We start from the raw sequence: 132,720 nt of genomic DNA, 5'->3' as shown, positions 1-132,720 counted from the left end.
GTTGTACTGGCAGTATGCTGAGGAGCTGATTGAGAAGATGAATAGATGGGACAGATTGAAGAGATGACTGGTTCCACCTGGAGTCTCTTATTGTACTGCCAGGGGTTTCAAGCCTGAGGCAAACCTTCATAAACTCAACCCTGATAACCCATTTATTTAGTTTATTTTTGATAATTGAATTTAATTAGGGTGTGTTTCTTCCTCTTTAATCTTCATCTCACACACTGTGAAGTTAATATAGCCTTTTACAGTGAAGATAAAAAATTTACAGTAAAAAATACAATTGAAGAAAGCTGTAGATAGTGCTCGCACTAAACATGCTCCTATTACAACATCAAACCTGTGTTCAACAGTTTAGTCCTAAAATGTCAAAACAGGTTTAACGTCATCTTTAACTACTCCATGTGAAACAAAAATGGAATACTGTATGTATCCATTCTCAACTCTAACACTTTTGTCTGGCTTGTCTTGAAGCTGCCATTTTTGCAGTAAATGGCACAGCTGGCAATGGCAGATTTCAGATGCTGACCATGCAACAGCAGAGTAATAGGGATATATTTCTTTCAGCGTTTTATAGCTAACAAACACACAGCATGTACACACACAGCATACACACACACACACACACAAGGAATATATTTGTACTTCAGAAGCCATGTGAACAGAGCTACTGTTAAGGCTGTGTTTGCCTGAAAGAGAGGTCGCTCTTCTGATTATTTTCCCAACTGTTCTATGTGAAGCTCTAGAAGACCGTTCAAAGCACACAACATTTAATTGAGTTGAGTACTTTATTGATCTACTGTACCTCAACCTCAAAGTAACACCAAATTGTAATTGCTTATGCTGCAAAGATCGCTGCTTGTCTGATGGTCTGTGACTCACCCTCTTAAACATGTTGTGAATGGATCAATACACAAACACATCATGGAAAACATAAAGAATTGAAATGGAATCAAAAGCACACAAACTCTTAGTAAGCCTATCAGAAGCTGGGATTTAAGGTACTGAAAACAGTACAGTAACAATGCCTGCAACATTGTGAAAATAAATGTACATTGCTGGTAGAAAATATCAATAAGGGTTAATTTAGCATGATGAGAATAAGTTGGAAAAAGACATAACGTACAAGGTCTCAACTGAAAACGAAACATGCATTAGGATTTTGTACTCCTTAAAATGGAAAAAATAAAACAACCACCTTGCCAGCCTTTGAACAATCTCACATCATTATAGCCTGCAAGATAGACCAGACCTCATTAATATCTGTGTGGCTTTAGGTTACAGTAATATAGTCACCATCAGCATACATGCCCTCTTGCAGCAATATCAAACTAAATTCAGGGGAAATGTTTAATCTCTCATTCGAAGATGCTGACACTCCGACCGAGGGGCTGCCATTAACTCCAGTCCTTGGTTTCTTTGACCCATCACTTTCCTAGTAATATTACAAATCTAAACAGCAGTATACAGTCGTGGCCATAAGTTTTGGCAATTACAAATGTTGTCTTTTGAAAAGTTTGCTGGTTCAGTATTTGAGGAAAATGTTATCACGTGTTTCTATAGAATACTGAAATACAATAAGGCACATTTCATATTTTGTAAAGCTTTTTATGGAGCGAATATTTTCAATAGATGCAAATAGTCACCTCTTTTACAGCAGTCAATCTGCTCTTAAAATCCAATCAGAATGATAGTGATTTCACCTGGCTAGAACTAGTTCACACTTTCCCCTGTACTGATGATAGGACTTACTGAAATTATGTACCATTGTGTCATTTTATACCAAGGCCCAGCAAGCTTTGCAAACTTAAAATGTATGTCTCTCCCAATACTTTTGGCCACGGCTGTAGACTTGATAACCATGCACTGCCCCCTTTGATGCAAGTTAAAATAGTTTGTCAAATGAGCAATCAAGAAGTATTATTCATCACCTGCTAAATAAAATATATATAAAATGGGATATCTGATCTTAACTTTAAGGTATGATTAACATGAATGCAGCTGATACCTAGCAGGATCTGATACAGATATGATTTTTGGTTCACAAGACTTGATGCAACATGACAGTGGCATCCTTTATGGAGATTTCCAGTGTGCTTCACTCAGTATTAACATTATGTAATATATTTTGCTCTGCAATGCAATCTGTTGTCTCCTAGCTATCATGCAGATGACTTATTTCTCTAGCAGATGTGCCTGGGCAGTTCCCTTCATTGTTGTTAGGATTATGACTCATCATATATAGGCAGGAAAAACAGGAAAACATTGACGAACCGAGAGGTCATTTTCATAGAAACCTGGAATCTAGAAGGGAATGTCCCAATGTTCCTGTTGCAAAAGCTCGTCTTAGTAGTGTTGGTCTTTTTAAGGTCCAGGGAGTTTGGTTGCAATGCATCATTCACCACCTTGAATGATGAAAGCAGCAAGTAAACATTGTTTTAAGAGTTTAACCCTGGAAAGGTGAGCAGTCATTACTCCAGATATTAAAACAACCCATCTACCTATGCTGATAAACAACAGTTTGACAGTCTGTTCATTGATTTGACTGTATGTCTTTCACATGAGAAAAAAAGAAATAAGTGAATAGGAACCCTTTGCCCACCATGTCACTGTGGCTTAACACTTCTAGGAACCTGATACTAGAATATCACAATCCTTAATACTGACAGCTAGGAAATTAGATTTTTTTCCACAGTTTGAAAAAATTTCTCCCATGCTGTACCAACTGAAACGTGATTACATTTTGGGAGCATGTTTATGGGTGAGTTTCATTTTACCTCCACATTTTTCCCACTTAAGTCCTAACTTGATTCATAACATGTTTGCTCAACTCTGCTTTAATCCCATATAGTTTGTTACAATGTGCCAATCTCAATGAGTGGTAAGATTAATTGTAGACCAAGTCCTATTTGTAATCCCATTATGGGTTTGATTTTTGATGTTCAAATTTGCATGAACCAATTAAATAATAATAAGAGATTGAGAAATCTCTGCTGTTCTCAATAAACATTTGAATGTAGTCGTGTACTTCCTGTGAATAACACGTTATGGAATAAAAAAATTGGCACTTTGTCGTGTTTTGAATTGAACACGTAACATACTGATGGTGACATTTAACTATTATATAGTGTATGTTGTATTTTACAGTTCAGACATTCAGACATTATAATTTATAGAATACAGATTCATTTTTCCATCTGCAAAAAATAACATGAAAATTACATAGATATTTAAAAAAAAAAAAGTTAAATCTGCTGAACCGTGTTTGGCAGGATGAGTACAATGTATGGGAAGCTTATTTACATTTCATCATAAATCTAACACTACAACTGAGACAGAGCCCTGCCTTATTTCCCTCCCGTCCCCTTGGTCAACATGAGAAATAACCCTCATTTAACTCCTATCACATGACAAATGCATTTGATGGATCAGCAATAGTCTGAGTGGAAATACTGCAAACACAATGTAGTTTACATATATACAAGTAAACAATGGATAGAAATCATGAAGGCAGTTTACCTCCCCATACATCCAGGGTGACATTTAGGGTATCCTCCCATAACTCCAAGTAAAAGAAATCTGTTTAACATTTCAGTGTGTCCTCTACACGGCTCCAGCGTCAAACACTGGCATTATTCCAGATAAGACCAGGTCAATTATACATCAGTCATACACAGCAAAAGTGAAGCACAGTGAATTACCTCCAGTTGCTGCACTAAATTGCTCTCCTCTCCAAAGAAAAGTGGCTAGTTTGAAGTCATGTTTAAAGACACACAATTGCATAGGGCCTCGTCATATTGTTAAACACTTCCTCTTCGTCCTTCTGTGGAGGATGTTCAAGCTACAAGAGGATACATAATCACAGGAACATCTAAACAAACAGAACAATTTCTGTGTAATCTTTCAGTCTACTTCGTTTTTTACTTGCCGTTGTTTACTGACAGTAAGATTGAGATTACATTTTTCATATAGAACCACATTGGGATCCATGTTTTTAATCATTGAACACATAATTCCTTTGCATTAAGATTAATATCTGATTAATATCTTGATATCTTACTCAATATTTGACTTATAATCATAAACAGTACTTGAATCAACCAAGATGGATGGATGGATGACGATTCAAAATCACTGAGATTGAGCACCTGAAAATATTTTTTCTCTCTGACCAAAAGTCAATCTACTGTAAATACTTGATGCCATTTTTGACACTGCTGCAAGGTTGCAAAACACCATTTCAAAAGGAGCATTCCATTTGCATTCAATGTCATCTTAAACATAGAGCCGGCTAAGTAAGGAGACCTGGTGAAGAGACCTGATGAGCATAGGAAAAGATAACTGAATTTGATTCGAGATCAAACACTAATACAGAAAGACATACAAGACGCTTGATAACTTCAAAAGATAGGGTATCATTAATACTTCCCTGCTCCCCTTGTTTATGGTGGATGTTTGAGTTGGATTAATCTGTTTAAGGACTACCTTGAAAATGAAAACACATTTTCATTTTCCTGTTTAAATGTCCCCCTCTGCTCTGTTCTGGCCTTCAAATAGCACATGAACAGTTGTATTCAGCTAAACAATTGACAGTTGGCAGTGTTAATTGCCATGGAAACATCCATGTCATTGTCGAATATTTGTTTGTGTTGGATCACATAATTAGTCCTCCTTCAAAGACATGGTCATCACACAACTTTGGTATCACTCACTGGTCCAGCTGTTAACCAGATTGGTGATTGTCTGCAGGTTATACATGGCACAAACAGATAAGTCACCTGAGATGGTTTAGTTGGTGTGTCAGACATTTTCAGCCATGTAACAGGGACGTCACATAAGAAGCTTGATGGATTACTTAATTCCCTCCAAATTCTGGATGGATTTTTGAAAGAGTAGAATGTCTGTTTTGTATGGTAGTAGCAGAAATCTAAATTTCGAAATGTATTTAGAAACTTGACTCAATTTGCTACAGCCCCAATATTATTAGTGAGCCAAAACATGATTACAAAAAAAGTTAATAAGTAAATAAAAGAAATCACTGGCCAAATCAATTATAATCCAATTTCACCGTAAGTGTCCATTTTGCACTTTCATAAAATAACTGGGACATCAATCATCGGGGTCTCAGATTTGTGTCTAAAACCAGTGAGATGTCAAATGTGTTCAAAAAAATATTGAATAATTTAAGAGAGACTATATAGGGGTGAGCATATCACACTGCTCCAAATAAATAGTTTATGAAAAAATTATTTTCATGAGAGAGATTCTACCATCCTATACATATATATGATTATTGCGTGTGTGTGTGTGTGTGAAAGAGATATAGAGACTGACACTATCGTTGTAATGCATGCCACCACATACAAACATTGGTTTACTACACAGCTGAATAGACAAATGCCTACACAAAGGTTCTGTGTGTGGCCCTGTGAGGCTTAGTTGAAGGTAGGCTGGTTTGTCCCTAGACCCTTGTTCTCTTGACCTAAGTCAGGATGACATGTTCACCTCCTATCTCCAGTACCTATTTCGAGATGACTGTAAGTCACTCTGACATTGCTGGCGGCAGTGCTTCCTTCCTATCTTTCACAAGCTCCTCCGTGTGTTGCCGTTTGTTCATCATGGTACAATAAGGAAAGGTAAACGATTTTCACCTCATATATAATGATTCACGAGGTGAAAAAGTCACACTGTACTTGACAACATATAAAAACACACAGTGAACATTAAACATGTAACATTTGAAGATTTTTAATTAAATACTAGTATTGGTTGAAATTGATTTAAAAAAAAGCAAGACCATTGAATTGTGATAAAGTGCTGACACATAACAACTAAAGTATGGATTCTCAGTGACGTATGTGGCATTAAAAGTCACAATGTAATGGTGGCAATACTGAAGAGAAAAGCAACATAGCAAGATAATGCTGCTCTTAGTAAGCAGAGATGCTTGTGCTCCATATAACTCACGCCAGGCTGCATATTCCTGCCATCTTGCATAAACCTCCTCATTGGATAGAACAAAAGCCTCGGTCTGGGATTGTGCTTGACTGAGTAATATGCAGTGGTTAATATCCATGCTTCCGTTATCCGGGGACATCCTGGAAAAAAAAAAATCATCTCTAACAGCATTTCTTACAGCAATCACATCCACAAAATACCAAGTGTAGCTATGGTATGTTAATGGAATAATTTAGAGTAAATCTTTTGAAAATACCGGTACATACCGGTAATACTGACAGGAAATACGTTTTTAAATGATTTTTTACATAATGGTTACCATGATCATTACAAATGTGAAGTTGTCATTTATTATTAATAATGCATTGCAGTGGGAGTCTCCAACCTCAGATTTTGTGATGTAAGACAGCACAGTACTGCAGCAAAATGTTAAAAACCTTTACAAAAAAAATCCCCATCCAATCATTTCTAATTGAACAGAATACATCATTTTGGGAACACATTTCAACATATATTTATGAATGGGCATGCAACCTGCTCTGTGAATTTGGCTGATTTTAGAGCCATGTTCTGTTGCAGTAGGTACAGTAATTGCCACTAAAAAACAGTGTCTAGGGAGCAGTAACAGCTGTAGCCAGACCCCTCATGGCAGCTTAGTTGAGGCAACACCCACTTTGCATTATTTATAGTTCATTCTAATTGTTCATGAATACAAACAACTCTGAAAAGTTGGGGTTCAAGAGGGATTCATTTGCCCTCAGTCTTCTTTTTACTACATCAACATTACTATTTGTGCATGTTCTGCTCTGCAGCGAGAACTCACTTGAACGTAAGTGCATAGGATTTATGTCTGCAATTATAAACTTGTTTTTATTTAATGAATGAATGAATCCCTGTTCATGTTTTGCAGTGATTTTCTCAAATGAAAACCATGATGAAAAAGCTACTTTTGCACTGTTATTGCTTTGAAAGCCCTCACCAATATAATATACACAATACAAAATGAGGAAGACCATGTTACAAATTTGCCTGAACATTTTGCTTGTTTTTCCTCACTGCCACCACAGCAGCCACAATTTACCTTTTAATTTGAATCTCCAGCATTGACCAACAGACAGGACTGCAGCATTGGTAAACAACTGTCTATGTTTTTTCCAACCCAGTGCTTTGATGTGACCCGTAGGTGCTGCCGAAGGGATTGACAACACTCTTCTGGAGGGCTTTTGCATTTGGAATAAATCACTAAGACAGTCTCCTGCTCACAGTGTTCTGCTCCTGGACACTAATACATCTCCCTGTATAGCTCACTGCCCCAGACAGTGGGCTCAGATGAGAAAAACGACAAGATGCCTTGAGGGGAAATGAATTGGATGCACCTTGTTTACTAATGTTGCCGCTCAAAAATGTATAGGCAAGAGGCAATGGTATATTTGACAAAGACACATTTATTCCTGCCCCTGGGTGATACAAAGTGAACTCTTTTTAATGACAGGTGTGGATAAAACCTTTGAAACATTTTGGAAAGGAATCTGTGGGGCTCTGATTGTGGCTCACTAGAAGAATAAATAAAAAAAACTGTTGGTTCTGAAAATAGAACCAACAGCGGTTACATGTCAGCCATTATTTTGTCAAAGGATGGTCACTCACAGAATTTATCTCACACACATCTCAGATCCTCCCTCTTTCTCTTTCTCTCTCTTTGTAACATCCACACACACACACACACACACACACACACACACACACACACACACACACATATATAGAGCAAATTACTGATAAAAGGAGAAATTGGATTGTTGCCTTGTTGCTAATGGCTTACAGAACATAGGTGGCCATCAGTTCATCCCAGAGCTAAATGTCCTTTTTTCATCATTGTTCAGCTAGCCACTAATGGATATAAAGGGACTGAAAACTGTTTAGTAGCTGTTAAAAGCACCACAATGAGGAAGGGACAAGCAAACTGAAAGGTGGAGACATTCATACAGTAGAAGTTTATTTGATTACTAATACATGTGTTTTTCTCCTGTATTCTGTTTAGTCTCTTCCTACGCTTTGAGCTACGTGATGCAGTAGAGACAGAGTTCTGTGCTATATGCATGAACATTTGAGATAAACCATAACTGGCACTGTCATAGTTATTCCCCCTCTTTTCCCTCGCCTCTTACACTAATATGGGTGGCTGTTGTGGTGTGAGTGTTTATGCTGTAGTTCTCCGTTTTTTTCCAGAGAAAGAAGGGGAAAGCCTTGATAGTGATAGAAAATGTTTTCTTCTTTCAATTTATTCTACAAATTGAGCATCAGCCATTTATGTATGCTTTATTTTCCCTTAATGATCCCATGTAGTATATGAAGCATACGATGAATGAGCAAGTTGACTTGGGGAGTAACCCTGACTAATCGATGAAGAAACTATGTTTCACATTTTAACTAGTTTGCTATTGTTGCATATTTTTTCATCACACATTAGAAGAAGTAAAAAATATATATATGCTGATCATTTCCTAATTCAAGTTGACAATTGGATTAACATATATGTTTACTCAAAGTACATATCATATTTGGATTACCATGAAAAACAGACAGGGTACAAGCTTTGTTTCAGTAAAAAAGTATTAGGTGCATATTGAATTTAAACAATTTTCTATGTAAAATCAAGATATCGTGTTTGTACATATGACAATAAAACAATGTCTCATATAAAGTGGTTGTTAAGAATTCATGCCATAAATCACATGACTGGTCTCAAAATATCTTTTCCTTTTTCATATTTTATGCCTTCTGCCTAATTTAAAGGGAAGAATTAGAGCATAAAATTACTCAGCTCAGCTGTGTGGGGGAGGACTAGGGGCAACAGAAAAATCATCAAACGCGATCCCCTTCCTTACTTTATGCAGATGCCAAACAAAAATGTCCACATTTATTGATGTTAGAGACGGTGTACATTTATAAGAATGACAACAATCGTATTTCAAAGATATGTATGAAATATATAGATGTCTAAGAAATTGTAATATAAGGCTCAAAATGTTTTAAATTAAAAAAACATACCGGAGAAAGTGCACGGCAGACAGGTCCTGAGTGCAGAGTTCTACAGTATATGAATATATTATATTTTTGCCTGCACACATCTGAGAAACTATACACTATCAGTGATTAAATGATTATGCTTTCTCCCTTTCTCCCTTTTTACCTCACCATTCAGAGCTTCCATGAAGAGCTCATGATGGTATTTACTACACATAGGTTGGAGAGCCCTGCCACACATTGTATATCGAGAAAGTTATTCCTCAAAAGCATGGCAGGCCGTCAGATCCATACAGAAATCTGTTGCTTGGAGGAAATACTTTCATTAAAAGGATAGAAGTTTGTCTGGATAAAGTCTGTAGGGGATTTCTGTTATCTATAATTGCTTATCCCTTCAAAAAGCTCTCGCTGTATGGGTAATCACAAAGATATCATCACGATTACAATCCTTTGGAGCATGAGCATTGGGCAACCATGTCTAAATTATATTGAACAATTTCAGTTGGTTTGATTAATTTACCAAGTTGAGGATCCATAAACATTTGCACAAAGAACATTTGAATTCCTCTAAAACGTATAATGTAGCCTAATTAGTTATCCAATTTGCTAAGACCCTACTTAAATTGACTGAATGATTATTGCTGTTTAGTTGTCAAATTAGAATGCATTTCTAAAGTTCTGCATCAACATTCTCAAAAGTTTTTTGGCAACATCAGATATAGTCAGGGCTAGACCGGGACAAAAAAATGCTTTTGCTTACACCGGCCCACCACAATTGGTCGGACTCTGAGTCACTGCATCTGACACAAGAAACAGAGGGGTGGAGCCTGTTAAGAGATGTGATTTGGCAAGCCCAGTGTCAGTGCTGTAAAGTCCCATGCGTCACGCTAAGAGCAATAGCAATGTACAATTCAAGGCACAACAATGATATGCTTGCAACAATAAATTGATACTCCAGGAGTTTAATTTAAACTGAAGAGAAATTTATGTTGTGCAGTTCATTACAAACAATTAGTCTGATTCTTGTGTACAGCAGCATGATAATTTGTATTGGAGTATGCTTATAACAAGAGGCTTTGTATGCATCCCTTTCCCCACACAACAACAAGGCTGTGAATCCTGGAGCTAAACACTTAGTTTACTCACTGTAGTTCTTTATCTTGATGTCTCAGTTTTTGCAAGGATCTTCTAAAGGATCTTTGCTTTGTTTACATGTGGGTGTTGACTGTTCTGCTATACCGGCTGTAGTTTCTGTTCCTTGTTCCCTGAGTGGGAATTGTGATTAATCAGACCAGGCTACCTTCTTCCATTGCTCCGTGGTCCAGTTCTGATCCTCATGTGCCCATTGTAGGTGCTTTCGGCAGTGGACAGTAGTCAGTATGGGCACCCTGACTGGTCTGCAGCTATGCAGCCCCTTGCACAGCAAGCTATGATGCACTGTATGTTTTGACACCTTTCTGTTAGAACCAGAATACACTTTTTCAGCTATTTGTGCTACAGAAGTTCATCTGCTGGATCAGACCACACAAATCAGCTTTCACTCCCCTTGTGCATCAATGAGCCCTGGCCACCCATGGCGCTGTCACCGGTTCACTGCTTTTTCTTCCTGAGAGGTATTGACCACTGCAGACCGGGAACAGCCCACAAGAGCTGTTGTTTTGGAGTTGCTCTGACAACAGTTGTCAAAGTCAAATCCTTACACTTGTCCATTTTTACAGGTTCTAACACGTCAACTTTGAGGAAATTAAATTAACTTTCATGCCTAATTCATCCCACCCATTGGCGGGTGTCATAATAATGAGATAATCAGTGTTATTCACTTCACAGTGGTCATCATGTTATGGCTGATGCAAACTGTTCACGTATATCAACATTTTTCAAATCCAAAGTTCACACAGGAATTATTATTATTATTTTTATCTGAGGTCACAACATACACCCTTGTGATACAACCCCACTTGGATGTATATCTGATTACCACCAAAACATCAGCACAACCCCATGTGACCTCAGGAGCAGACCTGCAAGGTGTTGCTTAGTTTTGCAAAAAAAAACAACTAAAAGCTGCCACAGACTTCTAAAAGAAAGAGTCTCACAGCGCCACAGATTATATGGTGTACTAAGAGAATGTAAAACAAGGATGAGTAGCTACTTGGTGAGACCCAGGCTACACTAGCTCAGCCAATGTTGACATATCTAAGATAACATAGAAATAAGACACATCCATAGAGGGTTGTTTTTACTACTGCATGGGCTGGGAGAGAGATCACATTGGGCTATCAAACCGAATGCTTATCTGAAAAGATATTCTTATAGGGTAAACATGTGTCATTGTTTCATTTCAGAGGTCACATGATACACCAATGGAAAATGGTACTTTAATGCTGGAGACTTGCTTCCTCAAAGTACCCGATAACAATACCTTATGGATGAAAATAGTCATGATATTTTAATTTATCATCAACTCCAGTCATTTCATTTTCCTTATTTAAGTACTGGACTCTCCCCTGAAAGACTGCCAAGTGACCTAAACTCCATCCTTTGTCATCTGCTGGCTCAACCTCATGCCTCTTAATCCTCAGTTCAATTGATAGCAGAATCTACACAGGGCACTGTTGAACTGTACTTCCTAATTTACGGGGACTATTGTACGGTGAAGTTAAAGGTTAAGACTACTTTATTTCTTAGCTCTGGTATGGTGGTGTATTATCATGGGTCATCATCAGTGAAGATAGTCAGTAGAAAAATGAGTGTGGCCTTAACCTCCAAACACCCCTTAAGGCAGCTGGTAATTTGTGATGTCAGGAGTGGGCAGAATGCCTTCACAAGATCGTCTTCAGTGACTCACAAAGAGCATTTGGAATTTTAGAGATAAAAAATCCTTTTTTTTAAAACATTCTGAATCATCCATTTAACATTAACAGCAATCAATAAATAAATGATGTATTTTCCCAATTGGTTTTGTTCATATTTTACTCATTTGTCCAAAAGTGAATGAATGATTTCAGATGACCCAATTTAATGCATATGCAGTAAGTGTATTCCTGAATTTAGTGTAAGAATAACTTCGAAATGTTCTGAGCACCACACTTTAAACAGTAGCCAAACTTACTTTCTCTAATGTATCCATTTAAATGTGGTTTTGAATTGCCATTCAAATCCATAGAGGCAAAAGTGCTGTTGGGGAGAAATGCGTTCTTCGATTTATTCAGATGGACGAAAAGGGAGAACATGTTCTGATATAAAATGCTGCTTACCGTCTCCGCAAGCTCCTGATTTTGTATTCAATATTGTTATCCTATTTTATGGCCAATTACAGTAAAGTACATAATTCAAAATCCGACAGATGAGCACTTCACACTGTGTGCTCTGAATTTGTTTTTTGCTGGACTGGACTTCCATTCTATTCCATATCTGTAGTTGATAATTGTTTATTGAATATATGTAAAAGATTGTGAAACACCGTGAACTGCCAGAAGGTTATTGTAAAGTACCTAAAGTGACCTTCACACATTAAAGGTGATGTCATCAGTGGGACCATCACTTGATTTGTTTGCAACAACATGGAAGAATTAGTTCCCTAAACTATCTACCAAGCTACTCTAATGTATTATTGTCATTAAATAATATCACCAGAAAATCAACAAATACAGTGTCAAATTCTGACTAGATGAGCCTAGTTTCATATATTTGCTCACGCTGGCCCCAACTCATCTTTACTTTTCCTTTTGGCAGATATGGAGGGAGGCAGAATGTTCCCTGTTGGGAGGGCAGAGAAGACAGTCTCCTGGGGCAGCAAGCAACTGGGACAAACTGAACCACACAGTTATGTAGACCCACAACACTGTCATCCATCTGTTCAATTAACTGGCAGCTTTATCAAATCATTTGATATACTCAGTAGACAAACTGAAAAGAGGGTTGCAAGCTCAAGAATACATGACATGCAAGTAGGCCAACAAATAGGGACAAATATGTCGCGATAGAAGAATTTGACACTTTCCAATGAGAGTCTCAAAATACAGTTTGCATACTATCAATATCCTGCCTCTATGAAGAGCGATAAGACAAATGTACTTTTTCTTATCCCTCAACCAGGAATCCCTCATGAAAATCAAATTTTCTCTCTTCAGTGCAGATGTAAGTCTTATTATCTGACCTGTGTTTCCTCCCCTCAATTCCCTCAGTCTTTGCTCAGTAAGCGCATCAGACTGATTAGAGAATTTTTTGAGGAGTCTTACCCTGCTTCATTCCCGGCTCCTGTCTGCGTTATCATCCCACAGCAAGCACAGCCAAGGGATCCGGTCAGCACACAGATAATGTTGCACACGTCTCTGACACCGGCTTCAAAATTGGCTACAATACATCAGCTTCCTCTTGCTCTTTTTCTGTGTCTTTCTTTCTACATCTCTTTTTCGTACACACAGTTCTTAACTCCAGTTCTTCTTCTGTCTTTAACCGTTTGATTGAAAGGGGATTTGTATTTGTTACTATAGTTTCATGAGACAAACTCTTTAGTTGTATAATCAAGGTATCCATAACAGGACATCATAAGTTTTAGTTATCAGACATGAATTGCCAAAGTTTGTGTAACTCACAGGCAGTCACACAAAGTTGTGTCAGGATCACACAATCAGTCAATGTAAGCAATGAGCCAGCTAGCTACTTTCTCATGAACACTACAAATGACTAATCTATGGTAACTGATCTTAAACTGAAGATGTGTTAGTGTTTTCGACATGAACTGTTCAATTGTTTGAATAGAAAATGTTTTGTCACTGGTCAGCAGAGAGTCTTGTCTATACTGTTCACTTTCTTTACACTCTGAATACAGCCACTTTGTGAAATGCATGCAATTGACAAAGTTTTATCCAACAGTGCAAACAAAATAGGTTGCAGTGGTCTATGTGGAAGTGGATTATCAGGAGGCTACAGCCTGCATGCTGTTACTGTAATCTCAGTGCTTTTTGGTTGGATCAAGGACACATGCTGACGGACTACAGGCGGTAATCAATTTCTTCACCCTGAAATCTTAGTGACACAAGCAGATATTTCTTATTTAATTATTTAGCTATCTTCTTATGCTTAAATGTTGCTTTACCTGCGAAAACATCAGTTTCTTTCACAACATTTCAAAGCAGGCTTTACCAGGAGTTAAGAGCTGATAACCTCCTGCCACCATCAGAAGCCATTATTCAGACTCATGCGGGGAGAAAGGCATTAGAGATAGGGTGTCGGATTTTATGCTTTCCAACAGGAACATGAGACTGACATGAGAGAATCATGCTGCTCCCCTTGTAAGGAATGTCAATATATTAAACCAAGGATTGTTGACTGGATTTTATTTTCTCTTAGACAACAGATATATTTCTGCAGCAGGCTTGATCTCCTTCTGGATCAGATTGCACCTTATCAGAAGAAACAGACTGTATAGAGCTATCTTAAGATACTGCGGCAGACTGAGTTCTCAATCCGCATGTGGTTCGATAGGCACATTAGCCGCATCATTATTGCAGGCCCAGCGACACTGCACTGCTGCTGTGAGGTAACCTCCTGCTGAGGGGCAGGGTGGATATCTAATTGAAAACCAAATGTTTCTCTCACATAAGCATTAAAGGGGATTGATTTGGCATTGATTCTGCAATTCAAAGGACATAACCTTTGCTCTGACGGTGATGATATAAAAAGAGACTGGGTCACCTGAAGTCCCCCAAATGTAACCGATTCTGTGCCTGTTAAATGGACTTAATTCTCTTTCTGTGCATGTCATGGGAGCAAAATGTTTAAGGACTCTTATTTCAGTCTCTTTAACTATGCAGTCTCTTAAGTATTACAATGCAAATGGCTCTGTGTTAGACGATGCTCTGGCAGTTGTAGCTTGTGGAGACCAGTAACTGTATTGTCCACAATAATGTCACAGTTGTGTTATAAACTATTCTTAATGTTTGAGGCCAGTCAGTATATTCCTATGCTGTGTGAAGGTAACAATCAAAGCTAATCAGATCCAAGGAGCTGCTGATTCCTTCCTCTGTCCACAGAATGACCCATGTGATGAGCTCAGTGTCACAGCCCACCCATCTGATGGTAGCTCAATGGTCAGCCACCATTTTTCTCATTTCTCTTTAAAGGCCTTTGAAGCTCAGGCTTTAAATTAAAGATCCACTGATTTCGACTCGACTCACTTCATACTGCCTCAGCAGTTTAACTTCAGAGACTTTGCTAAGTGAAAGGGTTTTGGAAATGTTTGGACAAGTGAGGAATGGAATGACACAAAGAGGTCTGAGGTCTTGGTGCTGAGTAACCATGTATGTGTCTAAATAATCCTAGATAGATAATAATTGATTTTTATCTTGATGATTGGTACCTAATGCAAAAGATCCATCCCAGTAAGACCCCTTGTTGTAAAAATCCAACATTACTTTTAGCTCATTAATGGCTAATTTCTTTTTTTGAAAGACCACACTTATCCAATAGCATTACAAGGCAAGCCAATAGGACCCATTGGCTATGAAAATGTGGTCTTTCAAAATAAATCTTGCAAATAGGTTTGCAATTGCAAATGGGTTTTTTGGAGAGCTAAAAGTGACGTTGTAATTTTAAACCTGGTCTTACAGGGGTAAACTGTGTGCCAACCTTACAGTGTTCTTGTTTTTACATGACTTTGTGTCTGTGTATCTGTGTGTGTATTTATGTGTGTGTATACTTGGTGGGCAGTGCCTTGAAACCCAGGTTGTGACCACATATTCCAGATGATCTACCATCTGGAGTGGACTGACCCACACAGAGCTCTGGATCACATCACACTCAGGAGTGTGAGAGGGGATGACAGAAGTTACATTGCCACGCTTCCTATTAGCAACATATTGGTTGTGTTAATGTGTACATGGTGGTTTGGGGGGGATACTTCTCACTGTTGCCCATCATGCAGAACAGAAAACATTTTCCAACCAGTCAAGCTACACATGTCTTGCCTCCCCAAACATCGCATGCTTCAGCTTTCTACTAATATACAGTATACAGACTGAAATTCAGACCTAATGCTTATAAAAATCTACAAGATTACATCAGAAAATTTATGAAAATGTTGTCTCACTACACCGTGATTTGTCAGTGTTTAACCTGACCAACATGCACATTTTGTGAGAGGAGAAATGTATATATTTTTTTCACGTCACTAACTCAGTCCCAATGTGGAAATAACCTGTCAAATTCTATTTCTTTATCAATAATTTAGACAGTAGAGAGAGACCAAGCTTTGCATTATGAACCATATGAAGCATCAAAGTGATAAAAGCTTTATAGGGCTAGATTCTGAAAAAGCCTATTAACCCATGTAGGGTGTTCAGGTCTGCAGGACCTATTTTTATGTTTACTAAAAGATAATTATGTTTACTACAATCAATTATTTTTTCAACCTGAAACTCATTGGCCTTTACTGTGAAGAAAAGTAAAGTGTACACCCACTATATATTTATATTACATGTGTGTTGTACATGTGTGATGTGCCAACCAGGTTCAAATTTGGGATTGGTTTACAGAAACTGTTGGCTGTGTTGTTATAAAAACTCAACAGTATGGGTCCAATGTCTACCATTCATCGTGGTGTAACATCACATCCATCGCTATCCTGTAGTATGTGAGCACCTGTTTTCTCATTTTCTTTTCCTTTGACATAAATCCAACCTTAAAACCGTGTTTATTCCGTGCAACTGTTCTGAGCTTCACATCTTGTTAGGTCTCTGGAGACTGAGTGGCACCCTTGTCTCATCTGCTCTAAATGTTCAGCCTTGCTGGGACAGAAGGCCTTGTCAGGTTGACTTTGAAACCCTAGTCCGGAACCCAGCCAGCCTTTCTCTCACAAGAATTTGATTTATTGTTGGGTTAGAAAAACAACACATTTCAGAAATGTGTATGCTAATACAATACACTGAGCTACTGACTGAGAAGTACATTGGAAATATAAACAGAAGCTAATGGAGGCCTATACAAAAGGCATGTGGTAGTCTACAAAGACTAATGATGTATTCCTTTGAAATAAAGAAATGCAATTATTTCCTCAGGCTGAAGCCTGGAATGGTGTGGACAAGAAGCACTTAACATAAAAAAGGCCAGTCTTTGCAGGGTCTTTTCATAGTCCAAGACAAAAAACATAGATGACTGGTAAATGGTGAGTTATTTTGTTAATATATACATACACAAAAAAACAACTACTATGATCTTCAACACCAATGAGACAAAACATTATTATAACCTACCTAATATGCTACCGTGGATCAGACCCCTACCTAAACACCCCTGTGGGGTGCTAACATGTAGGAAATGATGTCCACATGAATACCGCGTACCCAGGATTTCCCAGCAGAATGCTGCCCAGATCATTATACTTCCCCACAGCGTTGATGTCTTCCCACAGTGGCTGTTGGTGACATGGGTTCCCCTGGTAAATAATGCATGCACACATGCAAGGCAGTCCAAATGAAGAAAAAAAACAAAAGATCCAGGCGATAGTCCTCTTCTCTAAGGTCCAGTTCCAACTCTCGCATGCCCATTCTAGACACTTTCAACACATGACAGGGTTCGGCGTTTGAATGGTTGGCAGCTGTGAAGCCCCATACACAGCACAGTGTGATGCATTGGGTGACACATTCTTCCCGTACACTATCATTCATATTTTCCGTGACTTGTGCTACAGTACATCCTGTCAGTTTGGGCCAGATAGGATAGCCTTAATTTCCCTTGCGCATCAATGAGCACTCAACACCCTGTTGCTGGTTTGTGGTTTGTCCCTCCTTGGACCACTGTCGGTAAGACACTCCACTGCTGACCATAACCACCAAGCCATGTTGTTTCAGAGATGCACTGACCTAATCGTCTTATAACAATTTGGCCCTTGTCAAAATCACACAGGTCTTTGCTCCTGCCCATCTCTCCCAATAAAAATAGAACGTGAGTTCTCGAGTCAATGACTGAGTATAAGTACTTTTTCTTGAGTGTTCAAGTTACTCAACACATTTGCTATATTTATTTAAGTGAAACCCAACAGGCACCAACCGCACTTGGCAGCAACTGAAGATGAAATTTAAAAAAAGACTTCAAACCAGTTGCAATCCAAGCCATTGAGTTGTTGTTGAGCTCCATTACTGTAAACAGCATTCAGTGGCTCCATTTTCTGAGTGACAACCTTTTTAAATTGTCAGCCATCTCCATATTGCCCGTTTTTAATTTTGTCCTTTCGAAAGTAAATGCTTTTTTACAGACAAGTCTTAAAATGTGTGCTTACTAGGCATATTCAAATTCAAATCTTAGATTCATTTTAGCCATATGGACCACAACATCTTGCAAGAGGCAAATTGTGCTTTAGAGGTGAATGGACCGTCTTTCTTCATTGTAATTTCAAGCATTGCTGTGTTCGGGAAAAAGGTGCAATTGTGATTTAAGGAGTGATTTGCTTTGCATTGGCCCATGATTTACGATGAAACTAATTAGATCTTGCACTGATATGCCATGCCCCTTTTTGTGTTACTACAGCTCCATGTGAAACAGCTGTACAAGGTGTACTTACTGTATTACTGTAAAACAAATGGAAAAATTTGATTTGGAAATGGACCACGTAACTTCCTACACATCTGTTGGAACATCAGCAAAAGATGTGTGAGGTGCCCACAAGTAGATGATTCTACTTTACTTTTACTATAACAAAAAAGATGAATTACTGTACAGGTGCAGGTTAGCATGTTAGCTTCACGGAGTTGTTGCCAAAGTAGCTGACTCAGAATGCTGAACAAAGAAAAATAAGTATGTGTTGGTAAAGGGCATCAAGGTTGGGCATCTCATCACAGGACTAAACATCAAGTAATAAAAGCTGATGATGGTGGTGCATCGCTTAAAAACATCACGTGTCTACGAAGGACAGCTACGTAATAGTGTGGACCCCGTGATGCATGGGCCGACAACAGCAGAATGACAGTGAAGCATGCTGTTGTCTCTGCTCTTATCGCATGTGTTTGACAGACAGATGACCTGACCGTCGAGAACTGTTCTCTGTAGAGAAAGTAGAGTGACAGAGCAGAAAGGATGAGGTGGGAGACAGCTAGAAACAGAGAGAGAGAGAGAGAGAGAGAGAGAGAGAGAGAGAGAGAGAGAGAGAGAGAGCGAGAGAGAAAGAAAGAAAGAAAGAAAAAAGTCAGATTCAACACATTTTGCACACTGCGAAAACACCCAAAAATGTATTTGTACTTGAAATCTCAATTGAAATATGTATTTGAAAATACAAATAATACACCTCAACGGGGTAAAAGGATGGTAATCATTGTGTGCAGATGCTGAATACAAGTCACTTATGTGACTGCTTGAATGGTCCATTTCTTCTTGAATGAAATAAAAAGGTTTAGTGAAACAGTAAAAAGTTTGAAACAGACCATACCTCTGATTGTACTTATAAAAATGTAGCTCCTTTGCCTGACCTGCACTTCATTCGATTTTAATGTTTAGCTTTATTCAGAGCCCTGACAGTGACACTATTATTGCAGTTTATTGCATTTTTTTGAATGAGTGTATTAAATTACATTAAATAGCTATTAAATCAATCACTGCCTCCCAGTAAAGGGTCATTGGGGTTAATCCACCGAAAGCATGGTGGTGCAAGCACCAGTGTCTAAAGGTTGATTAAGCAGAAATGTTGAAAGGTGCACTGTATGTTCAGTTTTCATAACATTTGCTTAATGTAACCTTAATTTTACTGTTACACCATTTTGATAGTATCCACATGCTTACTGCAATCCAGAGAGAGTAGTAAGGATGACAAACAGTATTATAGATCATTACGCTATGAGTAACCTACAGTACATAGATGATTTCCACTCCATTTAGACTGGTCCTTTTAACATATGTATAGTGGACATGTTTTCAGTTATGAAATGTACATTCAATCTAGTCCATATTTTTTCTCAATTTTACTTGTTTTATTTGTTTATCATTCTATATATATAAATGTGTGATTAATGTTACCATCCAAAAAAGACACTGACCCCAATTTTGAAGAGGTCCAAGGTTACTTTATGTGGTCAGGTGATTCTTCATGGCTTATCAGTGTCTGTACAGTCCTGTTGGTATTCCACTTTTGTTCCAGAGCTGGTTAAGGCTGCAGAAATGCAATATAGCTTTACCACAACTGTTAGCAGAGAAAACGTGTCCTTTATAAGGACAATGTTTGATAATGAAAACATTGTGGATTGAAGATAATACAATACTACTTGAGAATTCATATGGATATAGAATGACCCTCTTACCAAGCAAATAGGAAAAATATACCAAAATAGGAATCAAGGAGATGCGATTGATTAATGATCTATAACAATCATCAAGGGCCTATTGTCCACAAGAGGGAAGTATTTTCACACTCATCTGGCAATTCATTTGTAATTTGTCACTTAACAGATTGTCAATAATTTCTGAGGAGTAGGCCTAATCTAATGACTCACAGCACTAATATCTCAGAGTAGATCTGACCGATTGAGAATTAATTGTTGATAGTGTCACACTTTACAAAGACTGTAAAGATAGCAACATTGTGTCACACAGCTTTATTTGGTATTATTATGAACATTGCAAGATAAGGAAACAAAAAAATATCGGACTAGATTGCACTGCAAAATCATTTGGTGTTACAGCCTACACAACACAATGAACAGCATAAATGTAGGCTACCAGACAGTAAAATAAAGATTAAGCGGATGTGTTTACAATAAGAGGCGACAGCCAGTGAGATATTAGTAAAAAACTTATGGAAATCGAGGTTTTCTGAATACAAACTTTCCGTGGCTTTAGCCCATAGTAGGCTAGCTTTGCCGCCTAGGCTCCTCCTTGTCTAACGTCATACGATTCTCATCTCTCAGCGTAGGCGATTGTCAGCTCCTCTGGCAGTTCAGGTTGTGGAGTCTTTAAGGACAGTCTTCATCGCAGGATCATAGGCTACATTGTAGCCTATTTGGTGAAAAGGGCTCAGACAATTTCTTGAGACTTAAAAAAGTCCTATAGAAGCGAACTGTTCACCATAGTCACGGAGCCGAATTCTGAATTTGTCAGGAGAAAGACGTTCGAACCTTGTTTTAATTTTAAAGTATCAGGACAGATCAAAACAATAGGCAACTGGATTCCTGTTCTTTTATCCTGCGGTTTATGCGCCATTTAGAAGAACGAACTGTTTCTGGAACTTGTCGTTGGAGCATCTCCCGCCCCCTAGCCTGTACTCTAAAATACCAGAAGGGGGTCCTCCACTTCCGAACTGCAGCACTGGATGAATACGGGATTCAAGGTAGACTGAGGAATCTGCAATTTACAACCTGAACAGAACTTAAACGGCTTCTGATCTTCTGTTTGCCTTTATTCATCTGTTGTACCCTTTGCAGAACTGAGCTCATCTCGTTCGCTTGTGCTTAACCCGCGTTGGATTCATTTTGTAAGGGAGATCTAATCTTTCTTCGATCTACTCGATCACCGATTTGAATCACGAAGCACAATTCAAAGCTACCAGAGCTGTTGTTGGAATAGCCGTGGACTCTTATAGATGCTTTAAGTAGGCCTATATACTTTGAAAAGTACAGCATCTTCTCAAGGTAACGGAGCAGTCCAGACGGACAGGGATTTGCGCTGAAGTTTGCATGCCTAGTCCATATCGTCTCGAGTGAACGTAGCCATCCACTCAGGGTATCAGAAAAGGTTCGTGTGGTTGAAGTGCCATGGCGATGTCTACAACTCTTTGGATACTCCTACTGGCTGTTAACATCCAAGGTAAGCACACTTTTAATTTCAGAAACAGTTTGAAATCCATTTGTGGTCTTTGTTTATTGTTGGAACACAACTCAACATCTAAATACCTTAATCACCCCTTACAGGTCAGTAACATTTATTTTCAATTTATCTCTTGAGTCTACAGGATAGATGCATACTTGACAAACGTTGTAAACCTAAATAGAAAAATCCCCAGTGAGTGAGAAATAGACTGCTACTTTGGCTGCTTGTTCCCAGCGCAACAACAGTGCTGAAAGATAGATGGCGATAGTGATGTGCGAGGCATCTGGCCGTTAAAACTTCATAAACATTCTTCTAGACCAGGTTGCTCTAACATGCAAGGCCAAGCACAAACTAGTGCTGAGATTTACGATGATTTTAAACAATAATTTGAGTCAGTACTGCAATTGCATAGAGGCTACAGTATACAGAATTTAGTTATTTGCATGCACATTTCATCACAAAGCAATGTATGCAAACCATTTAATGAGCAACCAACTCAAATATAAACTGTGCAAATTAATAGGATTACATTAAACGCTCAGCCTTGGGATGTCATCAATGCAAAATGTACCTTGATTGTGGGTGAAGAAGAGATTATTCCCTTTATATTCAATGAAGATTAAGAAAAGCAATTTTATGAATTGTATGGATCTTCTATTGCAAGGTCTCCGCCTATCTGTTTTCATTAAACAGATTGTATTTGAAGATTTGAATGTTGTTGCTCTGTGGAAAACTATACAGGCCTACTAAAGGTACTTCATCCACATCATAGAACAGAAAATATGGTTTAAAGTGTCAAAATGTATGGTTAAAACTAAAATAATTATTGACTGTGGTCACAATTAAGATATAAGTACATTAATCAAGCATGCATTTATCCTGGCAATGCAGAGCACAAACAATCACAACTTTTACATCAGGTGCTTCTATGTCAGGTTGAAGGGACATACATGATTATGTATGTGATATGTCAATCCAAATTGAAGGCATCACGAGTGTGTCAAGGAGAATAGCATTGCAGTTACACAATAATGATATGTGTGTGGCAGAAGGGTAGCTAATCCTGTCTGTTCATGTAGCTTGGAGCCCTAAGACATGAATCCATTATGCAAAGGGCTTTCAGCTAACAGGCTTTCCTTGCAACTTTAATGTTCTGTTTACATTATGGATTGGAAAATTCCATTCTACAATAGTAGGGTTTCTTGTGAAGAGAACTTCCTAAATGGGCTTGACCTTGGTGATGCCTTGTCATGTAATTCTTGTCATCTGAATGATGCAATCAGCTTGATTCATGGTAAATAATTTGACTAATTTCATGATATATCCTGATATCTCTTTCAACGACATACCCATAAATTGCTAAGTTACATTTACTGCAGATAGAATGTAGAGGCAGTTTCCTTGTATGCAATTTGTCCCTCATGTATGGGACACGCCAAGTATCCTCTAGATCTTGTCCATTCACCTCCTTTAGACTGGCCAGAACACAGAAATAGTGCTTTAAGATGTTGACCTTGCTCGGTACTGAGTCTTATGCGGTATGACTTGTTTAAGACTGATGCTCGCCTTTGATCAAAAGCCCTGTCTGATTTACATTGAGATGATCCCTTTGCTTGTGGAGAAGATCAGGATTAACTGGTTCTCTTGGGATTCATGTTGGATATCTTTGAAGCTGTTCAACCAAAGGATTGAAACAGTTGAGAATATTGCACATCAAAATGTCAGAAAATGGGTCTTTATAAGTAATAGTGGGAGAGGTGTTGTTTATAACTGAAATCACTGTGTCCATGTTTTACAGGGTTTCATTGTATTTCAACATGATATGTTATCTTGCTTAAAGGCCAGACAAGTTATTACTCATTGGTGTATACAGTAGGTAATTCATGTCAACTGATCTTTGCAAGATGTAAAGGGTCTGCAAACCTTTTGTTTGTGCCCATACTTTGTTGGTTCTTTTGACATGCTTTGGCAGGAATTCCGTCTTTCACCCCAAGGTTAAAGGGGATCACCATAAATGCCTTGTGCCTTTGATGGTCTAAGTGATATACAACATGTTCTGCAGACTACTTGGATTTCTCAAATGCACAAACAAGTGGGAATGACTCAAACAGATGCATGTCACCACAATCCCCATCCATCTTGCCTAATTAAATACAGGCGTGCTTGACAAAGGAAGCTTTGGTTATTTAAAAAGGAGATTAGTGAACATGTATGAACTTTGTCATGAAAACGACATGTAAAGATAGGATGATGGTATGACACCACTTACTATAAACTCATGTGTAAGGCATATGCAATTACACCGAACTAATATGCAGGCTGTTGATTGATTCATCTGATAATGTTCATAAAGCACATGATCTTAGAAGTCATGCAGCAATTTCATGAATGTGTATCTTGGATTAAGAGGATTTAGGCACTGATGATACATTGATCAAATTTTCTCTATCAAAATGCCTTCAGAATACCTAATATCTCCCCTCCTCCAACACATTGTTGTCTGCAAGAGTGTTGAGATCTCAATCTATCGTATGAAGATATGACCTCATTTTCTCACAGGCTTTGTGAAGAGTTCTTTTTGCTCTCATTTCAGTTATAGTTAACTTTCTAGTAGGCCTATTCCGCTGTGATGAGAGAGAAGCTTTCCTCGAATCATAAAATACAATTTTAGTAGTATGAGCTCCACTGTAAAATAGACATATGCTCATTTTGTAACCGAGCAGAAGGGTTGCAATTTTGTCAGAGAGAGAGTTATGACTTTCAACGTAACATTCAGTTCACTGTTGAAAAATGTTGAGCTTTTATAGTGAGTAATATGCAACTTTCTTGGTTTCACATTCACTTATTTTACTTTCCTTTGAATTCAAATTCAGTAATCAATTGTCTGAGACCTGCTTTGGTGTCCAGTCCCTGTTTTGGACATGTCAGGGCCTTGTAGTCTCCAAGTTGTTGTGCCCATGTAGGTGTCAGCTCCAGTGACAAGTTAAGGAGATTTCTTACTTCATTTAGATGGATTAAACATTTGGGAAATGAGCACAGAAGATTGGACTGCACAGCATACACAAAATGCTATGAATTTCAATAAAACATTTTCTTGTTTAGAAATGTAATCCCACTAATAACTTGGCAGCAGACAAGCAAATTATCCTGCTTCAGATGCGCTCTGGGTCAACTCATAAAAAGGTTTGTATTGATTGCTCACAAAAACTAATGAGAGTGCATCCTCATGTGTTTATTCTATGTGTGTTTCTGTCTGTGGTATCTCAGTAATAACAAACTGATAGGTATGACAGAGGTCAAGGAACTGTCATCAATATTTGATGTGCTAGGAAGCAGAAAGTGTCTGAAAGTGCCAGGGTGTGTGATGTGGGCAGCACTTCAGGGCCACAGAAAGGAACATTCTTAGTGGATGCAGTCAGAAAGAAAAGCTGTGTTCTTTAACACAGTTTCTTTCCCTCACTGTTAAGACACCCATAATTACTAAACCATTACGCATTGCATGCAATTTGGTGGACCACAGTCAGGGCTGTTAAAGCGAAAGAGTCTTTCTGTATCAGTGGGACTGCTGGTTTGAGTGTGAATGCCAATGGGAGGGGGCCCTCTCCCCTGGGGAGTCTATCTGTAGTCCCTGCTGAGGTGATGGATGGGAGAGAGCTCCCAGCCCTGGGTGAGCAGCTAGGAGGCCACACACTGCACATTTAATCCATCTTTTTCCCTTAAAGCATATGGAGGCAATTGTGGACTAACTTCATCAACCCTGTTTGTGTATTTGAACTTATTATGGCTTGGATATCAGATATAATGTAAATCCTTGTCAAAACAGTGTTGGGTTATCTTTGCATGAGGGCACTTTCAGTTCAGCATCACAGTTGATGCTTTTTGCAAATGGATGGTCCTTTAATTTGTTGTTGTTGCAATTTGTCATTTCATCAGATTATTAAGATTATTTCATCAGTATGTCTGTAGGAGAATAAGGAATGAGTTGAATAAAATCTGCCAAATGCACCACATAAGATGTATTATTTTAAAAAGCTTTTTCTTTTTGTGTCATTATTTCCTTGTAGCATTTGTGGTACCCTTGTGGTCCCCTGCACAGAAGCAATGTATCGGCCAACAGATGAATAAAACATCATGATAAGCCCTGAACCTAAATAATGGAAAGGTTATGGCAGAATGGAGTGTTCTCTTCTCACGGATGAAAGCACAACTAGTATTAACGACTGAATGTTAAATTAGGCCCCCTTCCTTATTGTTTAGAGTCTGCAGTGTACGTAGTCCATATTGTTAATGGGGAAGAAGTCTGTTATTTGAATCTTTATGTGAATACTCCCTGAATTCGCCTCATATTTCTCGTGTATCGACTGCTTTAGTAGGCATCCTATAGTCTAGGCCTTTGTATCACAATCTCTATCTTTGTCTCACATACAATCCAGTAGGGAGCACAGTTCAAAATGTGTTTTAGTCTCACTCAGCTCAGTTATTTGACCAGGAAATATTTCAATAAAGGGCATTGTCAGTGGCCTCTGTTCGAATGCATGGGCTTGGAGTTTACCATCGAGTTGGCTGGTTGGTTGTGGTTGTTTTACTGCTCAAGTGTCTCCACGATCTCCCGCCATCCTAACATCACAGCACACATGTTGGATCAGAATGGAACCCATATTTATCTGCAAACTTCAGTTGCAATTTTCTGCTTCAAATCCTTGAAATCCTGTTCTGTTTCAGCTCAAGTCACAGAATCATTGAAGTAAGGAAAGAGGGAATCAATAAAGGGAATCCAATCTCGCCAGTGCTCGTTCTGATTTGGTATTAATCTGATTCGCTGATTCCAGTCCTGCTTTACAGATTATATGCTTAGATTCTTCATAGAACAGGAGCTCGACTGACTGTTCTTGTACCTTAACGCTGTTTGTGAAAGTGCTTTTCCAGCGGCAGTATGCAGACTTATTAAGAAATCTAATGTAAAGGGTTGGGGTCCTCTCTAAATCCTCTCTGAAGAAAACAAAATAAACCCACATGTCTGAGGGCTGACTGCACTCTGTCCACACTATCAAGATGGCTTTCCTCCTCACCAATGGCTCCCAGAAGACTAATCATAGTAACTACACACTTCTCAATGTGTCGAATTAGTGACCAACTGTAAACAGTCTCTCACTGAAACTGGTCGCTTGGTCCATTCTGTGTTGTTGAGACCATATTCCACGTGTTATGTTCATCCTTTAGATTAATTTAGACTTGGGTTTCTTTGCTGTAGTTTTAGAGATACAGACACTATACAAGGCTTCCTTGGCACATGGTGTCAGGATTTGCTTGTGGTGGTGGTTAGTCATAGGCCGATCCGGGATTGAAGGAACGGATAATTCTTGGTGTCCTCGCTAAAGCTGTTATGCCTTTGAAATAAAGCAGATCTGATCACAGGAGTGCCCTACCCCCTCTCTCTTCTTGTCTGAGTAGTCAATTTATGACAGACATCTGGACTGATGTGTCTACATAAAAGAGTTCAGGCCAAAAGGATCAATGTCTATGGATAAGAGAACAATATGGTATAGGGAACAACCCTGTGGAATATATGTAAATCAGGACTCTAGGAGAAGGCAGTGACAAGTTGAATTAACTGTCCATGCTTTTCTTATCCATTTTTATTCAATGAAATCACCGTCCTCATACATTCAGTTTTCTGCAGTTTTCCTTGTTATATCTGTCATCTCTTTCTCCACGAGGATCTCTATTTGGATGTATGCATGCTGCAAGGGCAACTGGTTAGAGCGGGACACAAAAGGGGGTCTGTTACATGAAATGTTTCCCTTTTTAATGAGTGATGGTGTTCTCTCATTTAATATTCTGAGCCGATAACTCTCCGGGAGACGACTGTGCTTCAAAGCAACAGCTTGGTTGTAAATAGGGGTAGGGGATGGGAGGGGGGACTGCTTAGAAAACACAAACACAGGTTTATTTATTCTCCCTGACAGATAGCTAAGCTCCCATAGCACTGAAGCTTCGTGCAAAGCTCCTCGATGCTCTAGTCCCAAAGAGGGACAGACAAACAGACAGGTAGAGGTCATCTCCATCCTGCAGATGTGGTTTCACCTTCCAATACAGCCTTCTCATTCAAATCTTTGTTGTCAGTCTATTCACATGTATTTATTTAACTGCAGATTATTAAAACATGAAGGTTGAAATCTTTAACAAAGACACATCTTTTTTCCGGTTCCCCTTTGAGACTGCACATGAAAAGCCAAAATATGTGTGTATCGGGTGAAATCTCTCAGATAAGATGCCCACTGCCTATCTCCCTGCTTTGATACTGCCCTCTGGACTGAATTGCAGATATAGACAAATAGACAGCTTTACAGAGATGAAGATAAACGCAGAGATGGCCTGCCGTTTGGCATTGATCCTTCCGTGTGCCCAGCAGGGTCCAAATCCAGAGTAACTAATGTAGTCTGCTATCGATTCCCCAGTTTCAAGCTTGACTGAGTTTCATTTTAAAGCTGCAGCGTTTTCAGGAAGTTAGATCTGCCAAACGCCCACATCTGTATGTTCACCTCCCTCTCACTGTCATTGAAGTGTATCTGTGTGGATGTTTCTACACTGAAAGGTTTCTGCATGGAGATTTTTTGTGTTTTTGTGTGTGTGTATGTGGAAAGATGTGTGCTGGTGTGTGTGGTGTTTTTGTTCTTTGTGTGTGTGTGTATGTGCCTGTTTGAATAAGATATGGAAGAAATGACCGAAAAATTCACAAGAAAATACAAAAAAGAGAGAGTGTGGAAGGAGAGAGAGAGAAAGAGATAGAGAGCGAGAGAGAGTGAGAGAGGAGGGATAACATGAGAGAAATAGATAATGTACAGTTTTCAGGGGGTCGAAGCTTAAATCGATAACCTCACCCATACCATGCAGTCGTTTCTAGAACTTTGGCTACCTGAGGGGGTGGCTCTATAGAGTTGCAAATGACACAACTGTCAGTGAGTCACACCCATTTAGGCTAAGCTTCAGATTCTCATGCGCATTGCCTCTTTCTACCAATGTTTTTTTTTTTTCTTTTTTTTTCTCTTCTGTGTACTTTTTTTTCTGTGTCTGGAACAATCAAACCCCCCCTTGGATAAATTGTTTGTCACAAACGTCTCTGAACCGGGAAAATAATAATTCATCCTTTGTTATACCTCTTCAGATGAGAGAACAGGGAGTGCTCAATCCACTGTCATCAAAAGTTTAGAGAGGCTGTTTGTCTGAGTGTGATGAAGTAAGATGCTCCTAGTGTTCCTCCTCATAAATACTGTATGTGATTTGCTCAGCCTCTCGGGGTCTGCACCACACATTCAGACAGACAGACAGAGCTCAGCACCTCCCCATGAAGCCTCAGGATTGACTTTCACAGAGAGGCGCTGGGAGGGGGGAGCAGTGCTCCCCAGACAGAAGCTGAAGCTCTCCCTCTCTCTCCTCCTTCATCTCTCCAGGCCGCTGTGTCCCGGAGCACTGTCTCTTCTTCCTGTTCTCCATCTCTTCATCCCTCCACCCCCATCCTGCATCCACACTCTCTTGGAATATCTTTACCAGGAGATCCCTCATGGGAGCTTTCCCTCCTCCAGCGTAATCTACGCATGACTGTAGGCTCGGTGGTGGAATTAACCAGTCAGAGAGCTGGAGAGGGCTAAGAAGTCTGTGAAGGAATGGATGGGTTTGTCTGGATGTCTGTGCTGGGCCCGGCCAAGTCTTTGTTGGCATGCACGGTGCCAGGAGTTACGTCAGGCAGGACTGGTGAGAGTGAAGGTTTGGGGCGGGGGGGGGCAGCTCAAGTTGGCCATAGGTTTCGACGACGGCATGTGTTTCTGCACATGTGTAAATACTGTGCTGGCATGCACTGGAATGCCTACGCAATGACCCCCACCCACATGACTGGTTGCAGAAGCACAGGCTGAATCAAGGCTGATAATGAAGAACAGCTATGATACTGTAACAGTACAGTGATTTAGCTTAGACGTTTTCTATAATATGTTAATCTTATACTCTATTTCCTGCCGAGATATGTGGACTCGTTCTGTGCTGAATGTTCCTTGCCAGTTGCATTAGAGGTCATGTACTGAATATGCTTCTGGCAGGGGAGTCATACCGGCACTTTCAGCTTCATAAAGGCTGAAACTGGATGAGTACAAAAGAGCAAGTAATAAAAAATGGAAATGTGAAACTGCAGCCATTTTATCCTTTATTTAGCAGCAGGCCCCTTAAAACAAAATACTGTGCTTCTGCTTGTCGACGTTTAGGTTGCCAAGTTCAGAGTTGTACTGTAGAATGACTTAGAGCACTGTGCTTCCTTCTCTTATTCATGGAAAAATGATTTGTAAGGGGAAGAAAACTGCAAAACGTAAAAGAGAAAGGCAGATTTACATGAAGGCACTAAGGGGAGTCGAGGAGGGGGCTGGGGAGGCCACGCTTTTTGAATGAGGCCGTGTTTCAAGGGTGACTCCAGTTCACCATGAAATTGTGTTCCTGGCTGGATCTCTGTTACTGAGCACCTTGGGATTGCTGGCTGGATGAACAGAACTGCAAATAAAAGTTTGTACAACTTTTTTCCAGCTCGTTACATTTTTTTTAAACTTCAGTTTAGGAGATTTGCAGACCTCCAAAAATGCCACCACCCTAATAATGCTGCCTTCAGAAACAAACATTTTACCGGTTCCAGTTCATATGAAAACATAGAACTGGAAATTAATTATCAATGCAGTAACGCTCTAGTAATAATGTGGTCGGCTGAATTGGTTTAATTAAAGCAATTTCAAGTTAAAATGATTGGAAAGCTAAGCTAGATTTTGCAGAACAAGGGGGAAAGCAACGGTATCCTATGCACTGGAATGGATGAACGTCTGTCCAGACCAGGTTCAATGGATCTTGAAAATGCTAGCTGAAAATAGTGGGAGGATGAAACCAATTGGATTCGCCCCACATGGTTGAGAGGGTGTTTTATCCCTGCTGTTTATAAATTAATGGGAACTCTGAAAGAGAAAATGCAATCCCTGCCAGAGCGGTGCTCTTGTGGAAGTAATCCAGGCAACACGGGTCTGATTCTGTGTGACGTTCTCCGGGGTTTAAAGGGTTAAGCCTATTGATGGGGTGCTCGGATTTGCCAATGTGTAATTCTGGGGGAAGTTTCCTTGACTTCTGTCTACTCTGTGAATGGATATGTTATGTTTAGGGATAGGGGGGCTGATGCCCCTGCCCCTCTGCTCTGCCTCAGCACGGTAGCCCTCCCCTCCCCGGCTCATTCTGCTGATGTTTCATGGTGGGGGGGACGGGAGGCTATTTGTTTTTGCTAGGGGATGGGGGAGAGAGGAAGCAGTGCAGTGGACCATGAATGTATGTGTGTGTTTGTGAGTGTGTGTGTGTGCGCTGTACTGCGCAAGTGCACATCCACAGGCAGTCCTGAGGCACAGGCAGCTTCACGTTCCCGGCCCCACTCCCCCTGATCCTGACCCACTTTCTTCCCCCAGCTCCACGCTCCCTCTTTAATTGCCGCTCGGCACACTGAGGCCATCTGTTCAACTGGGGCCCGTCGCCATGGAGATGCTGGGAGGCTTTTCGGATTTGCGGCGGACTGACCAACAGGGAAATAGGGGTCAGGGAATGGGGGCGGGGAGTTGGATAGAGTCAGAGGGGCACTGGAACTGTGTCATGGGATTCTCCTATCACTGATTGTCATTGGCCGAGCAATACCACACCTGCAAGCTAGACCTGAAACAGTGTCCCATACCCTGAATGCTTTGTTACACTTTGTTTTCCCCCTGATAGTAGAGCAGTACTCATCACTCATCTGTACCACAGTATCTGATGAAGTGTCAACTAATGTGGATACAACTAAGCTTGGTTAATGGGAGGGATTTTATAGTGATCCCCTTAAATCAGTACTGTTGTGACTGAAGGAAAAGGGATGGGCTCAGTCTTTGCAGCTTGTTTACAAACTCCTATCAGGGTGTACCATTCTGCACACAGTGAACACACCTATGCTGCAATGGCATGAAGGAATAGAGTTGCCCCTCAACAGATTACAATTTTCATCAGCATTGATTAGTAACACGTGTAGGTGCAAGTAATGTAGGATATGTATTTCTAAACGGCCCTCAGCACTCAAGTATCTTTTTTGAACTTGGAAAAGGTTTGAGTGACAGGTAATCATTACATTTCCACAGGTTTTTGTAGAAGCTTTCTGCTCAGATTCCCCATTTGGCTCAATTAGATTTGATGTGTAGTTAACATTGGCTTTATTTGTTTGCTTATGGCACAGTGAGAGGTGCTCTTAAATCATCAGTGCTGTCTCTCTGTATTATTGGAGCTCCTCTTTATTTATTTCCCAATGACGCGCTTCAGTGAGGAGGGAGTTGTGCAATGTTTCCAATTAACACTCACGCATAGTTCAGAGCCACAGTTTGCATGTCGCAGTTGCCTCTTGCTACAAGACTGTCAGCAGCACTTGCATCAACTGTGCCCTGTGCAATGTGTAAATATTCAAATATTCCTTGCCTGTTCCACAGGCTCCTACTGGCAAATAGCGAGTTGCCATTTTATTTTTAGCGGAATGTTTCAACTGAAATGGCTTCTTTGGATCTTTGCTTTTGACCTCTGGCACTTGAACTGTTGCTAGTTTTGAGAAGCTTTGTTTATTTTCCCTTCTTAAAAGGTCAATATTTGGAACTGTCCTTTTCGAAAGTGTCATGTATAGGTCAATAGCTCATCAGTGCCCCAATAGTTGGCCTCAGTGCAGCCGTTGTTCCCCAGAGTGATAAGGAACTTCCACGTTCCCCTTTTCAATAACAAATACATTTGGTTTATATGTTTTTTTAGAATATGTTAAATACAATGCCATATGCTATATGTATATATATATATATATATATATATATATATATATATATATATATATAGCATATGGCATTTCCCAGAACATATCTATCATATGGCTCTGCAATTATAAATGATAGCAATTCAACTTGTAAAGTATAATACATTGTTCTGTACAGAAACATAAGCAGTTACTTTGTAGCAGAGAACACATGTCTAAAACATTCATAAGATTAGCTGCTGTAGGAAGAGATTAAAACATGTAAAAACCTGTAGCATAGCATCAGGTGTAGTCAAAATTGTAGATGTGCCACGACGACGGCATAGCTCTGTATAAAGAAACCTCTGTGATTGCACTAGATTCAGACCACCTACTAGGCCTGCCATTTCTTGCCATGTTTGATGCCAGTGAGATCAGCATAAATGCTCTGGTTCCAGACAGCCTGCTCCTCTTCTCCATCACTCCATCCGTGACAGCTTAGACAGAGAAATACAGTGAAACTGTCACAGGAAACAAGCCAGGGCTGTCAATTTAGCCCAGTCTGAACGCTTGATCCTTCCAGTTGCTCAAATCTACAGTGAGCGAGCTCAGAGTTAACAAAACAGGTCACCTGGTTCCTGTAATTGGACATGTAGAGGATGGAACCTGTCTGTCTGTCTGTCTGTCTGTCTGTCTGTCTGTCTTCAGATGGGGTCATAGAGCACCGGTTTAGGGAGATCTTCCACCATCTCCCCTCATCGTGAGACGCCTTATCCTGCTGTTGACGACCAAAGGTTGATACAGGCCAAGGCCTGTTGTGGCTTGGGGGGTAGTGCTCTGGATTACCTACAGTGAGGGATTAATCATAGTGTTCTGTAGTGGTAGGGTGGAAGATAAAGAAGCTAAGTACAGCCTAAGCAAATGTGCTATGTTTCTATCTGCTTTTTGGCCTTGAGCACCTCTGATTATTTGATGCTCCTGACCTCCTCAGCTCATTGTTTGTCCTTCATGTCATTGCCAAGGGATTATATGGATATTCGACTGGACTGGAGCCATAATGAGAAGTAAACATTGTTTTAATGATTCAAGAAACCTTCAGAATTAACCAAGGATGTGTCTGTGTAGATAAAACTAGTTAGGCCTAATCAAACTGATTGTGACAGCCTGTGTTTTGTGTAAGTTCTGATTGCAGTTTGAATGGCAAAGTCAGACTAATTAGTCTTCCACAAGAGCACGCGCTGACTTTGCAGTCATACTATTTGATAGGTTTAATGAGGGTTGACCCCCATTCCTATTTAAATTGGACTTTATCAGTCTGTGCTTATAGCCTAAGCTTTTCAGGCAATGTATGCATTACTGTATAACATTGTCACACTCAACAGAATTACATTGTCAATTGTTGGCGGGGGGAAAACAAACAGTGGGATGCATTAGCATTCAGAAGAGGACAATTCACCTCTCGACCACTCTGCCAGGATATTTATTTATTAATTTACCTTTGAGATGCCATTTTGGTCGACGGAATCCCTTGAGAAGAAAATGCATTAAGCCACTCACTGTATTTACTTGTGTTGGATTGATGTTGATGTGTGAGGGCAGGGTTAGAGGATGGAGGATGGAGGATGGGAAATTGATCATCAGTGAATGAGTGTCAGGGGAGTCTTGACATTACAAACCACTTTTCATGCGCACAGCTCGCAAACTCCGTCATGCAGAAAGCCCGTGCCATCTGAGACTCTCCACAACGATGCAGTCCTTGTTATCCATGCAGACGTGCACCTTTCTGTCATCTCTTGTATCACTTGGTCCTACGTGATCATTTATTCTTTTTATTTGCTCATTTTCTATGATGTGTTTTACATTTAATTGGCAGCATGAGCGATACAAGTGCATAGCTACTTAGGATAGTGTGTGTTTGTGTGTGTAGTAGTAGAAGCAGTGTATAGGCAGGTAGGAATTCTTTTTTTTCCTTAAATAATGCATGCATAAATAAGACAGGAAGGAGTTACCAGCAAATTATATTGTATGTTCCCATGGGATTCCATACTATCCCTTACTGCCTGAAAAAACTGTCATTATGTTTTCATTAGCAAGAGCAAAGCAACATATTAATTGAGATTAAATAGAAGAGGAGAGAGAGACATTTGGGCGAGAGAGAGAGAGAGAGAGAGAGAGAGAGAGAGAGAGAGAGAGAGAGAGAGAGAGAGAGAGAGAGAGAGACAGAGAGAGAGAGTGAGAGAGAGATAGATAGATAGCTGGGTAATATGTATAATGGGAAGAAGTGATTCATCTAAATGGAGTAATAATACATGTTACGCGACAAAAACCTTGTTATAAAACTCTATAAACCAGGATAAAAATAATGTAGACCATACTGAGGCTATGGCAGGTGTTGCATTTTTATTTATTTAGTATTTACCCTGAATGTATCGCTTTTCACAAGAAACACTAAGAACCTTTCTCTATATTTCTCAAATGCAGCATAATGAAGAACCTTAAACCCCCTGAGAGCTAAATCCTTTATAACTGTCTTTCGTCTCTTGTCTTTGAGGTTCAGTCATCCCACACGCCTTGAAAAGAGTTTTAATCTGACAGAGATGAAGTCTTCCTCCCGTTTGAATGCCCTAGAGAATCGTGAGGGGGAGAGAGATAAACCACCATTAAGTGTTCTGTAGCATTTGAATTCAAGAAATTTCAAGGATGGGTATCTGACGCTCTGATGCATGAATGCTTCTTTGTGTGTTCAGACTCATTTGTTGTGCTCTTGTAGATATAGATAATGTTAACACAACTGATTTAGCATGGTGTGGATTTGAGATACACTGGATTGTTCTGAAACAAAAGGTGTCTTTCTCAATCCACTTAATTCCCTTTGATTCATACACTAGAAAACTGTTCCCCTAGGTTACATTTTATGTCTATGCTGCATCCTTTCCTAAATTACTTATTAAATTATTTATAATCAGTTGATTCCTTCTCATCAGACATGCTTCTTCTTTAAACTTTAAACTTCGTAACTGCTTTACCGTTCTTGAAAATGTTGTTTTCTCCCCACATATTTAGTTTTTAAATCAGTCAATATAAAAGAAAATGTCGTAGGACATTCGACTAAAATGTTTGTTTACTCAGCTAATGCAGTTCACAGCTAGAGTATGTATCTGTCATTGCTATCTTGGTTTCCCAGTGTCTTTGAATGTAAATGTATTATTCATGTTTGCATTATAATGTCAGAAGGTGTCAGCAACCTATAAATCAATAAATGACTTCAACCCAGACACCTCAGGGCTCAAGACCAAGTTGTGTGATGTATGTAGAGCCCAAGACAAATCTCAGCGCAATTAAGAAAAGCAAGGCCATTTAAAAAAATTCTGTCCATCATAAGTATCACTTTGTTGGTTATTTAAAAGTATCACTTCCATTGAGACCTGTTGTGTTTTTTGTTTTACTACAATGTGGCCACTATGTTTAAAGGGATGCTTCCAAAAGCAAAACTTTGATGAAATAACAGTCAACAGGACTGAATCCCCACAAACATGTCAAACTGCGTTTTACCAATGAAGAAAAGTCTTTTCCATGCAAAATAAATTCACCCAAACGGATGATACTCTACCATGTAATTCTCTGGAGCACAGTTGCAGATGTATATTTTTAGTAGCGTGCATTTCGCAACATGCACAGTGAGCAATCTGTGTGTTCTGCTGAGATGTGTCAGGATGGCATAATGTTAAGGGTTTACTCAGATGGTCCTCAACGCTTTGCCCAGAGCTCTGCAGAAGGGATGTGTGTGTGTACCCTGTGCTGCAGGGGGTCACGTGCTGACCTCATTGTGCGCACGAGTAAGTGCACTCTGCAGTGTGAGGCTCTGTGTGCTGCACCCCCCCCCCTCCTCCTCCCTGCATAATGAGAAAGGGAATTTTCTGAGCCCTTACAGCTAATTGATTGATTTGCCTGGCACAAATATCCTAGACAGAGACATTTATTCCCTCTATTATGTCTATCTGCGGAGCACAGGAAGCAGTGAAAAATGAAAATGGACCCCCATCACGGAAAAAGGAAAGATTTAATATTTTTTCATCCCTGGCAAGGAACTGTCACAGTTTATTACTCTGCCTCACCGCCCCCATCCGCCCTCTGCAGATAAACTATGTGCATAGCCTGCACAGCTCCAACATGCACTGGGTAAAGCACCTGGACCCTAGTAATCTTAAAACCACATTTTCCCAGCGTAAACACGGAGGTTAATGAGCGTGGCCCATTTTTGGGAGCTCCTTGTTCCCTAGTTACACATCCAGGCGTAAATAGAAGAGGCTTCTCTTGACCCCCCCTTCCCTCCTTCCTCGCCCAGTCAGAGGTGGTGCAGCAACTGGCGGATGCATCTCCCTCAGTCTCTCCCGTCTCTCAGCCAGAAGGAACTTCCATTTCCTCCTTCTGGACCCTTAGAGAGCGCAGCTGGTCCGTATCCTTAGCTGCTACATTAGCTCTTGCTGCCTGAGCTGCTTCCCTGAAGCAGGCCACTTGCCGCCGGAACAAAATACAGCCGGGGGTCAATCGCACATGTCTAAAGGTCTGTTGCGCTGTTGCCAGGTGTGTCAAACTCAAATCACACTTGGCATTTGGGCGGGTGCTGTTAGAGGTCAAATGTCTTTTATGCACCAACCAACATGTACTTGCCACACAGCCAGTGTGACAGGAAAACAAACTGCAGCATGGACAGATGGTTTGTAGTTCCTATGACTAAACCATGTTGACCAAACTGAGGAAGCAAGTGTCAGTGAGGATAACGAGAGTTCTCAGACAGTGAGATGTGTTTCTGTGAAAATATTGACATTCTCTGAGCTCAAGGTGATTTCCCACGTGGAACACATTGCTATTTGACCTTGCGTTCCAAAGTGTTGAGCTGTCCTCACTGCCACAATGTCTTCTTTTTTTGTCAAGATCATGGCACACATTCATACTTGATTTACCACTATTGCTATGTACAGAAACATCCAACAAAATGGAGTTTTTCCATGGATTGTGTTTCATTTTGCCATAAAATAGCCTTCGTTTCTGCACCAGGGAGCTGAGTGTTCTGCGTACCGCAGCCTAGCTTTGATGTGATAAGATATGACATGATGCATTTTAGCAAGGTCAGGATTCTATTTTGGTTTCACCCCAGTCTTGTGTCTCTTGCTCATGGACTCCATTTTGAGTTGATATTCCAGAAGTGAAAGACTGTCTGTAGTGTTTGCCTGTAAGCATGCAGGATTTGAATACAATTAGGCAACATGTGACTTTAGAGCTCTGAATATAGCGCAGCCGTCAAACAGAGAAACAGCATCAGACATCATCTCAGCCATCAAACTGTGAAAGTGCATTTTGTTGTCGTTATCATTCAATTTGCAAAAAATTCAGTTACATGTTGTTTTTGAACAAAATAGACACACAAATCCACTGCAATTCAAGGATACTCTGCGTGCATCGAACTCACTTGGCCATCAGAGTGCAGTTGACTATTTTAGCTTTTTCACACGTATTTGCGTGCTTTACATGCAGATGCTTTGTGCCTTAGCCAATGGCCGTGCTGTGTAGCGCTTGGTTGTGCGGTGCGGCTCCATGAACCAAGTGTGGCATGATGGCATTTGAGCCGTCAGCCCGTGGCCTGGCCTGTCATTCTCTATCAAGCCAGCATATGACTCACACACAGACCCTCTGGGTGCCGGCCAGAACTCACAATAAAGACAAGGGTGCCCAGAGTCTAAGCCGGAGCCAACGCCCCAAAATATGCCTATGTGAAGCGTGGTTAGACGGTATCAGTGCTGAGGTGTTTTTTATTTTATTTGTATTTTTTTACCCTCCTTGTCATAGTTGCTGGGGTTGGTCTCACCTGACTGGTGCTGAGGCAGTTGGTCTCACCTGACTGAGGCAGTAGGGTGGTTGTAATGTGTGATCGCGCTCTGTCTCTCACTGTCTGTCCATCCTAGGTCTTTGATGTCTCCCTCGCTCCCCTGTGCTCTAACAGGACACACTCTCAGAATGCTATCCATCAGAAGTTGTCAGGCAGCGCTCCCCTCTACTCACTAATACAATGGCGGTGGTATAACATCATCTATCATCCGGGGGCCTTTGTTCAGCATCCTGTCCCAGATGGGGGCTGGTAGCCAGCTCTAGGGTGGCATTCTATCTGACAGAGCTGCGCAGATGCTAAATGACAGTGACACAAAGAGGTGGCCTGAAACACAGGTCCTGACAGTGCTGTTTTCCACAGAAAAGAGGCTTCGCTCGACTTTAGGGAGGAAAGTGATATTGGCACTGTGTGTTTGCCTAAACCTCAACAATGTTTGATAAAGCCATAATTCAGTGAAAGCGAGTGCATGCAATGTTTTACTCAGCTAGATTTTGACCCCCCACAAGCTGTGAGCTAAACACATAGTAAACATAAACACTCAACAATGAATGGCTTTATGTCGTTCTTGTTTATTTTTCACATGGAGCGAAATTACTGCTTCGGGTCTGTGAGCTAACATGATAAATGGATAATACAGATAACTCCAGTCAGATATTTGTGGTTTGGATCTGGAGAATAAAATGTACTCTTACAATGCTGCACAGTGTGGTCATATTGTACAGTCTAGTGCTGTTTTGCAAAGCAAAAACAAAAATGTGACCAGATCAGGTTTGTCTGGTGATGGGTGTGACCAAAATACACCAGAGGTATTCACCAAATGAACATAATCATAAAAGATGCATTTGCGGTGTTACAGTTGTTCCAAGAACAAAACCACCATTCTCTGGATTTCAACTTTGACACGAGGCAGAGATACTGTGTCCTGTATTTCATTATTACAAAAGTAACATTTATATACAATATTCTTATGGTTTTATTGATTGATATTTTATTATTTTGGTTTATTCAAAAATATGATTGTAATTCAAGGTTGCATACAAACGTATTATTGTAATCCATAAAAGGTATTGTTATTTCATGTTCAGACTAACCACAAATGCAAAAATCCTAGGTAGACAGTTCTGTACTTTATTTTCTTAAACGTGTTCTAAGACTGAGTCTGGCAAAAAGGAGAATCCTAGACAGATGTTAATGGACTCTGAAAGCCCTCTGTATGCAACTTTGATGTCCAGTCACTTTCATTGTGTGAGATCCATTAGGAAAGTAAAAAAGCTGGCCTTATTTGCCTTTAGTAAAGGGAATGTAAAATTAAAGCATGATATTTATAGATCTATAGTGTGGCTCTCCAGGGTGTATTCCTTCAGATTACAACCTAACACTAGTCTCATACACACGGAACATAGAGACAACCTTGACAGCTCAACGTCACATTTAAAGATGCTCTTTCATAACACAAAGTATACCTAAAATCAAATGAACAAGAATCAGTGTCTAAATGCATATTAAATTAGCTTATGAAGCACACTCTTGACTCATGGATTTGAGACTTTCTTCTCCTCCAATGAGCAGAGTTGTTGCAACACAAAGTGCATCCCTGGCATGTCACACGGTCTTTGCACCCTTACACAAAATGGCATCCATTTTGATCAAAAATTTAGCTTAGGAAATACTGTAACTGCAGTAAGTATAGAAGAAGTAGGTACATTCTGTGGGAAACATCGGCTAATTTCCATAAGAATCAACCTATATTGTCTTTGCTTTACTGCACAGAGTATTTTATGAGCCATTAGGCCAACCGATTCAACTGTTGTCAGCTTTTGCTTTTGCCCTCGTTGTAAAGGAGTACTGCTGAGCCTTTGAAGCCAGCCTTACTATTAGAGACCATGTAGACACTAAGGGTTTGTAAAGCTGTCACCTTGCATGGGCTGAAGAGAAACCATGGGTACTGAATGCCCGTATCTCACTGGGTTTGTTGTTAAATACACCAAAGGCTAGCCACACCCGTTTATTAGCAACTGCCATTAAAGGATTTGAACTGTTGTCTAATGGAGAATGAAACAAACCCCTTGGGGGGGCAACAGAGAGGTAACGAGTTAGATCTGGAAAAGATAGAATCACTTCTGTGCTTGTTGTTTTTTTGGGGGGTTCACGGCTCTAGGAAGAAAGAAGAAAAAATAAATAGAAGTTAGGCCTTTCCTCTTTAGACGTCTCTTCACACATACAGAGCCCTTCCTGCTACCCATTACCACCTTTCCTCACTGTCCCTAAATTCCAAATAAAGTACTCCAGTACAATGCCCTAAAAAAAAGTTATACTTTTTGAATGAGATCTAGGATTTCCAGTGAGTGACCTACCGTGCTGAACAAATTGCATTTGTGATGTGCTTTACCGTCTTTTCATATACCTCTATGCTGCTAAAGGATAGCACACTGGATAGCACACCTCCCTTGCCTCAGCCACAACAGCGCCTTAGCAGCCCTAAACCAGTTCATCTCCTATTTCCTGCTCGCCATAGGGAAGGCTGACTCATCACAAGAGGTCTCAAGTTGACTTTAAGCGTTAAAGTGAACCACGTGCATTTCACATTCAATAGTTCCTTGATCTTATATGTGTCACTCATAACCAGGACACGTTTTGTACTGTGCCCCTGCTTTTCTGTGTGGCTTCTGTTGGTCACCTGATCCACCGATTGTAACAGCATCCTCCTCTCCGTCGCCTCGCTCTCAGCCTCAGTCCGCCGAGCTGAAATTCCACCTTGCTTTCTCTGAGAGCTGCCAATGCTGCTATTATCTTTTCATACGGCCCCCTGCAGCTGTCCTTGTTCCTTGGACAAAGCAGAACACACTTAAAGGCTTTTTAACTGGCAGTTCATGTCATGAAAAAACAAAAACAAAAAAACTACCATTAGCATTCATTTTAGGAAATCCAAACGCGTAATATAACATGTATGTGATTTGATATGGCCACTGATAAATGGCGAATAGCTTGTTATCGATGATTTGAAAAGGAGTCCTCAGAATTTAGAATGTCCCTTATGCGTCAGGTAGGAGAAGGGGTTGAAAAGCTTGCTGAACACAAGCTGTTGCCTGTGACAGCTTCATCTGTGAAACCATATTCTCAGTGGGCTCAAAGTCTGCCCAAGGATCACCGGGACCATTTAAGATTACATGTCTGCTGGCAGGGAGCGGCAGATAGGTGAAAATAATTGGCTTGGTCACCCCTTCCCCCACCAGCTCCCGGCACTGTTGTGAATGACAACAAACAGTGACACCAGGAGGTAAAAGGAGATCAGGCCAAAACCTCCTTTTCCTCCTTCCTCCCTCCCATGCATGTCTGCTAGGCTACTACAAGCCTCCTGGTCCTATGGCATATAATCGACAGAGGGATGCCCGCCCTCTGCCCCTGCTGATTGGTGTAAAAGAGGTTGGGGACCCAGTTCTATGCAATTAGTGGATGACTGCCAGACGCTAATGGAACACAGAAGTGTTGGCAAAGCTCTATGGTGGTTCTGTAGTGGGGGCTAGGGGCAGAGTGAGGCCAGGGGCACCGTCCCGGGGCTGGGGGCCAGTGTGTTTTAAACAATGAACTGGAATTGGAGGTGTGGGGGTGGGGGGGATGTCTCTACCCAGAATGCACTACAACATTAGGGTTTATGGGAGGGGCATTGTGGGAAAGTAAGCCTGCTCAGTGTAACATGAAAATATTATTGAGGTGTTGCAGATGGTGGGGATCTGGGGACCACACTGGGGGAAAACAATAGTGAATGGACATTTCTGTAGCCATTAAACTCTAATTTGTGTTGACAGCAGCGATATGGTATTGATTCTTTCGCTGAAGACTGCTGGGGAAACACTTTCTGATAGTAGAGAGAAGGGAGGAAACTCAGAGTATAGCTTTTGGTTCTCTCCATATTGTCACCAAATGTGTCCGATAAATAGACAAGTGGTTATTGTTACAAAGCATGAAAAAAATGGTGAGAAAAAGGCAATACATTGATATCTACAGTATGTTTATAGATACATATACAGTATTACTGTTGGCGAGTCATTATACCTGGAGAAACCTTGTTCTGTCATGTTAAGGTAGGTATTCAGCACCTTAGATCTCTTATCTGGGGAAGCTGGGCACACTGTTTTTAAAAGGCGAATTGTAGAACAGTGTTAAAGGAACAAAGGATGACTCAATAGCCTATTCTAATAGGGTTAGGGAACCGACATAGATTGGTCCTAAAACGGTTACACATTGGCTTTATGTAACAGTTAAAATGTGTTTTTATTAATTGTACTTGAAATAAAGGAGGAAGAGAGTGACAACAATTACTCTACCCAACCTATTTAGAGACCATGAAATAAAAGTCTACACACTATAAAATGGGATCTAGTTAGCGGATACGAAAAGCATTAGCTCAAGTTGGATCGAACCTGAAATGCACTCGCTATGACAGACAGTTTGGAGCTGCAGTAGCATCAGAGGATATATGATAAGTTTGTAATGGGTTATTCATGAGAGAACTATCAACAAGGAATCACAAAATAAGTAGCCATGGCAGAAATAAGGATGCACTGTGGGACATGCCTTTCGCTCGCTAGCTCCCTCTCTGCTACTTCAGCAAATTGGAATGCACCATGGGACAGCAGGGCTGCTTCAGTTGTTTTGAGGCATCCGTCTAGGTAGGTGAACCAATTAGAAATGCAGTCAAATCAAATGAAAGTAGCACAGATAAACCAGGGAAAACACCAAACAAGCCTAGCGGATATTACAGGCTAACCTTGGGGGGAAAGGGAGTGTCAGCTCCTCTGATGTATGGAGGCTGGAGAGAGCTGAGCTTGCTTCAGCTGTGCCTCTCTGAGGAGCCTCCGTGTGTTGAACCCCCCCCCCCCCCCACCTACAGATTGACATCCGCCCCCTCCCCACACACACACGCACACAACCCCCCCCCCCCCCCCCCCCCCCACTGCCCACTCATTTGCACACTTCCCCCACACTGACACACACTCGGCCACGTACGCGCACACACCAGAATGCTGCACTGCCACAACCATGAGTGGAAGTATTAAATGAATAATCACTACGTGCACTTATCCTATGACAGTTCTGCTTCCCGATTCCCCAACACCTCAGGAAGTTCGGACTTGATCTATGACAGGAAAGACAAGTCCCTGCTTGCATTCAAGTCCTCACACAACTGACTCTCGCTTGGCCCCCATTCAAAAACGGTTACGGAAACAACGACATCACCGGCCGTTTGGCTCAATGAATGGAGCCTATTGTGTGCTTGCTGACATGTAATTGGCCTGTTCTTGTTCTGTGTATGATTCATTTTCGTGATCCCACATTGTTTCACAATCAGCGCAGACCTGATGAAAGATGAAGGTAGAGCATGTCAGCGGAAGACGTAAGCCAGTATAATGCCCTGGCCAAAACCTACAAACAGCCGTCTGTGATAAAATAGGGACAGATGGAACAGTAAGCTCCTTCCTCCTCTGTGAGGTTCCATTATTTTACTGCACTACCTCCTCCTGAGGCAGAGTGTCCTTTGTACAGATGTTACAGTTTGGTGGTTAGAGTCCATTTCTGTCGCCTTTCGCATGGTGACCGTGTCCTTGACGTGTAATGGCAGAAGATGGGCCGCTAAGAGTTTGTCTGAGTCGGATGCACCAGCACACACACACAACACACACAGCACACACACACAGCACACGCAGCACACACAGCACAGTCACTCTACGCACACACATACAGCACAGTCACTCTATGCACAGACACACTGCACAGTCACTCTACACACAGACACGCAGCACAGTCACTCTAAGCACAGACACGCAGCAGTCACTCTACGCACAGACACACAGCACAGTCACTCTAAGCACAGACACGCTGCCCCAACCGACCTGCTGCTCCTAATGCACACGGCACAGACAGGCCTGGCGTCCTTAAGGGACACAGACACAACATCACAGCTGGGGTGTTCTTAGCTGGCGGCAGTGCTTATGGGGTTGTAGCCATCCCATATTGGCCATGTTGCGGTTAGGGAAATGTGTAGAAATTATACAGAGGGCTGCCCTGAGAGTAGGCCTGTGGCATAGGACACCACACCCTCCCAACCCAGATCCTCCAACTGGAATAGAAACAAGGGTGGGTGACATCAGCTCGCTGGGTCTGTTTAGCCTGTTCCTTTGCTGGGAACTTTGTCACGTAGAGAAGCTGTTAAACCCGTCCTTAGGCACATGGAGGTTTATGCGCACATCATATTTGTTCAGGGAGTGTTTGTTTACCTTGTGTTTGTATGAGGATCTGTGGTGATGTAGCAGACGGACAGAAGCTGGGAAGGAAGACTTTCACACTACAGCAGCAGCCGAAAAATGATCCTTTGCAGAATCCTGTATTAAATGGGGTCGCACATTTGCCCTTTTCATTGAGAGGCAGGTAGCCTTCTGTGAGGAGTTTTGACCTGTCTGCTTCGTCAGAGTAAAGCATGGTGTGTCTGGTCTGGCTCCTGCAGTGGAAGTGTTCTCATCCACCCCCCCCCCCCATCCCCCCTGCAGCCTCCCTCCACCCTGGCCAAACTCCAGTTTGTTTGTCTGTCTGTGTGTTTTCTATGCCAGTCCCCTTCAGTATTGTATAATGAATTGTATTCACTAGTGGAGATATGGAAACCAGGCCATGGTAAATTACAGGTGTCTGCAGTACTACCCCACTGATAGGGCTGCATCCTGTGTCGACAAGCCCACTGTGTATTGCTTTATTGACCTTTTACGAAGCCAAATCCGCCCCTTCATCCTGTCTCTGAGACACAGAACAAGGAGAGGTGAAAGGGGAGGGACTGAGACATCAACGTTTCCTATGGTGTGTTTTATATGCCCCTCAAGAAACATTTGTAACTGCGCCCTGTCTTTCCTCTTCATACTCTTGTTTTATTTACCTGGATATTGGAGCGAATCCTGTGGTCTGTTGTTTCACTTTTTCACACTGGAGCCACTGCCACATCACAGCGTGACAGCCCCTCTCATCAGCACATCTGCTTTCCGCATCTGGGAAGAAGGTGCCAAAGCTGGGGAACCAGGTGTTCTATGGAACGCAGCCCAAACATGGAGGCAATGCTTCGCTCCACTCCTCTCCTCTTCTCCAGAATGTTGGCATAGTGAATAGCCTGTATAGCCTGTAATTATTTGATCAATACTAAAAGCACCTTGGAGAGGTTTTTCAGGAGGGTAATTGAGGTTTTCAGATTGACAGGTTCCGTTGTTGTTGTTACGTGGTAGACAAAGTTGACAGTAAACTACCTTCCCTGTCCAAACTTATTTGAGAGTATTTTGCCAGTGACTTCCTGGTTGGACATTCCAACGACATTTGCCCAAAACATTGTGTGCTAACTAAGAGTGTAGTATGAACTGAAGACAAAGATCTCTATTGGATCATAAAATGACATATAGAAATTAATAACATTTCTAAAAATTCAAAGTACACACTTTGTGATTGTTCGTAGCTGCCCTTTAATTAACTTAATGAAATCATTGTGCTGTGTTCCCATCTATAAATATACCACATTTTCATGCTGCCATTCCTCAAGGATATTTTCTGCTGCTTTGCTCCCATAATGCAGTTCTAAGCTACGCACTGATGCTTAAATGAAATTGTGATGCACTATGCGCTTCGCTCTCCCTCATCACTGCACTGGGGCAAAACAAGCCTCTCGTCTCCCCCTGATTTGGCACCCCAGCTGTTCTGCTGCACTCTGTCATCCACTTCTCGCCTCTTCTTCTCACACTATACCTTCCTTTGCTTCTCTCTCTCTCTCTCTCTCTCTCTCTCTCTCTCTCTGTCTCGAAGTCACACTCCTTTTCTCTCCCCCTAATTTTTCTTTCACCTCCTCACTTTGTCTGTCTGTCATTCTGTCTCTCTCTCTCTCTCCCAGTTTATTTCGTTCTTTCTCTGTCTTACACATACTGTACATACTCAGTATTTTTTCTCTCTCTCTCCTCTATCAAATATCACACTCTCTTTTTTCCACCCTTTTGCCCACCTTCCCTCCCACTGGGTGTTGGAGCGTGAGGGGTGGGGATGTGTGTCACACTGAGCACACATAGGTCAACAGGCCCAAAGCAAGCCATTGGAACAGCCACACATGGCGAGACGCTGTCACACTTCAATGACAAAAAGACATACCCTTTCCTCACAATGGCTCTTTTTTTATCACCTTGTCTTTCTGTATGAACCTGCTACATCTCAGCTTTCAGTGTGCCATCTTTGCACATTTTGATACCCGCAGGTTACTGGAGCCTGGCTGACTATTTGTCTATTTGTGAGATGGATAATGGATGAAGAGTATGTGTAGTGCCTCTAGACTTAAGAATCTGTGATATATTGCTTAAATTACACACATCTTTCAAGCTCTGTGACATATAACAGAGTTGCGAGTGATAGACAAAGCCCCCTTTTACTGTCACAAAAACAAACCAATTGGAGCCAAATTGACTGTGGTGTTTATGTGTGGTACTAGGTGGGAGACCCGGGATGGCCTGTATTTGGCCGTGTATCGTCCTCTGTTGCTGCTGTCATCAGTTTTCTTGTCATCCCTCATGAGGGGTGAGCCATATGACCTCGGCAGCCGCAGAGAGCAGACTGAATGCTTGGTTCGTACCGCCCTCCATAACAGAGATCTGAGGGTGACCGCAGGCTCAAGGTCAACAAGCAACGGTGTTGTCGGAGGGAGACAGGTTCACACACCTTGGCATGCAAACACTCAGGCCTGCTGGTTTATTCATGTGGGGCATCTATTGACTCATCTGACAACTGGGCCAAAGAGGACATTTAGACACGATGGAGAATTGATGTACCTTCTATTTCAGAAGCATTTTCAACTGACCAAGAGTGCACAGGTGGTCAGTTTCACGTTAACATATTCAAAATAGATGGGAAACTGCTCGGGTCATGTTGAGTGATTTTATGATGTAACGTTTACTCCTTAACAATGAAAATTGGCTTTAGACAAACATGAATGTATTGTTTCTATCTCTCTAAGATAATGCCGTGAAAGACACAGGGGGACAGCTGTATAATCAGCCTATAACATTTTGGCAGGCACTCTTGCTCTCTATTTGTGGAAAAGCGTAATCTAATGCATTTTTTAAAGGTGTCGAGTGGCCTCTAAAATGCACAATTGGCCCATTGATTCGTGGCAGCCCCCAAATGACCCTGTGACGGCTTGTGAGCTTACAGTCGTGTTGGGTCCTGTTTCAATATGTCCGTGGTAGGCAGGCACCGCAGTGGTGTGACATGAGTCTTCTCTCTGACTCACAGCTAACTGATTGAAAACAAAGCTCCGAATAACAACAGCTGGGGCTCAACAGACCATTAGAACACCTACAGGTTGTTGAGAGAACATCCTGGCAACTAGCCTGGCTGCCAGCCTAACATCCCCGCCCACAAAAAAATTTGATCCGGAAGTTGGGTCTGGGATCGCTAGTTTTGGGAAAAAGTATGTCAGAAAAGGAGCTGTTCGGACCAATCAAATTGTCAGGGCGGGCTTTATACAATGATGGACAGATGATCAACAGTAACGTAATCAACCACATCACCACAGAGTGCTTGGGTTGAATTTGTTTTCAACAAACAACATATTACGTTCCTCTGATTGGTTGTTGGTCTATCCAATTTAGCGAAGAGGCGTTTTTTTCCGGGTTCGGTTGAAACACGCCACATACTCTCAGCCCAACGGAATGGTTTCAGACTCATATTCTGACTAGAATTATCATATGATAATTGTCAACGTCAGGCTACCTGACAACAACCTGTGCTTTCTAAATTATGTCTAGAATTGGCTTTACTGTACTTTGGGGAGGAATTAGCTCCTGAGTCCAAGTCCAAAGTACCTCTGGGGTGGCAAAGAAAAGAAGTGCACCTCCCACTCATTCATGTCAAGACTGAGTCATTTGTGAAGCAATTACTCTCAAGCCTGGGATCAGAGCAAACTGTATCAACTCTGAGGGTGTGTCTACCTGATCATGTCTCTGCATGTAGGTGACGTGGTTTATGATCTCTTCTGCGTGTACTGAAGAGTAAACTTCTGGCTCCCAGAGCCCCTTTCACTGACTCTACTTTCAGTCCAAAAAAGAAAAAAGATATCTTTTAGGTGTTCAGTGAAGTGTCACTGGTGCGGCTGATAGAAAGCCTGAGAGCCGTCGGCAGCGAGCAACTATATTTTACGCTCCTCCTTGTTGGCCTGCGTGGCTAAACGCAGCTCAAACAACCTTGAAGTTGTGTCTCGTCACAGTTCATCAGCCAAGCAAAGTCAGGCTGGCTGAGCGGTGGGAAACAGGGGAGCGTCACCTCAGCCTGCCCGGGCCTGCACACCCGGCAGGGGAGTGGCAGCACATTAACAAAGCCCAGACGCCCTGCCTGCCACTGAGAACTGGAGAACCAAGGAGCTGCCCTTCACCCGCCTAATCAGCCAAAGACTAGGGCACAGAACTGGCTGTCCCAGACGCATCCTTCCACAACAGTAACGATAAGGATGCTTGTGCAAAATATCATGCTCCGCGTAGCTGTTTCTGCTTGGCTGGTCTTGGGCATGGAAAGAAGGCATGGCCTTGTCATCTGGCATTCTACTAACTAGGTCACTACAAGGCTCGCTTTAGTGCAGCTGACTGAATTCTGCTTGTAGCTTGGAAATGGGCGCATAAATATTTAACTGTTGTATTTGTTCTATAGTTTTTGCTATACAACAGCAGGATTACAGAAGAAAGAATACATTTGTACTCATTTAAATACATTATATTTTAGATGATACCAGTTACAGTAATATCATTGCCAAAATAACTTTGGGAATATAAAGACAAAGTTAGCTGCAGAACAACATCAATACCACTTCCAGGGAATTATTTCCTTTGATAATTAAATTGCTGGAATTATTACTTTAAATTGGTTGGTAATACTACAATACACTAGTGCATACATTTTTTTTCTGAAATGCTTTACATGGGATATTACGCGTGCTTAGAGATATGCCTTCTAGCGGGCATTTTTCAACACTAAGTGACCAAGAGACAATCAGTAGGAATTGTTACAGCCAGAGCTTAACGATTCCAATGAAATGAACCATTTGCCTCATGAATATTGTAAGTACTATACACCCATTTGGAGAGTAAAGGCAGTGCCATCTAAAGGTAGTTATATGTCAGCATGTTGAGGTGTTGCTGTGTATCCAAAGCCACATAGCAAAGAATATAGACCCCCCAAAAATGCTTTGTTTGTATGTTTGGGGGTTCTGCATACCAATCTCTGTTCCAGCTGCCACATTAGCATCATAAACACATGCACTGGTACTAGAGATGCTGCTCATTAGAATGAGACACCCATCCTTCATGCAAATAACGCTCTCTCCATCACAAACCAACCCATGTTAATGTAGAAGTGGCAGCTCCATGGCAACGCACCAGTGGACTACTTCACTTAAGCAGTGACTTGATTGTATAGACCCAAATAGGTTGCAATCTGTGTGTGACACTGATGAAGAAAAACACAAGGCATGACTTAACAATGCATTTAAGGTGACCATCATTTGGCCCGCAACAGTAACTTATGACATTGGCTTGACTACATGATTTCAATGCAACTTGGATATTGTTAGAGTGCATAGACAGATTAAACATGGGGATGGTTATAGATAGCACTTTGCTTTGGCCCCTACCTCTCTCCTGGCTCAAGGGAGCCTGTTTTTACATCTGTGTAAAAACACTCTGCTAGGAAGCTCTTCTCACTTCTGTTGTGTAGTCAGTCCTTTACACACATCTAAAAGTAGACACGGATGTCATTGCTGTGGTTTAGTTTAGAATAGTCAAAACTCATTGTTGCATTTTTGCATGTGCTTCATTATCAACTGAGTATCTTTTGTTATGTGTAGACTGAACCAAGGTCTTCTTATATGGAGGAAGCTGAAGTACAATACGCCTCTGTGCTCCAGCTCTGAATCATATCACAACACACCGGTTAGACCGCAGCATTGTGTGGGAGAGAGTGTTAGAACCTGTGAAATAAGAGATTTTTGTGGGATGCTTGCACTGTGTGGGGCAGAACATGCTTAGAGGGATTTTCAGTGAATCTCATCCTTCACTAGTCTTATCCAACCCGTACAAACCACAGGATTTTGTATTCTTTTTTTTCAAACAGATGAATGTTAGATAAGATGTCAAAGGAGAGATGAGCTTCTGTAAGATACGTGGGACTCTGAGTGTTGGGGTCACAGAAATGAAGTCAGTATAGATATCTGCAGAATTGGGTGGTATCTCCACTATCAACCAACTCTAGCAGAGCTAAATTGAAATGTCCATTCTTGGATTAGGACACCAACGAGTTTGATAGAATAGCACCAGCTGTGGCAAAGGGACCCCCCCCCCCCCCCCCGCCGCCTAACCCCCTTAAAAACAAGTAAGAAAAACAGACCAACTTTTGCATTGCGGGTGGATGTTTTACAAGGGATGGCAAACTCAGATTTTTCGTATTGTTTTTACTTTTGGAAAGATTGTCTGAACTTCACATGAATCATATATTGATTCTTTGAATCAGATCTTGAATTCCAGTTTTTTGTCCACAAGCAAATGTTTAGGAAGCTGCCAGCCGTAAATAAATGCATTGTAGCAAGCTCAATAACAGATCTCAGAGTAACACCATAACAAGTTTCAGAACAATATGCTATGATGTGCTATAATGCATGCTGTGCTAGGTTAGCTAATTTTCCAAGTAAACCCTAAGCTCTCCTATTTTGATCCACTCTATCCAATTCCTGTTGGAAGCCTGCCTGTATGGAATTAGACTGTCTACCAACATGTATACTTAGCAGCAGAGGGAAAGGAGAAGTAAAAAGAGGAAACGTTCCCAGGTGAAAGGCTGTTTTGCAAGCCAAAGCAGGGCTGTCAGCTGGGAGAGTGTATGGAGCCTTAATGGAGCCATTGATCCAGCACGCATGGAGGACACACCCAGCAGGGGCCGGCTCACAGTCAGGAGACAGGTGTTCGCTCGATAGCTGTCCCACTTCTCTGACCTTAAAGCTTTTAATCAGCTCTGCCCGGGAGCTTGTCAATCCTGTCAAACGATGAACAGCCCAGACTAGGCGCAGGCAGGAAGGACAACGCTTAAAGCTGGAGCTCCAAAACAACCCTCTGAAATGTTGGGGGAAGTGCAGTTAGCAAGCTATTTGGTCTGGGCTCCCATGGGTGAGGCCTTGTGTGTCTCTGAGCTGGTCATGCAGTCAGTTCACAGCCTGTGTCAGCAGACTTTGAATATGGTTCATATCAGAGAGAAGGTGTGCGTGTGAAATATTTCGTTCGGGGTAGGAGTTTGTTTGTTGAGTGGAAAGCTGGAGGTTGAGTCCCGTATCATGAACAACTCTTTGAGAGATCCTGTCATCCTTGGAGACAGTTCTCTACCCTGATGGCAAGCCTAGCATTCTAATCGCCCTCTCCCCTGGTAAACCAAGCCTCTCCATTCGCTGCACAGTGAAGTGAATGACAGTAATTTCAATATGGCATAATTGAGTTGTTGAATCTCCCTGTGACTCCTTTCTCACTTACACTAGTCTCTGATCAATAGTAACACACTATCATGATTTGTCAGCTGTATTTATTTTTATATTTTTCTTCTTTTTTCTCATCAAAGCCTACCAGCCAAAACACATTCTAATCTCATCGGCTCATTTCACCCTGTTTGAGATATACCACCTGATGGAGGACTCAAGTCGTTGTTATTATGCATCCCGTGAGTCCAGATAGATGCAGTTTGAAGTTTAGCTACAGAAAATCTTAAATATGGGAGGTAATTACAATATAGCGTTGATGGCGGTTAATGGCCAAGCTGTTGGCAGACCCATGGCTTCACTGGAATTACCATAAAATCCTCAATTATCTACAGCAATAGACATCTGTAAGTCTTTTCTCTCCTGTGCATTGCATAAGCACAATTCATTGCAGATTCTAGACTGCATGGAAACTTTGTGATCATTTTCATGGTTAAAGTGGTAAATTGAATGGTTTATACATCAGCATGTACCATGTACCCAAGAGTGCTTTTTTGCTTTTAGTTGAAGGCTGTCTAGGCTGAACATGGTGAGGCCCTCGACTTGATTTTCAACATTGGCTCTGTAAAGCTATGGGGTTCATTTCCTGGCGTTTCCATACACCCATGAACCCACAGCCCACCCAGCCAGCTGTGTTCAGACTACATGAAGAGAAAAAACAAGTCAATTACCTCATGATTTGGTGTGAAAGAGTACCAAAATGCGAAAGACCTTCTCTCTCTGTTGTACAATCATTTTGAAGTGCTAGGCTACTGGGTTCAGTGGTTTTTATCTTTTGTATTCGAAGTCAACATTAGAATTCCCTTCTACTGATGGTGTTTTATGTCAGTACACATTGTACGACATCTAAAGACCAGCAGAGACTGGTGTAACCCCACACCACCCTTCTCGTTTTTCAGTTTCCCCCTTTCCCCTTTCCCCTGGCACTGGCTTTGTTGTTCCCTGCCTATGTCTCCCTTGTCACTTAATTGAAAGGCCTGTTGCTGAATACCATACGTCAGGTCAAATGCTGACATTTCTGACTGGTTAACAGTTTATCCATTTTATTACAACAACAATGTTCCACTTAGTAGAACAACTGTGCCCAGAAACATTTGCAAAGCCAAATTGGGATATCATCCCTGTCTTAATTGCCTGGTCTAACTCGATCAGAGTTGCTGTAGTATTTACACTTGTGAGTCTTTGATCATACAATGCATTCAGCACTGTACCAGGTACTATATAAAAAAAATACCCTTGCTATACAGAATGATTTGATCTGATCTGAAGGATTTCTATATCACAAGATACGTGTGAGATGATGCCTCACATCTCGTAGCAGGATGTAGAAGAGAGCGGGCGAGTGAGTGTGTGGACAGTGTGTTGAAGTTCAGTGAGTGGTGGGAAAGTCAATACTTGATCACAGCTGGGGAGCACATGCCTCAGAGTGAGTTCAGTCCTGAGATGTGGAGAGCATTCCTATGGTTGTGTGTGGAACATGGAGCATTACCCGAATCCCCTTGGAAAGATCTCCTGTGGTCATGGTTAAGGAAATGGTTCAGCTCTGGTCTGGGAGTCCTGCCTAGAACCACTGGATTTTGTAGAGCTTTATGATCAAAAAGTATGCAAAGGGAAAGGGGGGTGCCTGGGTCCATGTGCTTCTTTAAAACACTCTAAAATCCCTTGTGAAGTCATGCCCCTAGGGGGTGTTCATTTCCATAGGGTCTCGCTAGCATACATTTTCTCTGGTAGATAAAGTCATCTGTTATGTGTAACGTCTTAGTTCAGTCATTGAACATCCCACAGTCTCTGGCTCTACCCTTTGAAAGTACAGCTGTTGTCGTGGGTTCTTTGCAGCACCACTGAGTAATGTCATTGATGAATTTGTTGTTAAAATGTGTTTATTGGTGTGATTACTACTACTTACTGACTACACTAGCATTAATTTTGACTTAGTAGTATTAGTCTGACATATTAAGCTTGAACCAAGATAAGTTATAACTGGGCATTGGCAAAATTGGCAGAATACCCAGTTGGATTGATCTTCATTCAATCAGAAAATCAACATATGTTAGACATACGTTTTTCAGACCAACTATCAGGATATTAGTCTGTAGTAATAGGTCAGTTGAAGAAAAAGATGCTCATCTATAAGAGAGGATTGAAACCGAATTCAAGCTCAACAATCGGTCTGGTTTAACAGGCTACTTGAATGGCCCTGTTGGTTTACAGATGGCTTGGCTCGCTCTCGCTGAGATCTACGGCAGCAGGATGACATTTGTCAAGGTCCCCTGTGGATGACTAGTCCGACACATACTAAGTGCGCCTGTTAATTGATAGCAGCAGACGGGGTCTTCAGCCCACTGCCCACTCCAACTGGAGTGTGAATTCCCACTCCTACATGTTAATGGCTCTGATGGAATAAATGGTCTGCCCCAGCTCGTCACTCTGTAGAGGAAGAACAACATTACATGCTAAGCCAACAAGCAAAGTTGTGTGCTCAGTGCCCCCGACTGTCCTGTTTACGTCCCAAGAACCATTAAAGATGCACTTTGATGACAGCGAGCTCTTCTAATTTTTCCTCACACATCTTTAATAATGCATGAGTTCGCACGGCATGACTTTCTTTCAAGAAATCTATGGAGGCCGCCCCCATTATAACACACCGTGGAGAGTCTTGAAATATCACAAGTGACTCTGATCAAATATTGATTGAATTTGTAACTTTTTCCACTGCTGTTATACACTTGTGGCCTTGCAAGAGTATTTCTTACTATTGTGAAGGGGGTGACCTCTCTCTCTCTTGGGTACTCATAGGGTGTAGACCTAAGGTGGTCTTTGTAAAGAGAGAAAGGGGAATTGATAGATCATTTGCTCAGCCAGGAAAGGTCATGCTGCCATGGGTCAGGTGTCTGAAAAAAGGCATTTTGAGCTTGTGCTGTGCATTCCCAAAGGTTAGGTTGCATGTGTTATATGGATTTACATCACATGCAATATCAATAAGTTATGAATTTGTATTGACTTTCGAAGGTCAGCAATTGGTGTTATTTGTGCTAAATGTATATTATTAGTTATATTTTTTGCTCAATGTATTGCTGACTTGCTCACAATTTTACATGGAAATGTGACATTTGTACTTTTTGCTAGACTTATCTTTACTTTTGGACAATAGAACAGATGGTGTGGGGAAAGGATTTATCATGCATGGTTGTCCATGGCCGGCCTCTTTCTCAGCACTTTTTGGCATGACTTTTTGTACATTTCATGCTGGATTTGCTGAATGTGCGTCAAAGTGCAAGGTGTAGGGAGGCTGCTTGCTCAGGAGTAGGTCTAGGTGTCACTGAACATTCGTTTGCAAGCCATGCTTCATGTTAATCCTGAATAACGTAAATATGCAGGTCTATGGAGATTCTGAATAGAGTTTTGTAGGGCACTATGTCAATAAATATCCAAGTCCAATTCCCATTCCAATTGGGTTATCATGGAGTCATCATCAACATGCTGTGTCATCTGTTGGTGTAAGTTTCAGACAGGCTAGAAGTTCATTCAGTTTTGCTTTCAAACTTTTTTTAAGCACTTTAAGCTTGCCTAATCATGCCTGTGCAAGTAATACAGGCCATCTTGTGTATGAGGAGATATTTATGGTTTTGCTGCCTAGACGTGCTTTCATCTTGCTCTAATACTGATCTGTCCACATGAGGTGTGCTCCCTGCATCAGACCCAACCCACAGGGCCTCCTATACTTTAATATCCTAAGTGCTGTAAGCTGGTCACTACGCCTGACCCTTTGCTTGTCGCTCTTACTGCTCCTACCCCCTCCATGCCAAATCACTTCTGAAAATCCTCTACAACACATTTATATAACCACTTTAGCTGCTACCTGATGGATAAATAGGCTATATGCTCCCTCCAGGGTCCGTCCAGTCCCGGCTCCGAATGCATCAGTCTGTATCATACCTATGACCTTTTTTTATTGGTCAGAACATTTTCTTATTAAGATGTTCAACAGCTGCCCCAAATTAAAAGCCTGAGGACACATTAGCATTATTGAAAATAACCAGCCCTCATCACTATGTAATAGCACTCAACATTAGAGGATGATGTGCTTTGCCCGCCGAAAATTTATTTTAAAAAAATCTGGACTTTTCCACTTGGCTTTAGCGGAAACAAATGTTTTTACAGCAGTGATATTTTCATACCTTTTCTCAGTGCAGTCAATTTCCAGATACTGCAAGGTTTGAAAGTATTGAAAAAAGCTCTCAGTTTACCTCTCAGTTTCTGTTCATGTAATCATTGACCATTTGGAGGTTGTTGACTCTCGCTTCCTCCCCCCTGTTTTGCCTGCACTTTTGGTGACAGTTGTCCCCTTATTCTGTTATCTCGTATCGGGGGTGATGTCATTCAGCCATTTGGTCAGGTAACGTCAACATTGTTTATTTTTGTTTCAGTACCGAAACTGCAGTGGCCTTGTTTAGAGAAAGCTAAAGGGCAAGAGAAAGAGAAAGAGCAAGAGAGTACAAGTGAGGCACAAAAGGGAAGGCAGGTTTGTGATACTGTCTTTACACTTGATACTAGAGACTCCCAGGCAAAACGTTATTTTTGGCACAGCAGCATTTGGCTTTTCCAAGGTCATAGAAGAGCCAAATTCCAGATTACTGTTACATATTTAAATACTTTCAACATTAAGAATCCTGGCTGAAAATGTGCTGAATTGTCTAGAATGTTGAAAACACAGGGAGAAACACGTCTAAAGCTGTGATGATGCTAATTGAAACGTATCACTTCTAAATGCTTCAAGATGGAGGTCTGTTGCGTCCAGTGGCAAAAGCAATGATTCGTTTGTAGGCAGATTGTAGGCAGTGTGATGCATCCCCTTGACATTTAAAACGCCTTCCAGCTGCTTGGGCTGTTGTAGGCTCGTGCTCTTTGCTCGGGTTGCATCAGATAGTCGTGTGGGCGGGGATCTGTACGCATGAGGTGAGAGATGCGAGCATATGGTTGACTGGCTAAGGTTCTGCTCTATGAGCCTGAAGGTTGTAATTCCATATCCCTTGTGGGTAGCCTACTACATCTCTGTCTTAGAGCTGGGTCATTCACATTCTCCTATCACATATTTAAAACAACTCACTAGCTGAACATTTTGAGGTTTTCCCACAATCCCTACACTTTTGCTACCCTGAAAAGGGAAGTACGTTCATGGAATAAATATTCGGGATAATGTTTTACATTTACAGTACAGAAGCTGTTACATGGTGCTTCATCAACGGGTATATTGTGTAATACAAAAGAGCATTTTAAATTCAAACTAGAGGGTTTTTTTGGGTGCGGAGGAGGAAATTACAAGCGGAGCTGCTAACCATCTGTTGCAGTAAGGGGTATTGCTGCTGCGTTGAGTGTTTACTCAGGGAGACACGGAGGGCAATGGAAGCTGGTGAAGATGGTTGACAATTGTTTACCCAAGAGACCAGGCACTATCAATACTCTTAGCTCTAGATTTACACAAAACCTCCCTCAAACACCCACCACACCCCATACAAACATGGAACCATAAAGAAACAAAACAATAGACTAGCTTTCTCTTAGGTAATAAACCTTTTTAGGCAGGACCAAACACTCTTTTTTTCCGACAGTCAGTCATACCATTTGATTATCTGGGCACAATGGCTTTCAGTTCCTAATTGGTTTCCTAACGATTCATTCTTTGATTAATTAATGGGGTGGGCAGTGTGCCACTGTTTTCCCAGAACAGGGAAATGTGTCTTAGCATTCTGGACTAACACAGGAGAAAAGCTGCTTCGATTGAGAGACAGAGCCTATTGGGAGAGAATGGTCACTGTGTGTGTGTGTGTATGCTTGCATGTATGTGTGTTTGTTGGATCCAATGTTTTCGATGCAAACTCCCCTGAAATGCCCATGCGTCCCTGTGAATAGGACAAGGCCCTGTGTCATTGCCGTGGGAACTGGGGCTGGTTTAAACAGCTATTATCTACTGTGGCGCAGGCAATGCCGCCCCCGGTGCCGTCCCACTAATGCACCGATGCCAGTACAGTACCGTCACGGAAGCTTGGATCAAGACAATAAGACGTCTGCTCTGGAGGGTCTGGGTGGGGGAAAAGGCCTTCCAAATGGCCCTCCAATAATGCTCAATGAACATTACAAATATAGTTTGGGTGTGATGAGTTAAATGACATAGAGCTCTAAAACTGAATCAGGCCCCATGTTCATAGATAAAGAAAGGAACAGATCCTTGTGTGTAGCCTAAGCTGTTTTTTCAGAGACAGTTGGTCGCTGGTCAACTGAGCTGCACAAAGAAAACAGTCCTACATATCCAGCACAGACAATTATGCAAGAGCACACAGTTTTTTTCCTCTGAATTTCCCTTACACTGTACAACTGTTAAATGTCTCAATGTGTAGTATTATGTTAGGAAATCGGCTCAAATGGACTCGTACATTGTAGATTGCATCAATGTTGCCTTGTACAAATATTTTGTGCATGCAGTGTGAATCTCTTTGTTAGACTCTGGTATTTCAAATCCCAAAAGGATGAGGATGAGTTTTAATCAATGTTATTAAATTCCATTCAATCACCTTCTGGAAAGAAGATCTTGTAGCAGGATTAAAACTTTGCATAATTCCTGTCCACCACACAAGGTCATTTAACTATTCTAAAGCTACTGCCGCATTGAGTTTTCAGTGTGCACGGCCAAAGAAACAATATGCAGACATCATAGGGTACATGTTTTCCCCTTGTTGCCTTAGAGCCTCAGTCTGGCTACAGTCAAATTGTTCATAGAACAGTGCTGTTAAGGGGGCCCTCCCTGTCCCGGTGTTACTGTCTAAGAGCAGGTCCTTGTTGCCAGACGGTTGAGCAGCTGTTTTATTGGTGACCCCACAACCTCTGCTCACCCCCCTATCCCTCCCCGATCTCAGTCAGCTCACCTGGCATGAATCAGATCACTCTGCCATTCCTCTCCCTGCTCGGGGATGTTGTTGCTTTTTTTGTTCATCCGTCATTTTTGTTTCTCTAAGAAATAGAACTCCCTTTTCATCCCACAGGCATCCCTCTGTTGGTGCCCGTCCTGCCACCCCCAACCCAGCCCCTCCCCCACCTGACTGTCCCCCTGCTACTCAACCTTGTCTGTTAAAGAACAAAGCTGCAGGCGACCAGCCCCTAGAGCCCCACCTACCTGCAGACATGCCTCACTGCTTCCCACTATCCGGAATTTCTCTCTCTCTCTCTCTCTCTCTCTCTCTCTCTCTCTCTCTCTCTCTCTCTCTCTCTCTCTCTAAGTAGCTGTTATTTTCAATGCTTGCTCTCTACCTCTATGCCTCTCTCTCGATAGCCTTCTCAGCTCTTTCTCTTTCTCTGCCTCTTCTCTGCACAGCCCTGGCTCTCTTTCTCTCTTTCGCTCTCTCTCTTTTCCTTTTTGTCTTTCTTTCTGCCGCACAGCAGCACCATGGTGTAGGCTCTAATTACAGCTCCTCTTCCGCACTCTGCCAAAGACCCCTCTGGTCCTCCAGTGGAGGAGGGGGCCCCCGGAGGCCCCTAGTCCTTCGCAGAGTGGCTCAGGGGCTGTGGCTGTGTAATTACGCCGTTCCTCCTGGCCTTCATCTGCGTGGGCTTCTGTTTATTTGCTGCATTTTGAGAGGGGACCACCAGGCCCAGTGCAGTAATAGAAGGGAGGGGGAGGAGGAGGAGGAGGAGGAGGAGGAGGAAGAGGACAGTCGCTCCCGTTTTCAACCCCTGACAAAATAGTTTTCAAGAGTACTGGAGTTATATATTTATGAGTTTCCCTCCCTTTCCCCCGCACCCCTTCACTTCATCTGTAGAGACAATACTAACCACTGTTGGCACGCACTAAATTGTATTGGTATTTCAAAAAAGGCATCGCCTATATTTCCCAACGCCATAACTGGTAATCTACACGGTAATACACTGAACTAAACTACAGCCCTGGGGTGCACAAGGACACAGGTGTTTCTCAAGGTACGGATGACGAGGTTGCGAGTGCTTCCTGTCAAACTACATTAGTCCATCAATCTCTCATCTCCAATTCCCTGAAGTGATTTTGAATCTCTATAGTGAATGTCTTGTTGATGTGGTCTGAGAGGAATGGAAGAAGATGTGCTCAGTCCCTTAAAAAAGAATGGCCCTTTTGTATCCCTCTCCGCTCACTGTAAAATACTGCACTTGAATGATGTGGTATTCAATGTAAGAAGCAGATGACCTATGTGGCTGCCCTTGTTCAAGAAAAAAAAAACATGTTAAGCAGTTCATCCAAGGCCCAAGCCAAACACTTATTCATTCTATTTAGTTTAAGCAGACACAGACACCCCCTCGCTCAGCCATGGGTACAGTATGCTGTATGCTGAGTGCGCTGGATGAACTACAATGAGTTTCTGGCTGCTAGCTGTAGGATCAGATTCTGTATTCATTCAGTGACTCCATAGACGCAGGCCTCTCAGATCCTCTTACACATTTTAAAGACTGCCTGGGAGATTTATCTACAGCTATTATCCATGGGCGAGCCGCTGTTGCTCATTGTGAAGAAGTTGCTGCGAGGAGGATACATGTGCTAACACCACAACCCTGTACCCATCAGGGGCAGGAGTAGATTTCCACTCTGTTTTCAGCATCATTCAGTTGTTAGTTTTTTACGAGTCCAACATGATTAACCCAGGCTTTCTTCCTGTGGGTTGGAGCTTCTCAGTGGGAGATAATTATAGTGTTGGCTGCCCGTGAATGTAAGCACAGAGAGAAATCAGACATCACCTGGAGAGGGGCATGAATCTACTTGAAATAACACCAATGTGTCAAAGACAACAGGACACAGGCGCCCCTAGATCCACCCAGAGCCACATCTGTCCTCTGCCTTTCAGGCTGAACTGGGGGGAGGTCGGAGGGAATCGGGGTTGTTCTGGGACAGGAAGGGGGGGGGGGGGGGGGACCTGGGCGTCGGCACCCAGGTGGGCCGGACGTGAAGAGGGGGGATAGGGAAGGAGGGATCTGGCAGTAGAAGTGACAGCGGTTTTAAGGCTTTTATCAGGAAACTGGTGCATGTGCCATTCCCCAGGTGACACAAGTACTGGCTAGGAGAGAGGGAGCGGGAGAAGCGGGGTGAGTTTGACTCCGAGCCAGAAACGCCGTAAGCGACTTGAAACGCGGTGAAGTTTGCACGAGGCGCCACCTCTCTAATTGACCTTTTTTTGTGACTCACAGCGACGATGAAGAGGCAGAGAACCCTTCCATTTGCTAATTGCTCGCTTTTTATGTAGCTAATGTGTGCGTTCTCATTGTTGGTGCACTCGCACAGGGATACACATTGTGTCTTTTAACAGATGCTTCAGGCGGTCATTGAACTATTTGTGACTGGAAAGTAATTAAAGTTACAATGGGCTGGCCAGGTTGGCGCAGGGTAGGTGGAGGGAGGGTATGGGGCGGGGGACAAAGGGACGACTTGGCTCCAGATCACTGCCCTTGGACTCCTTCATTAGCGATGCATTGGTTCCCCCTCTCCTCTCCTTTCTCTTCCCATCTCATCAGAAGCAGTTCCCTGGTAAAGAAATGGGAGGAGGGGAGAGATGTGCCTGTTATGTTAATTCCATCTCTCAGGCCTGCGACAAACCTAACTCACCGTACTGACTACAGAGTCTCAGTGAAGGGATGGTTGCGGGTGGTTGGGTGTTATCATGTGATTAAGTATGAGTGAGTGTGTATGGGTGCGTGTGTGCACTGCCTAGCAGGGTGAATGGACTTGCTGACTTGCAGTGCATGTCGCGGGTATTGAATGCAGTGTTTTGTTTGGCCCTGCTTTCCTGTTAATAGTAATGAAATTGTTTTTTTTCCTCTCGCTCTTTGTTTGTTTCAGAGGGCCATGGGCAGATGGTACAGATGGACTCTATTAAGTCAGGCTTCGTCGGCTCTCAGGTGGAGCTGCGCTGCATCTTCGTCAACAGTAACCCGCCGGTGAAGATCTCCCAGGTCACCTGGCAGAAGTTCCTCAACGGCACCAAGCAGAACGTGGCCATCGCCAACCCCGCCCTGGGAGTGTCTGTCCTGCCACCTTTCAAGGAGCGGGTCGCCTTCAAGCAGGCCGCCGTCCGACACCGCACGCCCTCTCTGGAGGACACCACCATCGTGTTCAGCAGCCTGCGGCTGTCCGACGAGGCTGCATACATCTGCGAGTATACGACCTTCCCTGCTGGCAACCGCGAGAACATGGTCAACCTCACGGTGTACGGTAAGCCTCACCAACAAGTAGCTATGCCACAGTGCCACACTTACGGATTGTTTTCTTGAGTTGCATTGCAGTATCTACTTAAGATGGAGTGACTTGAAATCCTACACTGTAGTACTACTATATCAAGGTCCTAAGGTCGTTAGCGCAGTGACACAATATCTTTACTGCTCAGTAGGATGGCATTTTAAAAAGGTCATTTATTAGGGGGGGTGTACAGTACAGTGAACAATAACATGGCAAAAATAAATGACTTTGACCTTAATCATTCAATTGTGGGGGGTCAACGAAAGCTTCCTGTAATTGGCTCTGAACACGTATTACTGTACTCTCTACATCATTGTTTCTTAGTTTGCTTTATGTGTTGGCAATTTCATGAAAACATTTACACAGTAAGACCTCGGGGACCCCAGACATCACTGAACTTAGGGAACGTCCTTTCCTTTGCTCCTAGAGCGAATCATTAAAAGGATAGAGGTGCTACAAAAACATAAATCAATAAAGCACCATCTCTTGATGGTGTGTGTTTGCTGGCAATGGAGTGTAATAATCTCATGGGCGGGGGGAGCAGAAGTGTTCTTTATCTCACAGAGAGGCAGCTTTGAAAAGGTTATATGCTGACTCTGATTAGAGATCTAATTAGAAATAGAGTGTTGGTTTGTTTTCCATTAAGCCCCAGCAAAGGAAAAGCACTTGGCTTAAGTAGTCCCTGTTGCCAGCGTGTCTTGTCAACTCCAAGCCCCCCATTTTGTGTCAGTGAGCCTCCTAGTCCCTTTGAGGCCTTTTTGCGGCTCACTGGTTGCCAAAACCTGTATAGATAACTGACTGACAGAGCTCAAAGAGGCTCTTCATGTCCTATCTGCAGCTCCCACAAACCTGCTATTCATATCTACTTACAGTTGTGCATTTGCTCTTGTTCGAGCCTGCCTTTTGATGTTGCTTGGGTAAATTGCTAATTGGCAGCTCACAAAGGATTTGAATTGGATGACTTTGAAAATGGCGCCTGCATCTGTTAGATTTTTCTGTTGTTGCTTTGAGCCATAGAAAGCACAAAAAAAATGAAATATTGATTTCAATCACTGCAAACTGTTTTCATCTTACCTCTCTTTAAACCTTTAATTTCAAATGACTCTTACACTAAATCTAAATTCTGACGATAGGGGAAGAGCAGATAATTATAAAGTAAAATGTCCTTCATATTGTTCAAATCTTCATAGACATGATTAGTATTTCTTGATAAAGGACAGAGGTTGGAGCATTAAAATAAAACAATTAAAACATGTAAATATAAATGAATCTCTCACTATGTCCTTCAATCTCTCTTTTTCTCTCTTCCTCTCGCCACAGCTCGACCTGTGACACGTATGACGCTGACCACGCCTACCATTGTGGCCCGAGCCCAGAAGCGAAAGATGACAGTGGCCACCTGTCTGTCAGCCAATGGCAAACCTCCGAGTGTGATCAAGTGGGAGACGAGGTTGAAGGGAGAAGCCACCTTCCAGGAGACCCGGAACCCTAACGGCACTGTGACGGTGCGAAGCAACTATGTGGTGGTGCCCAGCCGTGAGACCCACAAGCAGAAACTCACCTGCGTCGTCACTTACCGCAACGAGAGGATCACAGACAGCGTTGTTCTGAACGTGCAGTGTAAGGCTCTCTCGCATTCTCGCACACTGAGAGGATCTCCCACTGCAGTTTGACCGACGCCAAGTTGATGAACACATTATTTTGCTTTTTGCTCAAGATACAGTACCACTTTAATTAACTATTGAACTATCATTCCTTGAATACAACGGATATGGTTTGTAGTCTGGGAGGCCGAGTGGCTGTCTTGCTAAGAGATGTGTTTCTCCTGTCTTGATAAGAGATGTGTTTCTCCTGTCTTGCTAAGAGATGTGTTTCTCCTCTCTTGCTAAGAGATGTGTTTCTCCTGTCTTGCTAAGAGATGTGTTTCTCCTGTCTTGATAAGAGATGTGTTTCTCCTGTCTTGATAAGAGATGTGTTTCTCCTGTCTTGCTAAGAGATGTGTTTCTCCTGTCTTGCTAAGAGATGTGTTTTTCCTGCAGATGAACCAGAGGTGAAGATTGAGGGCTTTGACGGGAACTGGTACCTGAACCGTCAGGATGTACAGCTGACCTGTAACGCTGATGCCAACCCACCCGTTACCGTGTACCAGTGGAAACTGTGAGTCTCACACACACACTGGCATGCACACACACACATATTGTACACCAACACTCACACACACAAGCACACACACATATGTACATGCACACACACCCACACACTAAAGCTGCATGTTCTCAAACAGCTTGCAGCCCAGAAATTTCAGCTGGTAGTAAACATCACTTCTACTTTGGTTTTCAAGCTACCTCAAATAGAGTGCCCTTTTAGGGGAAATGCTCTCCACATTTTCTCCATTCTTGAAATCCTCAGCTTTCCCATCTCCTGGTTTATTTACAAAATAGGTAATGAAGATAAGCCATGTAGCTGAGGCTGAGTACAATAGACCTATTAAGGCAACTGCAAACAGCTCTATCTGCAAGATGGTCACTGATACCGTGAGACAAATGCAAACAAAACGTAGCCAGACAGCTTTGCTTTTGTGTCTCCTTTTGAAGGGCCACGTACCCCCATGCAGGTGAGGCAGGTTGAGAGGAGATTACTGTTATTGTTCTGTGTGCTTTAGGGGAGTCTGCTGAGGAGGGCTGTAGTTCCCAGCTCAGAGGAGACATTCAGGACTGGGCTGAAGTAGGAGCTATGGACTAAGTCTGCATACCGGAGAGATGACATCAGTGCTTTGCTCCACACAGATGATCAGGGCAAGGAGGGTGGCTGTGTGTGAGGCAGTACAGACTGAACATGTTTTCCGAGCTCCTCGTGGAGATGCACCAAATAACTCTGGGCTTGATTCACTCTGACTAATTGTGTAAAGATTGGCCTTGTGCAAACTGCACGTTCAATGTATCCAGTACGCTGACCTCGTGAAGAACAATTAAATGTGGAAATGTTGGCAGTTACTAATTTGCTTTAACTGTTGTGCCTGTATGCAGTTTTTTCCTGGTTTGTCAGCTATATAAACCTGTTTCCAAAGCCACTTTGATATAGTGGCACTTTCCCAGTATATCACTGTTAAAAATGAAGGAATTATCCACTGAAAATTGAGAGATAAATGTAGCAATTTGTCCTGTAATTGCTTAGTGAAAGTTGGGAAGAGAAACATGTCACTGGACTCCAGCGTGTGTGGATTAATAGTCTATTGTGAACTCCTTGTATTTGCTCTGCAGGCCACTGCTGGGTTTTAATGAGGGAGAGGGGACTTGTCATGGTACAGACTCTTAGGGCAGAAACACTGAAACTCACAAAGCAACAGACACAAGAGAAGGAGGATACGTTGCTATGTTTTCTCATTTTAGGATGGGCAGAGATGGAGAGGATAGTCTAGAGCAGGAGGGAGAGAGAGAGGACGAGGGGAGGATGAGATGGTGATGCAAAACGACGAGGGCAGTGGGTTGACAGATAGGAGGGGACGGCCATTGCCGTCGTGGGAACGAGATGCCAAATCTGTTGTGAAGGCTCCCCTGGGCTTCACTGTGGAGGTCAGAACAAGACTGCCGGAACCACCCGGAACAAGCAGGCCTATGCACAGCATAACTACCTCAACACATAGATACTCACACACATTGGGCCCTATCTTGCACCCAGCGCAATTGACTTAGTCAACGACGCTAGTGTCATTCCTAGTTTGCACTCGACGCAAAGCCGAATTTTCCCTCCACAGAAGCAGGTTGAAATGACTTTGCGCTCCAGTGGGCGGTTCAGCGAAAAAGGAGGCGTGTTCCTGCGCAAAGTTCCCTGGTGCTATTTTGCAGTTTCCGAAAAACAATTCCGCCACTGAACGGGAAAAACGTGGTTAACCCCCCTATTTTGACGATCTGAAACGCAAGTATCAAAACGCAAAGCGCAAGTAACTTTGTGGGCGTGACTTCAGCTTGGTTGTTATTTTGCCGGCGGGATAAATGACTTTGCGCCTGGCGCAAATCTAAAAAGGGTTGGTCTGAAGTAGCTACATTACTAATGGGTGTGGTTTGGGCGTAACGTGCAATAAACCAATCAGAGCATCATCTCACATTCCCTTTAAGAGCAGCGCTTGTTCCATAGCGAATTGCTATTATAACGGCGGATTTGCCAGGCGCACGCCAGCGGTTCACAGCCGAGGAGATCGACGTTGTCGTCAGGGCCGTAAACTATAGAGAAGTGACATTGTATGAGAAAGGCAGAGCAGTTTTCTCATTGCACTGAATTGCCCACTCATGCTACTCATTCAAATTATTATTCTTATTTTTACATGTATATATATATATATTTTTATTGTTATATTTTAAAATTGTTTAGTTCTTAGAATTAGTTTAAGTAATGTACTTAATTTATACCAGCATATGTTTATTGTTTGCACCTTCCTACCACAGCAAATCGCGTATTTGTGTAACATAAGCTTCATGGCGAATAAACCGAATTCTGATTCTGATGGGCATGGGAGAAGAAACCTAACCAAATTAGCTTCGGTTAAACAGTCATGGGAGGAAATTGCCACCGTTGTTACAAATGAAGTTCACATACATAGACATTTCTCATGAAAATCTTTTTATAATCATTGAAGAAATGTAACACGCCATAAATCAAAACAAAGTAACTTAGCTTCGCAGAAAGAAGACCCTGGCCCCGCCAGCAGTGTGCACGGACCAAGCTTGCGCCCTTAAAATAGCATCTGAATATTACGCCATTGACTTTAAACCACGTTTTTCCTGGTCAGTGGCGGAATTGTTTTTCGGAAACTGCAAAATAGCACCAGGGAACGTTTGCGCCGGAACACGCCTCCTTTTTCGCTGAACCGCCCACGGGAGCGCAAAGTCATTTCGACGTGCGTCTGTGGAGGGAAAAGTCGGCTTTGCGTCGAGTGCAAACTAGGAATGACACTCGCGTCGTTGACTAAGTCAATTGCGCTGGGTGCAAGATAGGGCCCTTAAAGTCAATGGCGTAATATTCAGATGCTATTTTAAGGGCGTAAGCTTGGTCCGTGCGCACTGCTGGCGAGGCCAGGGTCTTCTTTCTGCGAAGCTAAGTTACATTGTTTTGATTTATGGCGTGTTACATTTCTTCAATGATTATAAAAAGATTTTCATAAGAAATTTCTATGTATGTGAACTTCATTTGTAACAACGGTGGCAACTTCCTCCCATGACTGTTAAACCGAAGCTAATTTGGTTAGGTTTCTTCTCCCATGCCCATCAGAATTCGGTTTATTTGCCATGAAGCTTATGTTACACAAATACGCGATTTGCTGTGGTAAGAAGGTGCAAACAATAAACATATGCTGTGAACTGCTGGCGTGCGCCTGCCAAATCCGCCGTTATAATAGCAATTCGCCATGGAACAAGCGCTGCTCTTAAAGGGAATGTGAGACGATGCTCTGATTCGTTTTCGTTACGACCAAACCACACCCATTAGTAATGTAGCTACTTCAGACCAACCCTTTTTAGATTTGCGCCAGGCGCAAAGTCATTTATCCCGCCAGCAAAATAACAACCAAGCTGAAGTCACGCCCACAAAGTTACTTGCGCTTTGCGTTTTGATACTTGCGTTTCAGATCGTCAAAATAGGGGGGATTAGTGTTAAGTCAACACACCACCCTTTTCACTCTTTAATTCTGTTAACCACAGTTTCAAATCTGCAGTAGATCCAATGGCTGCATGCAGCAGTCAGGATTTATTTGATATAGTAAGATTGACGATATAAGGCCCGCAAGGCCACCATAATTGGATTGTGACTCCCAGTGTGAGGGGTTCAATAAGGATCCTTTGAACATATATTAAGCTAAAACATATCGTAAACTCAAACGATCCATTGCTATCAAAGATGCTCTGCAACTGTAAATTACAGACTGCTGCTCTCTGCTTTGCCCTAACCCCACTGTAATACAGTCCACTTTCTTACCCGCGGCACTTACTATCCACTATTTGTATGTTGCTATGGATAAAAGCCTCTGCTAGATTAATAAATATAATGCAACATGGATGTATCCATGCAAAGAATACAAGCTGTAACTTATCAGCAATGCTGAAGCCCCAGGTTCACTGTCAACACTGTCAACACTTGCAACCAGTAATACTGTTTTCTGTAGCTAATTTCTCAAGAAAGGTCTATTTTTGCCAGGATACAATCTGTTTTTAATTGACCTTTAATGGTCATTAATTATGCAAATGTTACACTAGTGTGTGATTCCCACACATAAGATGGATGTGTTTTTTTCTTCCATGAAGCCATTTAGTGGAGCTCAAGTACTTGATGTGGCATCATTGTTCCAACCCTGACCTGATTTTGTCAGCTCTCTCTAATGTCATTTTGCTCCTCTCTCGGTGTAATAAACGAAGCATTTCATTGTCTTTAATGCTTCGACGAATTGGAGCGTTCTTCCCCCAATTGAAAACAGGCAGAGGACTTCAGGAGGGAAATGTTAGCTTCATCCAATTTGTTTACAGGGATGGAGAGCAGATCATTACGGGGCTTAAACTCCAACAGCTGCAGAATAAAAACGTGGCTGCACAATTATTCATGTTGTGCAATAAGATCACCCCCCCGCCCCCTTTTAAACCAACCAAAATCAAACTTGTGAGTGGAGCTTTTGACGCTTAAAATAGCTGAATGATCTGAAGTTATTAGAGAATATGCAACTGAACTGAAATGTGATCAGTCATCCTTAATCTCGCATCTTATTTATCTCCAGAGGCAACGTGAAAGGTTGTTCTGATAAGACAAGTGAATAGTTCATCCAGGGTTGATTTGTTAAGGAGCTGTGACCTCTGTGGCCTTTGATAAAGGCCAGGGCAGGTCTGGTTGCGCTGGAGAAGTGAACCATGAAAGACAGAGGAAGAAAAACATCTCCAGCCAGGCCGAACGGGGCCGCGGTGTTTGATAGATTCTGCATGTATTGCCTGATCAGCTGCTTCAACCAACAGTTCTCCTGTGTTTTAAGCCCAGCCAGATGAACTCACCTGGGAGGAAATGGAGGGGGATAAAAAAAAAGGACAGAATTACAAGATATATATTTTTTCAGCTACCGAAAACATTTGGTGTTGTCAGGGATGATTTGTAGCTGTATGTGTCATGCCTGTCTGGACCTGTTGGCATTCTTTTCTCTCGTAACTTTATTTTGACTTCTTGGATGATGGGTGGATAAATCCCTGTCAAAAATTCCTGGTATGTGATTCCATTCAGGCTTGTTTTTCTCTGGAGATTGTATTTTCCACAATGTCTGAATTGCTTTTCTACACTTGGGAGAGGGACATGTTATTGTGTTACAGGGGTGTTTTGATGGTGACTTTAATATTGCCTCTGTCTTCTTTCCAGTTTGAATGGCTCCTTGCCCAACACTGTTGAGATCAAGAACAACTCCCTATTTTTCAAAGGGCCTGTGACCTACGACCTGGCTGGCACGTATGTCTGTGACGCCACCAATGGTATTGGGACCCGTACTGGCAGCGTGGAAGTCAACATCACAGGTAGGTCACCTGGCGCTCGCCTCTCTCTCTCTCTTTGCTCCCGGCTTTTGGGAATGTGTTTTTCATGACTCTGGCATTGCATGCATCTGTGCGACAGGGGTTTGGGAAATGTGAAAATGACATCCGGGGGGGCATTGGCTGACAAATTCCTCCCACCGCTGTCGATAGTGAACATGCACGCGCATGCACGCACGCACGCACCCACAGTCACACACTGATACGGAGGCAGAGTGGTCCAGGTGATTGTGGTGGTCTCGCCCGTGTGTTTAGGATGTGGTGCCCACCTGCCAGGGCTGTGAGGCTCCCTGCAGCTCCGCGTGACAGACTCGAGGAAGCCGACACTGCGTCTGTCTCTCAGCGCATTCCTCATTGTCACATCACAGAGCCAATCCCACATCCCCCTCACCAACACAGACACATGTGCAGAAGCAGGATAAAGCAGTCCTGTCATCTCCACCCAAAATAACATCAGGGAAATGAGGGGGGGTGGGGGTGGGGGTGGGGGGTTGCCGTATTGATCATAGTTTTTCGCTACATGCTCACATTTCTCCGAACAGCCTTTGCCTCCTTCGCAGTCAAGCACTTCTCATTTTTGTATTTTTTCTCTGTCTTCCTGGGGGGGGGAAGCAAAATGCAGAACAAAACTGATTCAGTTCCCTTGCCTTCCAGTTTAATTGTAGGCACACGCACGCTTTGCAGTGGTTCCTTTGGGTTCTCATCCATAAGGGAAAGGCATTTTGCAATAAAAGGACCAACTGCAATATGTCCCAGATCTCTTCATACTACACATAGAAGGAGAGATCCTATCTATTGCTGCCAGCTGTGCGTGGAGCTGGGAGACTGTGACAGTTTTGCTCTGGTTGGGCAGGAGAGACTTCCCTGTCTGCTTGGTTTCCCGGGGGGTTGGATGGCTTGAACTCGCATTGCTTTGCATGTTGATTCATGTCTTGTCTCTGACGGCGCTGTGCTTGATGTGGTATCAACGGCTGAGCATCCTTTTTCTTTCTTTCTTTCTTTCTTTCTTTCTTTCTTTCTTTCTTTCTTTCTTTCTTTCTTTCTTTCTTTGTGTTATGGTTAGTGGTGTTATTCCACTGTCAGGGCCTCTAATCTATCAAGTTCACTGCTCTAGTATTGGAGGCACTGAGATGTCTTCATAGACACATTGTTAGGCGATGACCCCATGAGACTGTACCTTCTGCAGTGATCATTAAAATGTGAACATAGACTTTATCAATCAAGCATGAAAGCAATGAAGGATTCTAGAGGTATTCCATGTGTACCACAGTGGTGGTGAGCAGAGTGTCTGCCACTGACTGAGAGGAGAGGTCATTCTTCTGTACTCTCTTAAAAATATATGTGAAGTAATCAATCCATTTTCCTGTCATTTCCTGCCTAGGTTGCTTGAATTCACTCTATTCTAACTCCATTTCCACATATGTTATTTCAAACTTTGTTCCCATCTTTGTTCAGTGTATTCTCAGTAGCGTATTAATCACCGTGAACTGTGATCAGACAATGACTGTTTTGGGGTGTTTTGTTGTGTGTACACATACACATGTATACAGGGACGTGATTATGGGAAGGATAATACTAAGACACAAGGATTACAGAAGGAACATCTAATGTGTGCTTAGTGTGTCAGCCTAGTGTGGGTCAAGATTCCTCCCTTCATTGTGTGTGTTGCATCCTGAATTTGACTGTGGCATTGTTTTCATTGAATGTGAAGAACTATCCACAATGGTTGTGCTGAGAGCAGCTTGTTTGCGTGTTGGAATATTTGTACATGTTTACGTCGAGAGATCATGGATTTATACTGTACATGCCTAGACCTATAAACCAAACACCATAACAGGCATCATTATGTACCAAATGTTTGTGTCCTCCACCTTGACAGAACTTGGAAAATAAGTGTATACAGTAGGTTACAGACACCCAATGGAGGCTACTAAGTCGGCTGCACAACATGAGTATTGATACAGAGGTTTGACAAGGTATGCAAGGTATAACAACCTCCTGTTAGAGTGAAGCTGTAGTTGTAGCCATGCAGGCGATTCAGGTTTTTGGACAAAAAACATATGCCATTCAGGGATGCACTGTGTTGTAGCTATTCCTTTTACTTCTCAGTTCATTTGTGTTTCATGAAGCTGTGCTTGCTGTATGTGCAAGTCAATTTTCCATACTCCAAAGGCTGCACATACCATTACAGTCACTCACCAAGACAGCGATGGTGTCTTGTGTCTCGGTGTGGTCTCTGTGCTTGCTCTCATTAGATCCTCCCCCCACCCCCAAAAAAACTAGAATCACAGTTTTAGGTGTGATTTCCAAGGGGTCCCATGCCGTTCTGTAAGCACATCTGTTTCCATAGTAACAGTTAAGGGGATCAGGATGTCTTGTCTTTCTCCTCCTCTGTCTTCGCTGATCCTGTGAAATGCAACACACTCAGTCTCATTGGAGACTGCCAGCCAAGGTCTCACATCATCCTTTGAACCGTCCAGAAATTCTTACCTCAGAGACAAAGAATAGAATTGAATATAGATGTTTTACAGCCTTGTGCTGCACCGTATATCAAGACATTTTTTTGTTAGCGATCGGTTTTAGTGCCGGCCATTCACCGATGATAGGAATAAAAGCCCCCGTTAAGAGGAAACCCTGGAGACGGCCGCACTGCCTCTCAGCTCTTTCATGTGCTTTGTGCACTCTTGACTTTGGCTCTACATAATGACCCAGCAGTGTAGGTAAAAGAGTGTGCTGATGCTTCATTAACTTCAAAAGGCATCTCTGTGCCTCCCAACAGCCTTGGATGGGCCCGGCAGAGGGGGAAAGGGAGCAAAGGAGGGAGTTGGGGAAGGGGGGGGAGTCAGGTTAGAGAGCCTTCCGCTGGCTCATGTTCAAGGCTGCAGTACACGTTCTGGCAGGTGGTTCCAAAAGAATGCTCGCTAAGTGCTCTATACATTAAAGGAAGGTGACCATGGCAAATAACACATACATTCTAAACCAGTAGGTCTACCTGTCCCATGCTTGCAATTAGCGGCTTTGTAATCGCTACATGCATTATTGAAAGGCGCCTTTTGGAGGTGTCGAGTCACAAAAGCTTTTAGGGCAATTATGTTGTTTGCCTGAATTGAAATGTTGTACCTCTTTGATTTATTTTGGGGGGCCTAAACCCTTCAGTAAAGTGTGAATGCGGAAAGGCATATCATATAATCATAACTAGATGCCTCAGTCTGTTTTGAACTCACTGGCTTAGATGACCTCTGTTACTTCACCACACCTGGGAACTGGAAAACAATAATGACTCATGGAGCATTTAAATGAAGCTACTGAAGCCGCTTTCCTCAGATGAATTTCAAAGAGCTGCAGAACTGTCACCTATTCTTGAAAGGGCCACTGAGCACCTTGTTTCAATTAGTTGAGAGGTAGTGTTAGCCGGATGGCATCGACTGCGGCGGGCTGCTTGGGCTGGTGCGGTACTCTCCAAGGACACGTGTTCTGGAGATATGGTGTCACTTGTCGGAATCTAATGAACCACTCTCCTGTTTTAATCAATCTACACGCAGAGAACAAGGAGGAGACAGGGAGAAATGTAAGAAAGGGGAACGGGGGAAGTGGGAAGGTGCGGGTGAAAGAGAGCTGTGGTTGTGGTGGGTCTTGTAATTGGAGGACTTTTACCTTGTCGTCCTTTACCATTCTTATTTACATTCCGGTCTAAGATCTACCGAGGGTAAATTTACATGTAGTTCCACCAGAATACCAAAAGGATAGATGGATGTGCCAGTTTTTAAGGTCCCACAGAGTTCGTTTTAAAAACCGAGAATATTGAAAAGCACACTGTACATAAGCCACTGTAGTTCAAAGATCATTTCCATCAAACTGAGTAACTGTCCATTAAATTACCCTAGCCCCTACCTTTAGTATTAATCCCTGCTGTGCTTCCATCTAATGGGAATAGGGAGGAAACAAAAATCACAGAATATTGAATAACTCAGTCAGTCACAACTCACAGCAAAGGGAAGAATCATGCGGTTAACCCTCAAGATGATTCCCACTTAAGAGGGTAAAATGAGCCTTTAATTACGAATATCAACTTTTCCATCCTCACATTCCCTTGGCTGTGCATGGGAAACGAACAGCTCTGCAGTGTGATTTGGAGATCCACCCGGCCACGACCGTCACGATGAATGACTGTTCTGTCAGACTGCCCTAACAATTATGTCATTATCACCCCTGAGAAAAGAGCAGTGAGTGGTTCTCTGCTGAGGGCGGCTCTGTAAACAACAGTGACACTGGCGTGATGGGAAAATGACTGCCAATGGGTGAGCAGCCATTCAATGGGAAGTTAATTTGTTTACCCTCTTCCGAACATGTTTTGGATAATGATCTCCGTTTGATTGCTTGGTATCTGAGCATTGGAGACACACACGGTAGGGTCAACCTTGGTTAGTGTGGGCTGCAAAGATCCCAAAGAAGATGAATCCTTCTTGGCATATTAAGGTCATCATATGTGTAAGGAAGAATGGGAGTAGTATGCAGTAAGGTCGGGCGGAGTGGGAGCCTTTTAGTCGGGCAGTATCCATGCAAACCTTAATCTCCATCTTCAGCCACTGAGAAATCTGCTGGGTTTGACTGCAGAGGTTGAGGCTTGATAGCTTTTGGACTCGTCACTAAGGTTAAATATGCAATAGAGTGACTAAGTTCCCCTCAATTTAGCCAGAAAGTATGGGGACGTAAGCCTCTGTAGGCACAGGCAACCGGCACAGACAGCTGTTCACGCCTGCCTGAACAAGCAATCGCTCGTTCTTCTAGAGAGAGACAGATGAAGGGAAGAAAGTGAACCACAAGGTGAAAATGAGATGAATAAAACATAGATATACACCATTGAAAGATATAAATAAATGATGGAATCCATGTGACGAAAATAAATGCTTCAATGGATATGGTATTGGAATTAAGTTCAGAGATAAAATGGATGCCAGGAATAGGCTCCTTGTCGTACAGCAAAACCAGGGATGTTGAGAAAGATGGGGATGGAGGGAGGGGAAAAAGGGAGCGAGGGAGGGATGGGTCAATGAAGAGGGGGTAGGAGAAGGACAAGGGAGAAGCGAGGAAGAGAAGGGATGGCACCAGTGGTGTTTACATACTTTTACATAGGCGGCTGAGTCGAAGTCTTTCTCACTGCATGTCACATATCCTATCCTCCAAGACATGGCCTGATTGGCAAAGACAGGGGGAGAGATGGGAGAGAATGGCACTGTCCTATAGATGATTTAATTTCCATTGATGCTCCAAATTCATTGGCAGCTTCTATTAAGTTCTATCTTCATTATATACCATCTCTGTGTCACTCACACACATCCCAGGGACCGATTGGTAAAAGCAGTACTTATGCTGCGGACCATTTTCATAAACTATGAAAGGACTTTGTATCTTCTTTGAATGTCTGTCTGTGTTTGTATTATTTGTATTATTACGAGAGCAATGTCCCTGAATAATTCCAGGATTGCGCTGTATAAACTGAACTTCACATGCCAGGTCACACACTGCAGTTTTCCTTTTACCCAACGATGCAAGGCATTATGATGTCAGCGTTGCGGAAGCTCCCCAAGCAATGCTAAATTTGTTTGTCTTGTCCTGTCATGACAGGGCACATCTCAATCTGCCCGGCATGGCGCTTTGCACCGTGGTTCCACACAGCCACCTCTGCATTATTCATCGACTTCAGCAGTCCCACACGGAGATCTTGTATATCATTAAGCCCTCACTGTAAGTCGACATGTGCCGTCGAGTCAATTGAACACTTTCAAAGCACTGTGGGTGGGGGTCGCGGTTGTGCCGACGGCCCGCGGGCAAGCTCCCTGCCTCCTGTGAGCTCTCCCAGGCACATACCTGGGTGGCTTCAGGCATGTGGGCTGATGGAGCGTGATTCCAGCCCTCCTCTTGTCTCCACAGGCAGGGCCTCTCACGGCTACAATCCCGCCAAGCTTACGCCTCATTATCCAAATGAGACATTAGCATGAGGCTCTATGCCTCGCTCGCACACCATGGGCTACTGATAAAGCGTCCGTTGTGCCTGCGCTGGCAAAAGTAGGGAGTCTCTAGTCGCCGGTTGCTTTGCTTGAAATGGAGGCAGCGTTGCTCTGAGCGGAAGGGGGTCTTTTTTGACGTGGTGTAGGGGGTGAACTGGAGGGATAGGCTAGCTACTGGGCTCCCATTCAGGAGGGGATGGTTTGTGAGCAAGGGGGAAATGTTAGTGATTTATTTTAACATTCGTTTTTTGCATTGCTAGCTGATTCGGCTCTCCAGGGGATTTAGAGAGGAGATGCATGGCTATAGAGATGGAGACAGATGGTGCATGGGTATTGGCCCAACCCGTTTAGCTCTGCTCGTCTCCTCTGTCTCCCTCCTTCCAGTCCTCCTCGTTCTCCTCCGCCTTCTCCTTTCCCTCAGTGTCCGCTGTCAGGGCTGAGGCGTTGGCGCTGGCATCTGTCTGGAAGGCTACTGATTAAGTAGGTCAGACAGTGTCCTAGGGTCAGACCACAGGCTCCAGAGCTGTGGCTGTGGTGATTCACTCAATACCAACACACATGCACACACACATAACTACGCACAGTCCAAAAATAATAAAGACAGCGAGGAGAGGGATGGTCTACTGGTAAACAAACTCCCGTCCTCTCCTTTCTTTCCGCCCCTTGCTGACACACTGATAAAGAAGACGTGTTTGTGTATGACAAGTTTCACATCTGCTAGCCTAATTATTTATCCTCTCATTACATGGAACACACCCTCATGCAGATCATCTCTAAACCAGAGAGATCCATCCTATCTCCAAAGGACTATTGGATGACTGTTAAGTCATGGAAAAATGGCAAGAAAATGCAGCGGTAAAAGTGAAACTACGTGAAAACCGGGTAACACAATTCTCCATGTATGCCTTGACAGACAGGGAAGTTGGAGCATGTTAAGGACATGTCAGTGATGCTGTCATGTGCGTTTGATGCCAGTATTATTTGGTAGCGTTATCTCACTCGCCACAGACTCTGCCCCTGTCCTTTGGCTTTTTATGGGGATTGGATTTGAATTCCAGGTCCAAAGGTTTTAATGGCGTAAGTGACATTTAGCAACATATAACTGAAGCTTGCTGCTGGACAGTCGCTGACAGCAAACAGTGTTGACAAACACAGGATCAAGCTAAAGAAAAGAGGATTGGTGGTCTGAGGAAATAGGCTGTTCCTTTCTGTCTGCTCTCAGGGAAGGCACAAAAGGCTCACTGATGAGCTTTTATTTATAGTGGCATTATTACATTATCATGACCCAGTGACTATGGGAAAATTCAAATTGGAGAATGGCAAGGATCTTTCAAGTCATTGAATCTTTCATGTCATCATTTTTTTTTTTTTCCCAACTTCCCTCCTCCTCCTTCTGTCCCACTATGTTGTCTTTTAGTTTTATTCAACTTCACACAGTAAACTATCACAACATACTTCTTTTCACCTCTCATTTCTTCCACAACGTTCCTGTCTTGATTGTTTGTATTACGGTCACCATTCTAACCATGCTTTTCTTTAAAAACCCTGGTTCACTCGCTTTGTTTAAAGAGAGCTTGTCTGAGTGATGTTGTTGATTCTCAGGAATGTACCTGCCCTCCTGCATGTGCAGACAGGATTGCAGAACACCCGGGAGCTAGCCCCGCAGGCTAGCGTTGTGAAACACGTTCTGTCTGTGAAAGCCCTGCACTCACTTCTTTGTATCTCATGAAACATCTTTGACATGTCACACTGGTGGCTGTAGGGAGCGTACTTGGAACAACAAATCTCGTCTTATGTATTCCTGTGGAGAACATTCATTAACCAGACGTATGACAGGACACACTATTGATCTGAGATTAGATAAACATTGCCGTGTTTATGGCCTTGTACTGTGAAATTAGAATTTTGGATCTCCTTAAATATTTTGTTAGTAATAAACTAACATCTGTTTTTTGGTCATAATAGAATATGAAAATGTGTTTATGTCAATGGCTTCCAGATAGTAAATAGTTAAAAAAACATACTTACATTTTATCATTTGAGTAAATACCCAAAATAGAATAATTGATTGAAATAGAAAGTGTAGGGATTTTTCTCGTTTAAAGATTTAGAGACACTTTTTCATGGCATGCATTTCTCTTGAAATCCATCATGACTCTATCATGCCTACATTGAGTTATATCCTTTCATGGTCCATCTTGGCACCTATTAATCTCAATAGAAGGTTTCGGCTGTTGGTACTCAAGGTTACCTTGCAATCTGCATAGTCCCAGCGGCCCATTAATAGACGCATCCTTTTGTTGGCAGGAACAGTATCAGGGCTGCTGTTGTGACACTTTGAGGCCTTTTTTATCTATCTTCTGGCAGGTGTTGCCGTTAGCTACAGAAGGCTGCAGAAACACCTCCTCCCTTCCTCCTTGGTACTCTTCACAGTACTGCCATATCCCTGCCTCTCAAACAGTGTGTTATTATTAGTGTTCCTGTAATAAGATTAGTGTGTGCCATCAGCATTTTAATTTCACATACTCAAATGGGTATGGTATGTGAATCTCCCACCGGGGAGAGGATGCCTGGAGGCAGATGTAGAAAGTGTGAAATTATTTGACATTTGTTATCTCCATGTGTTTGCAGGCCAGGGAAATAGAATGTGTGTCTCATAGATCATGGCTGTAAGTGACCTTGGTAGGCAGGCAGAGAGGCAGAAAGTAAGGGAGAGAGACGGAGTGAGAGAGAGCGAAGCCAATAAACATTTAATATTTTGAGAACGACCAGGAAGAGACAGAACCCCCATGCTGACGCACCTAATAAAAGTCATGTGAAAGGAGGTATCTTCCTCCCTCCGCAGTAAACTGAAGTGGAGAACGAGCTGATTGAGGTTCCATCTGGAGGCTTGGTCCTTATCCTTTTTCTCCTCAGAAAGTCAGATTTCCATTCCTTTAAAGAATTCCGTCTTCACACTCCTCTTCCCTTCTCCCAGGCCGGAAGACAAGCGAGACAATATAATAACTCCATTGGAGAATTTTGCCTCTTGCAGCTGTTGATCATTTTTGGCATTGCCACCTTCAAGGCCCCTCTTTTATGACCTTAATGTTGTGTAAACAGAACACTGGAAGAGTCTGACAAAAGCCCATGAAAAGCTGGAGGGTTGTTTTAACATAATTTCTCAGAATGAGCACGGATTCGGGAATGGTTAGCGCTGGAACACATACTCTTAAAACACAAAGTGTCAGTGAGAATCTTTACTTAATTTTATTACTATCGTTCCCAAAATAGAAACGACTTACTGAGGTTTATATCCGACTTTTGTTGCTATTATCTTTTCATTGTCAACTTTCAAGTGGTTTAATGGCCTTCTGTGGCCCGTTTTTAATAGAATCTGACCAATTAGAGTATGTGAAGGGACTGATGAGAGTGCTTGATGCCAAAAGAGGGGAGCAGTGAAGGGTGGAGGAGAGGATTACACAAGCCTGTTTTCCTTCTCTCTCTCCTTCCACTCCTCCAATCCTATGGATTTTTGCTCCTTCATGGATGTGGTGGGAGGATGTGTTCCCGGGCAGAGGTGACCTGGCTCTGCTCTCTCATTCATGTGTGTAATGAAGGCCCTGTGTCTGAATAATCCCATTAGGGTGGTCAGATTAAAACCTGAGCTGCTATCTGAGACTGTGGCCAGCCCAGCCAGGGAAACCTGAGAGCTTTCTCATCAGTCTGGGTAGAAGAAATGCAGACTAGAAGGGAGAGGAACCGGGTGGGAGATAGAAAGACATTGGCCTTTTGGAAGGTCTTTCTTCTGGACTGATAGATTGTTTTGGTAATTGTGTCTGAGAGGAAGACTCCAGGAGTAGTCATGCCACCCTACAGGCACTAGAACAATCCCCAGACTACTGGAGCCCCTGCACTTGATGCATTTATCAATCCTACTAATGAGGCTGCAGTTCTAATTGAATGTAATGGGTTTGAGTTAACACCAAAACGACATAATTTGAAACTCAATTATTACTCAAGATATAAGGGTAATTTGTCTTTCTTTTGTCTTGTGTGAAATAATGATAATGAGGACATGCTGTTTCTTGTTGCCATGTTTACTAACACACATTGTATCATACAGTCTTCCTCACTCTTTTTCTTCTTTGAAATTTGTATGTAAGGTGTGTGGAATCGTCCAAGGTTTCTCCATGTATTATGGCAAATACGATCAAGCTGTCTATAGAAATGAGCCTTCTTTGGCCTTGTTGATTTCCACTTGCAAGTCATGCATGTTAATGTTTTCTAAAATGAAACCTCATTCAAAAGGCCAAGGTTCTGGTCACCTCGACGTGCTTTGTCCTCACACACTTGCATACCTTTCTATAACATACATTAACATTACTAATGTGTTCCTTATGTTTACATTCTTTTACAATTATGCCTTTTCCAAAGCAATTCTAGAACTGAGATGTTGCCTTGATAGATGTATTGGGTTATTTTGCTTTGAGATTGAGTTGGCTCCCTGTATCATGATCCTACATTGCATGTGCTTGTGAATCTGTTCTTTACTGTCTTCTCAGCAATGTCATTAAGGGCTGTCATTAGGGTGTGTCTTTTCAAGGTTTAAGGTTTTTCTTTCCCAATCCTCTCTTCCACAATCCTTGTAGTACACACCTTTATTCTTTTTTTCCTGTAAAACAATTCTCGCAACTGAAGCTAAATTCACTGCGGTTTTTTGCAGGTTGAGACAAGAACTCTTGTACCTCTAAGCAAGGCTTTGATCATGTTGTTGAATAGTAGTCACTCTGTCTCATCACAATCCACCTCCGCCTTCAAAAGTTATGTTTGCACAGTCAAGCTTTAACAAGACAAGGGAATTACCTATAAGGTTTTTAGGTTTTAGGTTTTGGTTGCTAGTCATGTGTTGTAATCTTTGAGGTCAACAAAAAGTGGTAAATTGGGGCCAAGTTTATAGTTTTCCATTAGCAGGTGGTATGATGCGCATCATTTGATTAGTTATTTCCCGTCATAGTCATTGTGTGTAGACTGCAACATACATTAAATCTCTTTCTAAAACTGTTATTCATTATTGTAAGTGTGGGTTTAATGTATTTTTGACATGATCATGGTGATGACTGTGTTAAATTGTTTGGAGGATATTTGTATTTACCACATTGGTTGTAAACCAAAAAGAAAAATCCCATTTGAAGAAGTTTTCAAGGCACAGTGTTTACGGTCGTTTACAGACCACAGGGATTAAAAAGACTGTCAGAATAGTTGTTTATTTGAGAAAAAAGCATCAGCATGAGGTCTACATATCAGAAACGGTTGTTATTTCTCCCCTTTGGTTGTAGCGTGTGCTACACTGGCTGTTTATTTCATCTTTCCTGCTCTTCTGGAAACGCATGTGGCTGTTGATGACTAATCTTTGTTTTTACAGAGGTCTTTCTGGGTTTCTCGGGGTGGGGGGTCCGTCGTGGGGCGGGGGGGTCCTTCCTTTTCCCTTTGCTTTTCCTTCCCTGTCTCCCTTCCCTCATCTTTCCCCCCAAAAAAGAGCACCTGCACAAAGCACCTCCTCCCACCAGAGCACTGACACACTGTCCCCTTCCATCTGTCTTTTCCTACCCAGAATTCCCTAACAACCCACCACCTGGGGGCCGTGAGATCCCGCAGGAGCAGCACAGTGCTGGGGCCGCCATCGGGGGCGCTGTGGGGGGAGTCGTCCTGTTGGGGGTGGCTGCCACCCTCCTCTTCGTATTCCTGCGGCGTCGGCAGCGCACCTTCAAGGGTGACTACAGCACCAAGAAACATGTGTTTGGAAATGGCTATAGCAAGGCCGGGGGCCTACCTGCCCATCCTCCTATACCCAAGAACCTCCAATACCCAGACGACTCAGATGACGAGAAGAAGCCTGCCCAGATTAGTGGCCCAGGAGGCTTTGAGGCCAGCGAGCGCGATTTTGATGGAGATGCAGAGGACCTGAAGAGGCCCTATTTCACTGTGGATGAAGGAGAGAGCCGAGAATATGACGAACGGACTCTCACTTTCCAGTATGACCCTGAACCTGAAATCGCTGATGACATGGTATCCCAAACCGATGGGTCAGTCATTTCCAAGAAAGAGTGGTATGTGTAGGGGCATGCAACAAACCAAAACAACCCCTTCCCCCTACCCTACTGCATCCCACCACCACCCCCTCCCCCCTTCACCACCTTCATGATCAACCCTACCCTTCCATTTGTCTGCCCCCAACCCCACCCCTCCCTCAACCCCATCCCTCAGTTGCACAACCTAGCATCTCCCATTAGGGCCCATTCAACTAATCCGTGTTAGCAAACAGTGTCGATTAACAGAGCTTGCAACGTCAACTCATCAACAATACTTCATGGTATATTGGAACCATTAGATTAATCTTCAAACACCACAAAAAAATATGTATACAAAATGTTGGACTCATGCCAATCACCATTGACTAAAGGCCAGGGAGCTGGCTACCTTATCAATACTGGTGTACTTTGCTTTTGGTGAATTTTTATGTTACTGTAAATGTATTAAATGTACAAAAAGAGACAATAAGGAATGGGGTATTGCTGAGCACATTTGTGAAAGTCCTACACTGGATGTATGATACAGTTTTTGTAATTCTCATCATTGCCTTGTGTGCTTATGTTTTTTATTATCTACTTTTGTATTGGTTCAAGGTAATCAGAAACAAAAAATTAAATTCCTTGCGATTCATTATTTTAGAAAAAGCGATATTTTTGCTGTGACAGCCCTTTTCTCTCTGCTTTTCTTTTACCATCTACATATTGGCAAGACATTCATATTGAACATCAACACAAGGCATGTGTAGACTGATACAGAAAAAGTAGCTGCCTTCCAAGACATTGAAATGCTCAAAACTCAGTGTGTAATGCTCTTACACCAAGAGACCAGATATCATACTCCATATTCATGGCAGTACCAATGGATGACATGCCAGAACATGCTTCAAATTTTCAATCGCCACATTTGTTTGGTGCCCAACATTGAATGACTGATATACTTTAGCATGAGAGAGGAGGACTGTTGTCTTTAAGCATTCGACGTTAGTATGTTCCACATTCCCTTTTGGATTAAATTGGGGTGTGACACGTCCACTGTTTTCAACGTAACATGTTATGCTCTAACATGCCATTTGTGTCACTTAAACTTGAAAGAGTGTTCCTGTGTAATTGAGCTCTACATCTGACCACTGTAATGAATTGTCTAATTTTGTGTTGAGTGGACATAATTGTGTTTTCCGTAATAATGGTTATTTCTAGTAAGATTACATCAGAGAAAAATTGCCTTTGGAATTACTCTGATGGCTCAGTGGTGTGACTTTTGCCTTTTTATGACTCTGGCTTCTCTTGGCTGTAAACAACTGGCCAAGTGTGCTTGGCAACACTGCACCATCTATTTAAAGTGTCTGATGGACATGGACATTGGGGAAATATCAGTCTGTATGTTTCTGCATGCAGGGTTGTGATTTCTAAAGAAAAGGGAAACAATATTGAAAGTGATATTTTGCGGAACATTGAATTATGGAATTAATCTGTAGTGGGGGTTTTTTTGCCCTCAGAATACATTTCAATACATTTGACTGCAACAACTATTTTCAGGTTCAAAAACATAAGAAATGAAAATAAAACACATGTTCTCCTTCCCCAAAATGTTGGCAGCAGAATCTGCAGATGGCAGTTTAATCATCCTTTATAGAAGCATTGTTTTGCTAGCTTTTATAAACCACAATAACGAATGCCAGTGAATGTGGTTCCTATTTGTTGCCCATGTATTTGAAGTCTGCCACACAAATGGCAGGCTTTGTTATAAAGAAAAATTAACCATTGCAAAATATGAAATATATATAAAACTACATCTGACACACTGACCAATATAGATTAAGCCTTATTTTATGCATGTGATTTTGTGTGGGGGTGGAAGTGTGTGTGTGTACTGTTTTTCCTCAGTGTCAAGCCAGACCATTGTGTATGTGGGTTTGCAGCTCGGCAGAAAACACCATGCCAATGTTTATAAAGTGGTGACGTTCGGGTTTTGTAAACTGGTGGACAACAAGGATTTCAGGATCAAAGACTAAAGTCTAACTTTAAACGTGCACGTTTATCTACATATTCATCCGCTGCATTTTTCATCCACAATGCTTGTATTTGTTCAGAAGAATGTGGGTTATAAACCACCACACATGCAGTATTTTACATAATTTGTATTTTTTTTACATAATCACATGAAATGGAACTGGTACTTCAGTTTGTTCTTTAATGGACACTTTTATTTCTTTTACATTTTCTATGTCATGATTATAACCGCATACAACCAACATTCTTTACCAAAAAAGGTAACGTATGATTAATTGCTTTGAGATTTTATCATTCAGTGCCTATGAAATTCTGGAGATACGAGGTTAGGTAAACAGTTGCTGCTTCCCTTGTCATCCAATACGCACAGTGTGCATTGCCACTCAAGTGTTGCATGGATTGTACTGTAATTCATAAAACATAAGGTAGAAAAAAACAACTTTTGACAATTACCGAAGAAAAATAATATATAATCAATTTTTTCTCCATTCTCCGTGATTGTGAAAGTGACCTTTAAAAAAAATAAAAAATAACAACAATTTGGGTAGGAAATCTCTAGCACTTTTCCCCTGTTAACAAATTTAAATATCACATTTGGAAAGGACAAATAGAGTTGTAAATTGGGAAATCTCTGTGAAAGCACAAACTGCTAACTTTGTAGTGAAATATTCACAATTGAGATTTTAGTCAAGAATTCATGAACCCAAATCCAACTGTGGACCATGTGCAAGTCATTAATGTAACAAAGGTCAATTCTATTTTATCAAAGCACAAATGGAAATACTTTTTGTGCTTTTATAAAACCACTGCCATACATTCTTCTTGAAAACACAAAAACTGAGTTTGTATTTTCCGGCTACACACTCTGGTTGGTGTAAACATTGTATCCATAACGTGATGATGATGTTCTCTTTTGTATAACTGACCACAATTCTATTCCATGCCCATCTACTGTTGTATACAGTAGGTCTGCTTCAGAGCTCAACATTCCACTGTAAATAATGTACATAATGTTGAGATTATAGTTGGTTTTATCTAGGGACAACTGCATAGGGACCCAGTTAATGTATAATGGATCTATTTTGACTGCAAAGCTGAGAATCACAATGATGGATTGATTGATCGATCGTACTATTATAATCCACATAAATGCCACTCCAGTAGGTTTTGATATGCCATCGAAGGCTTCAGTGTCAAACAAGGGGGTGTTGCTTATGTTGACTTTGTATATAGGTGGAAGAAAAAAAGATCTTTTCTGTACGCAGCTATGTGAATGTACATTTCTGAGGGTGTTACAAATATGAGAAAATATCTTGTTCACATGTGATGACCCAGTGAAGTAACTTGTATTTGTTTTAAAGCATTAAATGATTTCAATAGTCAATAATGTTTTGTCCCCAATCACTAAATCCTTTACATTTTTAAATGTCTCTAATTAAATCTGGTCCATATTTGCAATGCGTCTCATACCGCAGAATCAGGTAATGGCAAAATTCTATTCCAAATTCAACCACTGGTAATGTAACCTATATGGTCTTCCTTGCAATTAGTTTCATTGTACATCAAATGTTGATGATATGTATTCTAAATTATATGTTGGTGAAGATGTTTCTTATGATGCAGTTGCTTATTTGGTATGGTCATGTTTTCTTATATTTAACTTCTTAGCCTTATGGGTAATTTCTTTTCATATTATGTGAGCCTTAAGAGTAAAACATCACATATTTGTTTTGAAATTAACTGGGTCCTTACTTCATCAACGAGGATGATCACCATAGATGATGGGAATAGATTGAAGGGCATAGGGTTTCAACTCTACAATTTCAGATAGATCCCGATATTGTTAACCATATCGTATACCTTATAACTTTACATTAATCCAGAAGGTACACATGGCAAGGTTATGAGGAGAAATATCCTGTCTCAGCCAGAAATACCCATCCAAGAGTAGAGAACTGAAGGGCAGACATCTGCACAATGTTCATTAAGAACCTATGAGTTCATCTGCAGCTGTGGCTATCCATCCCCAGAAAAGAGCCCTCAATCCAAGCCCAGCTTTGATGACGTATTGGGTTCTGATAACATGGGTAGGGGGGTGGAGGGGGGAGTGGATGTGGGGGGGGGAGACATACAGTTTCTAACCCACTCAGTCCATAGAAATGTTGTCAAATCTGTAAAACCAAATTTGTATGCACTATTTGTGTTTACAGTGCAATCCTCTGTTTAAACTGTGGTGTGATCTCAGTATTGTTCTTGTAATTGAAAGGTACAGCTATCTTACATGTATGGCGTAGCCTGTAACTAAAGGAGATGTGAATTGTTTTGTTACCATGGTATATTTAAAGCATAGTTCTTACCGATTACATTTTTTGGACATATAGATTGTTGATGGGTTTTATCAATATATGTTTATTTTGCTTCTTATACTTGCTTTAAATGTGTACAGTTGAAGGTATCATGGAGCTCTCCATAATAAAAGAAAATACACAACTTTACACTGAATTATTTTCCTCTTGTATCAAACACAACAATGTTGAAATATTAATATGTGATGTGGATAGTTTTTCAAAACAAACCTTTTTGAAACCAAACATGTCAAACTGTTTATTTAATCTACATGTCTATCTTCATTGTCTTCGAACAAGATTCATGTTATGAGCTTCTAAACAGTCATTCCTCATACAGTAATTTCTTTAGTAAATTATTAGTTCACTAACCACAGTTGCTAACATACTTAAAGTTTTAATAGCTGAAATTCTAAGTACTGTGTTGTTTGTGATAATGCACACTACATAAACATTGATAAAAAGCCTTTACACAAAATATAATACACAAACTAAAAATACACAATTGCGCAGCATTTTTGCAATAAGACAAAAAATACCCAGCCTCACGATACAGACACAGTCTACATCGCTTTTTAGCTTTCAGCGTAGCTGTCAGAATTGTGCACAAAAGACTACAACAGTAAGGTCTCGTTTCATTTTTATGTAGTGCAAATAACAATAATTAATGTTGTGCAAACAGGCAGAAAAGACAGATATAAAAGAGACACAAGTATGCCTTGATCATCTATGAACACAAGTTGTTAATAGAAAACAGAAACTGATACTTATATTTATCTGGATGAATACTAATTCATGAGTATTTGTTTGTCTTCAGTCATATGTAATTAGGTATAACTTTACCTACAATTCTAAGAATTTCCTGTCATGTTTTGTGCTGTTTGTAAAGTTGTTTCCAGTACTTTTTTAGGGAAACAGTGTGTTTGTGAACAACAGACAACAATTTTTCTGCACAACAAAGTGCAGACAAATTGGGGATGGCTTCTCAAATTTTCTATGAACAAAACAAAGGGGATTTTTATTTTTATTAAGTATTTTACTGTTATGCCTTCTGTCCTATTCATTGCAGCACCTGTACCATGGACATGTACCATGGACTTGTTTGACAAACGGTTTTAGTTGGTTTGTCATATAAGCTATATCAACTGTATTTTGAACATTGTTTTCCAAGGGTTGCAACTATTACTTCCTAAATACAAGCTTAAACCTGATGTTATTTGGACAAATCCAAATAACAGTGGTGTGGTAATGACAATCAGCTAAAATGTCAGCCGATGTTAATAGTAGCCCTAAAGCTCCTGAAAGGGATGGCATTTTGGAAACTCAAAGTTATTAATGTTGGATTATTGACAGGTACAGAAACAATAAATCCAACTAATGGATGACTAATCAGGATCAAGTCAGGACACATCAGTAGACACCGGGTTTCTTCTTTATTTTACATGAGGGATGGAGCCCTGAAGACCTTGCATTTATCAAGAAACACAAAACTTTATTATCTTTCATAGGAGGTTCAACATGTTCCCATTCTCGCATGTTATGATATTGTTGGTCTCATTTCTTGTTTTTATGTCCCTCTATGTTAAACTGCATACAAGTTAACTTAACCCAGGAGTCAGATGGCTGAGCGGTGAGGGAGTCGGGCTAGTAATCAGAAGGTTGCCGGATCGATTACCCGCCATGTCAAAATGACGTTGTGTCCTTGGGCAAGGCACTTTGCCCTACTTGTCTCGGGGGGAATGTCCTTGTACTTACTGTAAGTCGCTCTGGATAGGAGCGTCTGCTAAATGATAAACAAAGTCTCTTTATAAAGGGTAGCATAATACATCTCTGTAGGAAGAGGTTATCTATTCTAATTGCAGACCAATCATTGGAACTGGTGTATAATCATGAGAAAATTGCATAAATCAGGCCATTAACCCTCAAGTGATAGGTGCAGGGTCCTGAATAAACCCAACCTGTGTGTGAGTCTTCATCTAAAATATTGCTCATTACAGTTTAGAAGCAAATATTATTTTTGACTCATAAAATCAAGCATACTGATAAAAAGGTTAAGGGCATGATTTAAAAAAATCCCACTTCCGTATATGGTTGTAAATGTAAAGCTCTGCAAGAATAAAGATACAAAATAAAACCAACTTGTCAGTGCCTTAGCAATAGGATTGTAGAGCCCCTCAGTAAATAAGTGATTACAAAAGCCTTATCATTTACAAAAGCTTTTGATTTTGTAAATAAGAAGGCTTGAAAATAAATAGATTGCACAAACCTTTCAAAATAATTGGTTGCCATTTTAGAGAAGACGGAACACTTCACACACTTCACACACACACACACAAACATACACAGTGCCCTCAAATTAGAGCCAGGCATGGCATGAGCAGCCCTGATATCCAGCTGTGCATTAGCTTTCTCCAATTAAACTTCAGCCGTGCCAGGCAGAACGAAAGGCCTAAAAACCCTCTGGTGAGAAATGCTGACACCCCTCTTCTGTAAAGTCCTGCTGGGAACACTCAGTTAATGATCGGTCCACCAGAGGGAAGGAGGGGTTATTGTGTGTATTTTTGTGTCCTGTATGCTTGTGTGTGCCAGCATACATACAGTAACTTTCATTAAAAGTTGTAGGTTAGTTACAAGAAACCAAGCTGGTAAAGCTACAAAAAAATTGGTATAAGAATGAGTTCCTCAATTTTTCCTTGACCAACAAAAATGTGGGTATTTGGAGTGGTTGCAAAGGATTTATTGCTTACTGTTTAAGGATTCTCTCCCTCTCTCTTTTTCTTTGCTCTCTCTCACTCTCTCTCACTCTCTCTCTCTCTCTCACTCACCCTCTTGCTCTTCTTTGAGTCTCAAAGGTTTCTTTACCTTAATTTGAAACATTAAAATGTACATGATCAAATTTAGGTTTTCAAGCAGACACTTTCCACAGATTTTCGCAGTATTTGTCACACAGGAGCAAAACCACCCCTACTATCCATAAGACATGTCAACCAATGGGGAGTGATGATGGCAACCTCCAAGGTGCCTTTTACAGTAAGGTTTGATATTACTGCTAACAGCCTCCTACCCCTACCCTGGAAGACTTCTATTGATTAGGTTGCTGTGCTGCATTTGCAAAGCCATTTCTGAAATGCTGATCCATTCAAAACACGAACACTGATCCTCCTAACCCAGACTGTCTGGGTTACCATGATACTGGCAGGAGGGGGTGAGGACGGAGGTGAGAGAAGGGGGGGAGGTGGTTAGCATACAACTTCTAATCTCACCTCTGACTCATTTGGTAAAGCTGTTATTTTGATGGGCTTCGACATGCACAATTCAAGAATTTTCGTCATGATTTGAGGCAGTGATTGGTCTAATTGGATTATTGTCAAAAGAGGTTAGAAAATCATAAGCTTGAGATAGAAATAGACATGGGTGTCAGAAATTGGCCAAATAATGTGTCTGACAAGTGCGATAGAAAATGAATTGGGCATTGGCTTGCAATTATGTTTAGGACAAAATTGAGCAGGGTCAGAATCCACTCTTAAGTTATTTGCTTTAGAATCATGTCCACTGATTCATAACTATCAATTTAACAAAATGTTACATCTATCAGGAATAAAAGCATTTGTCATCACATCAAAGGGTCACATGACACAATGGCCTGTTAGGTCTGGCTAGTTTCATCTTGTACAACAAATGCCCGCGATAGACTAAAAGCTTCCTGTTCAAATAGATTTCTAAGGGACAGTGCTCATCAATGAAGTGCCATCCGGCCCCTGAGCTGCATGGAAATGATCCCTAAGAAACACCAGACAATGGGACTCTTGAATGTTAAGCTTCACTTTTAACCCCAGAGTAAACCATCTGGCCTGACTCATGATTCACATCCATGTAACTGGTTTAACCTATTCAGGTTTTAAACTGTTAAAACAGAATCTAATGGGATTTTGGATTTGTGTAATTGTGTGATGCAATATAGAAACCATTAAAACAAGGTGCTATTATTTAAAGAATAAATGATAGGCTTTACTCTTTTTTGATTCTCCTTCTGAACATTAGAACATACCATGAACCCAACATTCAGGCTGGGAGCCTTGGTCAAGGTTTTGTTTGTAGAATCTTTGAAAATGAAAGTTGGATTTGTGTTGATGGTCTTTTGTTCAGACTAGTATTTGATATTCCATCAAGAAGGTTTTGTTCCAGGAATCATGACTGAAACCCTGGGGCCTAGAAGATGGAGGAACCGCGTGGCCACATGCCAGCGAACAGACACAAGCATTTGCTTGCCACCTAGTAAACACTGTTTACATGACAGATTCATGTTTGTTTTTGTTTTTTTGATCTCCTTTTCTTAATCTGAGAGCTTTCTTGTGTAGAGAACAAGTAAGTTTACCACTTACAGAAGTCTTATAGAACAGCAGAAGAAAAGAGCAACCATACTGTTTTTAACAAAGAGGGGTATCTGTTGGTGAATACAAGTTAGATACAAAAAAATAATACAATAGTTTCCCAAAAAAGAAATGCATTTTCAACTTATTATATATTATAACTTTGTTTGTGTGTGTGACCCAGATCTAGTGCGATATTTACTTATTACATGTCCAGTTGTGATATCCTTTTTTCACATAGAGCAACAGAATTGAAGATGCGGACAACAAGTCACATGTAACCTTTCCCAAGATTAGGAGATGGGATACCAAACAGAAGGGATATTGAAAGCATTTCCTTATTACTTATTTTTCTGCTTTTTCTCTGTCAAGGTTCTTCTACGTCCAGTAATTCAATCATAGCTGCCAGGTCTGTCGCAGTGTATGGAATCAGTGATGGAAGTTCAGCAGAATGCATCTGTTTAAAATGATTGTGGAAAATCTTCACTGTATGAATAAGCTGCCTTTCATTGTTCACATGGCATTTAGACGACAGTCCATCTTCTGGTTAATTGCACTAGGCTGCACAGGAGTACATTGTATTAGATCTTTTCTGTCATTCGTTTTTTCAGGGAAGACTGAATCAGCCTCTCTTCTCCTTATCGTCTGTTTTGACACCCGACAAAACTCATCGCCTCTGAGGGAATTGGAATCAAGGGTCTTGTTTTGTTCTGGCAGTTCTTTCAAGAGTGCCCATCAATCAGGTGATCTATTGTGTTAGTGTAGGACCTTTCTGTATTGAATTGCATGACTTGCTTCATAAAGCAGATGACTTGAGGGCATTGAAAGTTTGTTATGGTCAGTATAATCTACAGGAGCGTCAATCAAAGCTGAGAACATACAGTATAGTTGAACTTTACATTTCATTGTTATTGTAGCTGAAATTATAGTGTCTAGACAAGCTGTTCTGATTGGGACTTTCTGGCCTTTCACATAGTTGGTTTTATATTGACATGCTTTCATATGGTTATCTTCCATGGCAAGGATCCCTTTAATTGACCCAGACAGAATAGAGGAGAACTTCTGTTGAAATCCCTCCCTTTGTACCTCAGATGATTTTGTCATTTTCCAGTCAGTGAAAATGGAGCCATGGGCGTGATCAAGCACTCAAATGAGAACATGATTAGGGAAGCCCATCTCTCTTTTAATGAGGCTATTACTGCCAATACCCTTTATTGCCCATTTTTTCCATTTAAAGAAAAAAGCAGTACAGATACTCTTGTTAATTAGAATTGGCCAATCAGTCTGCCATCAAACTCTGGAATACATTTAAGTCGTTACATGAAAGATGACAACACGGGTACAGTGTTGCATTCCAATGAGAGAGCTATGGAGCTCATATTTATGCTGGTTGGATGGGGTTTGGATGGGTTATGGTGGCATGGTATTACATTGGAACAGATTGAAACAGAAGACGATTCAGCCGTTTTCACTTGATGTTGCAACTGATCGATGAGAGCCCTGTGGCTTGACTTGTTGAGCACATTCACACTAGTTTTGAAAGCTTTAGAGAATTCAAAGAAGTACCACTTAATTTGCTGGTGCGGTCAGTAACTGGAGGTGTTCTACAGGCTTGAACAGTGAGTAAACAAGGTGCGGGTCCTAGTTAGAGAGGTTCGTCTTTAATTATTTACATTTTCATTTATTTTTCATGTATGCAAGTGGAATACACAACGGCTGATTTTTCAAATAAATGACTGCTTAAAGATGAATGGGTAACGTTATGCAAAGGTTGTGTTTTACCGAATGGATTTAAGTTCTCTGTTTCTTTGTGAAGTTAAACAGAGTCAATTATCTAAAGCTTGTATCTTGGACCAGTCTTCCTTCTCTCATCTTGTAGATTTTGAATTGTGTTTTTTGTTTTCCCTCTGATACCATGGTCTCAAAAATCTAATCAGAACATAGGGGCACATCATCATTTTTAGTATTGATCGCAGAGAATGAGGTTGATATGGACAGAGCAGCAATTCAATCTCTTCAATCTCTTTAGTAACTGAATAGTCTAGATGTCCTGGGTGGTAATGACACATGATAAGCACTTGCTAAAGCACTGTTTGGCTTTTTCTTCCATTTTCCTTTGGTGAAGGTGTTTGAATTCTGCTCTCAACAAAAATACAATCTTTCTTACACATATCTGCTCCTCAGGACTCTCTCTTCTCTCAACATTTCTTTTCACTGAAAATCTATTCCAACTCTACCTTTAGAGTGGGAGGGAGAGTTTCACCTCAGAGCTTCACCCAGCACAAGTCATCTACTGCCTGATAATGAGTCTATGGCCTTAGCCTCCCATCTGGGCTTCGCTCACTATCCTGTCAGCCAGGACTGCCATGGCTACACAAGCTCCTGCAGAAGAGCTTTATCAGCTCTTCAGGCTTGGACTGAATAATGACATGGTAACTAGCTGTTTTGCAAATTAATCATGACATGATGGAACACGTAGAATCAAGCACCGGACACATTTATAACAATCAACAAGGCTTGATTTTGATCTTCCAACTGACTCAATGCCTCAGTGGTTAGCTTCAGAGCGATCTGTGGCATAGCTGCATAGGCGGCAAGAGAACGTGGCAATAGAAAGAAGTAGAAAATGAATGTCAAGGAATCAGCCTAGATTCTCCTCTAAAAGAGTTGTTCACAGTTCATAACATGCTGTCAGACTGTGTTGTGAGTCTTCTATCTGTGTGATGAATACGAAAACGGTCGATCTGTGGATGGAAACCATGCAGAGGAGTTTTTAATGGCTGTGACTTTTCCCTCCTTGTTTTTGTTCTTCCTTATCAAAGGTTCAAAAAAGGTTGATTAAACACAAGTGTGGCTACAGTGACTAGACAAGATGTGTTGGCATGGCCTGTCTGACAGGGCTGCTGTAGTGGAGAGGCTTGTCGGTGCCTGCCCTTGCAAATCAGGTTTCTCCTGCTCCTCTAAAATCCCCACATGCCCTGGCTCCCTGGCAAAGCCATCATGATTAAATGTGAGACATGAGCCATCCTGCCAAGAGAAAGATGGGGGAGGAGGGTTGGGGGTTGGGTTAGGGGGACCTTAGTTTGGAATTTCTTTGCTGTTTGTCATACACAAGGAAAAATGAAAGCAGATGGCGAGAGGGAGAGAAGAAAAAAAGAAGGGGAAAAAGCATTCATCAAGAACAAGGGGTACTCTCCCTGCCCTACATGCAAACTACCAATCACTGCCCATGTTGTTAGATTAAATGTAAGAATGTACCGTAGCACAAACCATATAAGTGCATAGCTTTGGCACGGAGGGCGACCAAAGAAAGAGAGTGGAAGCAGAGGAAGAAAGGAGAGAGAGAGAGAGAGCGCAAGTGGGCACGTCTGATTGAAGTGTGTGATCCAGGTCTAATCTGGGCTGCTTTGGATGAGTAGTGTTGTCGTGGCTTCTTATAGAAGAGAGAGTGATGGTGGTGGCAGAGACCTCATCTCCTGTACCTAATTCAATTGAAGAATAAATGAGTTCTGTTGGTAATTTTGGAGATAACCTGTGCAGTGGCCAAGCTTAAAAGAAGATAAGAAACACAGAAATGAAGACAAGAAAATGAGAAAATGTTTCATCCTGCCTCCGTTGAATTAAACTTTTCCGAGTTCTCTGGAAACTTTAATTAAAACATGAGTACACTGACATGCTCGCACACACACACACACACACACGCACGCACACACACACTCACATAGCAGATAATCCAAGCAGAGCAATCAGTTTGATAAAGTGTAGTCTGTCAAAGGGTGAGTCTGTTATGTTTGAAACCTAACAAAACATTACATTGTTGGGTGGATTAATTATCATTTGTCCTTCAGTGGCTGGTGTCCAGACTTTGTCTAATACAGTCTGAAGTAGTTGTGACACATCCAGTGGCTCAGTCCATATGGAGACTCACAAACAAAGCAGGGTCATTCAGAGCTTCAGCTTTGAGTCCAGTTTTTCATTATGGCTACAGTAAGCTGTCTCCTGCCTTGTGTGCTTTATTAATGGATGTGTTTTGTGTAAATAGCTTCAGACTGCTAATAGGTTTCTCAAGTCCTCTTTTGAGCTGTCATTCAGAAGGATCATATCTCAAGTCAAAAACACAATACCTGTTATGTTTTAATTGAGTCACAGAATGCATTGCCTCTAATAATTTGCATTTAAATTTAGCTAATTTGTTTTTCCAGTGCTAAAATAAGATATATGGTCCGATAGTTTTCATTGGAAATCATCACTCACTGCTATTCCAAGCCACAGTGGTAGACTGAACTCAACTGTGTCCCTTTCATCAAGGCATGGAGAGACTGTTTGCATTGGAGTGCCTGTGTGCCTGTGTGTGTGTGTGTGTGTTTGTGTGTGTGTGTGTGTGTGTGCGTGTGTGTGTGCGTGTGTGTGTGTGTGTGCGTGCGTGCACGTGTGTGTGTGCATGTGTGTGTGCCTGTGTGTCTGCGCACATGTGGATTCCTGGGTCTTTCAGAATACTGAATTTTGTTTTTACTGGGCAGATGTCACACTGCAATATCTTAACTTCTCCTGCCATAAGTATTTATATTTATTTATTCAGGGTAAATTGAACTCATCCCTGAAGCAACAAACCTGACCTAAAAAGACACCAATGCAAATATGGTGCTGATTATTTCATAGGTAGCACTGTGAGAACACTGAGTTTGTGTCCGTTAGCATATCCCAGTTTTTCCTCAACTGCTCTCTCCAGTTACCAGTAAATGACTTAAAATCAGCCCCAGTGCATTGCAGTAGTATGTATTTGGATCATCTTCCTCATTTTCCTCCTCTCACACATAACTTCCAGTGACCACAGCACTGAGGCTTGAGATTCCATGGCGGTGGTGGTAGAAGTAAGCAGCTCCAGTGGTGAGATGAAAATGTCTTTGAAACTCTAGTGTCTCCCTAAGCTTTGTGTGGCTGCTTGAAGCAGGGTTGAGCTGGGCTCGAGCGAGAGAGGTGATGGTATGCGTGCAGAATTGCAATAGTCACCCTTATTACTTGGTCTGAGGCAGATCTGAGCTCAGGAAGCTTCCCTGGTTGACAGCAGAGATTTTCCTGTCTGTGCTGAAGAGGACCTGACTCACCCCTCAACTTTAAACTGAGAGCAGACTGGATCAGGATGGATGGGTACAAAATGATGTACAAGTCTTTTGCTTTGTATTTCAGCACATTTTGTGGAAAAGAACAGTGAACGAACATTCTCCATCATTTATTCCATGCATAACAAGCATACTTCAATGAATCATGAAATGATGGTTCCTGGTAATGGGTTCCTAACACAAGGCAGTGCAATGTTTTGTGCTGTGAGGTTAAAGTACATGTGTGTGCCATTTAGACTATGTCCAGTTTTTGGCCAACCCTTCCACCAAACAAAGGCAGTTGACTCAAACCTTTTTCTGAAGTTGAACAAGGTTGATGTGGTTCAAGTTGACTGCAAATCAGTATGATAGGCTTTGTGTTTCATCACAGGTAACAATCATGCAGATTGTTTGGTGATTGGCTTTTTTCACCCTAATCAGTGCTGCACTCCAAATTACATCACATATTCCCATTTTTGACGTTATCATCTTGTTTTCTGGCAGGCCAAATTATGAAGAAAAAAAAAGATCCCACTTAGATTTGCATTGTATTCACATTGTTATCTAATTATGTCCAACCATAGATTTTGGGCTTAGGTTAAGGCAGAGTTAACTTAATTGGACAGACAATAGCTTTACCTTCACACCAAAGGTATGTTACTGCATACTGTATGCTAGGCTGAGATTCACCTTATTCCATTTGTGATTTCTAGAGGGTTGACCTCTTTCTGTGAACACTTCAAATGCACAATGTTCTTCTATTTGTTTTTCTTCTAATGTGGAATGGAAGCAAACGGGTCGCGGGAGACAATAATGGCTCCTTACACTGACTCACCATGTTGTTTCAGAAGTTTTCTGTCTGGAATATCCAGTGTTGTAAACAAGCAGGCAGTGAAGTCCTTGTAACTGCCTTTCCATAAACCACAATCAACCACATTTTACTGCCAGTCTCTAGGGGATGGACATTCCTCAGGAACTGTGGGTGAGGTAGACACACCCGGCCAACTGTGTTCGATTATTTATGAGAATCAATCCAATGATAGTTTTCTTGTGCTCACTCTGTTGTTTGTATTGATGATTCTTGAACCAATCTCTATAAAGATAATTGCATGTTATCATTCCACATTAACCACGTTGATTGAACTTCATTGTTCACAACAATTTATTTTCATAAACAACTATGTGACTTTGAATTGTTTCCCCTTTACATTAGAATGATCTGATCACGCATCAAAAATATGCTTTTTTTTAAAATACTTTTCTCTGTTACTGTAGAATGCATTCATAGAAGACGTCACAAACCAGCTAATGATATGTAGGGTTCAAAAAGGAAAACAGATCAGTCATGCTCATCTGTACACTGGCAGGTACATTAAAAGGGATGAGCAAACAACCTAACATACAGTCACGCATGATAACAGATTTCCTGAAATGGATAATCGTCTGTTGAAATGATTAAATCAGTCACTGACAGTAAAATGTCTTCTATAATTGAATATCAAAAGGTGAACTATATTTCCCCTAGAAACACAGATGGTTAAAACTACTGAATGAACAAAGACATTCATGGAGACGGACAGAGACATATCAGAGTGATGTCATTCTAAACCTAATACCCTGTTATGTTATTTTTCTGCATTGAATGTTGTCTGATGCTTGAGATGATGCACTTGTTCAGCCATGGTGGAGGAAAGAGAATTGAGGGCCATTGGTATGGGCTCAGCAAACACATCGGCCCAAATGTTGTGAAATTGAAAAGCTGTTCTCCAGCATATTTAAGCTGACTGGGCCCCTGCTCCTCTAGCTTTTGACCAGGGAAGGAAATTACACCAGTGACCTCTTGAAGCTCGCCAGGAAGATACTGTGGGCACCAAGAAGTAATTTTGCTTACAGAGAAAGGAAGCGGGAAGAGAGAGAGAGAGAGCGGACAAGGTGGAGGGGAAGGTACAGATCTGTCTAAATACTGTGACTCCTGAGCTCGGAGCCATGAGCCTCCATCACATTAACATTCAACACAGGGAGGAGCCCAGCTGGGCCTTGAAAGGGCCGGGGAGCAACACTTTATGTTAACTCAGTCTGGGCTCCACGTCTGTCTTTCCTTGCTGCATATAGGGATTCTATTCTTCACCGTCACTGCTTGGTGTAAGATTGGTGACGCACACTGTACATTATTTTAATTACAGTACGGGGTTCCCTGTGCAAGTGTAGTTGGCAGCCACATCCTTTTCAAAACTGTCTGCTGTCTTACTGCCAGTCACCATCAGGCCAGTATAGTGAAGGACTGTGTAGAGCCATCATACAGTATCTGAATGTCATACAGTCCACAGTGCTCTGTGATGAAGTTCACCAACGAAATGCAGGCGGCATAGACTATAATCAAGGTGTGGGCTGGAGTGGTGTTGGGGGCCTGTGGGCAATAGAGAGGATCGAGAAAGGTACACACACAGCTCGAAATAAGCTATTACATTTTGACAGCCGCCACCAGGTTGCTAAAGTTAATAAATGAGCACATTTCACATCCAGCAGCAATGTTGCAGTTTATTCCCCCATTAGGAAGCACCGGTCCACGGTTCCAATCACTCTTTAATTAGAACTGTTGTTATTGGGCTGTCACAGGAGGTAATGCCTCATGACAGCCTGAGCCAGACAGCCTGCAATCTCATATTTGCTGACACGGACTTTGGTGACTGTAGTTACTTCTTGTTGCGTGCTGGACTGGGCAGTGCACAAGATGCTCCTAGCTCATCTAAACAGGCTACATGGTTGCATGCATAACCTCAGTCTCTTCTTGCCCAATTAATTTTTTTGTTTGTTGAGAATCGTGAAAACTGTGAAAAGCGGTGTGTTTGTATGTGTGGTGGTTAAAAGAACATTTATTTAATTTATTCAACATTACTTTCTGTAAGGTATCCTAGGGCTCAAAGGAAATTAATACTTAATAACGTTGTATGCAGTGTGCTGCAGCTGTTAGGCAAACTACACCTTCATGTGGATGTACTCCCTTATGCCACTGTACAGTAGACGTTTCTTCTATAATAGACCTAAGAATATAAAATGTGTTTTTCATCATTAATCCCCATTTGTCTGGGAAATAGAGGTAGCAGTTGGATGGTTCTCATTTTGTTTTATGTTTTTTCGAGACACCAAGCAACACTGGCCGCAGGTGTTTTTTATGGCGTCCTGGCAGTTTCCAGAGAATTAGGCCCATAATGGGTTTGGTTTTATCTTAATAAACACATTCCAGGTGTTAGCAATTTGTTGGTAATGAAGTGCTGCCCTCTGTGGAGTGGTGTAAAACAACGATCAGACACAATCCCAGTGTCCCTCCCCTGGGGTTCCCTGTCTCAGGTCTGACTCTGCGTCTGAAGGGCAGTAGAGGAGCGGGCCGTCAGCACGTGCATGCGGGTGGAATAGGAATCATCCTCTCCCCTGAGTAAACTACTACAGGGAAGAGGATGACATCAGGATCCCTCCTCCCCAGAGGAGACAGCCCTGGAAACACAAGACTTTAATGAGATTCTCAACTGTAGGAGGGGGTTGGGGAGAAGGAGAGAAAACACCAATTGCCGCTCCGAGTTGGCAGCATAAAACACAGATTTATGAACTTCATTAAACCGCATTTCTGTTTCTTTATTGGGGCCTGCGGTATTTACCCCATACGGAAAAAAAGGGGGATATAAAAATCTCTGAATAAATTGCAAACAGATTCTAGTTTGCATGTGTTGAGTGTAAAGCAAGCTGGATTTTTTTCAGTCCCAGTCCACTGGTTTTGATTCCTGGAGATTGCAGTAGCCTAACTGTCACTCTGGTCTCTGGAACAGGTGGCAGTCTTGAACTGGCATTGGTTTTCTTGGGCTGGCAAGGGTTAGTAGCCAGACTCACAATCTGTCCACTTGAAAACTCCCCAGGATTTCTGGAATGTATTATGGCCCCTGCGGAGAAGACACCATTTAAAATTTCTGATGGGAGAAGAGGAAGCCAGCAGCCATGTTCACGCCTGGTATGTGATCAGAAGTATGACTGGAACATTGTCACAAAACACAAAACTCAAACTTTTGTGGAGTATGAAGATACTTTTTAGCAATGTGGGTGCAAATAATTCTAGTGTGTCAGCCCCTTTGTGGCTTTAGAAATGACTCCTATCTATATTGTCAGCATTTTCTGCACTCATGCTGTGGGAAGTACTGTGATTATCTTGTGATCATCTTGTGATTGTTTGACACACTTGCCAACGTCTGAGGAACCATGCTTTTCCTCTGCAGGAAGATGGTAGACAGTCAATTGGTTGCACTGGTGAAGAGAATATTCCAGATTACAGTTCAACTCGGCAGCATGGCCACAGCTTGCAACAGATTTTCTGGCTTTGGATGGTACAGAGCCTCTTCCAGCTGGGGATCACTCACCCTTTGGCCCTGCTTCTGAACCTTTACTGCTTTGCTATGTGTGACTAACATGGTCCATGGGAACCTGGTAACACTATAGCCCGCAACTTTGGGCTTGGTTGTGTCAAGACTCAAGATAGCGCCTTTTTTTGTTTGTTCTGCTATGCGTATTCTCTGTTGATTATGCCTGTCGAGAGTAGAGGCATTACTCGGATAAGTGTTTCACCAGTGCCAGCTTTTATGTACTTGATCACAAGACAAAAAGGCCCTGTGCAGTAGTTGTGTTCAAATTAATTTCTTCGAGGAGCTTTTACACACAGTGGTCTGGTCTCCAAACTCTATTAATAAGACGTTCCATTGCCTTAGTTCCTGTAGTCGTGGCTCCCCTGTTGGGAGGACGCGAAAGCTTTCCGTAGGGTTTGCCTGAGGAATGAATGAGTAATGACCACATGCAACACACGGCTCCCACTGTGTCCCTCCTCCCCTAGGGACCCTCTGGCTGGTCTGTCTGAACTCCACTGTGAGCACAACGACCTGCTGGGCACACTGTGCACTGAAGCACTGTTGCTTCCATGATGGATCGCTGGGGAACTCTGATTCTCCTTGGGTGCCAGCCTGATGGAAACCTAAACCCTCAAAGCTTATCAAAGACAACGTGGTCATGGGATTCCAGAGTGGTTTGTTAAATGGTTGGGGAGATGAACCATGGATCAGACGTGACTAATAGAAAGTGCTCATTGGATGCAGCCAGGAGAGCACAAGGGAGTGGACTTGACAAGGAATGAAGGTGTGCGCCACCTACCAGGGGGTCGTACAGCTAATAGTTAGGTCAAGGGGTCCCACTAAACGACTGACAGCACAAGGCGAGAGCCACTGTTTGGTTGGATGCTTTACTCTTATTGAAAATCAATAACAATCTTTCTGTGGCAGCAACAAGATGTAGTTGGACAACAACCCTTACTCAATGGCGACTGCACAACGCTTTGTGTCTTCAACAGCTTTTTTGCTGTTAAAAGTGATCAAGTTAAGTGCATTGGGTGGGTGTCATTTTTCCAAGGTTTTATTTTATTTGTATTTATTTTTTGCTGTGGACTCAAGACAGTCAAGATCAAATGCACCATTACAAAGACAGTGGCTACAATAGCAGTTTGTTAAATGACTTAGGAAATATATGGTAATACCCATATGTGTATAAACATTTTTTGTTGCATGTGTTGATGGTGATAACGCTGATCATTAGTATAATAGTAATGATGGTTTGTGCTACTGATGGGGATGATGTCTCCAGAAAGACATGAGTTATCTTCATGGAACTATCAAGTAGGCTTGATTTGCAATCCAGTGTGACTTTTTTTTCATTCTCACAGTCTCCTGCGCTTACATCTTTGCAGGTTTACAATCCATTACAATCCTATTTAGTGCTGTTGTGCAGAAATGCTGCAGACGGAGGGTTCTTACCATGCAATACTGTTTAGTCTGTAATTTGATCTGAGCAAGAGGCCATTACTTTTACTGAGGTGATTGAACAGGCTCAAAAGCACGCTATCACAACATAAATGTGATCTATGGCAGCTGGTCAACCCCCAATGCTGTAGTAGGGCAATTATGAAAAGTTTCAGGAAGCTTTTTTGTCACTGATGACTAAGTCATTAAGCAGTCTAAGACCTCTGGCAGTAGTCCTTGCATACATACACACCAATCTCCTGGCCACCTCACACACTGAGGGTGTTCAAGCGATTCAAGCTTCCGGCTTCAAGCTTCCGGCTATGATTACAGAAACTGCCTTCAATACTCTCTGTACTATCTCATGACTCCAACATCAAACCTCACCTTCACATGGACAGCATTAGAAATCCTGCACACTTACAGGTGTCTTCTTGAGCCCTTCTAAATTGAGAATGTGTTTCTGAAAGGTTGTGTACAGAAAGAACCGACTGAACAATAGTGTTGCTTAACATAATTCTTTGACCTCTGAAGTCTTAATGGCACATTTTGGAATTCTAAACAACTACCAGGATCACACATCCAACATTTAATAGAATCCTCTGGCACTAGACAGACAGAGTTATAGCTGGGTGCTTGAACTAATTGAATTTTTTGCTGTCTAGCTTGGCCATGTATTTGGAGCATGGTATTGATTTATTTACCCCAATTCCTGAGAGAAATGATTAATTAGAAGGTTCCAACTATTGCAAAGAGCCACTTTTCGTTTGTTTTTGGATGTAATGGTCTAAGTTCAACACAATCCACACAGCAGACCTTACATACAGTTTTAAGACAAACAGGACCATGTCTTTTTGGAGAAAAAAATTAATGACTCGTCTTTGCAATGGACCAGTGACAATCCAGTTTGTATTACATTGAATCTATATAAGATAGATTTAAGAATTTAGCTTTTCTCAACTGAACTATATGAGCCTACTATACATGTCTTGCCCCAGCTAGGCACCATAGGGACAGTGATGTTGTGTGACTTAGATGTCTAACTGATACCTCATCCCACCTCTATGTATTTGGAGGTGAAAATCACAATCCTCTTTTGTTAAGTGCCTGGGGTCCCACAACAGGGAAATTGCATTCTGATTATGCCCTTGTGTGTATTAGTGTTACACCATCTACTATTGTGTCTGGCACTTGTATTAGAGTCATGAGAAATCAGGCCTTCTGGCACATCCTGTCCAGTGTAATGAGACAACAGCAGGGGCATTCAGCTATCTGTTGCCATGCTACGGTCAAATCAAATTTATTCCTACTCCTCAAAGCCTTTCCTATTGGGAGTTATATTTTTAATTTTTTGTATGCGTATTCTATGAAAGATGGTTTCCCGACTTCACAAATGTTTTTATGTGTAGATTTGACATCACATGACTTCTAACTACCAAAGCAGGGAATTAGAGTGACAGCAGTCCCGGCATAGTGAGAGGCAATCTGATGGGAGTGACATGTAATCACTTACTTTGAGGCGCTGTGCGTTGGGTACAAAGCGGGTAACGTGCCTGCTATTGTGTGGCCTTGTGTGAAGTAGTCCTCTGTGGATCCATGATTGTGGGGAGAGAATCAGTGGAGCAGACAGGGGCTGGCGGGGAAAGGCCCCACGGGAGAGAGGCCTTGTCCTGTCAGTAGCAGGAGGGATGGGGAGATAATAATGGAGACATCATTGGGGCTGGAGATAGGCTGGGCTTTTCATTGCAGAGAAGGTGAGAACTGTTCTCTTTCTCTGCCCGCCAGAATCACATGTACTGTCTTTGATTGGAGTGTTGTAGTTTTTTGTGTGTTTTTTTTCCTGAATGGCAGCATCAGGTTATTTCAGAGCAAAGGGGCAGATATAATTGGGCCTAAGGTGTACAGGTGCACTCTTATTGTGTCAGACTGCCACACTAGGGTGTCTCTTTGTTAGTCTTTTTCTTCTTTCTTTCTGTTTTTAAGTGTGATGAAGTTGTCAAAGTGGCAACACACTTTGGCTACTTTGGAAATCAAATAAAAAATCAAATATAGTAGTTCACTTAAAGCATATAGCTGTTGTCATTGGTTCTTATTGCCTCAGGTTTGTATTATAATCATATCCGATAAGAAAAGTCCCTAAACTGTCACTAAAAGGATCAAAAAGATGAACTATATAAGTATGATTTCTACACTTTAATGGACCAATTATTCATAGACAGGCATTAAACATATTTTCCAAAAGACCAATTTCTTTGTGCTTCACATGTCTCTTTCAGATAACTTTGAGTCTTTGAGAAATGTTCCTTTTAGAACAGATAAAGTTATAAAAGGAAGTCAAAGTTCAGTTTGAATGGATCTGCTGGATCACAATAGCCCAATGAATCCACTTATAAATAAACATCAATCAATAAACCTAATGAGCTTTCAGACGGAAACCTAGTGATTCAAACACTTGGATTCTTCAGCAGTTAAAGAAATAATCTATTGATCGATATCTTGATTGGAAAATATCAGGGATGCCCTCTGCTCATTGATTATTCAGCTGTTCATAAGGCCTTGTGAAGATTTGAAAAGAAAAGAACGTTGTTGCCTTGTCCTTTTATTTGTATTTCATATGTTTTGACCTAATCTGTTGAGTAGAGCAAAGCAATGCTAGTTTTGTGAGTATTATTTTATGTTCTCAAAGATGTAAATTGCTCAATGTGATTGATATTTAGTCCCATGTCATTTTACATGATTACCCCCTACTGGTGAGTACATAAAATGCATACGTTTTACAATGCCATTGAGAGGGCAGTTGGGTTCAGTATTTTAATCCTTGCCAATGTGTGCTGTTTTCCCCCCAATGGAATAGACATCATGAATTCTGCAACAGCTGCAGCAGGCTCCACAACACTGTGCCATTCATATGGGGCCAAGGACAATGCTCTCATCTAGCAAAATCCGAATAAAGAAAACAAATGCTTGTGTGTCCTGTGTGTCTGTGAAATACATGCTTATTGTATGTGTGTGGGAGGTGCGAATTTGACAATTGCGTCTGTCTTTCACAATGTGATGAGAGTCAAGAAATGTTCTAGGTTTCCTGCATGTAGCACATCATTGCCGTCATGGTGACAGTTCTGTATTACCGTTCTTTTTCTTCTTTAGTTTTGTGTTTGGCATGGGGTGTTTAGTGCATTATTCCTTACAACAGATGTTCTAAACAGATTTCTCTCTCTCTCGCTCTGCAGAGAAGCCTATGGCACGAGGTCCCCCAGGCGGCGTCATTGGAATCCTGGGAGGTGTAGTTGCCGCAGGACTCATCATTGGAGTGGCCGTTACAGTTTTCATGGTCTACCGACGGCAGCAGAAGACCCGGACCGAGACAGATAATGACCTGTGAGTACGAGGGGCCATCTGAAGGAGCTTGAGTGGGCGGGACGGAGGTTAGATGAGAACGAATCTGTCAGCGCACTGGAGAGGACTCTCCCAAAAGACCAAACATTGTAACATACAGTATATACACAGATCTCCAGGGGCTTGTGTCTGCAATACTTCAAGTGTGAAAACCTTGGTCAGTCATGGAGTCAATCAGGAGTTCATTAGGTTCAGTGTGAACAAGAATGAGTCAGCTGAGGACAATGGGGTTTTATGCTTTAAAAAACGATTGTGAAACAGGGGATCGTCTCCTTTTTGTTGGTTCATAGATTGGCTTGATTACATACAAGTGCTCACAACCATCTATTAAATTGTTACTTGATTGCGATGTGAGCTTGATTTGACCATTTCCCATTGAAAAACAGGTGTTTCAATCACGACTGATTGCATGGCCTACACCAGGGGCACTCTGGGTAATGCTTGGCCCTTCAGAGCTGTTTTAGCACGAGGAGAGATTCACAAAGCTACTTATGGTAGCTTTGTGGTATGGGGTGCTGAATAAAGGTTTTTCATATTAATGAGCAGTTGAATACTTCCAAATGTTTTTTGCTGTCATCGGCTTTCTTAATATATGCTTGGATTTGAAAACATTGCCTAATGTTTGGAAGTGCGTCTTGTCATACCTTTTAGAGACATTTCTCATCAGATGGGAAACTACTGTATAATTATTCTCGGAAGGAGGTTGAAAGCATATTTCCTTTTAATTAAGACAGTGGAAAGCTATTAAAGAGAGATATGGGGAGATACCCTGTGTTTAACCTGCTTTGCTAGACACCCCCTAGCCAGGTAATTTCAAACTGCCTCCTGGAACCATGAGAATTTAGAGATGACCTGCTGTGGCCACACACCGACTATAGAGAGAAGTAGTGTAAAGCAGTAGTTATGACAATAGCAGGAAAGTTCCGAAACAAAGGGAATTCACATTCTCTCGTCTAGCTCTCCCATGGTGTCTATATCCTGTCAGCCATCTGGCAAGAGTCCTGGGAGATGTTTTCTTTAACAAAAAAGCGGAAGACATGGAAGGACTATCATACTAATTGCTTTTGTCTAGAACACCTGGCTATGTGTGGTGTCAGGTTGCCAGGAATCCCATAATCCCTTGCTCTCTGAATTTACACCGTTGACTCAGGGGAATGATTCTGCTGTGTACAGAGGTCGGCTCTCTTCCACACAGGGACTATCACCAGAATGACTGCCGGAGGGGGTACCTGAATGTACCTGTATCTCTAATAAACTTGATTAAGAATTATTATTGTAGGTGGCCTCAAACCATAAAATTAATTTGGTATTCATGGTGATCATTTTAGAACATGATATTGGATACACATAATATGTGCAACAGTATGTTCGGCTTAAGAACTTTCCCTTAAACTATAAGTATGTCTATAGCATACCCATAGGGTGAAGAACAGACCTACCTGTTTTCAGCTCTCTAGAGTGCTTTTTAAGACAAATGAAGCACATACACGCTTCACCCATCCTATTGCTTTCTGTCTCTTTCTCCCTCCTTGCTAATCTATCTCTCTTTCTCAGTCTGCTGCCAAAGTAACTGCTCTCTGTTTCCCACTCCCCCTCTCAGCATTGCTGTTGCTGCTGTGGCTGATAGTTGTGTGACACAGGCTACCGAGAAGCCAGAATCCCCCACCAGGAAAGTAGAGGCATCTACCCCTAGTCAATCCCCTACTGAACCCTGCTCTCCCACTGGTTCCTCCATTTTGCTGCCTGCATGTAATGGTGGTGTACAAGTGACATACTTGAGCACACCTTTGTGAAAATCGACAAGTATGAGCAGATCCTGTAGCACCAAACCAGAGCCAATACGTATAGTATCATGCCTAGCATGAAGATGCTTACTTGAAATAAGATACACACAATGTAAACATGTTTTGATTGTTATTTCAGTCTGTGTTGCTCCAAATGTTACTCAAATACATTTTGATGATGAAACAGTGAAATATAATTGATAATAAGAATCCACAGTACAGAGCAACCCCTGAGAACATAGTGCCAAGATAAACCAAAATTCATTAAAATGGTGTCTGATTAAATGGAAAATACCCAGTTTATCAGTTTTGCTAATCCTAATGTGTAGAACAAAACACATCCTAATCTTCTGAGATAAGAAGAAAAAAAAGGAAACTGAATTAAAGGAAAATAAATAATGCCAAATCATTTAAAGAAAGGAACGTATGTTTAAAAGATTATTGTACATATCGTGACATTAAATCTTCATTGCTAATTAGAACCGTTTTTGGTCCTCGTTAACAGTGCAGTGTACCACCACTGTCTATTGTATCAATCACCTCTCTCCTCCTATCTGTTTGCATGGTTGTTGTCTAATAAGCACGTCACAGAGTTTTCCATTGTTATTATTGTAATATTTGTGCTTCGCATGGTATGGTGATACTTTGTGGAATGATCTGTGATCTCAGTATACATGTTTTATGCTTGTTGTCAATGTAATGATTTTGTAACACTGTCAATATGTAAAAGATTGCCATAAAGACAGACAAGTCGTTTTCTTACAGATAAGTGATCAAATAGCATTTTAAAATGTTGAACAACTGTATGTAAATGTGAAACACAACAATGTGAAATCAAAAGAACGTGTGATAAGCTCATCTAAGGTCCATCAGAGTGTATGATGTCAGATTAGTAGGGAGTATTTAGCCATGTTATTTCATTCTGCATGTTGAGAAGCTGTTAATCATGCCTGGGCATTTGATAGCATGCCTGAATGCTCCCGTAGTCACGCCTGTGTTTGCCCTCAAACGGCAGCACATGATGAGACTCAAAATTGGTCAATTCCAATAAATCATTGCCCCTTTGGAGGCTGCACTGGCACAGCAGTCACCCTCTAATCAGAATAGATGTGCATTGTCAAAACTGGTGTTCTCAGTGTAATGTGTCCATCGCTTTGCTTGTTGGTGCAATTTGAAGGATCATTTACAAAATGTCCGACTCATCCCAAAGACTAGTGCAGTCTCGATTGACAGAGTTGCAAAACAGTCAGTATGAATAATTCTGATGTCAACTCCCTGACTGTAAATGACAAATCACATGCAGAATGTAATACAGCCTTGAAATGTGAGTTAGATGTCAGTGTCAACAACAGACACGTTGATTGAGGAGTGCATTTGTATCTCATTGTCTCTCCTGGGATTAGGCACTTTTCTCTGAAAATTACCTTAAGGGAAAAAAGGGAATACTCAGTTTAACTGTGGAAAATGCATTTTTGTTGCTGCTGCCAACAGCAACTTTGTGATTTAGAGGACCCATGAAAGTATTAAATAAATTGTCCATTGTGGGTTGAGAGAGTCATTTTTAGATGTAGTTATATATGTACATAGTTTTGTATCGCCAGCTTGGACGTGCATCTGCTATCCTCTGTGTTTACCAGAGGAATTGGTGTGCATTAGAGAATATCTACAGAGTAGTCATCGGCTGTTCTCCCCAGGCAATCTTTGGAGACCTATAAAAGCTGATAAATGGTTATTGATGTTGGACATTAATTAGCCATAAATTTAAGGATTATATCTTTATTATCTTGTGCCTCTCCTCATGGATAATTATTGTTGTATTGAGAGTGAATATGAATTGTTCTCTGTTTTTGAGTATTGTATAAGAGTAGATACAATGCTTAGTATCTCATAGTACAGTCATGTGCAGTATATTGTCGACTGTAACATCAAAATGTCTCACTATTACAACATATCTTGCATATTATGCTTTGTATTCTACATTGGACTTCAAACATGCTCAAAGATGTCTGGACACAACATACTTTGCTTTACAAAACTGGAAATATGATTGATAAACATTTCAGGAGCCAATCATGTAGTGTTCTTTTTTTTTATTCTCTTTGGTCAAAATCAGATAAATTGGGCACTTGAGACAACTGAATGGAAAAAAATGAATTTTGGTCTCGCCTCTGAAGAGATTGGAACCCCAGACAAGACATGGTGGTAATTGGCTCTTCAAGATCAGATTACATTGATCTCATCATGCAATTAAAAGTATCATTAGCATTTAAATTGCTAAATAAGATTGTGATCAACCGAAATCAATGGGCGCACCAAGGATCAGCTCCAGTACTTCATGTTGCTTTCTATTGGGAGGACAAAGTCCACAATCCAGCTCTCTTATACGGAAGCTTCCAGGAAGCTCACATGGCCACTTTCCGATGCAACAGAGGTTGGAGACAAAAACATAAATTCAGAGTTTGTCAAACGAAGAGACATCTTCACTTGAATATTTTCCATTCTAAAATCTGCTTTCCTTAAGCCAAATATCAGGCTAATAGGTTCCCTTTTGTCAAAGCACCCTAGAAGTCCTTTATTTTTTATATTTTTTTATATATAAACCTTCTCTTACAGATTACACTTTTCAGTTAAGGATTAGTTATGTTTTCTCTTCGCTATCCCCTTTAAATCTCCCCTCTAAGCTGCCCTGAGCCTTTTGTAGTCAGCAGACCGAGGAAGAGCAAGGTCTTCAAGTTGGATGTCTAAGTAGCAAGTGGTGCAACCTGAATGGAACTCATGGCTCTGTCTTCTTTGCCCAGTGCTTTATCTTCCCTGCAGGCCTGAGGTGCTTGTCGGCTTTCATTAACGTTTCACAAAACCAACGCCCACACCCTGCCTGCATCACATCCAGCTCTGATGTAACAAGCTGGTTTACATGCAATCACACAGCAGAAAGAACGTTGCTGTGGTAATGCAGGAGCAGAAAACCCTGTTGTAGCAATGGTGTGTCTTATTAAGCAGACTCTAAACAAACATTGGGCACAAGCCAGGTACAGTAGAGACTATTCTTAGAGCTGTTTATATTTTTCTGTTTGTTGTTTTTTTTTAACATTTTGTGATATGAGATTTACTCCGCTTTAGCTAGATGTTGGTTAAGCTGAAGACACATAATTGATTCAACATGGTACATGCAACAAGTTGTGTTGAGTGTTATACCTCACTGATTGCTCATAGACTGTTTTCAATCCATTGTCCAGACCTGTGATACATCATTGTTTTCAACCATCAAGATCATACATCAAAATAACGATTTACCAAATGAAAATACTACAATCCATTGCATCTTGTGTATCTATTGAATTCATTAATCTCAAAGAAGTTCACATGAGAAGAAATACATAAAAATAACATCAGCGCCTGTGGCACCACAGCTTCATAGAAGAGTAAAAAAGTATTGACCGAAAATTGAAAAACTATTGTATTATTTAGTTGGCTTGCATTGTTGTGCTCCTTTGAAGCAGGAAATGTAATATATGGCTCAAGCTGTTTCTGCCAATTGCAATCACTGTGGTTCCCTCCCCCACACAATGCTAATACAAACATCCTACCATCCAACATGATAATTGATGACAGACTCATTTAGGGCAGTTCTGTTGCTTTTCATCAAAATAGCATAGAGGCCATTAAGAGGATATATGCTGAAGTGGAGGCTCTCTGGGTTCTGAGAGCACTCTCCATGACGTTAACGGAGCAAAGGAGACACCTATTTTGAACTGTCTCTGTCTGTACCTCTGTCTGTGTATCTTAGACTGTATACAATGTTGGATAGCCTCCCTCTCTCAGATTTCCTTCCCACAAGCTTTCTCCTTAAGCATAGCATGATTACAACACTACTGTAGCTATTACAACCAGAACATGAGTAATAACAATAATTGAAGGCTTAACAGTTGAGCTTTTCATACTTTCAGTAAAAAAGTATATTTATTCATTGTAGAGTGCAGAACTCTGAGTAGACCAAACAGCTAAAATTACACAGAAGAATTGGTGAGGAGTGGTAATACCTTGGCTGCGACTTTTGAATTCTCTTTAGAAAGCAACAAATATCCAACTCTGCTCTGTGCATCATACGTTAGCAGTGTCTGTTTCAAACATGTATGAACAATTACATTATTAAGTGGACAGCGAGCTCAGAGAGGTCTTGAAATAAATTCTGTTTCGAGTATGAGTGAAAAACTATTTGACAAAAACCTTTTTTTTTTTATTGGGCCCCATAACGTGACATTACCTTTCCTCTGTACTACCTACCTTCCCTTCATATATTTTAATCACAACAACAAAAATATGAAAAATGAAATCTCTTGAAAATTAAATTGAGAAAAATGAATCTTAATTTAGATTTACAAGCAGATGGCATCATCTTAGCATCATTATTTATTTCACTCTTAACGTTGTTAAATGTTCCCAGTGAAGGCAGAATGCTATCAATCGTCAAGGCAATGGATCCCAACATTTTATAACGTAGTGAGCATGCTGCTAAATGTGCTGAAGCATTACATTATCAAGCCTTCCTCTGAGTAAATGGATGTTTCCTTCCGATGGGAGCCCATTGAACAGCTTGTGTGTGTGTCTTTGTTATTGCCAGTGTGCTGTGCTGTAGTGGGTGTGTGATGCTATGCCCCTGGTGCTGCCTGTCTGAAGACAAGGCCACATGAATCTCTGACAAGAGCCAGAGAAGCCCTGTCTGGAGACCAGGTGATATGAACTGGAAATAATGTGCATGAAAGAAAGAGTTAAGAGGAGCACTCATGCACAAATTGCCCCCAACATCAAAACCCCGGTCGGCCTGGTGGAAAGGTCATATTATTCAATAAGGACTTGGACCAGTGCAACTGAGACAGGAGGTGCTGGAGATAATGTGTGGAGGTACACAGCTCTGTGTGTCTACTCAGATTCATTACCTTTGATCACTCATGATGTGGTGTCAGAATGTGGCAGATGACATCTGACTGTTAACATGTTTGAGGGGAGGGAATTTCCTTTGTTGCAATTACATTGCAACGTCCCTTTTGCCTTCTTGTCTGAAATAATTATTTGGATACTCTTCAAACAATTTGAACGATGAGCTTTCAATTATTTCTCCCAGTTTGTCCTTTCATGTTTTGTTTATTTCTCTTTCTGTTGCATTCTCTTGTGGTTTTATGACATTTATTTTACCCCAAAATTCACTTGTTGATTACAGAAATCAACATTAATAAATATCAGTGGTTTGCTTACCTCTTAATAAAGGCATGCATTGAGAATCAGCACAGGTGAACCAGAGAGAGGGAGGTAGAGCCAGAGTGTCGGGTGTCGCTCTCCCGCAGGTGTTGGGCCTTGGGTTGGGCAACAGCCTGGGGAGCCTGGGGGCATGTTAGTGCTGGAGATCCATGCACTGGGGGAAAGGAGTGCCTTCTTCCTGTCTCCCACTGTGCTCTCTGACTCACTGCTCAGGAGGACATGTCAAACAAACGCTGGCAGCACAGTGGGCGGCATGTTTGTCCGCGTGGCACTCTGGACCAGGCAGAGCCGCCGAGAGGACTTGACTTACACTGCCCCCTCTCTGCCCCCACACCCCCTCCATCTCCTTACCTCAGTGTCCAATTACAGCCCGCTCTCATTAGTGCAGTCTCTCCCCAGCGAGAGCCATTGAAAGGGCAGGGGAAATGGCTGCAGCTGCAACAAAGCCACGAACAGGATGTCTATCAAAATCCAAGGAAAGAGTGGAAAAAGGCAAGTGCAGGCAGGACTTCTCATTATAGAGTGCTGTGGAAGGTGAGGGCCATGGAAAGAGGAGAGCCCTTACTGTGCTGAGTGTCATGTTATCCTTTCCCTCTCCTAACAGGACCGACCTCCCGCCGGCCCACAAGCCGGCCCCTCCCCCACCCAAAAAGAAGAACAGTGACATGAAGGGCCATTTAACATCTGATGACATCCAGGTAGGTCGTTCCCTCTGTCTACCTCTCTGCATGGATTTGGCCAGGCTGACATGTAGCTTGACAGCTTGCCAACTTTCTGTCTAAACTTTTTAGCTGTTGCATAGAGGAAAAACACATTGAATAGCTTGCAAATACAGCTAACACAGCATTTGAACAGTGAAGTGATTATTTTGAAAGCAGACATTTAATCAGACCCCGTGCTAGTTTTGTATTAAGGCAATAGCAGTAGAAGCAAACTACATAATCTCCCCCACTCATGATGTCATCATTTGAGGACATCATTTGAGTTCATTCCTGCTGTACATAGACTATATATCTATAATGTCATAGTATAATATTGTATGCCACAAAGCACTGTATTATGATGTTCATGTATGTATTTCTATCTAATGCTCGGTGTTGGATTTATGCAGTCAAAGTTCATCTTGATAGAACAGAGAGCTGTCTGATTGCATCATCATGTTTTCTGTGAGTCGCACAACAAATAGGTGACAGTACTGTATCTGGTGCATTGGCACCCCAAAAAAGTGCGCTGAATCCTTCACAATCCCCTTGGATCAAATCAAAGCCAACCCTGCTTTGGTATTGGAATGTAGTGATACGGAGATCAGAGCCTTTATCATTGACAACCAGGAAGCATATAGCTGGGATCTTGTAAACTCCTCCTCACAAAACTGTCTGGGATGTTTCTCGATGTTTCCCACTTTTGTTTACATCCAACTTTTTTTTTGCAGTTTGTTTTTCTTATTGACGTTTTTGTTCCGGCGCATCACATCTCTATAAATACCCTGAATTCTAAACAGAAGGGTGTTTAAAGGCTTCAAGTGTATGAAATCCTTGTCGTGGAACATATGACATTTTAGCAAAAATGACCGTCGGCCCTGTGCCAACCCTGATGGCTGTCTCATACGTTATGCATGTGTTCTTAACAGTGCTCCGTATACAGAATAGACGTGCCTTTTCATCACTGTGGAGATGGATGGTGCTGTGTTGCTCAATAATGATCAATGTGTATACCATTCTAGGAACTTTGTTTTAGCTGAAACAGGAAGTTGAATTGTGGACTTTTACATACATAAGTACAAACCAAACACAAACAGTGCCGATGATTGGATGCATTTGATTAATTTTAAGTGAAATGTTTTGTGTTGCAAGATATGTCCTGTAAACCTCTAATCCTCTACTGTGAATAGATATACTTCAAAAAAAATTGCATAGGAAGGCACGATTGTTGGAAATATTTATTCAAAGAATGCTTCTGCAAAAGGATTGTCCTACATTTATTTCAATTCAGTCACATCAAACCATTTAAACTCCCCTCTAAGCAAACGACTACAGGCTCTCTCATATCTAGACAGTTCGTTTTTATTTTGCCTCCTTTTCCCCAAATCAAAAACAAAACACTGTAGTGTTGTCTTCAGAAGTTCATTTTTCCTTATTTTTACTTCATTTTCACCACAAGCAATAAATATTTTAGTTTTCATCTAAGCAGCTATTTAGAGCTATTTATGGTCTTCACATTCCGATTTTTTTTTCATTGAGAAACAGTAACTGAATTTAACAATATTCTTGTCAATATACAAGTGTGACAAATATATAAAGGCTTATGTTTGCCACTAGAGCAACCAGCTGTATGAACAGGTTTGTAAATCACTATACAAATTCACAGTACAGTATATCACACCTTCATAAATGTAATGAAAAATACTAATCTACAACAGTGTGGCGTCACATTGCTGTTTGTTGACAATTAAATCCAACATGTGAAAATACACTTCCTGTGACAGACTGCACCGTCCCCTAGTCTAAAGGATACATGGATGGTGCAATTTATACTGGTCCCACCACTAAGTTAGTCGAGAGGTTAGGAAGGTGGATGAAACACCATTAGTATATGGTTTAATCCCAGAACTGTTCAGAGTATTAGTGATGGATCGCATTGAGCTCATTACATGGTCACTTCCTGCCTGAGCTCTGGTGTTTCCTGTAGGTGGTTCATCTGGACAAGGATGAGGAAATGCAGAAGCTTCCTCTCCAGCCTCCTTATTACGACATGGCGCCCTCTGAGTCCACCCCCTTCACTGATAAGCCGGTGAGTAGCTCTGTCTTGAGCAGGTTGGAAGGCCCCCTGCCCCCTCTCTCCCCTGGCTCCTCTGTAGACACCAGTGCCTCTGGCTAAGGTCATATATGGATGGAAAGAGAGGGAGGGTCACCGGAAGTAGAACTACTATGTACATTGGTGGGTGTATCAGTAGGAGAAAGATGGATTCTTTCAAAGTCCTTTTCCTGTCAGGCAGAGGATCCTTTACATGGCACATTTCATGGATGATTACAGAGCACGTCTTGACCACTACCGTCTCTGTATTAAGAGGTCCCTACGCTGGCGTGTCGGGCAGTGCCCAAGGCCCCACACATTGTACAAATCTCATAAGTAGTTTGACGTTTTCCTCATCTCATCATTCGCATCAGCACCATTCACCTCATAACAAAACTATTATGTCCATCCATTGTCCTCTGCCCGTTTGTGCGTGTGGGTGTGTGTGTGCGTGTGTGTGTGTGTGTCTATGTAAGTGTGAGTGTGCATTTGGGTGCGTGCTAATTCGGATTCTGACCCTTCCCCTAACCACCCACTTTTCTCTCCACCTCCCCTCCCCTCAAATCAGTTAGTAATCCTGCAGTAATTACACAGCTCTCCTGTACTGCACTGTAATATATTATCGGTCTCCAGTGTCATTGTTCACTAGAAACTGCTTGCCATGTTTATCTGTATGGATGTCTCTGCTGGCTGTGGGTTTTGCACAGTGACAAACTGATTCCAGGTGTTTGTTTCTCACATTGTTACAAAGACACACCTTTATTGTGTTGACACGATTTTCTCATCTTGGATTGACAGCATGGTTGGTTCATTTTGCAGCAGGCGCCTCTAAATGCAAGTCTGTCCATGTTGGTCAAACTATAATCACAGTGAAAATAGCATGAGTTGATTAAGATACACAGATGTATATATTAATTCCTGGGGTTCACTGCTCCCTTTCATTTATTGAATATTGAATAATTATATCAGAAATTAAGAAAGAAAACACATTTTTACTATTTGTACAGTAGCCAACAAAGAAACAAGCTCACTGTTGAACCAAAGTATGTTAAAAACTGCAACTGGCAGCAATTCTATTTCAGTTTCACAACGTTAACTCTGAATCTCAGCAATATCAAAAAAAAAAGACTAAATATCACCCAGTAAATGCACTAGAATTTGCAGTAGTTACTGTCATTGCCTTTTGCATTACGGACAAGGTCTAAGACCATGTAATGCCTATAATAAACATTTCCTGTGAATGCAAAAAGAAATCCTTCACAGTAAATTGTGATGTCCAACCATTGGATGCAAAACGTGTGATTTTCTGTAGAATTCAGAGCTCCATAGGTTGGGCTTAATCACATACTCAGGTCAAATGTATGAATTAAAACCAGAAGCACTGTGCCTTAAGTTATATCTGTGTTTGTATCTGTATATTTTAACATATAATATCGCATCAGTCAGTCTTCTCACAAACTGTGCCAAATATATTTGTATTTCTTCCACATGTAAACATCAAGCAAATCCTGGTTCGATCATGCCAGGCCTTCAAAATACTCATATTTTTTCATCGATCTGTCAAGCATAACCTAATTATTATCACTCTATCCCATGAATAATCAATTCTCCATGTTGATAATGAAGGTCTGAAAAAAGATTATGTTTCATTTCTGTGTTCTGATGTGTGACTATCAAAGTATTATTTGCTTAAATCTTCTAGACCCTTGCTTTCTCTTCTAAAGACTTCACTTTAAAGGAGGATACCTCACAATAATATAGGACATAGGATATAACCGATTTTGCTAAGAAAGTGCTTGGGTAGCTTTTGCAAGACGACTGATTAAAGGAGTGAGACTAATGAGTGAGCTTCTCTAGGATCAAGCCCCCTGTCTCTTGAGGAATCATCGAGTTCTCTGCCGTTATGTGGCTGTAATTGGACTACAACTGCTCAGTTGTACTGGTGTTGCTCTGTTGTTATGAGAGATCAGAGATCTCTGTCTTGATGTTTGATGTCATACTAAAATTCAGTACAAAGAAGAACAGAACACTCTGTATAAAGAGAAGGTAAAATACCAGGTTTAAACAATGAATGTCACTTTCTGCAGAGGGATTTGACCTCTTGTCAATTGTATCCCCATTCCAGAGGACTTGGATAGATTTACCTGCATTTTCCTTCCCCTACATTTTCTTTGTCAACAACTCCCTCTCTCCCTACTTCCCTTCATTACGATCATCACAAAAGACAAGCTGACAGATTGAGAGCAGAGCCATTGCCATCCTCTCCAATCAATATCATCTCACAGCTTTGCTTTCAGTAGAACTACAAAATGCCACTCGTAAAAGAAGCTCTGGGCTTTTCACAAAGCATTGAACAAACTGCAAAACAGCAAAGTGTGATTCTGGAAACTACATGACAAGCACACATGAAAAACGGTTTGTGGCAATTATGCCTGATTTAGTAAAACAATTGGGAATTTTCAAATTAAATCGTTATCTTCAGGATTTACTACATCTCTTCGGTAATATAATGTACTGCCTCTCATGTTGTGGAGACTTTATAGAATAGCTCATTGTGTCATTGTGTACTCTTATTCCTACAACAAAGTCTTTTTGACTTCTTTGGTCTTATAAACTAACCAATAATATTTTGATACATTTTCAGGTGTAAACTTTTCATTTTGATTAGATCAATTTCTTGATTGATGTTGTCAGAAAAAATCATTAATGGGCCAAGGAAATCAAAAGTTATGTTTCTTACAATATTAGTGTATTACCTTGCTATCTGTTTAATGTTACAGTTCCGATTATATGTTACACACATATATCATTTAGCAGTCTTACTTCAGTGATAATATATTGGAACTTATCGATGGTCTCCAGTGTCCACGTCTCTATTGTATGTGGTTGCCGTATCTCCAACAGTCCTCGTTTCATGTTTGTCTTGGCAAATTCAGCCTTTGACCTGTAGTCATTGAGTCTGTTGGTGTGCATTGCTGAGCAGACTGTTAACATATTTTATAGAGACTGATTGAGGTTAATATCAGTCTTCCAGATTGTCAATATATGATGACTGAAATCTAATTTTTATGTAACATCAATGCAAAACATCACACTCAGCTCTATGTCTTTGTTATACCCAGTTGAATGGTTGTCTACATGTGTCTTTCCTTTTCTGTGTTCAAGTATATCTGTATAGACAGTCTGAGACATCAGTCTGATACATCAGTTGTGTGTCTATGTTTTTTACAGTGTAGTAATGTTTTTATGTGAAGTTTCATTGTGTCTTATGGCCCACCAAAACTGTATGTCGTCATGTCTTCTTTGTGCATTCACATCATTTTATCAATGTTTTATCTGTTATCTATTTGTGAAATACTTTCCTTTTCACCTTTTCACCTTTTTCACATACCTGTTTGTCTCTGTTCTCATTGTAATAGAAACCTGCAAGTAAAGTACGTCCACAAGTGCAAAGTGCAGTTACTCTATCGATCGATCTATCGATCGATCTCTCTCTCTGTATATCTCTCTCTTTCTATCTATCTATCTATCTATCTATCTATCTATCTATCTATCTATCTATCTATCTATCTATCTATCTATCTATCTATCTATCTATCTATCTCTCTCTCTCTCTCTCTCTCTCTCTCTCTCTCTCTCTCTCTCTCTCTCTCTCTCTCTCTCTCTCTCTCTCTCTCTCTTTGTATATATATATAATATATGTGTGTATATATATATATATATGTATAATATATACTCACTGTTCTTCCCACTATGTCTCTCCATATAAATATTTCTCCATCTTTCCATCGTCCCCCTCAATCTCACTCCTCACACACCTCTCGCCTCTCTTGTCTCCAGAACTCTGGCCACAAGGACTGTGATGTCCAGTATGCGGAGCTGGATACTGCAGCTTTGACCTCCTCTCCCAGCCCACGAAGCTCTGTTCACACTGGCGGGGACCTTGTCGAGTATGCAACCATCCAGCCTAGCTCACACTAGCGCATGCCATTGTAGGCCTTTTTCCCTCAGACTCTGGCCTAAAGGTACACAGACTGATGCACTCTCCTCCCTTCCCGCCATCTAGAGTAGATAACTCCTTCACTGCTACACACTGCACTGAGCTCACTTTGTGTCTTCTGTCTCGCTCCCTGGCTCCCTATACCCCATCCTCCCTCCTCCCACCGCTTGCCATTTTGTGTCTCCTATCACACTGTCCATAACTCTTCTCCGAAATGTGAGATTGACTTGGAGATGACAGAATTTATATTCATATCATAGAGCAGGATTGCTGCTCATGCAGGATTATTAATTCTCACCAAGAGGAGTGGTATGTAAAATGCATACAATTACAATAATAAACAAGTAGTTGACAAGAGATTTGGAGATTTGTTCGTAATCTTTAACAAATAAATAGGTATGTACATTTTGATTATGGCAATACAATTTAAGAATGTCACAGTTTACTTACATTCTATGGCACAAACCTAGCACATTCAACATTGTTAAGAGTCAAGAGTGCTGTCAAATCATCCCTCTCCTTTTCATTTCTGCATGACTTGTGTCTGAATCTGTCAGTAGACTTCTCTATAAACGTTTAGTGGCATTCAGGGTCTTGTATTTGAGAGCAGATAGAAAAGTGACGGTATTGTTGCATGACGACAAAAGACGTTGCATGCCTTTTGCATGGAAATCTCGAAGGCATGTGAAACAATATAAATGTAATTCTTTGCGCCAAGTTACATTTGTTTTTACGAAAACCCCGAAAGATATCTGACTCTTCACCTCTCCATGATGATAAAGAATTTTATTGGGATGGAGGGCCACTTATTGTTACAGTAAAACAGGCAAAATACTATCCCAAAATCCCAAATTGGTCCTTTTCAGATAAAGGATTTGGGAATGTTACCATCGGCAAAACAAACCCAATACACATGACTGAAGAAAAACACACAAAGCTCATTTAATTATCACCACTAGCCAACACATTCTCTTGAATATGAGATCATAAACGTGTTCACTGATGTCACGCGATACATATAAATGGAAGAGCAGAATGTTTCACCTACAACACATAATCGGAAGAGCGGAGATTTGTAACATAAATCTAGGAATGAACCATTCTTATGGTATACACCACATTTACTTTATGGAAATGCATCAATTTTGTGGGAAGGTTTGATTGCTGTCAGTCTGGATTGATATAACAACATGACCCTTTATCTTATATAACATTTTATTGCAATTCAATTTGCACTAACTTTAAACTTCTCAGAATTTTTTTTCTCAATGGTATCAAGAAAGGAGCTATCCTCCCCACAAAAAGATAATAATTGACGTAAAAGGATGGCATTTTCAGAAAAAACTTAAATGACGCCAAGGCTCCACTGTTTTTCTGTACTGTAGTAGACATTTAGATTTGGCTTCAGTTTTATTCTCTATTGAATGTCACTGCCTCGTGCTTTCATCTAGGAAGAGGTGCTGGGGGTAGAAAAACGTCCTCTGGATGTTTTTTTACATTCATCGTTTTTAAAATGCAAGTCAGTTATCTCAAGAAGCAGCTGTGTGTTTTCTGTCACATAAATGAAGCCTGAAAGTTGTTTCAAAAATCAGACTTCTTCACAATTTTCACAACTTGAGTTGTTTCTTTGGGCCTGCTCTAAATATAGCTGACAATTATTTATTAGCTTTTTCAATGTTTCTGTTATGGTCGGACTGACTTGTATTTATTTATTTATTTATTTTTCATGACATACTTACTTTACGTGTGGTGGACCTCACCGCTTTTCATAAGCATTTTAGTTGCAAACATTAACAACAGGGACCACTCAATGCTTTGTTCCTTGCAGTCGTGCTCCAAAAGCACCTTGGATATAACAAAGTTAATACATTAATCACCTGACAAAGTTCAGGTTTGCAAGTTAAGTGTTCATTTTATCTGTTTTGTGTCTGTTCATCCATGGCCTTTTTATAATATTCATATTTTAAGACATTCTCCGCAAACTTGCATGTTAAAAAGGAATAACTTGATGTATTCAGTATCTCTAATGCTAGAATAGAGAGAGTAGCACACATAAATCTTAATTTTTGTTTTGTTGATTTGAGAGGATAATTTCAGCCATTTTATAATGTATTGGTTACAGTGAAATGTATTCTCCAAGTACTTTATTTCAGGAAGTGACCTCAGCCCTAATGGCCTGTCTGTCTAATATCCCTTGTTCATGGTGCCCACCACATTGTCCATGCTTTGCATATTTGTAGCAGACCTTTACACTTACTAGTCAACTTGCAAACCTCCCTTTGACTCCACCCTTGCTATTAGTAAGCATTAGGTGTGTTCACATTTTTTCCGAATATATATTTTATTATGCTACCCCTTACACATACTTGCAGAATTGGGATCATCCTTATCCTAGATCTAAAGATGCTTGGAGAGTAAGTTAATTTTCACTTTCATCTCCATGTATAATTTATAATCCATTCTTATTTGTATGTCTGCATAGAGTTGAATGTGAATCCGTTTTTAATTTCTTAAAATTATTAGTATACAGGTTGATTGCCATTTTTAAGTTACATTTGTGCGATAACAAACACAAAAACACACAGACAGCACTGCCATAAAGTAGAAAAACTCTCTGAATTGAGTCACTCATCACATTCCAACCTAAAATTCAAGTAAAGTACAGTAGCACAAGTAATGATTTACCAAGAAGAAAATCTAAATGTTGTCAGATAACTTACAATAAGCTGTTCTTGAAATTCTAGTTTTCATCATGCTTCTAATGTTCTTTGTGCCCAATCATGTTGAATGCTGACACGACACACACCCTCATCTTGATCAACCCAACTCTCCATTTGATAAGAAAATGCTTACTTCCCAGAAGTATTTCCTTGTCTGTTTCATGTTCCTGTCTTTACAGAACTGTGGGGGGCACCACGAAGAACTATCAAACCCGGCTGAATATGTGAGCTGTCATCGCGTCTTCAACAAAGGACATTGTCCTGAGTCGCAGGCCACTCAGGCCTACCCTCCTGTTACTTTCTTACCCCAAAACCCTTACAAGCAGCATCCATCCAATGACCCAATGTACACCAACATCCCCCCTCACTCTCCTCGCCCCACCTTTACATTCCCCAAGGAGCAGTCTGTGTGACGTCCTGAAAGATCTCAGGCCTCATGATAGTGCCACAATGCTTTCAAAAATCTAAGCTATGCTGAAAGGGTGCACACCATCCCACCTTGCTTCCCCTTTGTCCTTTTAGTTTCATTACAGAGTGAGAATCCCCTGCCACAATGAAAGTATCAGTAGTGTGTGGATCTGAAACCATGTGTATAGTGCACTGCATGCTCCACAGAGGCTGTCTGTAGGACCCCTCGTCTTGTGTTGTTAGAGTTCAAACCACCGCCATCTCACTCCACTACCCCACGTGTAGCTCTGCCCTTCCTCCCTAAAATGTGCCCTTTGATCCACCCTGTCTTGATTGATTCCTCTTCCTTTAGTATGTTTCTTTTGCCAAGTGTCCGACTGTGTACAGTATGCACCATTGTGTCACTCAAGATTTCTCCTTTCCATTTTCTGTATGTTTCCCCTCAGTGGTCGTGATCTTTCATTGATTGTTGCACTTTTATATGTAATGATTTATTTTGTTTTGTTTCATGTTTGTTAATACTTTTCTTGTATCTTTCAAGAACTTACATACTGTATGTGTGATTGAGTGTGTGATATAATTTATTTGCTGTTGCTAATCATGCAATCAGAACAATATTGGCATGTACTATCCTTATATTGACAGTAAATTAATTGGCAGTCATCACTTATTTGGGCTCTGATAAGATTATTTTCGATTACAAACAGTGAATGTTGCAGTATGAAAAGAAAAGGGCTCTAGACTCAATTAGTACAAATATTTGCTCTACACAATTTCATTTCTTGTTTTTTGTTTTTTTTCCTAATGGGTAGTTGCCAAAGAAATATAGCAAACCATACAGTTGATGTCCATTTGTTTTTATGACAATGTTTACGTTCAACCACAATTTTGTTGGATGGAAAGTATTGGAAATGACTAATGTGTGTCTATACTTTCCAAGTTTACATCATTCCTTCTTTGCCATACTATTATTCATATCTGTAAGTTAATTACTGTGGATCCACAAAGAGATCTACTTAAGCTCCATCACATTAAGTGTAGGTCCATGTTGATGTGGAACAAAGTATTCTTAAGAAACGAAGCCTCTTCCCTAGACTGATTATGACAATCATAAAACCGGGTTGTCCTTGAAAAACTTTAAGGCGTCAGTTATGTTAAATTGTACTAAACATGCCTATATAATGAGCAAAGTGAATGGACTTTTTCCAGGACAACCCACATCTTTTCTTTTAAGTGTTTTTAATTGTGTTTTTTTATGATATTGATATAATGAATTTCAGATCAAACAATTTAACATTAACCGTACAGAGAATAGCATAGTTATTGTATTTTTTTAGAGAATAATCACAAAAACTAGAGTAATCAAAATCTTTGACACAACTTTACACTGTGACAGTCAATACAAACCACGAGCAGATAGGTTTGTAGAACATGTTTTAGGTTTCTGCCACCTAAACACAACCATCCTCCACACAGCCATTCTATAAAAGCCGAAGGTTCACATTGTTTTGCCATGCCAGATGTATGTCCAGGAAAAAAATGAAACTACTTGTGTTTGTGCTCAATGTGAAAGAAAAAAAAGATTAACCGTAGAGGTGTTGAAGGTAATAAAATGTAACTTTTACAGTGGTTTTTGGGATAAAGTTAAACTTGTGAGACTTTCTCCTGTGCTCACCTTGTCTTGCATTGGCTCAATATATGTGCTAGTATTTAATTAGGTTGACCAGTAGTTTCAGGACTACTGAAGAAGTGTATTTTTGCTGTACCCGCTGTATGAAAACACTGAAACACATTTGTCCTTTTGTGACACGTTTACTATTTCTGCTTTCCTTCTTCCTTGTAATCTTATTATTATTATTATTATTATTACTACTACTATAATTATTACTGAATATGCTTACTTGTGCATACTTTTTCATTTGCATACTGTGCAATATTCAGTAAAAACAATCCTGCATCCTGTTTTCCACAGCACTGAATTATTTTGAACTGGAGATGATTGCTGTGAATTTATTTGCAGTTTTTCCCAATTTCTTTTTTATTTGTAAATTGAAGGATTTTGGTTTATTTTTTAACATTAAGTTTATTTATTTTGTCACATCTGTAGAAGGAAAATATCTGATTTGTGGAAACCTGAGCTTAAGGTCTCTGTGTCTCGCCACTGCTGCAGTAGGAAACTAAGTGAGAGATTTTAACTTGTATTTTTTACTTGGAATTATGTTTGATGTAAATATAACAATGTACTGTATCTCTGATGTGTGAAAAGAAAGTCATGCAGTTTAACATTAAACTTCACAAACTCTCCATGCTATATTTAATGTTTTTCTTATGCTTGGTACTAGAACTGGATTTTGTCATACTTCAAATACTTACGGTGGAGTATGAAGAAACTCACTGATAAGGTGCTCATAACCAACTACTGAATTTTTAGTTTACTTTTGATTTCACTTTAATTCATCACTTTAACAGCTATTGCAGAATAGCCTTGTTAGAATGCCATGTACAGTATACTTTACGCTGTCACACTATGACACTTTCTTAGTAACCTTTTATAAGAAGCACACCCATATCATCAATGGGCAGAACAAAGTGAAACAGTGAGAGCTGCACTGGGCATTCAGGTACAGCAAAGCACACTTTTCATTTTGACATCTTCTAATTACCATTAATTGTGCTAATTAGTAATCTAGAGACTGGCCCTTACTAAATCAGATTCTAGCAGTCATTATGATTTAGCAGGTCATTAAATAGCTGTTGTCTTAATCCAAGGAGTGGCACAGCTGAGAAGTTTTGTAATTTAATCCAGAAGATTCTAAACACGTTTTCTCAGGAAAGTTTATGAAAATGCTTAAAACATTTAGTTTGTTTAAATACAACAATCTTTATAGGCACGTTTATAGACATGCTGGTTACTGTTCATCCTGTCTCATAACTTTCTTGAAATGACAGATAAAAGTATGACTCATCAAATTCTTCTACACTTCTACTCTATGAAGCTGGGCCTATTCGGAGACTCTGGATACATGTGACATGCTTGTTTTTAAATACTAAAAACATTTTAATTGATGATAGATGTCTGATTTTATCAATGAAAATCATAATGGAAAAACTTTTTATGTCACAAACCAGAAAGTTAGCGAGATAATAGTCAAAGTTGCCTCTGTGGAAGTTTGGATACAATCATTCCAATTAATCTTATCAAAGAGCTCTTTAGACCCCAAACTCCCATGCAAAGGGTTGAATAAGAGATCACTGACATGACTGAGGCCAAGGTCTTCAGCATATTCAACGCCATCAATGTGTCCTTGTGAACCCCTAAAGCAGTATGCCAATGGTCCACATGCCTTATAGAATATCTTCAGGCAATGAAGTGTTCTAGACGTGTATTGAGGTACTTCAGTCCAGATATAGCTCTCTGAGAACATTGTCAATGTCCTCATTCTTGACTCGGTGGAGGGCAAAAAGTCTCAACCGCATGACCAGTGCCTCTGCTGCATCCAGGACAGAATACAAGCTGTCAACTTGATGAAGTTCAGACACAGGCCCTTAAATTGTGTATGGGGACTTTCCCTGTGGCAGTGTTATAGTTGGAGATGGGGGAGATGCCACTGCATCTAAGATGACAATGGCTAGCGGTGACGGCCTAACAAGAACAAGTGACGTACCACCTGGTCCCACCTGACAGGTGGAGGTGCGGGTGAGATTTATGTTACATTTAAATAGCCTTTTAAGCTATGTATTGTAAAGCAAATTAAACTATGGTACATGTTCTGGGAAAGCATTAAATTGGTGTTAGTCGACAGTTGAACTCTGTACACCATATCCTGCTTCAGAGTAAACAAAACAAAAGAGAAAAAAAAAAGTTGGTGACAATGGTGAGTCTGGGGGGGACAAAATGTCATGACGGTTGAGACTCCAACACAGTAGGTGGCAGTAACACACAATTATGTTGGAGTTCAGTGTTGTTAAACACTACAGAAGAAGAAGGCAGAATACCTGGGAAAGTTCTGATAGAAACCTGGCCACAAACAAATTTGTCTCTTTCACTTGCAAAGCAACACATAATTGTCTAGTTGTCAAACTAAATTGGCAGGACATGAGATATACTAGGCTTTCCAAATCAATTTCAAGGTTATTTCTGTTATTTGGATATACTTGTCACTCGTGGTCAGATGAGCAACTTACACAGTCTCAGCTAGTAGCATAGTTCAAGTAGTGTAGCCCTATTTTAGTCTACTGCTGGTATTTAGCTGCCTTACAACTTACTTGCCATGAGGATATTGGTGTATGAGCTAATGGTAATTTAGCTAGCAGCAGCTACTATAACCTATGAATAGAAAATGAGTGGGACAGTAATATTTCTGATGCAAGAGTGAATAGGTTTTTACCAGTGATATACTCTAGGCCTTTAAGTATTTACATTTAGTCTTTATTTTTTGTATTTAGTTAAGTGTTTTACAACTGTCAACCAATCAGATTTCGATAATGGCTCTAACAATACTTTATAATCCCTAATAAAACTTGGCCTCTCTTAGTTAGTATTTTTTAATTTGTCACCCAAATGAAAAATATTGAGACATTGTCAAAACATTGTCTGATTGGGGCACTTGGCAGTCTGGTGGATTGACTAAGGAACTGATTGTCATACTGTAAACACAGACCGACACAAACTCACAACAGGCTGAGAGTACTGTTCAGCATTCCTTCTGTTCCCTCTGACATTTCCACTCCAACTCTGTTCATCAAATAGATAATCAGAGATGTCCAAGTCTACAGTGAGAGACAACTTCAGCTATTGGAAAATTTGAGAAATAGAGCCCAATAGCAGCCAATGCAAGTTATATGTAGTTGTTTTACTTGCCAAATTGTCCTTTGAGGATCCTATTTAAGAGAAACAGAAAAAGGTAAGATGAACACACATTTTTGAATATCTTCCACTCACTGCCAAGGCGACAGGTTAACTTGAACACTTGCTCCTGAGAGATGCCGGAATTGCTTGGGAACTCATCCGCGAAAATCCCAGTTGATTGGATTGGGCGAATTCTTCTGGAACAAATCCTTCAGATCACTTTATGTAACACAGTGCTCCCTTTCTTTCTGACTTCTTCCTGATTTGTTTTGTTATCTTGCCATCTGTGTATCGTACATACCCCAAGAAAATGCTTGATGTCTTCTTGATAAAAAAAAGTTCTTGAAAGAAGAAAGTACAATATTTCAGATTCTCAGAGCCAAAGGCCTTTACCACAGGCATGAAAGTAGAAAATAAATTATCATAACCAGAAAGGCATCAATAATGAAGCATATTTAGGAGATAAAACATTTAATCTCATTAAGCTACCCAATAATTGGAAATATGCAACACTTGACCTTTTTGACCTCAATGTAAGAGGAATCTGTTTTGTGTGTGTGTGTGTGTGTGTGTGTGCGTGTGTGTGTGTGTGTGTGCATGGACATGCATTTGTGTCAGTTTGTTTGTGTGAGATTTTGCTTACTGTATGCTCTTTGCAATCAAAACATGTGAGGAAGAAACCAGCAGCAGTCCAGATGGGCATCAGGCTCATTTTTTCTCCTCTCATCCCTGCCATATTTTAATATTGTGTCAAGCTCATTGAGATGCATAGGAGAGAAAAGAGGAAATGGAGATGAAATTGACTGATTCGCTGCCTTGCACAAATAGAAATAAATTCCAAGTGACACAGGGAATTCTAATGGCGAGTCTCCTGGGAAGAGAGAGGGGTCTCTCCCTCACCCAGTGGCCACGGATATTAACCCTCACATTACCTCTGCTGTGCCCATGCATCATGACCACCACTACCTTGAATTCAGACCTGTTTTACTGAGGTGGGGAGGTGGGAAATGGAGGCAGGTTTGTAAGATGAGTTTGCACCTCTGCATTTCCAACCATCTCTGGAGGAGAGGATCCCTCACTGAACTGCTCCTCCTGAGGTTTCTTCCATATTTTCTCCCTGAGACTTTTGTAGAGTTTTCCCTTGTTTTCTGTGAGCTCTTTGGTTTGTTGTACAGTAGGTGCTGATCTGTGGGTTTCTGTTAAGCTGAGTGTGACGTTACGTGTCACACAAAGGGCAATCCCATATTATTTTTATTTGATGAGCTTCTACCGTACATATCCTTTACTCTATGATGTGCCCCTATAATAACGTGTTAACTGTGAATGCAGCACACTCCTTGACAAATTCAGAATAATGCATGGGTCTGCTGTATTGAAGAGACAAGAGTGCTGATGCAGAAGCTGACTAGTTCACTATCTACCTTATTCTCAGTAACACATAGTGGCCCATCAACCTATTGAGATAGCTGAGTTTCAGTCGGGATCACAGAGTTTGACCTCTTCTGTGCTTGTGTGAGAGCACAGGAGAACCGCATGGTGTAGCTTCCTGAGACCCTTCTGCTCCTCCTCATTAGGACTGCTGGGCCTTTAATGAATAACTGTCTCCCCTTTTTTGTCTGAACTGGCACTTTGGAGACCAACAATCACCATGTAGCTTAAAGGCAATCATGCTAGCCCTTACTGCTGCACCAAACTGTCAATCTCACCTATTTTGTTTTCTCTGTACCAAATCAAAGGGGACAAACTAGCGAAGAACAACTTTTGACAGAATATACAGTAACCCCTGGTCAAGGTTTGGTAAAGTCGCAGCATGACCGGATAATGGGAACAGGGAATAAGTGAAAAAAAGAATTATAAAGAAAAAAGCCTAGACTTTACCTTTGAGCTACACAGCAATTTACCATTAATAGCATTGCAATACAGCCTTCATATTCATTTACACATCAATAATATATTTAGGTTTACCATAGCATAAACAAACATCAATGACTTTGAATTTGTATTCATATTATCGAGACTTCCTTCCCAGAATTCATGCTCATTAAAGAATTATGCACAGTACTACAGTGTTGCGCTGATTCCGCAAACAACACAAATACCATGTTAATTAAAAATCAAGTTCTATTTGTATGTTTTGTAAATGTAACATTCATCAACCAGGAGCCATGTCACTTGAGGCTGATTGAGAAACTTCTCATATTTGCTATTTTTAGCATACTGCAGGTATTGTTAAATTGATTTAAATATCACTTAAAAACCATTATTAATGTATTTTCAAAATACATTATGAAACATGCATTTGAAAAAACATCTTAAGCAGTGTCATGTGGAAATTATAGCCAGGTACAGTATAACTCCTTCCGGAACATGAGGTTTGACCTTATCTTCATCATGAGGTTTAATTTTAAAAAGCACGAAGCATTGTAATTATAATATTATAGACATGGTTACAATAATACATTTTTACTTACATTATACTGTTATGTAAAAACAATAGCATTATGCCAACACTGCATGGATTAGTTTAGAAAAAGATCTTTACTTTTTTATTTACGAATTTCCTCTCTTTTTTTCAGTCTTGGGTCCCTTAATGTTTTTAATCAAGGTCACAAACTCTTTTAAGGACAGGAACACTTTCTAAAGTTTCTGACTATACCAGTGGGCATGTGGGATTTTCCTTGACAGAGTTTGGAAGGAGGAAAATTGCTTCAACGGACAAGCAAGGAAAACTAATTTATACTGGATCAAAAGCATGAAAGAGCACTTCTGTGGAGTGATGATAAGCCTGCAAGGCTAGTGCCAGATCCCCAGGACAGTGCTCTGGTCTCAGTCATGTGGGCACTCTCGCTGACCACCTGTGTCCATCACCATCCAAAAGAGGAGCCATGGGGATGCTACAGCAGGAAACCAGTGCCACTGATAAATGGCCAGGCATGGGTGAAGAGGCAGATAAACAAAGCACAGTGGAAGATAAGAAAGGGGACAGGTGTTGCATATGTTATCACGTATCAAGCAATCCAACATTTCAGTGGGGAGCCATAAATAGTGTCCTTGAATCTGGGAAAGCACTTTTTGGAATCATTTGATGGACAAGAAAGCTGATAAATGATAAATGCTTTGGCAAAAGACTTACAGAAGTACCCAACCCTTTTGCATGATCTTTGATTCTAAACAGTCAAATAAACTCCTGACTATGAAAATTGTATCAGTTTCCTATTAACCTTTAAAGCTATTGAAATGTCAATATACTCAACTGTATGCCAGTGCAATGTTTTGTGACATTTATGATCTATTGAGTCATTCTAATGAAGAAGTCACATTCATTTGACCTTTTGTCTTGATTTTCTTCAGCTTCAAGAGTCCATTTCAGCCCAACTGGTATAGATGTTATGTACTATGAAATTACTGTAATGTTTTATGAAATAAGTAATGGCTAATCTTGTCTAATGAAGCCCTAATCCTTTATGTAAAAATAATTGATTACACATATAATGGCAGTTCAAGCTATCATTCCTAGTAGTAATTATGTTGATTTTGGTGACATTACAACTTTGTACTGTATTACTCTTTGTAATATTCACATTGTCTTTTTTAGTGTATGAGTTTAGCTGAATGACGTTGATCACCTGCAGCCATTTTATCCAAAGGGAAATCATCAATCAATATTCCATGCAATATTTCTCCTGTTTGAGAAACTACTGAATATGAAAATATGAAAATGATGAAGAAATATTCAACTTCCTTCTAAAATGTTTGAAATACTGCATCACCAGCATACACAGTCAAAAAAAACTGTCATCCTGGAGTCGACAACAGCTTTGTATTATGAGAAACTTCCAATAATGTGTATTGCTTTTTAAATGATTACCCCATTTGTCATTGGAATTAGCAATGCACATTTTTCACAGGCTCTACTGCTAAACAACCATGACATTGTATGCAGGAAGGCTCAGACCTTGGGAAAATAGGCCTCCTGTCATCAACAATGACAGATGCACAATATTTAATTTGAGATTTTGTTCGGCTTTGCCTGGTGTGCCTTACTGTGCACTGCAAACGTCAGAAATGTACTTGCAGGAACAAAACGTTTTCAGCACTGCTAAAACACAATCAGTCTACAGCTGTACACAGCATCTCTCCTTACTCCTAATCATTTGATTTTTTTTTCTTCCAGCACTTTCTTCAGTCCAAATCAGCCTTCTTGTGTGTGCTCAGCAGGGGTACCAGATCTGAAATGACAAATCCACACAAAGCTGTCATCAAAGCTATGCTTAGGATCCTTATCTATGGAAATGAAATCATGGACAGATATTAACAATATTGCACACTACATATATGTATTACATGAACAAGTAAGAGTTATATGATATTACCTTAACATGTGCTGTCATATTTATCCCATCAGCTTTGGACTCAGTAGACCAAACAATGATAAAGCATTCTATCCTAATAATATGCTATTAACCACTGGTGTGTGTGTGTGTGTGTGTTGCACTGTGTAGGCATGATAAATGTATGTGAAGACAGCTTGATGTCGAAAGGATTCATTATTTCTACATGAATAATCTCTTTTGGTATTTTTAGATTAAAATCTGTAATGACACCTGTAGCTCACAATTTACTAAGTGAAATAAAATAAATTATGTATCAACCCCAAGCCCCCTTTGACATCTCCTCAGAATGATGTTGGTGATAGAAATCTACACTTCAGTTAAGACTTATAATAGACTAGTCTCATGACAAAAACCTTAGACAATGTGGGAAGTACACTATCATTAAACTGAAGACACAAATTAACCTCCAATGCTATTCACCACTAAGAAATGTTCCTGTGAGATATTAAGTCGTAACTGAGCATATTATAAATGATATAATTTATGTGCAATTCACCTACAACACCAACAAGACATAAGAGAAGATGTTATTTTAAGTCAGTGTTTGATTTGGATTAAAGGGCTTGTTGGTCAATAGTGCAGTAGACTGAGCATGCCGTACAAATCTGGTGTTTCTTAAAAGTTTGTACTCCTTTCACTGTCTTCACAGTCTCCTTTGATCGAGTGTTGCACTCAATTTCAATGAAAGGAATGACTTTTCAGTGTGTATTCCAGATTCCTTCCTTGAACGACGAGAGAATGCAGACTAAACAGACCTTTGTGTTTGCTTGTCTTCTCTCTTGTCCCGCCATTGAATGTCAGTGTCACTGAAGGGTTACAGATGTACACGTAGACATACATCCACTTTCAAATGGTTTAGAGGGCTGAACACTTTACAGTTCATTTTGAAATTTTAGTATGTGGCAGAAACCTTGGCCTGATTGATAAATGGGTTGCTGTGTGTTTTCTGGGGCATTTCTCTTTTGGTCAATATCAATAAGCTCTCCATCTTTTTGGTCCTTAAAAAAAGGTTGCAAAGCATTTTGAGTAATGTCCTCTCCTTTTTTGTTTCTCAAGCATCCACCCCCTCACACCCATTCTCTCTTTCTCTGGTGTTCTCTCTTCCTGGGTTTCCAGAACCCCTGGTACGCAGAGACCATTGTATACTGTTTATGATTACCCAGAATTACAGGTTAATGCACTTCATTGGAACCCCATTTTTGGATTGCAGGCTTCATTTACAGACTTTTGGGCCTTGGGACAATTTACTGACATTTTAAGAAGGCCAGGCCAAGCCTTGAAAGCTTATGTTTATGTGGGACTTAAGCGAGGGACAGTGGGAGAGAGGAAGAATGGCATTGCCTGCTAATGATGGGTTGCAGCCCGAGGAGACAGGAGGCAGACAGGGCCAATGAGCACTCTGCTGGAGAAAAGGAAGAAGCACTGCAGTACAAGGCATTTACCAGAAGGGGAGCCTATTTACCATTTCACCAGACTGTTTAATACATTGATGTCCCTTTTGGTTTCATATATACAGTCTCACATCCAACACATACATTCATTTTCACTTGCTAAAAGGTTG

The 132,720-nt window shown here is 41.2% G+C and overlaps 1 protein-coding gene across 2 annotated transcripts; it reads left to right on the top strand.

Moving 5' to 3' along the window:
* The first annotated feature begins 20,881 nt into the window (after positions 1 to 20,881).
* On the top strand, positions 20,882 to 124,180 carry nectin1b (nectin cell adhesion molecule 1b). Of its 2 annotated transcripts, XM_084674680.1 has the most exons (10): positions 20,882 to 21,774; positions 61,889 to 62,260; positions 63,605 to 63,904; positions 64,324 to 64,441; positions 69,665 to 69,816; positions 104,790 to 104,937; positions 106,556 to 106,621; positions 112,597 to 112,693; positions 114,684 to 114,785; positions 121,688 to 124,180. In XM_084674680.1, the coding sequence occupies exons 1-10, from the start codon at positions 21,723 to 21,725 to the stop codon at positions 121,919 to 121,921; spliced, it is 1,641 nt and encodes a 546-aa protein (XP_084530806.1). In that variant the 5' UTR covers positions 20,882 to 21,722; the 3' UTR covers positions 121,922 to 124,180. The 2 variants fall into 2 exon arrangements, with proteins under 2 accessions (XP_084530806.1, XP_084530805.1); XM_084674679.1 differs by lacking the exons at positions 104,790 to 104,937; positions 106,556 to 106,621; positions 112,597 to 112,693; positions 114,684 to 114,785; positions 121,688 to 124,180 and adding an exon at positions 81,433 to 83,715 and having other exon boundaries at positions 20,888 to 21,774.
* The last annotated feature ends 8,540 nt before the right edge of the window (positions 124,181 to 132,720 follow it).

This window comes from Hypomesus nipponensis, chromosome 15 (assembly GCF_054491055.1).
Source record: "Hypomesus nipponensis isolate SF chromosome 15, ASM5449105v1, whole genome shotgun sequence".
NCBI classification, from domain to species: domain Eukaryota; kingdom Metazoa; phylum Chordata; class Actinopteri; order Osmeriformes; family Osmeridae; genus Hypomesus; species Hypomesus nipponensis.
The sequence above is the reverse complement of the archived record's forward strand: the minus strand, read 5'-3'. Positions and strand labels throughout refer to the sequence as shown.

What these genes read in the sequence shown, in the direction of transcription:
- nectin1b (XM_084674680.1), top strand. Translation starts at nt 21,723, where the DNA reads ATGGCGATGTCTACAACTCTTTGGATACTCCTACTGGCTGTTAACATC. An exon ending in ACCGTGTACCAGTGGAAACT is followed by an intron (nt 64,442 to 69,664) that starts GTGAGTCTCACA and finishes TCTTCTTTCCAG; the next exon opens with TTTGAATGGCTCCTTGCCCA. An exon ending in TAACATCTGATGACATCCAG is followed by an intron (nt 112,694 to 114,683) that starts GTAGGTCGTTCC and finishes TGTTTCCTGTAG; the next exon opens with GTGGTTCATCTGGACAAGGA.